Source organism: Mesoplodon bidens (genome assembly GCF_964165515.1).
Source record: "Mesoplodon bidens genome assembly, chromosome: 11".
Classification (NCBI taxonomy): domain Eukaryota; kingdom Metazoa; phylum Chordata; class Mammalia; order Artiodactyla; family Ziphiidae; genus Mesoplodon; species Mesoplodon bidens.
The window spans coordinates 66,216,153-66,352,781 of record NC_138167.1 but is presented as its reverse complement, the minus strand read 5'-3'; the positions used below and the strand labels follow the sequence as shown (position 1 = coordinate 66,352,781).

The following is a 136,629-nucleotide window of genomic DNA, read 5'->3' as shown; positions in this document are numbered from 1 at the left end:
TGGAGTATAATTGCTTAACAATGGTGTGTTAGTTTCTGCTTTATAACAAAATGAATCAGTTATACATATACATATGTTCCCATATCCCCTCCCTCTTGCGTCTCCCTCCCACCCTCCCTATCCCACCCCTCCAGGCGGTCACAAAGCACCGAGCTGATCTCCCTGTGCTATGCGGCTGCTTCTCACTAGCTATCTACCTTACGTTTGGTAGGGGCTTTTTTCCTGTTCATCTAACATCTGAAATGGTAGGCAGTTCTTCAAGCAGTGATTAGGGATGCAGGCACATCCATCCTGTGGCTCTGCCATCTGCCGCTGTGGATCATGCGGGAGGTTTTCATGGGCCTGACCTGGAAATGGTCCCACTGGACGTGTCACCATGCTTAGCTGCAGGGGGGGCTGGGGATGTGGTCTAGGTGTGAGCCCCAAGGGAAGAAGAAATGGTTTGGTGAACAGTATCTGTTCTGCTATAGTCAGATCCCCTGGGCATTGGGGGGACACTCTTGCTATAATAACACCTAAAAATGCAGGTTCAGTTACCACAAACTTCTTTATTCAATGCATAGCTAAGTTTGCAAGAAAGTAAGGGAAATTCCTGAGAACCAGTAATGATGCGGGAGCTGACACCAGAAGAAGAAGCAAATGCTGACCTTTGGATGCCCTGAGGCGTTTGCTAGCAGGAGCCTAGAACTTTGGGTTTTAACTGCAATGCAGACACTCTCTTACCTAGAGCTCAAGAGAGCTTGGGAGTGGGAAGTGAGATCCTTGTCTCAAGCTGGGACACTCGAAGGTGGTACCCTCAGCATAAGGGTGGGCTATAAAAACCAACCTTCTGCCAAAGAAAGATAACAAGGACATTCATTTGTCCAGGGCTCTGCAATGAATGAGGATAAAAAGATTCCTTCCTGAGAACGTGTCAATTTAGCCTGAACTTCGCTAGCATTTGGGGTTCTAATTTGTGAGATCAGTGGTCCAGAAAACCCCAAGCCATGAAATTAACCTACAGTGGTGTTGGGTGGATAGACCCGGTGCACATGGCCGCAGCACACCCACGTCTTCTGAGTCCTCCTGAGTGCCTACAGAATATCATCAGGCCACAGTGTCAAATTGCAAAACACATGAGAAAACAATCCATGATGAGTCAGAGTCAGCAGAAACCATGCATGCAAAACCAGATGAAAAGATTTCATCTAGTTTTGAATGATCAGAACTAGAATTAAAAGAAGTATATAGCTGATTCACTTTGTTATACAGCAGAAACTAACTCAACACTGTAAAGCAATTATACTCCAGTAAAGATGTTAAAAAAAAATAAGTTAACAATGTTTCAAGAAAGAGGAATTGAGAACACAGACAAGGCTAAAAAAGTGATCAGAGACATATGAAGAAGAGCCAAATAGAACTTCTAGAAATGAAAAACGTAATAACTGAAACACAAAACTCCACAGATGGGAGGAATAGCAAGTAGACCCAGTTCAGGAGGGAATCAGTGAACTAGAAGATGGAGCAGAAGCAATTACCAGAACGCGTAACGCAGGACAGAGGGGAAGACCGAAAATATGAGCTGGAGGCTAAGACGAAAAGGTTGGGGAGAGAAATAAATGCACAGCTACTTGGGGGGCCAGAGGGAGAGAACAAAGAACGGGAGAGGGAGTCATTACTCAAAGGGGTGATGGCTGAGGATTTTCCAGAACTGATAAAAGACATGAATTTCAGTTCAGGGCACACAATAAATCCTAAGCAAGGGATTAAAAAAAAAAACACACACTTGGACCCGTCACAGTGATGCAGAATAGCAAGGAGATCTTACAAGAAGCCAAGAGAAGAGAAAATGACCCACCTGTGAATGGCAGTTCAGTGGAAGGCAAACTCCTTAACAGCAGTGAGAGAGGCTAGGAGCCTGGAAACCAATATCATCAAAGACTAAAACACAGGTCAATTAATTGTCCGCCTAGAATCTGTAACACGTAAACACATCTCTCAAGAACAGGATGAAGATATCTTCAGAGAAAGCCAAGAGGGGCACAGTGGTCCTTCACGAGACCCACTTCTAAAGGAAGGTGATTCCTGAAGGAAGGAGGGCCCCGGGGGCAAGAGCAGGGGGCAAAGAGATGGTCCATGTGTGGGAAAGCCTGAAGTTACACTGACTTTGTAGAGCAATCCTAATACTGTCTAATTTGGGGGATAAAAGAGAGAAAATGTCCAAGATTCTGGTACTTCCAGATGATGATTTTGATGCCCTCTGTAGAAATACTAAATATCAAATTCTTTGAGAAATGTTTTCTGCTTTGCCCGTACCCCAGGTGCACACTTTGTTGACCTGCAGAATGATTCAGCACCTGGACAGGAGCCCGGAAAACGCTTTCAGGCCCCAAACTCTTGGCCAAAGGAGAGAGTTCCCAGGATCTGGTTCTCTCGGTGCTGGTCTTCCCACAGCCCAGCCCAGTGGTTCTCACCTGAATCACCTGGAGGGCTTTTTACCATCTGTATCCGATTCGGCCTGAGAATCTACATTTCTAAAATTCCCAGGTACTGCTGGGCTCAGACCCCAGTTTGAGAACCACTAGTCTAATAATCCCAAGTCTCTCTGGTCTGTTGCAGGGTTAACACCCCTCCTCCAGGAAGCCTTCCAGAATGCACACACACCTCATGAAGCAAGGACTGCGTCTTCATCATTACCGCTGCATTTTCTTTCTTTCTTTTTTTTTTTTTTTTTTTTTTTTGCGGTACGCGGGCCTCTCACTGTTGTGGCCTCTCCCCCTGCGGAGCACAGGCTCCGGACGCGCAGGCTCAGCAGCCATGGCTCATGGGTCCAGCCACTCTGCGGCATGTGGGATCTTCCCGGACCGGGGCACGAACCCGTGTTCCCTGCATCGGCAGGCGGACTCTCAACCACTGCGCCAGCAGGGAAGCCCTACTGCTGCATTTTCATCATTTGCCTGCTCAGAACAGAGCAGACGCTCAATCAGTTTTCTTTGAACTGCTCACTATATAAACTTAAAGGGTATATTCCGGCCAGTGGGTCTTTGAATGGGGGTTCAAGTCAAAGATAGAGAAGGCTGGGACTTGTCCCCACCAAGAAATCACTGACACACATACACACACACAACCCATACATACACACCATCCACACACCCTACACACACACACACACACACACACACACACACCCCATTTCCCTTCACCAGAGTTGCCGTACCTCCTCTGCCCCTCAGCAGGCCTGCTTGAGTGCCCACTGTGTGCCGGGCCTGGCACTGGACTCTGTTGGTCCTGCTGCCCCTCACAGGGCTCCCCAGGGCCTACAGCCTTGTGGCTTTTTCTAAATACAAGGTCACTGGCTCTGGGATGCTTCTTACTGCCCGTCCTCCAGATCCCGCTTCATTCTCAACCCTGAAGGCCATGTCCCTTAAGGATTGGTTCAGAGTCCTGAGAAGTCCTCGTTCCTCCCCACCATGGAAGCTGTCAGTGCCTGGCAGGGGGGCCAGGTGGACCGCCACGGGCAATTGATCCCAACAAGCTTAAGACGTCCTGGTTCCGGGAGGAGGCCCTGCTGACAGGAGAGGCAGCCGCCAGGCTGCGGGCGGACTCCTGCGGGAGCAGCTGTGAGCCCTCACCTGGTGGGGCGGGAGGGAGGAGGACGGGGCCGGGCACGTGGGGGCAGCAGTCCCTCTCCTGGAGGGGCTGGAGGTCTGGGCGGGTGCTGCCCTGAGAGGCGCCCAGAGGACTCAGGGGTTAGAGGGGGCAGTGGGGGCCGCTGGGGATGCCCAGGTGGCTGATTTCTGAGGTCAGATTAAGAAGACGGATGGCCTGTCCCGGGGCCAAGAAATGAGTCCCGTTGCAAACCTCTGAAGGGCACGAACAAAACGTGGAGGAGGAGAAGCTTTATACAGAGCCGTTCAGGAGAGTAATGGGTTGAAAGTGAGCCGATTTCAGGAGAGGTATCTTGGCTGTGACATCTGTCTGGGCTGAAGCTGGCTCTGGCAGGGAGAGGATCCTGGGGCATCTACCGCACCGGGCGTGGGAGGGGCCCGGGGCCCTAGGGAGGCCACTTCTCCAGACTCACACTTGGCTGTGCGACGGCCCTCCTCCTGGAGCACCTCATCCCGAGGCGGGTCAGACCTGGCCTGCATCCCCCGCCTGAGCAGGGGAGGGTCACAGCTCTGGGGCTGCCTGCGACCAGGAGGGGATGGGGGCCCAAAGAGTGACAGCTTTCTGACAGGAAAGCTTGGTGTGGCCTGGGCCCTCTGCTCTGCCCATGGGGGACCAGGCAGGCATCAGCAGCCACCCTGGGGGCCCGGGTCACCCGGCAGGGTAGAGATTCAGACACCAAGCAGGCTCGTGTCAGAGCCCAGCTTTCTGTTTAGGGGAGCTGGACCTATGGGGACCTTGGCACGTGGCCATGTCCCCGGGAGCAGAGTGTTTCCAGAGACTCGCAGCCGCGTCCCGGAGCCTGGGGGAGCGTTGACACCCTGGAGCTCACTCACAGCTCCCCTGAGTGACTCGGTCCCCAGGCTGCCGCCCCTCCTTCCACGTGGGACCACGTGCCAAGGCGGTTCCGGCCCTGGGGGACACCCATGACGCAGGCTCCGATGCAGCGCCCAGGCTGCGCTGTGTGGGGCAGGGGTGCCCTCGGGGAGCCCAGGAGGTGGCGGCAGGCCTGGGGTGCGGAGGGGGAGCCCTCCCTCACGCCCAGCCCCCAGCACGCCTCCTGGGGAGGCAGGAACTAGTTCTCCCCTTCTGCAAATGAGAAGGCTGCCGTGAGGCCTTGCCTACCTGGGTTCCTCAGCTGCTGAGTGCAGATAGGGTTCGAACCCTGACTTCCACCATGTGCGAGGCCACGCATCTTGCACTGTCATGAGTTATAAGACCGGTTGCTTCACCACCCCTGGTCTCTCCCAGAAAAAGGAGTCAGGACCTGATACCCACTTGCACAGGGGTCCAGCCTGGCCCTTGGTAGGGGCTCCTGAGCACCAGCATGGGCTGTTTTCCTGGGTCCCAATGAGGCCACTGGGCCGGGAAGCAGGGATGTCCTCCTCATGCAAAACGATTGGTCCCTACGGTCCCCACACCCTGGCAGCAACTTGCTTTGACCTCTGTCTCCCTGTATAGTCTGGCCATCCTGGACCTGGTCTGGAAAGTTCTTCCTGCCTGCAGGCCTCACCCACCCCAGCAGCCAGTGCCTGCCCTCCCCCCCTCCCCTCCCGCCCCTCCTGCTGCCCCCCCTCCCCGTCCTTTCCTCCCCTCCCTGCCCAGGCCTCCCCCCGGTTCCGGCCCTCCACTCTGGAACAGTCTTGCTGTTGTCTTTGCAAGTTTCTTGCTGTCAGAAGGCAGCACTTGGAACTGTTTGCTTGTGGGATTTTTATTCACCCAGGAAACTTGGTGCTTGGCAGATGAGGAGTAAGAAAGAAGTGTGGGTGTCAGCTCTGCCTCCTGAGCAGACCCTCAGGTCAGCACCGGTTCCTGGGCGAGCTCGGCCCCCCCAGAGGGGACCTGCAGAGCTGACAACACACTAAGCCACATCCTTTCCCATATAGATTTGTATTCAGGAAAGGCTTTGGGGGAAAGTAATAAAAAATGAAGGAAAAAAAAAAACCCAATGCGTCCAAACAAGATTTCTCATTAGTTTGAAAGATGGACTAGGAACTAGGTCTCTAATGAAGAGGCTGGATTGTGTCCTGATTGAGTGGTCTGGCACTTGGAATTAGCACTGCAGCTCCATCCTGACCTTCACAGAGATCTCCAAATACACCAGGCTCACGCCCAAAGAGACCCTGCCCAGCTCCAGGTGGCTTTAAGATCCCCCATCCCCTCACCTATCACAGAGCAGGCCTCTGGCCCTCCCAGCCTCCCCGAGGGGGCTGGTGGAGGGGCTGTGTCTTCTCCTTCTGGACCACGGCGTGCTCCCTGTTGGCTGGCAATCATCACCCTGCCTGGAGTAACCCCGAGGGTCCTCGGTGACAGCCGGGCAGGCTGCCTGGCCCTCAGCCCGCCCTCACTCGCCACGCTTTCCTCTCCTGCTCCTGCAACACCCCACCCGGTCGTCCGGTGAGAGGCTGGCTGCCCCCCTGCTGAGTTCCTGCCCACTGGGGCACCGATGCCTTCGCTCCCGCTGTCCTGGGCTCAGGCTCGTCCCGCGGTTCTAATTGGAGGGGTGAGCGCCCCTACGTGGGTCCTGTGGATTTGGACTATGTTAATCTAGGAGCCATTTCTCAGCTCAGATGTGTCTTCTTCCTGGAGAAAGGTCTTGAAGTGCCTACTAAACAACGTACAAAAGCAGCTCAGGGCCCTCTATGCACAGCTTTGGTGGTGCCACCAGATACATCAAAACAATAAGGGCCATTTATCTTCTGTCTCTGGAACATGAACGCAGACGCTTAGGCCCGAGACTATAATATGTGAATGGAATTGCTGTTACCTGGAGCTGACAAGCAGAACCCTGACTTCTGGAAGCAAGGCCTCCGGGGCAGCCTGCAGCGATCATTAGAGAAGCTTCTACATGATCTTAAATTAGTGAACTTGTTTAATGGCCTCTCCCTCCCTTGGGCTCTGCGTGTAATGGGCTCCCCTGGGCTCCTGCCCTCGACTGCCTCATTGTCACTCCTCTGAAGGCTGAAGCCCACCTCCGTTCTGGGACCTGCCCAGGCCACCAGCTCTCCCTGCTCAGGCCTTGAGCTGAAGGGAGCTGAGCTTCAAGCCCCGAGAACTTTGCCTCCAAATTGTCTCTGGGGTCCTTCTGCTGCCGCCAAGACCTCTGGGCCAGGTTCCCTTGTCATCTCTCCCCTGGACCCCACGGGGTCCCCTCACTCACCCTCCTTACTGACCCACGGGATCTATGTGAAGCATGAATGAATCCTGCTGCGTCAGCCCCTCAACTTTGGTGGCTCCCCAGTGCTTCTGGCACAAGACTCCCTCTCCCTAACATCAGCTGCCTTCTGCCCACTCTTCCAGCCTTCTCTCCATACCCTGTCTCAAAACTCCATGCTAGCTACAGCACCCCACCCAGCTCATGTTACCCCCGACCCCCAAATCTTTGCTTATGCTGGTCCCTGGATGCCTGGATCCTCTCCCGTCCCCATCTCCCTGGGCTTTGCTGGAGAGTGACTACTGGTTTTATAAGAAGTGTCTGTGGTATTTCCTCTTCCAGGAAGTCCTCCTGGAGCTGCAAAACCCTACCCCCTCTCAGTACGCTATGTCATGGCATCGCCTGTTTTGGATCTGTCTGACCCCAGTGTCCCATCTCTCCAGGAGCACTAGTTCTGTCCAAATCCCAGCCCACGAGGCTACCTGACTCTGTCACTCCTGGGGCCCCTGATGCAGATAGAAACTAACTTCACCAAGATGGAGCCCGCAAACCAGCATGAAACAGCAGCTGCCTGAGGCCGGGCACCAGAACTGGCTGGGACCCTGTGGGAGAAGGCTGGACGGAGGGCTCCCAGGGCCCCGTGCCCCTCGGCTCCTGGGACCTGCCCTGTCACCTCCCTCCTTGGAGACCAGCTGGCCCTGAGGGAGGAAAGGAGCAGTGCTGGGCTCTCTGCTCCGGTGAGAGAGGTCTAAAGCCCACTTCCTCGGCCAGCAGGCTTTTCTCCCCGATCCCACTCGGTTACAGCTGCTCTCAGCCTGCATTGTCTCATCCATTGGAGGGGGTTGCTCAGCTCTCAGAGCCCCGGTCCCCTCAGCACACACACCCCAGAGTCACATCATTTTGTTTTCATCACGTGTTCTCATCACGTGGGGAGGACGTGGGAAGGCCTGGGGAGGACCCAAGTGGTGCCAGGATGTGGATCCTTCTGGAAACCTCTCATGTCCTTGGGCAAATAGACCCCAGATTCTCAGAGCCCATGAGGAGGGAATGACAAGGACCAGATGGGGTCCCTGCGGACAAGGGTCACATGTGCCTTGAATGCTTCTGTCTTCCCTGGAAGTGTCCCTGCTCTTGTCATGAGGATGGGCGGGAACGAGGCTGTGAAATGTCACATGGGGAGAAAACTTTTGAATTTTCTGACTTACATAAGCCCTAGCCACACTGGGGCCCAACACCGAAGAGCCTCAGAGGGACAGTAAACCCTGCGTGTTCCCAAGTGGGGCTTGTCTTGTCACCTCCTCTTCCTCCTCAGGGGCCTTCAAAGGACCTGGGGCACAGCCCCAGGGGCTCTCAGGAGCCCGGGACCCTTGGGGCCACCCCAGGGCGGCACCGTGCTGTACAGCCTGGTGCTTTCGTGCAAGTGCGTTTGCCTCGTTATCTGCATTCCTTCCATTTCTCAGAAATGCTAGTACTCCTGCAACTCCCAACCTCTCTGCTGATAAGACACAGGGGAACCAGGGTGCGTACCTAGGTCAGGGGATCGGCCTGGAGCTCTGAGGAAACTTCGTACAAGTGGAGGGCTTGCTGGATTCGAGTCAGTAACATCCCTGTGGGAAGCAGTCACAGTTGGACTCAGAGCGAACACCCGAGTGGAAACCATGACCCTGTCATTTCTCGGCAAAACACAGACCCTCTTGGCCTGAGTGTCCTGATTTCAAAGGGACACGTGCTCCCCCACAGGGTCACGGTGGATGCCCTTGAAAGTGACTGTCAGCGCTTGCTAGGTGCTGGGGACGCAGAACCGGAAGCTGGGTCTCCGCCCCAGGGGCCCACAGAGGAGGGAAGCACCCTAGGGTTTGTTGGGTGGGGAGGACCAAACTCTTTTTCTGTTATTGTTATTGTTGTTGTTTCTTGGGCTGCGCCACAGGGCTTGCGGGATCTTAGTTCCCTGACCAGGGATCAAACCCGGGCCCCCTGCAGTGGAAGCGCGGGATCCTAACCACTGGACCGCTAAGGAATTCCCAGGAGCAAACCTCTTTGGAGCCAGTGTAAATAAAGTGAGTTAGTGAGTTTGTTGTCAGGATCCAGGGAGATCTCCCAGGACTTACTGCAGGAGGGAGGGCACCTCTCCTGGCCTCTCGGGGTTTCTGCCCCTCTCTGTGTGTGGGCTCCATTCTCCGCGGGCAGGAAGAGCTGTTTCTGCCCTCTTGAGGTGCACGGGCAGGAAGAGGGCATGGAGGGCTTCCAGGAGACCTAACAGATGAGGAGGATTTCATCCAAGGCCAGGCCTTGTAGCATCCCCAGCACCTAGGACGAGGCTGGCCAGAGATGCTAGTGATGAATGACTGTCAAATGTGGGTGGGCCTGGCTGTGAGGCCTGCATTGGAGCTCGTGGGCAGGGGGAGGTGGGCAGGCTGTACAGGACCAGCGCAGGACACCTGGTAGGCTGCCGGCTGACCCCCGGGGAGCAGTCACTACGAAATATCCACAGAGGCCTTGACTTTCAACCCAGCAATTCCACTTCTGGGGATTTATTCCATGGAATTACTGGCATAAGTACACAAAGATATTTAGTACAGCATGGAAGCCACTTAAATTTCCATCAGAATGGGTTCGAAACACTATACACCATGGAGCATTCATACCATGGTATCCCAGGAGCCATTAGCGAGAATAAAGTCGATCTACACAGCCTGATAACAAAAGGACTGCAAGGGGCATATTATGAAATGAAGAACGGCGTGCGCAGGATGGTGTAAGAAAAAGCAGGGGTGGGCGGGCGGGGTGTGACCACGCATGGGTGTAGAAATGTTCGTGGCAAAGGCTGGGAAGCAGACAAGGGCATCTTACTGATCCTAAACCCTTTTGCTTTTTCCATTTTATTTCTGTCTCAGTTTGAAAAGCACTTGTTTTTCTTTGTTTGTGGTTTTTTTTGCAGTACGGAGGCCTCTCACTGTTGTGGCCTCTCCCGTTGCAGAGCACAGGCTCCGGACGCGCAGGCTCAGCGGCCATGGCTCACGGGCCCAGCCGCTCCGTGGCATGTGGGATCTTCCTGGACCAGGGCATGAACCCGTGTCCCCTGCATCGGCAGGCGGACTCTCAACCACTGCGCCAGCAGGGAAGCCCTGAAAAGCAGTTGTTAAAGATGGAGAATAACAACAAATGTATTTAGCATCTTTCTGGCAGGAAGGAGCAGGTTGCTTGCTAATAATGTGATGATTCTTAAAAAAATTGCCCTCAAACAAGAGGCGGGGTGACCTTGGTCTAGACTGGGGCCCAGGCTGGCTCTGGGGGAGGTAGTCGGGGGGTGGGGTCGGACCCCCCAGGGGTGTCCAGGACGGGGTGGCCAGCAGGTGCAGGCGGCCTCAGCACTGGGCTCAGGGCAGGGGCTGAGGGGGGGCGGGAGACAGGCCAGCCTGCACCGACCAGCCAGGCAGGGTCTGAGCCACGATGGTGGTGCAGCTGGGCCCAGGGAGCACAGACCAGGGAAGGGCAGCAGAAAAAACTGCACCAACACGAACACTCAGACTAGACATATGTGAGCATGACAACCACTGCCATGTGCCTGGTTTGGTGCTGGGCCCTGCCACTTAGCATTTCATTGGCTCCTCTGAAGGTCACAGGTCAAGAGCACTTAAAGGATCCCCACGACGCAGACAAGCAGGTGGAGCACTTTGTCTGGGCGCCGCACCAGCGGTCAGAAGAGGGTAACTGGACGGTCTGGTCCCAGTCTGTGCTAGCCTTCAGAGATGCTCAGGGCCCAGATGCACAACGGGCACCAGGGTGAGCAGGCATCTTGGCCAGCCCTGGCTCTGGACTTGGCCATTTAGGACCCCAGAGCTGGCAGCACAGGCCTGGGAGGCTGGGACCGAGAGCTTGCGTTTGCCTTCCCTAGAGGGCTTCAGAGGCCGCGGGTACCCGTACCCCCTACCCCACCCTCCGTGATGAGCAGCCCAGAGCAGGTGGAGCCTTTTTCTGGCTCTGGTTAGGGATGGTATCGGTGACCCGCACCCCCAGGCCTGCTGAGCAGGGTCTGTCCTGCTCTGTCTGGGGGCCTGAGCCCTAAAGCGATGCCCTGCCTGCACGTGGCCTGGGAGGTGGAGGCTTTGCAGAAAAGATTTGCTGTTTCCTCTAAAGGTGTCTCCACCAGGCAGAAGCTTGGGGCATCATGAGCTTGATCACTTGTGCCCTTGAGAAAGAAGGGGTCCAAAGGCAGCAAGGGAGGGGACTGGGGAGAAGGCCTGGCTGTTCTCTCCTTGTGGCACTCCCACCCCACCCCACCCCGGGCCACTTGGTGACTGCAGACATTTCCCTACAGGTCCAGCAGACACTGCAGGGTGGGCTTGGGAGCTGTACTGATGAGCTGGGCATTGGCTGTGGAATAGGGTTAGGGCATCAGCTGGAGGAATTTGGTGAATTCATGATTTCTAATAAAAGTAACAGCAAAACAGGATAAGCATGAGAACGTTTTATTCTTCAGGGCTTTAGGGAGGGAGTTTCCTGCACAAATAGGCCACCACCCAACCCCTGGGACCCTTGGGCTTGGTTAAGCAGGAGTATTTAGTATTCATCTATTTTGGGGGGGGTGTGCTTTGTTAGATTTAACATATTCAGCTAATATTTCTTGAGCACATACAGTGTTTCCATACATCCTAAAACTCTGCCTGCGGGCTTCCCTGGTGGCGCAGTGGTTGAGAGTCCGCCTGCCGATGCAGGGGACACGGGTTCGTGCCCCGGTCCGGGAAGATCCCACATGCCGCGGAGCGGCTGGGCCCGTGAGCCATGGCCACTGAGCTTGCGCGTCCAGAGCCTGTGCTCCGCAACGGGAGAGGCCACAACAGTGAGAGGCCCGCGTACCACAAATAAATAAATAAATAAATAAATAAATAAATAAATAAATAAAATTTAAAAAAAAATAAAACTCTGCCTGGTATTTCACTCATATCACTTCTTGTGATCCAAGTAAGAGGCCTGTGAAATCTTCATCCCCATTTTACAGATGAGGAAATGGAGTCTCAGAGGGCTTGGGAGACTCATCTGAGGTCTCATGCAGGCAGTGGCCCGGCGGGATGCTGAGCATCTTTTGGGCCTCACCTGGCTCTGCTGCATCTCCAGTTCCTCCCAAGGCTTGACTTCCTTCTCTCCTGAGTCCCCAGGACTGACTCAGACAGTTCTGCAGCCCCAAGTCCTCTGGGCCGGATCCTCTGGCCTCACTCTCCCCAGGCGGGTTCAGACCTCCGCTGTACGCCCCAGGTCTGCCTTCTCCAGAGCATCCCAGATCCTGGATGTAAGAAATAGGTTTAGAGCCTGAGTTTGGAACATCCTAGCAAGATGAGCCTGGGCGGCGTGTTCCAGAATACCAGAACTCAGGAGGTGATCTTTCTTAAGTCTGCACTTTAAGGAAGGTCTGAACTCCTGAGAGTTGGGGGCTGAGATGCCCCGGGAGAGCTAGGAAGGAGGAGGACACACACAAACACACACACACACACACACACACACACACACTGTCTTTACTTTTTACCTGCAAGGCATGTAACGTGCAAAGTGCACAAATCTTAAACCATAACTTGATTTGCTTTTACGTATATGTACCCCTGTGTAACTGTCACCTATATCAAAATATGGAAGAGCCCCCTTGCCCTTTCCCACTCAATCCCAGCCCTGCCCCCCCCACTGAGGTAACCACTATTCTGACCTTTATCATTCTATACCAGTTTTGCCTGTTCTTGAACATATAAATGGAATCATACAATGTAGTCTTTTGTGTCTGACCTCTGTGAGACACAACATAAAGTCTGTGAGATTCATTCATGCTGTTGAGTGTCGTGTATCAAACATTTGCCCCTCTCTCTCTCCGAGGTGTATCCATTGTACAGGTGTGACTCAGTTTACCCATTCTCCTCCCAGTGGACATTGGCCCATTTCTACTCTTTGTTTATTCATGAATGTGGCTTTATTATAAATGGTGTGGCAGCTAAAACATTCCTGCCCTTGTCTTTGGATGGATGGATGGACTCTTTTCTCTTACTTTTTACCCAGAGGTAGAATTTCTGGGTCAGAGAATGGGCATGTGGGACTAACCAGTGGTGTACTAATAAATATTTAACCAACAGCTCTTTGGGGAGAAAGAAAAAAAGTCCTGCTGTGTAGTGCTGGCCAATTTCCACGGCATAAATAATTCCACTATGGCCGATTTCAAGTTACCCACGTGAAGTCACTGTACCTAGATTTGGAGAGAGAGTCACGACGTCAGAACTTGGTGCCCGTAGGAACCGGCTCGGGATCGCCACCGGGGCTCTTTTCCTCTGGAACTTGTTCAAGCAGAACAGGGCCTCTGAACCCAGAGACTGGGCTGCGTTGTGTCCATTCACTGTCCCTTCATAGTCACATGTGCTTTTCTGCTGTCACCCTAGTCCAGTCTGTGGGTTCAAGGGCAGTGCCCACCTCTCACCAGAGCATTAACGGGGGCGTGTATTCATGTGGCCAGCAGTAGCGATCAGTGAACCGTGGAGAGTTGCCCCATCCCCCCCGGAAGTGTCCCCTTGCTGCCAACCTTGGGGGATGTAGGTCTTACCATTCTTAAGGAAACTGGTCAATTCTTTACAGAAACCGAGGCTCAAAGAGCTTAAGGGGCTTGCCGATGACTGCACAGCTAATGAGAGCGGCCAAGTTGAACGGCACCTCTAAAGCTGGTGCCTGGAAAGAAAAGACATCATGTCAGAGGAATGAGCCTCTGATGACATTTCAGCCTCCTCCGCAGGCTGGTCGGGGAAGGAAGGGCCTCACACCCCTCCTGACACCCCAAAGCTCCCTTGGAAGGCTGGGCCGGCCAGCCAGGCCTTTCTGCCTCTTTGAAGCCTCCATTCCCCACCGTGCAGCCGCGGGCGGTATCTTACAGACGTAGCCAGCCAGCCCTCAAGGAGCTGTGTGAGGGGAGACTTTTCAGCCCAGGCACGCAGCGGCTGTTAACAGACACGCCGATCTGAGGGCCCAAAGCCTCTGAGGACACAGAAGGTCCCCAGAAGGCTTCACGATGTGACACTCTTCCATCCCGGCACCCTGTCTGCCCTGGAGGGGGGGGGAGCAGTGTTCCCATTCCTTCCCAGCGGCTCCATTGTGTCTGTCCATCAGGTGCTGATGAGCCCTTGATTCCCCCCTACAGACGTTTCCTGGCTCCCCACCGCCTGCAAGAGAAAGTCCAAAGTCCTGTGTTCATCGTCTTCAGGGTCTTACAGACGGTGCACCCACCCGCTTCCCAGAACACCTACTGTCACTCACCAGACGGCCCTTCACCATGGACTTTCCGCGCACGACACACAGCCTGTGCCCTCTGTGGAGCCTGGACCCCACGCCTCCACCTGGTGGGCTCAGCCTCGTAGACCCGGCTCAGTAGCATCTCTTCTGAGCTGCGCTTCCCCATCCCTGGCAGAATTAGCCCCTCACCCAGCACCATTGTATGGTAACAGGTAGGGGACGGCTGTCTCTAGTCTGCCCCTCAAGGTCACAGACAAGGTCATCTTCATCTTGGTGCCTTGGTCCCTAGCCTTGAGCCTGGCACGTAGCAGAGGCACTCAGGAAATGTCCACGGTTTATTGAGAATAGGCGAAGAAATATCTCGGCGCTAAGGACCGCCACCAATACCTCCCTGCCTGAAGGTGGTCCAGGGAGGGGGCGGGGTGGGGCGACATTTGGAGTCCTGTCCCTGAGGAGGGTCCCCAGGCCCTGCAGTGATGGCAGCAGTGGGAGGAGCCCCAGTCTGAGCTTTGTCACAGGTCCCCCGCCCCGAAGGTGGACTTGGGGAGTGGTCTCACCTTCCTTTCTCCAGCCTGGCAGCAGAGGAGCTGACGATGAGGCAGGAGAACGTGGACTTTGCAGCTGTACTGACCCGGCTCGCTTCCTGCCTGCCTAACTGTCTCCACGATGGGGGCAGATGTTCCCGGCTGTGGGGTTGTTGTCAGACACGGGACGAAAGGCCCCAGCAGAGGACCTGCTGCCCCGGGTGCTCGGCCAACAGCAGCTACTGCCACCTCCCCGGCTTCCCCGGCCCGGCCCGGCCTGGTGTGGTTCTGCCCCAGCCTTGACCCCGCCTCACCTGCGTGGTTTTAAATGCAAATAAGAGATTTCCTTCTGCTGTGTTTCCCCCACGATCATCGTGATCTTCTCCTATAAAAAGACTATAGATAGCTAGTGGGAAGCAGCCGCATAGCACAGGGAGATCAGCTCGGTGCTCTGTGACCACCTAGAGGGGTCGGATAGGGAGGGTGGGACGGAGACGCAAGAGGGAGGAGATATGGGGATATATGTATACATACAGCTGATTCACTTTGTTCTAAAGCAGAAACTAACACACCATTGTAAAGCAATTATACTCCAATAAAGATGTTAAACAAACAAACAAAAAAGAAGACTGGGAGTTAGACTTGGCAGATCACAGCGGAGGCACTGGGATTGGGGTGGGTTTTTTTCCTTCTTTCTCGAAAGGCTTTTGAGATGAGAGTCTATTAACACCCTGACCTTTTCTGAGCCCCTGCTGGAAACTCTGATGAATGAATATATGTGAGGAAAGAAATAAAATGGGAAAGTGAACATCAGCCTGAACAAAGCATAGGTTCTGCTTTTCACATCTGAGATCAGGGTGGCCTGGGTCCGAGGCCTGAGCATCTCTGAGACTTCGCTCCTCACATCTGAGACAGACTAATCATGTCCATCTCCAAACGCTGCTGGGGATCAAATGAAATCCGGTGCAGAGACAACACTTTCTACACTGAGAAACAGGGCATAACCACTGACCATTAAGGATCTTTTACCATTTAAGAAACGTGTGGTCTATCCAGCCCATGGAATATTATTCAGCCTTGAAAAAGGAGGAGATTCTGGGGCTTCCCTGGTGGTACAGTGGTTAAGAATCCGCCTGCCAATGCAGGGGACATGGGTTCAAACACTGATTGGAGAATTAAGATCCCACGTGCCGCGGGGCAACTAAGCCTGCGAGCCACAACTACTGAAGCCTGCGCTCCTAGAGCCCGTGCTCTGCAACAAGAGAAGCCACCGCTCTCCACTACTAGAGAAAGCCCGCGTGTAGCAATGAAGACCAAACGCAGTCAAAAATAAATAAATAAATAAATGTATAAAAGGGAGGAAATTCGGACACATGTTACAACATGGATGAACCCTGAAGACATTCTGCTAAGTGAAATAGTTAAGTTCATAGAGACAGAAAGTAGAAGGGTGGGTGTCAGGGGCTGGGGGAGGAGGGATGGGACTTAGTGTTTGATGGGCACAGAGTTTCAGTTTGGGAAGATGAAAAAGCTCAGGGGATGGATGGTGGTGATGGCTGCACAACCACATGAATATTCTTAATGCCACTGAACGGAACCCTTCAAAATGGCTAACATGGGAAACTTTATGTTACGTATATTTTACCACCCAAAAAAAGGTGTGACAGACACTTTGGGAATGGAAAATGAAGGGATGGGAACATACACCTCATTTCCAGAAAACAAAGGTTGTGTGTGGGGGTTTGCTTTATATAGATGACAAGTAAAATCAAGGGAAAAGAGAGAAAACTTTAAAAGGAAGGATGCCAGTCCACGAGGCTGTGGTTTTTATAGCCTCTGGGTCAGTGTCCTTCACATCGGAGAAAAGCTGATATTGCTTGTAACATTTTTAAAGGTCAAAACCAAGCGAAACGTCAGCCTACTGCCTAAATGCATGATAATAGCAAATTTAAAAATTAATTACAGAGACCTTCCTGCTGACACCTGGTGCCGCACAGAGGAGCCACTGTTCTCAGACGCCTTCCACTGCTTCTGTTCTCAGGAGCAGCTCAGCTCTGCCTCGCGCCATTGTTCCCAGACAACAGGACATTTTGAAATGAAAACTATTCTAATTGGACACAGAGGAGATACCTTCCGGATTCTGAGCCCAGACAGGAATAAATTCTACTCAGCTGAGGGCAAGAGGAAGAGCAATTCTAGGACTGTGTCTGGGGAGCCCTGAGTCATCTTCAAGCTCCCTGAGTTGCAGGAGCACCTGTGAGATATGGCGCCGGTGGAGTGGGGAGGGCGCAGGGCCGGGGTCGCAGGGCTGCCAAGCGCCCGTTACAGCCAAGCGCTCTCCATACAGCATCCGATTAAGCTCTCCCAACCACCCTGTGTTCATCTTGTTTCCCAGATGAGCAATGCAGCACTCACAGAGGCTAAGCTTGCCCAGGGTCACCCGTTCTAACACTCAAGCTGAGCTGGATTCAATCCTTGCTCTCCCTGATGGCAAGGAAGGAGCAGAAGACGGAGGATCCATTGCAAACTGATATCCAGGAGGCCTTAGGGAAGTGTGTCTTCATTTGCTCATTTTGGAAATGGGGTTAATTTCTGCACCAGTCAGTATTGAAACCAAGTGGGACCCTGTGGGCCTCCTGGGTACGAAGCCTTTCTGTCCCACGGTTTATTGTTTGCAGGGAATAGACTCCAGCCTCCATGATCTTCCCTGAGTCCCAAAGGGCAGATTAGAACAATTGCTAATCAGGGAAGGGCAGGGGGGTGGGGGGATGCAGAGACAAGGGAGGAACAGTCAAGAAACAATAGTGCAGCCTTGGGGCAGGGTCCTGGTTCCTCAAGGGATAACAGTATCTTTGAGGTCTTTACAGAACTAAAACCCTCAACAAATGGAAGATGTTAGCATTCTTCCTTCCAGAGAAGACCACCTGAGGCCAGATTAAAGGAACCAGAAAAGCTTATCAGATCACCTGAGGCCAGATTAAAGGAGTGCAGTCCCTGCACACACCCTAATCCTTATCAGCAACCCTGCCCTTGAATCATTGTTATAAAACTCCTCATCAATTCATCCCAGGTTGGGACACACAGTTTTGAGGGCATTAGCCCGCTGTGTGCACCCCTTTGCCTCGCAAAGCAATAAAGCTATTCTTTTCTACTTCACCCAAAACTCTGTCCTCGAGATTCGATTCGATGGTGCACAGAGGCCGAGTTTTCGGCATCAGTATGGTGAGGTGCTGCTGTGGTGATGTCTTTGTGTACCAACCGACACACACGCATGCTGCTTGGGGACCCTGCTGGTGTCTCCCTACTCTGGGACCCAGGCTGTTCCATGGCAGGGAACACATGACTTTTAACGTAAAGGCTTCAGCGAGGTTTTAAGTGACATGGCCACACATAACCTCCCAGTGAGTGGTCGTGCAGTTTTGCTCTGCGTGGGGTGTGGGGGGGACCAGGTATATTTGGTTCCACAGTGTTTTTCCTGCTTGCTTCGCTAGGTTGTTGTCAGGATGGAGAGAGGGAATTGTATGACATGCACTTTGTTAAACATCAAGTCCTCTGCAGGTGTAAATTCCACATGTGAAATATAAATGTAAGCTACTAATGTATTATCATTGTTGTTATTACTGTTATTAATATGCCTTCCTGTCTTTCACAACATCCAAGAATCAGCTGTGACCATGAACCCAAAGTTGTTGTGGGTGTTCTCTTCCTGTCAGGAAGTGCCGACCCTGGCACTGTGACTGTCCTCTCTGCATTTGACTTCTGCTGTACTAACTGCCATTAGAGCTTTTTCTTCCCCTGCTGAAGTTTCTATCATTATCCAATCCCAAAGCCACAGAAGCATCAGAATTTTAATAGACTTGGGCCCCAGAGCCTGAGAGCAAAACATTATGATGCACAGCTACGGATGCAAAGTGCTGGGTCTTTACATTGTGACTGAACACTGTGCCTTTTAAACCATTCAGTGGGGCCCCGGGGCCCTGCAAGGGCAATGGAGAGGTTTCTGGGAAAACATTTCATGATGGAGTGTCATTTAATTGGCTCCGTTTTTCCGTCCCAAAGTTATGCCATCAGTTGGATACCAGGGCTTTAGAAAAAACACATCAAGAAAGATTTGACAGGGCTTCCCTGGTGGCGCAGTTGTTGAGAGTCCGCCTGCCGATGCAGGGGACACGGGTTCGTGCCCTGGTCCGGGAGGAGCCCACATGCCGCGGAGTGGCTGGGCCCGTGAGCCATGGCCGCTGAGCCTGCGCGTCCGGAGCCTGTGCTCCGCGACGGGAGAGGCCACAACAGTGAGAGGGCCACATACCGCAAAAAAAAAAAAAAAGAAAAAAAGAAAGCTTTGACAACCTCTAAAATTTCCCAGATGTCTGTCCTTGAGGTTCATGCCTGCAACTGTACTTCTTTATTCTCTCCCTCTGCAGCTCTTTCTTTTCGCTTCTCTTTTCTAGCTAATGGTATCTTCTTATCACTGTTCTCCCTCATCGCCCACCCCTCACCCAACCTGGACGTGCGCGCGCGTGTGCGCGCACACACACACACACACACACACAGAGTTAGCTCTGAGTACTTTCTCTTTGCACTTCTCTGATAGGAAGTGTAGTGTCATGTATTTGCAAGAATACTTCTTTGGTCTCAAGCAGATCCATGTTCAAATCCAGCCTTCGACTTGTACTGGCTGTGTGCTCTTGGGCAGTTCCTTAACCTCTCTGAGCCTAATGTCCTCACCACAGCCAGGGGAAGGCAACGCCTAGTTTGCAGAGCTTGGTGTGTGACGGTGATTAATTTCCTCTTTTCCTTCCTCCCTCTCCATCTCCCTCTCCCACCACAGCCCTGGCCCTAGGCCCACAGTGCCCTCCTCTGGGCTTCCCAGCCCCCATGTGTGTCCCCCAGTCCCATGTGGGTGGCCCTGGTTCGCCCTGTGCTGGGAGGGCCTCTATCCACCTTCTGGAGCTCGTGGGTCAGGCAGAGCTTGGAGAGTTGGGGTGCTGGGGCTGTGGCAAAGGAGCAGCCCAGGAGAGGAGTGGGGTAAGAGGGAAAAAGAGGATCCAAAACGTCCCGCTCAGGACACAAGCTGCATCAGCTTTAAGAGATGTAAAGGCAAAAAGAGGAATTCCTTATTATTGCTTTTGGCTCTTTGGATTGCGCTTCTGGCCTGTGACTCCATTCAGAGGCTGGTCCACGTGGGTCCACGACTCCAAGAGTCACCTTCACGTTGATATTTAGTCCGTGTCACAGCTCCGTCCCTGGCATGGGTTCGTCCACGGCCCCACCTGTGCCAGGCACTCAGGAAAACTTGGTTCCCCCCCAGGACCCCTTCTGCCAGGTTCTCGGTCACAGCTCCGCATGGCGTCCACTCAGGGGTGCCCTGGGCACAGCTTCCCATTGGGGCTTCCATCTTCCTCGGCTCACCCTCCTGGGCCGCCTGCTCAGTCATGCTCTGCCCCCTTGCAGCCTTCTTTGCATCATTAGGTAACCTGGACTTGGGGTGCTTCAGCTGACTTGCAGCCTCCTCAGGTTGCCGTTTCTGCCTTCGTGGGTCTGCCTCTCCCTCATCACCCCCATCTGCCTCCAATACCCACCTCCCCTTGAGACCTCTGGCAGGAGGGGCCGTGCCACAGCCCCACCAGAGATTCGAGACTCTTTCTAATTGGGCCGGGGTCTGGCCCTGCTCCACCACGACGGCTCACCTTGACGGGGCATCACTTTGTTGTCTCTGGGACATCCAATGTTAAAGAGGCCGCTGGCCAAGGAGCCACCCTGGACCAGGAGGTCGACTGACTGCCCGAATCAGCCTGGTTCCAGGGGCATGGCCCCTCTTGAAGGGGTTCCTGGACAGGCCGATTCCTTCCTGGTGGGAGCTGATCCTCCAGTCTGGCTTGGGAGGGTCCAATGGGCGTCCCTATGGCTTCTTTGACCCAGAGGTGGCCTCTGCCCACTATCCCTCCCCAGAAGGATTCACTTTAATGCTCCATATTCCCACAGCAGCACCCCCTGCAAGATCAGAGAATGTCAGAGATGGGGGGTGGCACTGAGACCATCCACCCCAAGGTCCTTATCTTACAGATGGGGAGCTGGGGCCCAGGTCACCTGACTCAGAGACCAGCCAGGACCAGAATCTGGTCCTCTGACTCCCAGCCAAGCACACAGGCCTCCTCCAGTGCCATCCCTGCACAAGCAGCTCAGGACTTTGCTCTAAAATGAGCCCAGACAGTGGGATTGCCCATGTGGTGGTTCCTTACCCCGCTCCCAACTGGAACCCCTGGTAAGGCCTCCCTGTGAGACTGACGTCCTGGCTTGCACCTGGCCGGCCTGGCCCAGGCATCCTCCATGCTGGCACTAAACACCATCACTTTACAGGAGTCAGGTGTCTTCAGACCTCCCAGATCTTTAAACACTAGGACCTTGTGGACCACGGAAGGAAAGATGTTCTCACAGCGAGAGGCACCAGGGCACCAAGGGAACCGTTGAGCCTCGTGTCCTATTTCGGCTCATTCTGAGGTCTGGGTCCACTGCGTTAACCTAAATTACTGGCTCCTTCTCTTCTGCAAGCCGGCGTAGTATGAAGCATGGAGGTGGAGTTAGACGTGCACACTATGTGACTCCACTGTTTGTGGGTAGCGAGACCCAGGCCCCCAAAATGAAAGTCACCCTGAAGTCCAGGCCAAGGTCAGTGGCTGCCTCGGTTTGGAGGCAGAGCCAGCAGCAATCGCAGTGGATGGGATTCGCTTTGGCCCATCCCACACGGTGATTTGGGGAGAGTTTTTTATAAGAATGAAGTCCATCTCTACATCGTCAGAAAGCTGTAATTTTGGATATTGTAACGTGTCATGGGGTGATGCTGCTCTGAGAGAAGTTTCTAGGGTCCAATGAGGAACCAAGAAGGAGAATCAGAAAGAAAGAACAGGCAGAGCATCCACAGCCCCTCCAGGGGAGGAGTTCTGCCTCTAGTGTGGCTGTTGTCCCATCTTGATGGTTTCTCTTTCTCAAATAGATCCTTCCGAGACTCTGGCTGTGCTCCAGGCACCGTGCTAGGTTGTGGCCATCCTGGAAGCAAGACACTAGGAAAGGGGCAGAGGCCCCTGCCTCTTCCCCAGCTGCCTTCTGTGTGGGTGCCCCCTGGGCTCAGGACACCCTGGCCTGATTGACCTTCTACTTGTTCCTTAAACAGTCAAGCTCCTCTCTGCCTCAGGGCCTTTGTCTGTGCTATCCTCCGTCCGCTCAGGATGCTGGTTCCTTGTATCTTTTCATGACTGGCTCCTTCTCATCATATAGGTCTCAGCTCAAAGTTACCTCTTTGGTGGGGTCTGTGTTAATTAGTGCCATTCACTCTCTGGCCTGTTTTCAGTCAATCTGTTTTATTTTCTTTACAGCTCTTACCACTCTCTGGAATTCTGATTTAGTTGTTTATTGCCTGTGCCCACTAACTGGGCTGTAAGGTCCATGACAACAGGAACCTTGCCTGTCTCGTTCTCCACTAGATCCCAAGAACTTTCCTACAATAGTGCCTGGCACAGAGTAGGTGCTTGGTAACTATTCATTGATGAATAACGTTCCACAAGTAACTCTCGAGCACCCACTGTGTGCCAGGCACTGTGCTGGGCACTAAAAAGTTATAAGTAAATTGACAATTTACTGTGCTGCCAGACACATTGCATTTCATTTAATCTATGTAAGTGCCTTGTTAAGAGGGAACTGCTATGATTTCCATATTGTAAAATAGACCATAAATGTAAATAAACTGTTCGAGTAGATTATATTACTGTTGCCAATTATTTGCTGCCTTAACTTGAAAGCGTTCCTACTCCCCTGCCAGGGACAGCAGGCTTGGCCAGGCGGCTTACTTAGTAACTTTTGCCAGAAGTTTTAAAATCATCGTGTGGTTTCACCATTATTCTTTCCCTTCTGCCGTGAGAGCACATCCCAGGGAGGAGCTGCTCCTTCAGCCTGGATCTCAAAAAGAAGATGCTGTGGATCAGAGCCTCGGCTGACCAGCAGCTGAGGTTTAACCTGAGAGAGAAATAAGCTGTGGTGGTCATAAGCCACCGAGAATCTGGGGTGTTTGTGACCACAGCATAACTTAGAGACCTGATTAGTACACTGGCTATAAGAATGTTGATCAGGGAACGCTTTCTGCGGGAGGGCACAGCTGTGGTTAGCTGGAGACACCCTAATGAAGAGATGGGAGGATGCTGGGCAACCCACATGCATCCATGCAAGCATTCTGGCCACACACGATTTCTCCTCTCTGGGTTGACGGTCACCAGGATGCTGGTGTATTGTTTCTTCAATGGACACCCCCTCCCCCAGGTTTATAATCAGGCCCCAACCTGCCTCTCCAGCCTCGTCTCCTCACTGCTTTTCTCTTTGGTCCCCCCATATTCTTTCCTGTCTCTATCCTGAGTTCACCACAAGAGCAGGCATCTGGGGAAATGACTTCATCTTTCCAAACCTCAGTTTCCCCGTCTGTAAAGGGAAGGATAATGAGACCTCTTGGGATTATTTTAAGAATTAAATGAGTCAACATGGGAAAGTGCCTACCCTTCCTTCGGTGTTTGTTGAATGAGTGAATGAGTAAACAAATGAATGAATAAACACTTGAAGTCTGGTACCAAAGAATGATCCAGCTTATAAAAGAGTCTCTTTTGATTTGGGTTATTACAAATCAGTCTCCTCTGGCTTGAGCACTTCTGGAAAAGCTAATAAAGCAAGCATTTCTGAACCTGCAAAATCGAGACGGCAGTGACCTCGGCAAGGGGCAGCACTCCCATGAGTGTCATTTTGCAGCAGTTACAGCCTCACCTGCCTGAGGCAAGGACGGAGGAGCCAGTGTCAGCCGGGGCCCCTGAGCAGAGAGACGCGTGCTCCGGGGCAGCTGCTCTCTTCTGAATACTCCTCCTCAGGATGCAGGCTCCCAGTAACAGGGCAATTGATTTATGTACGGCAGACACAAAGGCCCACGCAACATGGGACTTGGAGAGACACTGCGACAGTCAATCTTTGCCAGGCACGGCGTTGGCCCTGTGTCTTTTTCAAAGAAGGCAGCCTACCAGTTGGCTTGGTACCCCTTGGTGGATTCTGAAAACCCAGGCACTGAAAAATGCTTCTCCTTGCCAACTAATTGAGCCACAAATGCAGCTCGAAAAGCACATATTTGTTGCAGAACTGACTATACAATAATGTCAGGTCAGCCCCAAATCCCAGGACTGTGTGAGGTGTGTGGGAAACATGGAGATGGGAAGAGAGAGCTAACATTTACTGAGCATCTCCTACGTGCAAGGCACCTTGTAGACATGTTTTTGCGTAATTCTCACAATAACCAGGCAAGGTGGGTGCTATTAACTCACGATGCAGGTGAAGGAACAGAGGCTTGGGAAGGCTGAGTAGTAGGCCCAGGGCTACAGAGACCAGAACGGCAGACCCTGGACTCAGATCCCCACCGTCCGATCCCCGAGTGCGATTCTCACCCTGCCGCCTCCTGTGAGCCTGCACAGCCTCCGAATGGTTGAAAGGAAACCTGAGGAGGGCTGGCCTCGGCCACACTGCACTCTCTTGGGAGCGAGGCTGGATTGAGCTAGGTGGGAGCCTGGGGAAGGGGTTGCTTTTATTGAAATGTTTGTTCACATGTGAGTAGAGGAGAGGCTGTGTGTGGGAAAGGGGGACTGTGACGGGCTGAATTGTGTCCCCTAAAAAATTACATGTTGGGGTTTTAACCCCCAGTACCTCAGAATGTCTTTTTTTACAGAGGTCATCAGATTGAAATGAGGTCATTAGGATGCACCCTAATCCAACATGATGGTGTCCTGACAAAAAGGGGAAATTTGGACACAGACACATGTGCACAGGGCAGACACGTGAAGAGACACAGGGAGTTCGCCATGTAAAGGGGCTGGAGGGAGGTGTCTCCAAGCGAAGGAACCTCGACGACCACGACGCTTGCCAGCCGCCACCAGTAGGTGGGAGGGAGGGAGGCCTGGAACAGATTTTCCCCTCGCTGCCCTCAGATCACACCTTTATCTCAGACTCCTGGCTTCCAGAATGGTGAGATGATATATTACTGCTATTTTAAGCCACCAAGCTTGTGGCCAAGGAGGCCTAGGACCCTAATACAGGGATGATGGTGGTGGCTCAGCTTCCCCTCTCTTGTGGGAGCCCTCAGCTCTGGACCTCAGGTTGGACAGGCCACTGCCTCAGTGAAACCAGCTCGACCCCTGTTGGACGGCTCTGGTGACACCTGTATGCCCGTTGGAAGTTCCCACCCCCATCCCAAGGGAGCTGCGGTGAAGACTCGGCTCTCACCCTGTCACGTTTCCCATGTAGACTAGGGAGTCAGACGGGTGACGGATCTGCAGGGGCCAGCTGCAGACACAGAAGAGAGAAAACACAGAAAGGCACACGCTCACTCCCAACCCTGTCCCGCCCCCTAGATTATTTTAAAATTCTTTAAAATTCAGAATTTTAATAATCAATTGATTGTGAATATAAAGCATCTCTATTTACTGTATTTTTCCATGCCGTGATGGTGATGGGCTGAGAAGCTGTCGAATACTGCTTATTTTCTCATGTTAAACAGCAGAGCGTGGCTGCAAACCTCAGCAGATTAGTCATTGAAATTCACCCTTTTAAAGATTGTCATCTAGGCGAGGCAGACTCAGGGTGGATAATCACCACTGCCCCCTTCCAGTTCATCTCAAGAATGTGAGGTATTCTGGTCTTTGTGTAATATTGTTATCAACAGCTCTGGCTTTTAGGGGAAGGAGCGGAGATTAATGAGCCACATGAAAATACTAATTTCCATATATTAGAGATGATGAAATATGTTAATGGCTTAAACAAAGCTAAACAAAGCTAATCTACAAGATTAAGAATGTAAAAGACAATTTTAAGGGCAGAGACTCCATATTGAGTTTTTGGCAACTGATTAGAATGCTGATGCTTCCCTGTGCCAGGAGAGGGACTGGAGGCGGCACAGCTAGTGTCAGGACAGGATGCCTCCTGCATCAGAAACCCCAGGGGAGGTGTCCCGCCCACTGCTCAGAGCTGTGTGACCTTGAGCCATTGACTCAGCCTCTCTGAGGCTCCAATCCCTCTTCTGCCTCGCTCTCCGAAGAGCCATGAGACTAAAGAGAGATGTATTCAAGTGCTTTGCCAACTGTAAGGTGTCCCACAAACGTTAGGAAGCACAAGGCCAGGGCTTCCCTGGTGGCGCAGTGGTTGAGAGTCCGCCTGCCGATACAGGGGACACGGGTTCGTTCCCCAGTCCGGGAAGATCCCACATGCCGCGGAGTGGCTGGGCCCGTGAGCCATGGCCGCTGAGCCTGCGCGTCCGGAGCCTGTGCTCCGCAACGGGAGAGGCCACAACAGTGAGAGGCCCACATACCGCCGAAAAAAGAAAAAGAAAAAGTGCTTAGAACATTGTTAGCAGTCAATGAATGTCAACCATTCTTGTTGTTGAAGCACACACACACACACACACACACAATTCTGGAGCTCATCCTTGATTCATTCCTATTTCACATCCTCCAGTTTTAATCAATCTCCAAGTCCTAGAACTACTGCTTTTTGCATTTTGCTTCGTTGTTCTATGGCGTAAGAACGATGCAGTAACACTATAGGGGACAAGTTCTCAACTGCAGCACAACTGAACACACAGACTGCCATCTTTTATAATGGAATTTTACTGTTTGAATAGCTATAAATGGCCGAAGCCGTAATTCTGCAATAATTACCATATCTTTGAGAACTTTCTGTACCATCAGTGAGAAGACAACTTGAAATTACCAAACACCTAGTTTCTTCTGAGCCAATTGACTCTTTTCTAAGCCTGCCTGCTGATAAAAGGTGGCACATGTATTCTGGCATAACGATAATATGGCTGGCCTCCCCAAATTACTTGGTGTTCTGCAAGAAATTAAAATACCTCAGTTCCACATGCCTCAACCCTTTTTTATCACATCTCAGAATCCACTCTATTACAGTGAAACCTAGAACAACAGTCCCCAGGATACTGAGTGCGTAACTGATGTGCCAAGTTGTCTTCTGCTCCCTTTCTCTGTGAAATGAAGGCACACGAAAGAAGGGGCTCCTTGGGCAGCCAGGAGCAAACCACTGTCACCACAAACTCATTTGGTGAGGAGATGAGTCACCAAGGTCTCCCAAACCCCCTTTTAAAGGCTATTTTTACCCGTTTGTGAATGGATTTTGGAAACCCTTCGACCCCCACATTTCTATGACACTATATTTTCAATACGATCCATTTCCTTGTCACTTGGTCCTTTTCTGTTATTTAGTCTATAAGTGCTACCTACCCATCACCTACTGTGTCGACGCTTAAAGGGAAACTAAAGTGCTCACATTTCTGACCCACCAGTTCACAGTCCTATCCTCAAATTCTCCTAGTTCTGGCTCCCAGCTTTTGTACATGCTGTTCTCTCTGCCTAGAAAATTCCCTCTCTACCCTAACCCTCTTTGCTTTACTAAATCCTTCTTATCCTTCAGAATTCAGTTTGGACTTCATTTCCCCCGGGAGGCAGTCCCTGACCCCCAGATCAGAGCTGGTTGTGGCTTTCTACCAGGCTCTTCCACACCATCCTGTGCTTCCCAAATTCACAGGACTTACACATTACACTTTAATTGCCCACTTATCTGTCTGTCTCCATTAAACCGTGCCTCTGAAGACAGGACTGCATCCATCTTGTTCACCATTGTATCCCCAATGTCTAGCAAACTGCCTACTCATAAAGGGTGATTAATAAATGTTTAAACAATGAACACATGAGTAATTTGACAGCAAGTAAACTGTAAAATATTTTTATAACTGCCTTATAATAAGATCCTCAAGTTCCAAGTAAAATGCTTAAGAGAATAACATCTAATGAAGTATTTTTAATCTGAGATAATTACAAAGTCAATCAGAATATACCCACTGCTAATTTAAGCCAAGTTTGTTCTATTCGTTTAATGGAGTTGGCTAAATAGAAACTCAGATAAGTGCTTGTTAATTATGCTGATTAACAAATGGTTGAATTAAAATATATGAGCTATGTAAAACCTAGTTAAAATCTGAAGTTACGGGCTTCCCTGGTGGCGCCGTGGTTGAGAGTCCGCCTGCCGATGCAGGGGATGCGGGTTCATGCCCCGGTCCGGGAGGATCCCACATGCCACGGAGCGGCTGGGCCCGTGAGCCATGGCTGCTGAGCCTGCGCGTCCGGAGCCTGTGCTCCGCAGCGGGAGAGGGCACAGCGGTGAGAGGCCTGCGTACCACGAAAAAAAAAAAAAAATTCTGAAGTTACTATGTGCATGCAACAAGCACATAGTAAGTAAAGTAGTTTCTCAAAGGGATAGTTTTTGTTGCCTCAATTATTCGCGGGGTCTCTAAACGAGTAAATTTCAAGATGTCTGACGTAGTACTTTTTGGTGATGGGGGTGGGAAGTGAAGAATGCTTTATCTCTGGAAACTTCTTCTTCTCAACTGTTGGCAATGTACAACTAAGAAATTCTATAGCCACTACAAAAAAGAGGTATTGTATCCTACTACCCCTTAAGAATCCATTGGTGGATTTCCCAGATGCATGAAGAAAGCCAAGAGAAGATGTCTTAAGATTTCATACTTACTTTATGCTCTGCTTTATTTCATAAAGAAGTTTATTTGCCCAACATGTCATTAGTGGCATTTATTTCAATAACACTGGAATTCATATTTCAGCTCAAAAGTTATTTCCTTAAAGAATTCTTTCACCAGGTCAAATCCTAAATTCCCAGAACTGTTAGCCTCTCACATTTTAAAAAACAATTTGATTAATCTATCAAATTTCTCCAGAATTCTAGAACTCAAGCTGTGTGAGGACAGGAACTATATCTGATTTTGCTCAGCACTGTATCCCCAGGGCCTGGTACAGAGTCTTATAAATAATAGGCACTGAAAAAGACAGAGACCTAACAGGCAAATGAGCACATAAGCCACTTTTCCCTAAGAGCACTTGTTGAGTTCAACAAATGCCAACTTTCATTTTGATGGCCTTGAAAGGTGATAGGAACAGAAATTACTGCACACAAGGTGGGGTATCTAACAAGAGATACTCCTTACAGCGAAGTGGAACCCAATGGCTATGCATTGAGAATGAATTAGAAATGAATCATCTCTTATGAGGAATTTAAGTCTGAGATTAACCTGGGTATTCTAGAAAACTTCAAGCCATGACCTTGATTTACCTAACCAGTATGGCGGTGCAATAGCACCTGGCACTTGGCAGAAGCAAAAAACAAATTCTTGTGTTAATTGTACAAATAAATTTTCAAGTGTCATGACCAGCACATAGTCAAAAATAATCAGGTACGTTGGGACTTCCCTGGTGGCACAGTGGTTAAGAATCCACCTGCCAATGCAGGGGACATGGGTTCGAGCCCTGGTCTGGGAAGATCCCACATGCCGCGGAGCAACTAAGCCCTTGCGCCACAACTACCGAGCATGCGCTCTAGAGCCCACGAACCGCAACTACTGAGCCTGCGTGCCTAGAGTCCGCGCTCCACAACAGGAGAAGCCACCACAATGAGAAGCCTGCACACCACAGTGAAGAGTAGCCCCCTCTCTCTGCAACTAGAGAAAGCCTGTGTGTGGCAACGAAGACCCAACGCCACCAAAAATAAATAAATAAATAAATTTATTTTTTTAAAAAATCAGGTACACGAGAAACATAACATCATGAGCACAACTCAGCAGGGCAATAGATAATAAAAACAGACCTGCAAAAACCTTAGGTGCTAGAATTACCAGAGAGTACAATATGCTGGGAAATTAAGAAATACACTTCTACATTTCTTCATGATAGGAATTAGAATATATTTTGAGCCAAAAGACAATGAAAATATTATCAATACCTACCAAAACTTGTGGTTCAATGCTGAAGCCACTTCAGAAAATAGTCTGTCAATTCCTCAAAAAGTTAAACATAAGAATTACTATATGACCCAACAATTCAACTCCTAGGTATATGACCAAGAGAAATGAAAACACATGTTCACACAAATTCATAACAGACAAAAAGTGCAAACAACCCAAATGTCCATGATGAATGGATAAAAAAAATGTGGTATATATCCATATAAAGCAGTATTCAGCCATAAAAAGGAATGAAGTACTGATATATGTTACAACATGGATGAACCTAAAAAACATTATGCTAAATGAAAGAAGCCAGACACAAAAAGCCAAGTATTATATGATTCCATTTATATGGGATATTCAGAATAGGCAAATTCATAGAGACAAAAGTAGATTAGTAGTTGCCAGGGGCTTGGAGGAGGGGGAAATGAGGAGTGGTTACTAACAGGTATGGATGTCTTTTTTGTGGTAATAAAAATGTTCTAGAATAGGATAATGGAACCTTGTGAATAAACTAAAACCATTAAATTGTACACTTTAAAGGGGTAAATTTTATGGTATGTGAATTATATCTCAATTTTTTAAAATTGTGGATTGCAGCTGTGTAAAGGAAAATTTATAGCCTTAAATGCATGTATTAAGCTATTCTTAATAGTTCCTATCAAGAATACTTTCTAGTTTACTTACTATTCTTACTAGGAAGAATTCTAGTTTGCATGCCATTCCTAGTAACAAAGATATGCTTGAAAATATCTGCAAGAAACATAGACCTATGAAAAGTCATAAAGCAGATTTTAAAAGAACCAAGTAGAATTCTAGAAATGAAAAATAGAACAACTCAATTAAAAACCCAATGGGAAGATTTAACAACAGATTAGACATAGCTGAAGAGAGAATTGGTTAACTGGAAGGTAGGTTGGGAAATAATTACCCTGATTCATGCAACAGGTATGCTGAAGTATTCTGTTGTGAAGTGTCATGATATCTGAAACTTACTTTCAAAGGGCTCAGCAAAACGTTTTTGTGTGTGTCTACCTACATAATGTGTATACAGACATACATGTGTTTAGCAACAGAGGGAGATAAAGCAAACATGGCAACATGTTAAAAATTGGTGAATCTGAATAAAGGCTATATGGATGTGCAATGTACAACTGTACACTGAACATTTTTATAAACTATTCTAAAATTTAAAAATGGTAAATTAGCAAAATGGTAGCACTTACAATAGCATAAAAATATCAAGAACAAAGAATTAGGTCTTTAAAAAAGAAATAGAAGCCCTCTGTGGGGGAAATAATGAGCTTATCGAAAAACATTAGGAGAACATTTATATGGACATAGATAGAGATATACCATGTTCATGGATTAGAAGATTAATTTTTAAAAATTCCCCCAAATTGATTAATAGACTTAATGCAACTTGGTTCAAACTCTAATAGGGCTTTGGAAAGAACTTGACAAGATGATTCTGTAATGCATATGGAAGACAAAAGGGCCAAGAATAGAAAAATCCTCTTGGATTCCAAACACTACACACTGTATTTTTTTTGTTCCTACCTCAGTGGTGGCTCTCAGCTCCTTCATTGGTTCCCCAACTTCTTCCTGATCTCATGTTAGAATGCCCCAGGGCTCAGGCCTTCGACTCTTTTCCACTATCACACTGACTCCTTTGGTGATTTCATCCAGTCCCATAGCTCTAAATAAAAATCAAGTACTAACTCTCAGCCTCCATTCCAATCTAGACCTCTCAAACTCACTCTCATATCCAACTGTTTACTTGATATCTTTAATTGGTTATCTAATAGACATCTGATATTTAACAAAATGGATGCCTCAATTTTTTTTCTGTCTTCAACTTTCCTCATCTCAGTTGATGGCAACTTCATCCTGAATTTTAGTTGCTTAGTCCAATACCTTGTGTTCATCTTTGACTCCTGTCTTTCTCTGATATATTTTATCCAACCCATCAGCAAATCCCTAAACGAATTACTTCTCACTTTCCTTTACTATGCTCACCCTGGTTTGAGCCACATCAGCTCTTACCTGGCTAACTTCAATAGCCTTCTGATTGGCTTACCTGTCTCATCCCATGTCCCTGCACTAAGAGTCCCCTCTAGTTCTTAACCAAGTTTGCATGATGAAAATCAGTTTTGATTTGGGAGTGGCACCCAGGGCATTAGAATACTTTTTAAATGTCTCATACTTCTTCAAAATTATCAGATATTATTTTACCCTTTGGTTAGTAATTGTTGAAACTGAGTGACAGGTACATGGAGCCCTTTACATTATTCTTTCAAATAAATATGAAATAAAACAAAAACTTCTCTGGTGACTCTACCACTTTTTTTTTTTTTTTGGCTGCACTGCTTGGCATGAGGAATCTTAGTTCCCTGGCCACTCCCCCTGCAGTGGAAGCACGCAGTCTTAACCACTGGACTGCCAGGGAAGTCCTCTGGTGACTCTAATCTGCAGCAGGATTGAGAAACAATGGTCTGTAATCCCCAAACCAGAGCATTTTCCCTATAAATAATTGAGACATTTCTACGTGAAAGGCAGTCTTAAAGAATTAAAAAGATACATGTAAGACGAAAAATACCAAATTTATTTTCCAAAATACAAGAAAAAGAGTACACATTTAAATTCACTTTGCAATATACATTAACAACAAACCACCTGTTCCATGTCCTACTTGTCTCAACTTAACTCTCAACCAACAGTGGCATTCGTAAGAAGGGAAAGATATCTGGCCCTTGGTTTGCAGAACCTGAAACTTGACATGAGAACATGTGAAATGTATACTCCAGACTCAGTTCTCCTAAATCAAGGCAAAGGTTTGTTAACAATGAATCTCCATACAGATGGAAAATGAAGGGCTTCTTACTACCAATTTATCCAAAAGCTCTAGAATAGTCATTTGCAGTTTGAAGTCTGACCACAACTTTCACTAGTGCTCAATGTATTTTGAGGTTAAGTACAGAGCGTGGAAGAATGAAATTCTCTTCAGTTTCAAATGAACTAATATCTAAACCTGAAAATATTATCAAAGGTGATTCTTTGTCTCTGTAAAAAATAAACCACCCAAATGAATTTATTGGTTTGAAATATACTTGTTTAATAAACCTGACAAGGAAAAATCAAACCAACAACCTTATTTTTGCCATAGTAATGAGAATCTATAAAAGGTTAATTTCTTAGTCCTTGGGAAGTGACACCACATGAGTTCTATAAAAAAATGGCTATTGAGATTGTTAGACTCGATGTGAGCCCCCCTCAGAATACTGGGGAAACTGCAGAGACTTGTTTATTTGTGGACTATTCCCACTCATGCTTACCAGATGGCTACTGATGACATTAAGTTCTCGTATCACCATGCTCAGATCTTCATGTAATTTAACTACTGCATTTTTCACCTCCCCTAGAAGAACGTTAGTGGAATCGTTTGTTTCAGGCTCCCTAGGCAGGTCTTTGGTTGCCTGAAAACTAGAACAGGACATAGAGGTGAAATGGTCTACATTTTGGGTGGAAAATGCTACCCAATTACTGCTAGAAATAGGACTTGTCTTCTTTTTGGCAGAATCAGAGTTGTCTGGAAGAATTTCCAGTAGGTTGAGGTGGTCATTTTCCTCTTCATCAGAGGACAGTGGGCCCCTAGGAGCAAAAGGGTTATGAACCCTGGCTGTCTTATCTTTATCTTCAACAGAGGCAGAAGAAGGTTGTTGATGGGACAAAGTCCAGAAGGAAGGTCTGGCCAAAATTGGGGGTGAGAGATGAACAGACTTCTCTGGAGAGGCTGAATCAGGAGGTGACATGGATAAAGGAGAAAAGGAGGATGCTCCCTCCGAGGCAGTTGAAACTAAAATGTATAAATGACAGACAAAGATTAGGCAACATACAAATGACAGTAAGAGCTAAAATAATTTTACAGTGTAAAATCCTATCTGGTCTCAACTTAAATAAATCACTTAGAATTTTATATGTTAAATACTCATAATAAGCCCAAATAAACCCAAAGCAGGAAACAGAGAAAATCTAAAGATGTGTTATATATCAATAATTCCATGGAAATGAAACTAAAATAGAAATATCAATATTCATCTTGATTCCCAAACCTTGCCCAATATATTTTTACACTACACTTATCAGAGAGAACAGAAAAGTAAAGTATTACACAGTATTCTACTCACTGCCAGCATTTTAAGTTGACATTTAAAGTAGAAAATGTGAGAAACCTGTAACTTAGATTACTTCATTTTTTTTTTTGACAGAAAATATTATGGCAAAATGAACAACCAACTACAAGTACCCCACAGTTATAAAACTAGTCTTTTTCTCTTAATGGTCAAATATAGTCAAGACTGAGTCCAACCCATCTGAGATCCAGGACACTTCAGCATATGTATATAATTTTTTTTTTCCACCAAGAAACTGTAAGTAAAATAAAAAGCATTCTAAGCCTATTTTCCATAAAATTAAAAATTTGATAACGTTTTAAACTTCCCTTCAGGCAAAATCATATTAAATCTCTTCTTTCACACTTCATTCTAAATCATTATTTCCCAAACTGTTCTGGGGAACACTGTGTTCCTTAAGATGTAAAAAGATGTTTTGTGAGAACAGGGCTTCAAAGTCAAGACTAGCCAATTGCATACTGTGCCTCCCATTAGGAGATTAACAATATCCGTTAGCATATTTAAGGTTCTGAGAAATTGACAGTACAGCTGACCCTTGAACAACATGGGGGTTAGGGGCGCTGGTCCTCTGCACATTTGAAAATCCCTGTATAACTTTACAGTTGGCCCTCCATATCCGAGGTTCTGAATCAGCAGATTCAATCAACCTCAGATCCTGTAGTACTGTACTACGCATTTATTGAAAAAAATCATGTATAAGTAGACCCATGCAGTTCAAACCCATGTTGTTCAAGGGCCACCTGTAATTTATTCAAGTGTTTTTCCAAACTTTCTTGGGCACAGAACTTTTTCTTGTCTCCTTGGAATGTCTATTTACATTCACTTATGTCTTAGGTGGTAAAAATTGGCAAATTCCAGTGCTAAAGTCTTTGTAACTAACTCTGGGCTTGTTACTTAAAAACCAAAACAAAACAAACTTATTCACTGTAAGTCATAGAAGAGGGGAATTAATGCTTACCGTTTAGCACTTATCTTTCTATATTAATTTTATTTATTTTACATATTCATGTCCTTCTAAACTAAATTGGACCTCCTGTAAAAAATGTGGTCAGGGCAGGCCGCTTCTACTTTCTGCTTCAAAGCTCTCTGAGGCCTATCTCCAGTTCTCAGGAAAGAATTCACAAAACTTTTGGGGGGTGAAATGAGTATTCTCAGATGATGCTGAGACACAAAATTCTCAGCTGTATTCTCAGCTGATGCTGATCCTGAGCAGCAGGACACAAAAAGGAAAGTAGGAACTTCATTAACACACCGTCAAGATAGGACAAGCACACTTAGGAATCTAGGTCAGGCCTATCCAGACATTCTATCCTTGGATTAAGAAGAGGGTATGTGGTGGGCTTCCCTGGTGGCGCAGTGGTTGCGAGTCCGCCTGCCGATGCGGGGGACACGGGTTCGTGCCCCGGTCCGGGAAGATCCCACATGCCGCGGAGCGGCTGAGCCCGTGAGCCATGGCTGCTGAGCCTGTGCGTCCGGAGCCCGTGCTCCGCAACGGGAGAGGCCACAACAGTGAGAGGCCCGCGTAATGCAAAAAAAAAAAAAAAAAAAAAAAAAAAGAGGGTATGTGGTAATGGGCATGCCAATGACGAAAGCCTCAGCGTATTTGTGTTCTGCGTCAGACAGCAACACTCTGAGCTCCACTCACAGCTGTCGTCTGACATGTCCCTTCGCCATCCTCCTGTTTTCTATATCCCAGGTCTTTCTCTTTCTTGGTCTACTCTCATGCTGGAGTAGCACGTTCTCCAATAGTTCACTGAAAAAGGATGCATGAGAAGTAAAATTTTGAGTACTCGCCTGTCTGAAAATGTCCACGTTCTACTTTTAGGCTTAATGATATTTGGTTAGGTAAAAAATTCTGGGCCAGAAATCCTTTCTTTCAGAATTGTGAAGGCAAAATTCCACTGTCTTCTTGCTTCCAGTGTTGCTGCTCTGGAGTGGGAGTCATTCCATTCATTGTGTATAACTGTATGTAACGGTTTTATCTCTGAAGTTTCATAGAATTTCCTCTTTGTCCGCCGTGTTTGGAGGCTTCTCTGTGTGCCCCAAGGGTGACTTCATTGAGGTCAACTGAAAGTCAACTGACTTTTAATCAGGAACCCATTTCCTTCAGCTTTAGAAAATTTTCTTTACTGCTTTAACAATTTATTTTCTCCTCTCTGTCTTCTCTGTATTCTTTTTCCGAACCTCCACCTAGTCCAGGTATTAGATCTCCTGGACTAGTCCTCTAATCTTAATTTTCTCTCCCATCTTCCCTACCTTTGTCTTTGTGCTCTACTTCCTCAGAGAGTTTTGTCAACTTTAGCTTTCAATCCTACCAGAGTTGTTAATTTCTGCTATTATATTTTTAACTTCCAAGAGCTATTTTTTGGGGGTTCTCAGAAATTCTTTTTGTAACACCCTGTTTTTGTTTCATGGGTGCAACATATTCTCTTATCCCTTGTTTCAATGTTCCATGTTAGAAGTTTCTTTCAGATGTCTGGAACACCTTGCTGTCTGCTTATGATTAAGAGTGAAAAATTACAGAGTTGATTGGAAGCTCTGAGTGTGAGACTTGTCAACACTGAGCTTCAGTGTATAGTCATTTGAGTGGGTCATCTGTTGGGGAACCACTAATGCCAGTGTCTTTGGTTCTTTCCTCTGAGGGTTATAGGTTCTTGTGAGAACAGTTTCTCTCTCCTGCCTAGAAGGTAAAGATCTGGCTCCCAGTGTGCTGGGAGTCTAGCAGGGAAAGGAGACACGGTTCTCAGCATTCAGCATTTGGTTTGCAAATGGTCACTTAATCCTGTAGTGTTTGTTATAGGACCTGCACACTCAACTCTACCTAGCATCTCTCATTTCAGAGACCCTCCACCTACCTTCTCCAGAAAACAAATCTCCAGACTTCTGCCAGAGGTTGTGAGAGTGGGTGAATATTCAGGGCAATTGTTCATCTGTTTGGCAAGAAGGAAAAGTCTAAGGATTTAAATTGCTTTTCAAATAGCTATTTTCTAATTCTCTTTATTTAGCACCACACTCCAATAACAACATGTGGAGTAGGTTTTATAACCCCATTTATTTTATTTTATTTTTTAATAAATTTATTTTTAATTTATTTTTGGCATGTTGGGTCTTCGTTGCTGCATGCTGCACGCAGGCTTTCTCTAGTTGCGGTGAGCAGGGGCCACTCCTTGCTGCGGTGCACAAGCTTCTCATTGCGGTGGCTTCTCTTGTTGCAGAGCATGGGCTCCAGGCATGCAGGCTTCAGGAGTTGTGGCACGTGGGCTCAGTAGTAGTGGCTCTCGGACTCCAGAGTGCAGGCTTGGCAGTTGTGGCACACGGGCTCAGCTGCTCTGTGGCACGTGGGATCTTCCCGGACCAGGGCTCGAACCTGTGTCCCCTGGATTGGCAGGCAGATGCTTAACCACTGCACCACCAGCGAAGTCCCTATAACCCCATTTAAAACATGGGCAAAGGAATCTCAGAGAGGCAAAGAAACTTTCCCAAGATCACAGGACTAAAAAGGGGCAGAGATGAGACTCAAATTCTAGTCTCTGATGTTAAACCATATAATCTAACCCACTAAGCTCTAAGTCCACACTATTCTACTATATTATAATTATTTTTACAGTATTAGAGAATTATGTTAAATTCTGGATATAAAATTGAGAAGGCAGGCAGCCAGGATGGTGAGGGAATATGACAACCATTCCTTATATAAAGATATATAAGGAATGGTTGATGGATATGCAAATCTTTATTCAAAAAGGGATAGGAGGGGGCTTCCCTGGTGGAGCAGTGGTTGGGGGTCCGCCTGCCGATGCAGGTGACACGGGTTTGTGCCCCAGTACGGGAACATCCCACATGCCACAGAGCGGCTGGGCCCGTGAGCCATGGCCGCTGAGCCTGCGCGTCCGGAGCCTGTGCTCCGCAACGCGAGAGGCCACAACAGTGAGAGGCCTGCGTACCGCAAAAAAAAAAAAAAAAAAAAAGTGGATAGGAGGACAAAGGGTAAGAGGCTATATTTGGTTATTGGACAACAGTCACAAAAATCTTAGTAGTATTTATCTCCCTTTTCTCATATTGTGCACAAGTTGGAACTGGGGTTAACAGGTGAAAGTAATAGGAAAAGAGATTTCAGCCCAATTTAAAAAAGAAAACTTTTTAATAGTCATGGTTTTCCACACATGAAATGAGCTGCCTTGGAAAGTGGTGAGTTTCTTGATACTCATGGAGCTCATGCACAGCCTGAATGACCGTTTGGCAGGAATGTTTCAGGCAAGATCAACGCATCATGTGACAGAACTATATATCCTTGGTGAGATTCTAAGATTCTAGGACCCAAAACACATATGTTAAGAGTACTAAGAAACTATTCTAGAAATAATTCACTCTGGTCAGGAAGAATGATTTCATAAGGAACATTTAAGAAGGCCAGGAAGAAAATAATATTTGAGTCAAATATTGTTATATATGTAAAGAGAACACAGTTATGACAGTCACACATGTATGACGTGATGAGTATCTGGTATTCCACTTTACGTGTAGTGTTTCTCAGAGTGTGGTTCCTGAACCAGGAGCAGCAGCAGCATCACCTGGTTATTTGCTCGAGATGAACTTCTTGGGCCCCGCCCCGGACTAACTGAATCAGACACTTTGGGGGACGGGCTGGGCTCAGGAAACAGAGTTTTAACAAACCTCCGTTTCTGTTGCATGCTCAGGTTTGAGAATCACTGCTTTTTACTGTATGCCCACCTTTCTTCTGCTTTGTAGCTACAACTGCTGAGTAAATAGCTTCTCACTGTTTACAGTTCTGCAGCTTTGATTCATAGGCTACAGGATGCTTTTGCTCATAAAAAGCCACTTCACCTCTAATTGCTGCAGGCCAATTTACTTTTGTTTCCAAACACGCTGCAGCTGTACCAGACACTGCACACTGCACTTCAGGGTGCATCTCCCTGCCTGTTTAGTGACCCTTCTCTGGCTCACTAAGGAGGTTATTTGTTAACAAGCATCCTCTTCATACAGTCCACCCCCCAGAGCTGAAATGCAGAGAATATTGCAAATAAACTGCAGTAAATGACTGGTTGTAAAAATCTCACTGTGTGATACATGCATGCTAATGAATGTTGCACTCACTTGAATATAGCACTGACAAAATTATTCCAAATGCTGATGTGTTATCTCTAACTTTTTATACTCACGAATAACATTGGGTCTGTTAATTATCATATTACAATTTTCAACTTAAAAAGCATTTGGAAGTACTGGACTGCAAAAATAAGATGACAAATACACTTCTGGAAATATTTAAAAACTCTCTTTAACAGTAAATGGAAATTTTTCTGCTAGCAGCAGGTCTTTGGTCAACTAAACAGTTCACTGTACAACAGAGGGATTTTTTTTTTCATCCTCCAATTCATCTCTTTCAGTCTTCCTCACTGATATATAATGGCTGTCAAGTTACCTACACACATGAATTAAACTATTCTGATTTTGTTCTATGGTTAAAAAAATGAGACATTTACAAAAATCTTCGTAACACAATTATTCATAACAGCCAAAAAGTGGAAACAACTCTAATGTCCATCAACTGATGAAGGGATAAATAAAATGTGTTTATCTACACATTGGAATATTATTCAGACATGAAAAGGAAGGAAGTACTGATTTATGTTACAACATGGATAAACCTTGAAAACATGATGCTCAGTGAAAGTAATCAGTCACAGAAGGCCACATATTGCATGACTCCATCATATGAAATGTCCAGAATAAACAAATCCAGAGAGATAGAAAGTAGATAGTGGTTGCTAGGGGCTGGGGTGAGGGGGACTGGGAGTGACCCCTCATGTGTACAGGACTTTTAAAAAATTAATTAATTGGGGCTTCCCTGGTGGCGCAGTGGTTGAGAGTCTGCCTGCTAATGTAGGGGACACGGGTTCATGCCCCGGTCCAGGGGGATCCCACATGCCGCGGAGCGGCTGGGCCCGTGAGCCATGGCCGTTGAGCCTGCGCGTCCGGAGCTTGTGCTCCGCAACGGGAAAGGCCACAACAGTGAGAGGCCCACGTACCGCCACAAAAAAATAATAATAATAATTAATTGATTGATTGATTTTTTGGCCGTGTTGGGTCTTCGTTGCTGCTCGCAGGCTTTCTCTAGTTGCGGCGAGTGGGGGCTACTCTTTGTTGTGGTGTGCAGGCTTCTCATCACGGTGGCCTCTCTTGTTGCGTAGCATGGGCTCTAGGCACGCGGGCTTCAGTAGTTGTGGCATGAGGGCTCAGTAGATGAGGCTCGCAGGCTCTAGAGCACAGGCTCAGGAGTTGTAGCACACGGGCTTAGTTGCTCCGTGGCATGTGGGATCTTCCTGGACCAGGGTTCAAACCCATGTGCCCTGCCTTGGCAGGTGATTCTTAACCACTGCGTCACCAGGGAAGTCCCTGTACAGGACTTTTGAGGGTCACGGAAACATTCTGGAATCAGTAGTGATGGCTGTACAACTCTAAGAATATACTGAAAACCACTAAATTGTCCATTATAAAATGGTGCATTTTATGGTACATGAATTAGATCTCAATTTTTTTAATGTAATATTTGAAATTTTATTTTTAATTCCATTATTATAAATAAGCTACACAAAAGAACCAGATTTAGGAGTAACATAGAGAAATGCTAATAAGTCTGCCTCATTATAAGTGATTATAAATCACTTATGCTACATTTGTATTAGGAAAATTGGATTACTGGATTAAAGGTGAGTTTACTCACTTACCTATGAAGTATAAGTTTGGTTCACTAAATTAAAAAAATCAAATCAGTGTGTCTTCTTGTCTGTACAAAAGCAGGCAGGGGCCGCACAGCTGGAAGAGTTGTCGGGGCCGTGTCTGGGGGACAGGGAGCACCTGCGCTGTGACTTCCCCGGCAGGTGATAAGACTCCCCTCTCCCTTCAATGCTCTGCTCTGCGTGGTGCTTCTGAATCAGCCTGACCAGTAGCTCAGACTTAGCTGAGATGGTCTGCAGAACTGTTTTCTATCATTTTCCCCATTTCTTAGGGAAATTGTTAATTGTTCTAGCTCTGAAGGCTTTTATAGCCCAAAAGAAAAGGTATGGTTCATGAGTCTTTTGTGTGTGTGTCACGTTTGGTTTCTTTCCCCAGCAAAGGTAAACTGAAAAACAGCTACAAAGAACAACTACTGCTGAAATTCAGAGTAAGAAAATGGAACCGATGAGACAGAAAGAAAGGACGAAGCCAGTGAGAATGCTCACAACTATCCCAACATGTATAGATTTTTTTTTCCTCCCCCAAATTAGAAAGTAAAATCCAGTGCGTCTAACACACTTACCCTAACTGTGGCTTATGAGACTATAATGAAAGCTGCCTGCCACCAGATCTGGCTTTTAAGTACTTACTAGCTCCTGCTTCCTTTTTAGCGTGCATGATAAACTAACGACCTAAAACAACAGTTTGAGCTCCAAATAAACAGAGGAGCAGAAGGAATGGGCTGTTCTAGGAACAGTCATTTATCATCAAAGGGTCAAAGGAGGTCGATGCAGCAAATCCATCCCTCTCATTCAGTAAAGATACTAAAGTGTATTAGGTGGCTGCCTCAGACAGCCTCCCTGATATTTGCGAACTGCTGAAACATGAGTGTGCAAGTATTTTTTAATTTGCCCAGCTCATTATCTCCAAAGAGTTTATAACATCAGACCTGGAGCCTTCACGTAAACAAATATTTCTTAAAAGAAAACCAGGAAATAGGTACTATCTTCTCTATCCTCCATCATCTGAGACTAGCCATCCATCCTAGCCTCATTATTTCTTGAATTCCTCAACCACAATGACCTTCAGCCTTTCCTCTGAGTATTCCCTAGAATATGTCATCACTCACAACTGCCCTACTCTGAAATCTTGTTTTCCAAGATTACTTTTCTTCTCAATTACTTCCAGCCTTTTAGATTCCTTTTACATTCCTTTTAATACATCTACACTTTGGCCTCATTGAGACAACAGATGCAACGATCCTTCTATTTTCTATCAGTGCCTCCTGGTTCTGGTTCCTTTCTTGTCCAGTCTAGAATCCAAGGATCCATCACTTCAGCCACTTTCTACCTACCCCCTTGCCAAAACGTCTTCTGCCTTACCTGCTACTAATTCCTAATTCAGGAGTCAGCAAACCTTTTATATAAAGGACCAGAGAGTAAATCTTTTAGGCTTTGTGGTACATACAGTCTCTGTTTGAACTACTCAGCTCTGCTGATGTAGCATAAAAGCAGCCAAAGACAATATGCGAGCTGAGTAGTGTGGCTGTTTTCCAATAAAACTTTATTTACAAAAACAGGCTGTGGACCAAGAGGCTGCAGTTCCCCAATCCCTGTCCTAATCCTATTTCAATTTAAATATCTACCCTTTTCATTCCTATCCCTGGGATGCTCAGCACTACAGGAGAAAAGCACAGGTGGATGCAAATCTGGACTACAAATTACTACTCCTTCGTCTTCTCAGTGTCTTATCAGCTCCCTCTTCCATTCTCTAGAAAGAATGGAAGAAAACAGTTGTATGTTACTTTTCAAATTAGAATTAAAAATAAAATATATAGTATTTTATATTTACCCACATATTTATAATTTCCAGTGTTCTTTTTTTTTTCCATGAGTCACTGGGGTCTTCCCTTACACATACAGTTTAGCGGTCAGTCAAGGATTTGGGCAGAGTTTATAAATGGAATCTGAGACTCCATCTGAGTCTCCCTCCCTTTCAGGGTTTCCCTCATAAATTTTCAGCTTCTCTGCCAGTGCTGAACTCTCTCTTTGGACATCTCAGGCCATGTGAACTGAACAGTACCCTCAAGGTATTAATTTCAGTTACTATATTTTTCAGCTTTGGGATTCATGAATTCACTTGATTCTTTTTTTATAGATAGTAGTATTCTATTCTGATGAAATTCCCCATCTTTTCTTCTGTTTTCTTGATTATATTAATCATAATTATTTTAAAGTACCTATCTTATAACTTCAGTACCTCGATTATTTGTGAGTCTCTTTCTGTTGTCTGTTTTCTCCTGTATTTCTGGTCATTTGTTCATTTCCTGGTATGCCTGGTAATTTTTTGTTGAATGTCAAACATTATGCATGAAAAATTGTAGCAGCTCTCAAGAAAGGATTTCATTGTCTTCCAGACACTTTGCTCTAGTTGAAGTTTGGTTTCAGCATTTGGGAGGGCTGTTCTATTTCTGGCTTGTCCTTACTCCTAGAGTGTACTTCTGATGCTTAGGGTGTAGCCTGTTAGAGAGCCCAGCTGAAAGCACAGAGTATTTACCAGAGCCCCTACAATTTGGCATATCCTGAACTCCAACCTCTGTCTCTTAGTGCCACAAGATTATGAGAATCTCTGATTAGCTCGTCAGCCTCTTCCCATTTAGGCTGGCTAAACGGGTTGGATGCTTCCCATTTCGTTTCTCGGCATCTTATCCAGAACATTAGCAGTTTAGCAGCAGGCAAATGTAACAGTAAGAAATTACACAAAGACTTACCAACTTTTTCTCTGTGATTCCCTCCCCTCTGGAATATTGGCCCCTTGAGTCCCTGACACCTTGGAAGTCCCAAACTCCAACCCTACCTCCCAAGCTCAGTGAGACTGTGGAAAGCCCAGGCCTCTAATTTTCCCTCAGCTTCTATCATCCTGCTCTGCTAATAAGCAAACAATGCAAGCGGGGAAAACTGAGGCGAATGTGGGACCAACTAAATGTAAACTAGTTTCCTACTCTTCTCACATCACTTCTGACACCAAACGTGTGGGTTTTCCACACGAAGGATTTCTCCTGTGCTCTGTGGACACCCAATTGGGTGTCCTACAATTTAATTCAATTCTGACACTAACTACCCAGAGTTAGTGCAGACCCCAGAGATTAAGGGCTTAAACACTCAAGACTGCCCCCCATTTCAGACGCCAATTGCAAGTTCAGGCCTCCTCTATTTCTGATCTGTTGACTATAAATTGAAGGATCCCATGGTCCCCTCCTTGGGTTTGATAATTTGCTAGAATGGCTCGCAAAACTCAGGAACATGCTTTACTTACTATTACTGGTTTATAAAGGAACAGCCAAATGGAAGAAATGCATAGGGCAAGGTATGGGATAGGGGCACAGAGCTGCCATGACTTCTCCAGATGTGCCATCCTCCCAGAACCTTTATGTGTTCCCCAACCAGGAAGCACTCTAAACCCCGTTGTTTAGGGTTTTTATAGAAGTTCCAATATGTAGGTATGATTGACCAGATCACTGGGCCCTGATGATTAACTCAGCATCCACCCACTCTCCTCTCCCCACAAGTCAGGGGTGAGCTTGAAAGGGCTTATTATGAATAACAAAAGATGCTCCTCTCTCTCCTATCACTCAGGAAATTACAAGGGTTTCAGGAGGTCTGTGCCAGGAATCAGTGATGAAGACCAAATATATATTTTTTATTATATCACAATATCACAATCCTTTCTCCTAGGATCCTGACCCATCATGTGTTTTCTACCTTGGTTGTTTTACGATGACTTCTAATAGTTTTCCAGCTTTAACCAGTATTTTTGGTGGAGGATTAGACTAATGCTATCTACTTCATTTTAAGTAGGAGAAGAAGTCTTCCTTGTTAACTGGTTTTAGAGGAACTTCTTGCTAATTTTTATAATTAAATGTACTTGGTGCACAAGCAGTGACCAAAATTTATTTTCAATTTTCTTTTTGCGGTATTTGTGAAAGAAATGAATCAAAATAACAACTTCCCAGGGGACAGCCATGCACATAAACTAACATGGCCATCATAACCAGTACTAACTGGGTTCTCCATCAGCAGTCTCAGCAGAAAAGTTGATCTGGTGACAAAACTAAGAATTAGTCTTATTTTTAGGCTATTCAATTCAAAAAAGTTCTGGAAAGAGCAGTAAGAAGAGTCTTTTGTTATTCACTGGCCTTACTAGCACCAAGATAAATTTCTTTAACTTCAACATTTTGTCTTCCATTGTTTGTATTTATATTGTACTTCTGACCTGAATTTGAGGCAGTTTAAAAGATTTATATTAAAAACTTTATATTTATATGAGTTCATTAGCATTATCATATATAAGAATCAATAAACTACTTAGTCTTTGAAAAATGCAGCAGCAAACAAGTTATTCTTTTACTAATTAACTTTACAGAAGAAAGTGTAATTATAAAAATGTAGGATTTAATATCTGATGGCCAGGGCCTCCCTGGTGGCGCAGTGGTTGAGAGTCCGCCTGCCGATGCAGGGGATACGGGTTCGTGCCCCGGTCTGGGAGGATCCCATATGCCGCGGAGCGGCTGGGCCCGTGAGCCATGGCCACTGGGCCTGCGCATCCGGAGCCTGTGCTCCGCAACGGGAGAGGCCACAACAGTGAGAGGCCCGCATACCGCAAAAAGGAAAAAAAAAAAAAAAAAAAAAAAAAATCTGATGGCCAATGACCTGGAATCTCAGCTGGCTTTATCCTTTATCATCCAGTCTAAAGAATACTGCAACCCTCTTAATGTTTTGTAAGACAGAAAAGGGAAGAGATTCTCCACCTGTTTTTGGAATCAGTATACAACTCTTTTCAAAAAGGGAAAACACACACACATATGCATGTGTTCCCATATGTGTGTGTGTGTGTGTGTGTGTGTATACATACCGATATACATACTAAACAATTTTTTTCATATAGTTTTTTAATAATTAGCCTAAATGTTTAACAGGAAGCTCTTCTTTAATGCTAGCTCTAATTTGTTCTGCATCAAAACTGTTCAGAATGTGTGCTTCAATCAAGCACGTGTAACCCACAAAGATGAACTGCTATTAGCCCTTTAATAAAAAGGGACTTTCCCAGCTCAAGTACCTCTCTTAATACCAATGGATGGAGAGTAAAAAGAGGGAACAAAAACAGGAGACAGAAAGCAGAGAAAAGTAAAAGAAGAGTACTTCAAAAGAGGTTTTTTGCTTGTTTTTTGTAGACTCACCCCATGTGGTTAAGCTCTTGAGGTTTTCATCCTCCTTCTGAACCAGGCTGGATTCTGTTCGTTTCTGATGGTCCTTACTGATTACAGTCTCTTTCACTGGGTCAAATGTTTTGAATGAGGGAGAGACAGAGGGTGTCTCCACAGAGCCCTGGTTATAGAAAGTAGACTCCGACTTTGATATCCTTAAATCAGGGTTGATGAACTCTTCTTTACTAGATGGCCAAAATGCTGGTAAAGTTGTCAATGTTTCAAAGCTTTTTGCAGCTGGCTGCTTTTCTGGAGACATTTGCAAAGGGTTTTCTATTACAATATTTGTAATGGTACTGTCTGATTTCCTGTCGAAACTTACACTTGTCTGCAGAGATGGGCTTTTTTCTGAGGGAACAGGCACAGCATCTGTGAAGTAACAAATAAGAGCTGTAAACAAAAAATAAAACTGAAAATACTCTATTTCAAATTTACTGCATTTTTAATAATTGTATTTTTTTAATGCCATAACAGAATTCTCTCCTATGTAGTCGTTTCTACTTTCTTACTATGTTTCTATTCTGTCTATATAAAGTATACCCAAGCTATAATTGATGCACTAGTCATTTGGTGGCTGTCTTCTCTCTCTCGCTCCTAACTGAAGCCAAGTCAAGGAAAGCTTCAAATAACTTGTCTTTAAATATTTCTCCCTTCACCCACTTATCTGTCTCTGAAACCACTATATTTTTAGTGCCTTCAAACCTTCATCTCTTACAAGATAAACTAGAGAAAATATGCCACATCATACTGGTCTAGCCTTACAGAACCCCCAGCTACAAAAAAGCCTTTTTCCCCAGAAATAAAAAATGTTTTCCCACCCCAGTGTCTATACAAAGCCTGTAAAAGAAAATCACTCTCTTAGATAGCAACCTAATTTTAATAATAAATCTCTGTGGGAGAAAAAAAGCAATTTTCCAGAGCAGTTGTGATGATTACTAAAATGTAAGTTCCATCAGGTCAGGGATCTTTGTCCCTTTTATTCATTAATATTACCAAAGTACCTAGAATATAACAGACAAAGTACCTGGAATACAACAGACAAATAATATTTATTACAAATTGAAGGAATTGAAAGAATGGAGAGGATCTGAAATTTAGGGTGGGTCTGATATGGAAATATTACTGAATATGAATTATGAGCCTGGTCCAAGTTTCTAGATGCAAATTGTTATCAACACTGTCAGTGCTACGGACTTGCTCTCAAATAGTTTCATCTGAAGTTGGATATGGAAAGAAAGAAAACTGAGAGAGGGCAAGAGGAAGACTGTCTCATTTGAGCTCCCAAAAGAGAGGAGGCAACAGGAATTAAGTAAGTTGCTATCAAGTGTTTATATATCACAATGTGCATCACAACATGCCTCATAGTGTGCAGTGAGATGCTTATTATCATCACTTGCAGGCTCTGAGTTATTATAAAGAAAAACAAATTTTCTTTGACTCTAACCTTCCTTTCCATTTTCATCCACAGTTGGAGGCTAACCTGGGCAAAAGTGCTGCTGGTTTACCACAGAATCAGACAGTTCAAGAAACCTAAATCATTACCTCTACCAGGAATTCCATTTTTCCCAGCCCTCTCATCTCCAAACTTTTTCATCTTTTAAAACTCAATTCAACTCTCACCTTCTCTATAAAGCTTGCCCTGATTTTTTTTCCTCGCCTTACCCTATTATTGTTTATCTTACCATATCCTGTTTGGACCCCTGTGAGCAGTGGTAACACTTCATCTTGTTAACTACAAGTCTGGCTGCCTACCTGAAAACAGGCTCCTTCAGGAGACCTTACTAGTTTTCTTTATACCGCAGCACACAACAGTGCTATTCTCATAGGATGTGTTTGATAAGTGCTTGTTGAGTGAAAAGCCAAACTGAAGCACAAGAATAAAAAAAGGTAATGCCTTTGTGTTTTTAATTGAATATAGTTTAACTACTTAATAACTTCTAAAATATTCCTGATGTGCATATGATCATTATACCTAGTTGATAAACGTTCTTTAAAAAATTAATATATTCTTAGTAGAATACGAGATCAATGGTATCCCAAAGTGCATGTGTACATCACCAGATTGACATAAAAGCATTCCTAAAAAGTGAATTTTAGTTAAATATTTTTCCATTGACTTTCATTTTTCTTAGGAGGAAACTCTTTCTATAAGTAATGAAATCATCTTGAAATTTAGCAATATGTAAACTAAGATAATTCAGAGTGACATTGACTTTCTGGTAACAATATTCGTAATAACACTCCATCGAAATCTCAGAATTGGGATGTATAAAGTCATCTGTATAACCACAATTTTAAAGTTTAGTACAAAAGTTTAAAATTACAAAAGAACAAAAAAGAAAATCTTAAAATTCAACGAAAAAAACCAGACTGGAGTCATTATGTTTCTATCAGCCCCCTTTCTCAATAGTCCAGAAAGAACAGAATGCAATCTTCTGGTTGCTTAGACTTTTTAAAAAACTGATAACCTTTTAAAATGAATAAAATACTATGATCTAAAAGAGAAAGCACAATGACAAATCAAAAATAATGATTTTAAATGCACAGATTACTTAAAAGAAAAAAATCTTCACTTAACCAGAAAGCTACGGAGGCCTGAAGATTCTAGACAGCAAGTTGTACTGGGTTTCTCTGCCATCAGCTGTGTTTCATCCCTGCTCTTTCTGTGCAACGTGCCAAACTGATCCTCTTCAATTTAATCTCTACTTTAGTTATTTAGAGTTCACGTTAAAAAAATCCTGCAAAAATTCCCTCTTGTTTCAGTGACAAAGTCTACATGCCTTGGGTTTAAAGGCCCTTCATTGCTTATTTTCTATCGTTACTCAATAGGAAACTAACTCTCAGTCAGGCCATTCTCTTGGTTGCTCACACACCCCATGTTCATTCAGGTCCCTTTATCCTCATTCTCCGTGTTATTTCATCTTTCTTTAGCTTTATTACCATTGATTTCTCACCCTGCACTCCAACACTGGAACACCCTCCCCGTTCTCTATTTAAATCCTACCTATTCCTCAAGGCCCTTCTCAAATAATTACTACTTCTGGAAGCTATTTCCAGTCATGTCTATCGCTCAATCCTAATCCTTCCCTTCTATGAAATAGTATTTATTTCTGTAAACTCATTTTTTCACTGAATTATTTGCTGTATAGAGCCTATCACACACCATATTATGTTCCTGCATTCTGACTTCATAGCCTCCACCATGCTTTTGCCTATAGGAGGTGTGCAAATATTTGTTAAATTTAATAATTCCTTAATTTGTAAATTATCTAATATTAATTTTATATGTTGACTTTGTGTATAACAATGCATAGTGTATGTGGAGCCTAAAAATAAGAATGATCAATCAATGATCAATCAAGAAACGCTTGTTGAGCACCTACTGTTTGCACTGAAGTGTATTAGATTTTAGAGACATGCTTAAGAGGAAGTCATAGTTCTAACTGTCAGTGAACTTAAGAGCAAGTGTGTATTTTATTGAGATAGATAAGTAGATAGGTAGAAGGAAAGAATATATATACATACTTGCATGCATATACACACAAAGTGCCAAAGACATAAAAATAACTAATAATACAAGTTACCAGTTCAATTTCACAATGTATAGGAGACTGCAGCTTCTCAATAAATGAGTGAATATAAAGAATACATTTGTTTAGCAAATGGTCTTTTTCATGGGAAAAAAATAAAGTATTTGTATATTCGTATACAGATTTATATAACGTAAATTAAACATGTTTCAGTTTGGGTTCCCCCAAAGGCAGACTCTGAAAAAAAGACTTAGATGCAGGTAGCTGATTTGGCTGGTGATCCCAAGAGCACAAGTGAGGGAGTAGGAAAGGTAAAACAAAAAAGGGGCAAAAGCCAATAAACTGTATTAATTACCAGATTATTATATATATATATATATATATATATATATACACACACATACACACATATATATTGTGCTGAAAGAAAATGAAAACTGTCAATGCAGAATTCAATATTCAGCAATAATATCCTTTAAAATTGAAGGCAAAATAAAAACATATTCAGATGAACAAAAACTAAGAGAATTAATGGCTAGCAGGCCTTTATAACAAGAAATGTTAAAGGAAGTACTTCAGGTTGAAGAAAGATTATTATACCAGATGGGAAGTTGGATCTTTGGGAAGGATAAGGAGTGCTAGAAATGGGAAATATTAAGGTAAATATAGAATATTATTTTTTCTCTTAATTTCTTTAAAATATATGTGACTATTTAAAAAATTATAACACCGTGTGTGAACTATTACAACAAACGTAAATATAATTTATACTACAATTACGGCATAAATGATGGGGTAGTAAATTAGACCTATATTGTTGCAAGATTCTTACATTTTATGCGAAGTGGTGATGCAGTGGGACTGCACAAGGTTCTGGATATATAAATTAATCCCTAGAGAAACCACTAAAATTAATACAAAGAGGTATAACTAAAAATCCAATTGATAAATTAAAATGGAATTCTAAAAAGTATTGAATTAGCCCAAAAGAAGTCAGTAAGGAAAGAACAGAGGAACAAAACACAGATGGGACAAGCAGAAAATAAAATAGTAGACCTAAATCCAACCATATCAGTGTTTTTTTCAGTCATATTTTCCAGACTGGATAAAAAACAAGATCCAATTATATGCCGTATACAAGAGACACAGTTTAAAAACAAAGTCACAAGTAAATTGAAAGTAAAAGGATTTTAAAAGGCATACCATGTAACAATAAGCATTAAAAAGCTGAGTGGCTATATTAAGATCAGATAAGATAGGCTTCAAGACAAAGGGTATTATTAGAGAATAAAAGGGACAGTTCATAATGACAAGAGTCAATCATCTGGAAGATATAAACATAATATGTGTATGTAGATGTATAACAGAGTTTCAAACTAAATGAAGCAAAAACTGATAAAGTTAAAGAGAGAATTAGACAAATCCAACCAAATCACAGTTGGCAATTTTGATACCCCTCTCTCAGCAAGTGACAGAATACACAAAATATCAGGATACAGAAGACATAAACAACACTATCAACTATCTTGACTTAATCAACATCTATAAAGCACCACACCTAACCACTGCGGAATACACTTTTTGGTAAATTTGCAAGTATACATGGTATGTTTACCAAGATAAACTATATGCTGAGCCATGAAACAAATCTCAATAGACTTTAAAAGCTTGAAATCTTATATTAACTTCTCTGGCCAGTGGAATTGAATTAGAAATAAATAATAATATATCCAGAAAAAACTCCCCAATATTTGGAGATTTAAAAACACATTTCAGGGAATTCCCTGGTGGTCCAGTGGTTAGGACTCCGTGCTTTCACTGCCTAGGGTGCGAGTTCAATCCCTGGTCAAGGAACTAAGATCCCACAAGCCGTGCGGCACAGCCAAAAAAATAAATAAATAAAAACACACTTCAAATGCCCATAGGTCAAAGAAGAAACTCTGTTAAAATAACTGGTGCTGAGACTTCCTCTTCTGGCTAAGATGGAACAGAGACTGGATTTAACCTACTGCTTAAAACAACTGAGAAACTGGACAAAATTAATGAAACAGTGTTTCCAGACTGTGAACTTCAGGCAATACCGGACAGTGAATTCTGAAAGAAGGAAATAAAGAAGGTGAGCCCTAAGGATTTTCCCAGTGTACTGCCTGGAGAGAGTTTTCAGGTCACAGAGAAGGAAGTGGGAACCCAGGGGGAGTGTAGTAGTATCCGAATTGAGATGGTGCTGGGCATCTGCGGAGGCCCAGATGATAGGAGTGTGTAGGGCAGAGTACCAGAGAAACCTCTGGAGATCTGCTGACCAGTGCAGGCAGGTAAGGAAGCTACCTGAAGCTGGGGCATGCACCTCCCGAAAGGAACAGTAGGTGTGATCTTCAGAGCTCACACAGGTGGGGAGTTCATGCATTAACTAGCCAGTGGGAGACCTCATCATTCACAGGACACTGGTTAGAGTAACACACATTGCTGGTGGGAATGTAAGAGGGTGCAATTACTTTGGGAAACAGTTTGGCTGACCCAGCATTCCATTCCTAGGTATTTGCCAATAGAAAACAAAATTTAAGTCCTCACAAAGACTTCTTCACGAATGTTTTTTTGTTTGTTTTTTTTTTAATTTTTTGGCTGAGTCGCATGGCACATGGGATCTTAGTTCCCCGACCAGGGATCAAACCCGCACCCTGTGCATTGGAAGCGTGGATTCTTAACCACTGGACCGCCAGGGAATTCCCAAGACTTCTGACAGACAAAATCTGAAAACAACCCAAATGTCCCTCAATAGGTGAGCGGATAAACAAATTATGGTATACCCATACAATGAAATATCACTCAACAATAAAAATGAGTGAACTACTGATGCACACAACTTCAAAATAATTAGGCCAGACAGTGAAATAAGCCAGACAAACGAGCACCTACTGTATGAATCCATTTATATAAATTCTAGAAAATCCATAAAATCTATAATGACAGGGAGTAGATTAGTGGTTACATAGGAACAGGGAAGGGGCAAGGCAGGGAAGGGCAGGTGTAAGGATTACCAAGGGCACAAGGAAACTTTGGGGGTGATGAGTATTATCTTGATTGTGGTTGTCATTTCATGGGTATATACATATGTCAAAACTTATCAGATTATACACTTTAAATATTTACATTGATTGTATGATAATTATACCTCAATAAAGCTGCCAGAATCATAACTGGTACACCGTTTTGTCTCTTTACTGGATTCTGGCTGATACAGTACTTTAGGTAAATTATTGCTATATCTTTAAATTAAATGCTCTAGGGCTGGGAGAGAATAGAAATAAGGAAAAGCAACCAGGAGACCAGAGAAATTCAGATTCTAAGGTTAATTTAATACCAAAACAAGTACCACGAAACTACACATTCAGGCACTGTGTGAGGGTTTAGAGGTACAAAGATGTCAAAGAGGTTCAAGGAAGTCTTCTAAAAGAGGTAGTGTTTGAGCCGGACTGAAAGGAGGAGAAGTCAACCAAGATGAGAAAGATGGGAAGGGTGTCCAAGTAGATGGGACAACCTCAGCAAAGCCATGAAGGTTACAGACAGCGTGGGGTGGGGGAAAGCAGGGCAGATACAAACCATTCGGTGGTACTAGAGCAAAGTGTGTGGCAGAGGGGAGGAGTGAAATCTGGAGAGAAAGGAAGGAGTCAGGGCCAGGGGACCTCATGACTGACAGGCAGGAGCGATGAGGAAGAAGGAAATTGGAATCTCAAGACACTCCTTGAAACTCATTCCTCTGTGGTTGCTTCAGCTGAACTCTGCTGGTGCTCCTCCATCTCACTAAGCAATCTTTTCAATGTTCTTCCCTGGCTCTGTTTCCTCTAAAATGTAGACAGTTATCTTTGGCCCCTTTCTTTTCTGCCTCTGCAATACCCCAGGGCGTCACCTATTACCATACTTAAAGGAGGATGAGATATATCACCTGTAAGCAAGTAATTCACACATTTTAATTCTCAGCTCTGACTTCTGCTGAGTTTCAGCCCTAAATACATAGTCATCCCTCTGCACAGGGCAGTCTCACTACCCTCCAGCCTCCTCATCCTTGGGTGTTTGTTCTACCTCTATTAATATGACCATGAACCTCCCAGTCACGCGGGTTATTTTGGAGCATAGCTGCTCCCACAGCCTCTAAAAGGTCTCCCCGCCCTGTCCCCAGTTCAATCTGCATAGCACAGCCAGAGTGACATTTCCAAACATGAAAATCTGATCATTTTCTTTCCAATACTTCTTCAAACTACTTAATATGGTTTACAAGGCTCTTCAAAAATCAGTCCCCATTTACCTCTCATCTCGTTTTGTACTACTTTTCCTAAAACCGTATGATTCTGCTATGCTTAACTTCTCCCGGTTCTTCACATTTACCATGCTCCTTCCAGGCACCAAGTCTTCATCCACACTGTTCCTCCTGCCTGAAATGCTCTTCTCTCTCTTTATACCTGATTCCAGCTTCCAGGGTGATGGCCATTAGGCAGACATACACTTTCATGTCTCTCTGGTTCTGCTCATGCTCTTCCCTCAGTCCAGAATATCCTCACCCTTACCCTTCTCTATCAAAAACTATTTCACTCTTCTAAGCTCAATTCAAATACTACCTCCTTTGTAAAGTCTTTTCTATATACTCAGAGTTAAAATGAATCCCTCTTTTCTTTGCTTTTGCATAATACAATGTGAATATGCTTATTTTCACTTATTATTTCAAATATTATTCATTCATTTGACAAATATTTATTACGTATTAGTATGTGGCAGCCACTAAGCTCTGGTATCAGCAATAAACAAATTTGTGGTTGACGACCTGTTAGAGCTTGTTGACACCTCTGGCACCCCTGGAGGTTCAATACCTGCTCAGGGCGCACATCCTGTTCAACTTGTTCAACCTGTAACTGACCGGTGGAGTACCTAAACAGTCACTTGATAAATGTTTGTTCAAGGAATCATTATCTGGATGATCTAGTCATTAAAAGGAACTTGATTATAGGACAGGAGAAGTCTTAGAGGACATTCTAATTCAGTCCCTTTGTGATATACAGGAGAACCTGAGACTTCCAGAGATTAGGTGACTTGCCAGGATCACATAATGATTAAAGGGCAGAAGTAGGACTAGAACTGCAGATTCCTGATTCTAAACCAATGCTCTTTTTAGGGGAGTAGAAGAAGGACTAAAGAGTGTGGAAGAAGCAGCTGCACCAAGTACTTCTTTCCCACAGTCGTTGTAATGGTGCATAACTGTGAAGTGACTGGGTTCAGGCCATCTCTCCCTGGGGCTGCCTTTAGGGATGCGGGGCCTTGTAGAGGGGGACAGAGTTAAGTTGGCCTGTGTATCTGTGCCTGTTTGTAGCCTCCCAGGAAGGGATGTGGGGTAGATTTTTTCTTGTATTCATATAAAGAATGAACAGCATTTATGGAAAATTTTCTGAAGCCCAGGAGAACCTGTGGGGATTTGATGGAGAACAGCAAAATGTTTGTCTTTTTATGTTTGAACACAAAGCACATAAATGGATACTCTGTAAACACTAAAGGGTTTGTTTCGTGAGGGCTTCCCAACTTTCTCTGGGAGAGAATTTCTCTGAATTCCACTGAAAAGGCAGAGAGGAGTACAGAGTGAATTAATTTGGTTGGCTTGCTTTATCTGGTTTCTCATTTTCTTTTAATTTAAACCTGAATGTCAAAAAGCTTTATTCTCATGTATATATCCAGCAGACTCCTGGATGGAAGCCCAGTATTAATTATGAGACTGTACCCAGTCTCTTTACTGCACAGTGATTTACACCTGCTAATATACTTGATTAATGCAAAATAGGACCTTGAAATGTCAGTCATATTAAAGCTGGTTTGGATATTCTTGACAGTTATCTTTAGGAAGAAGCTTATTCCCTATGTAAGACATCAGACAGCATATTTAAATGCAGACTATCACCAAAATGCCTGAAGCAAGGGAAAAAAAAAAACCCACCAACAACACACCTCCACGCTTTGAGCCTAAGGACAAAAGAGAAATAGCTATGCTGTCCAAGGTACTGAAAATGTTTTTGCTAGTTCGGAGACGATGATGAAATCATTTTTAAAAGAGAACATCAGATTTAATTCTGAGTTGAGAGACTTTGCCTACAGATAGGAACATTCCCATACGGGTAACACTTTTTCATTTTTCAATAATTCCACTACCTTGTTTCAGGTACTATAATCACTGCAAATTATTTTATATTCTATTATATTGTGAATCTAATAATGGGTGTTATATTCCAACAGAGCTATTGCTGTGATCAGTTCTCCTGTTAGTCTGATACATAGTATCCAATTACAGCTACAAAGCAGAGCTATTGCTGTGATCAGTTCTCTTGTTAAGTATGATACATAGTATCCAATTACAGCTACAAAACAGAGAGCTGGCATGCATGACAAAAGATGGATGCCAAAATATGTCTTTCTGTAGTTTAAAACTGTGTAACTGAAGGAGCTTCTACTTTAGTAATTATGTTAATCAAAGGAAATAGGACCTGAAGATAATAAGGCATATATACAATGGAATATTACTCAGCCATAAAAAGAAAAATTGAGTTATTTGTAGTGAGGTGGATGGACCTAGAGTCTGTCATACAGAGTGAAGTAAGTAAGAAAGAGAAAAACAAATACCATATGCTAACACATATATATGGAATCTAAAAAAAAAAAAAAAAAAGGTTCTGAAGAACCTGGGGGCAAGACAGGAATAAAGACGCAGATGTAGAGAACGGACTTGAGGACACGGGGAGGGGGAAGGGTAAACTGGGACAAAGTGAGAGAGTGGCATGGACATATATACACTACCAAATGTAAAACAGATAACTAGTGGGAAGCAGCCGCATAGCACAGGGAGATCAACTGGTGCTTTGTGACCACCTAGAGGGGTGGGATAGGGAGGGTGGGAGGGAGACGCAAGAGGGAGGAGATATGAGGATATATGTATATGTATAGCTGACTCACTTTGTTATAAAGCAGAAACTAAGACACCATTGTCAAGCAATTATACTCCAATAAAGATGTTAAAAAAAAAGATAATAAGGCCATTTTGCTAAGCGGCCAGAGTTATAAATTATTAACATGGAGGGGTGATTTGAATTGCTTATTAATATATTGGTTTAAAGTAGACAGGCCATTAATTTAAAATGGATATTTAATGTGAAAGTTAAATAACATGTTTGACATGAAAATCTTAATATATGTACCTTACAATATATACATAAAGCCCCAAATAATCATAATAAGTTAGAATAGCTATACTCTCCATATGATCTATGATAAGTGTGTGTACGCATATGTGTATGTGTGGGTGTATATACACACAGTTGTAGGTTCTGAGAATTTTTTATCATATATCATTATATTTAACTGTAGTATATATTATATCCAAGTATTAACATAAGAAAACATATTTGGAAAATACAGCTATGAAATATGCCAAGTATATTTACTACTTCTTTCAATATAAATTTGAGATAATGGTTTAGCATCTCACAGAAAAATAGAGATATGGACACATTTAAAATTAAGGTGCTTTTCTTTAAAAATCTTCAAGCGGGACGGCTGAAGACTTTCAGGCCATGAAAATGGATCACAATGAATGGATTATAAACTAGGTAGACACAGGATGCTCATTATTAAATTTTACATCATAGTTATGGTTCCAACAATAATAAAAACTATAATTTCCCTCAATAGATTATCATTATCAAAACTGAAGCTGGGAGCTTCCCTGGTGGCGCAGTGGTTGAGAGTCCGCCTGCCGATGCAGGGGATGCGGGTTCGTGCCCTGGTCCAGGAAGATCCCACATGCCGCGGAGCGGCTGGGCCCGTGAGCCATGGCCGCTGAGCCTGTGCGTCCAGAGCCTGTGCTCTGCAACGGGAGAGGCCACAACAGTGAGAGGCCCGCATACTGCAAAAAAAAAACAAACCAACAACTGAAGCTGGAAATGTCTTCGGGAAGCTGGTGATCATTACCTATGTCCATTTTTCTGTTTTTTAGACTAGAGTTTAAGTGGATCTGGTCTCTGGCATGCTAAGGTCTCCACGTGCTACAGGGCATACTCTAGGCTGACCGAGATGGGCAGGTGCCTGAAGTGTTTGTGACCATCCAACCAAATCTTGTAATGACAATAAAACCCTACAGGTGACTCCAGGAGAGTAAAATATTAAGCTAAATTGGATCAGAGGTTTAATTCTGACATGAATTAAATATACGAGATGTTTGAAATGGTACCTGGCCCACAGTAAACAAATCAACAGGCACTGTATTTTGGGACAGTCTAAAGAGGTGGCATTACGAGGGAGTCCCCACCACGGCCCTGCCTGGAAGCAGACTGGAACCTGAACACACCAGTACTCTCCCTTCTCCCCAGAAATTTCTGTATTCACAGACCACAAGCACGATGCATGCTCTTTGTATTCACTGGTTCTTGGTATTTGAGACCAAGAGACCTGGTGTGCCGTGGAAAGATGACGATGAGGTGAGGAACTACAGTTCTCAAACATTTTCCCCATTAGATGTACAGACCAATAATAAACTTTTTTACCTCAGTACTGAGTAAAAATCATGTCTAAGTCTGCAATACCGCAACAAACCTTTAAATATCATTTAAATTGTGAATTCAAATGAAGTGCTATTTCTCATAAAGCATGAGTGCTCTATTACTCAAGATAAGCATACACACAAAACCCTGACCTATTAAAACTTCAAGTATTATATAATCTATGTCCCTTTGGAAAACACCTTACTGAATACCTGATGACAGGTACCTTTTCTCTTCCCCCAGCAAAGGGGGATGGTCCTTGTTCTTATAGCTCTCTGTATATATATATATATATATATATAATTGAACTATAATTGATGTACAACATTATGTGAGTTTCAAGTGTACTACATAGTGATCTGACATTTGCATACATTATGAAATGATCACCATGACAAGTCTAGTAACCATCTGTCTCCATATAAAGTTATTACAATATTATTGACATATTCCTTATGCTGTATATTACCTCTCCATACCTTATTTATTTTATAACTAGAGGTTTGTACCTCTTAATCCCCTTCACCTATTTTGCCCGTAGCTTATATTTTAATAATATGACTTACAGCACCATATTGGAATTTATCTATTAATGTTTCATTTGCTCTTTTTATTCCAGCACCTTCCATATATTATCATTCATTCATTTATGCAACAAATATATTGAGGATGGATCATGTACTATGCACTGTGCCTGAAAATACAAAAGCCAGCAGAATTAGACCAGCAAAGCCTTTAGACATTGTTAATTCATCGGAATTACAAAACACAGAAGACAAAATAACCACAGATATATTTAATTTGTTTAAAGAAATAAAAGCTTGAAAAGATAAGAAATGAGAGATTATAAAAATAAAACCAAATAGATCTGACAAAGATCCAAGTAGACTTCTCAAAATGAAAAATAAAATAACTGAAATTTAAAAAATAATTGGTTGATTTAAGCAGCAAATTAACTCCAGTTGAAGAGAAAATTGGGAACTGGAAGACAGGTACAAAGAAATCATTAAAAAATACAGCACAGAGATCAGAGAGAAAGACAATATGGATGTGAGGAGTGAGAGGGGCTACATCCCATCTGACCAGAATTTCAACTCTCCTTCCAGTCTCCAGTCACCTGCCCCATGACGTGCCAGTCATTCTTAAGTGCGTGAAAGATTCCCCAGCACACCAGGTGCTGTCCCACCTCTGCGCTTTTGCTCTGGCTGCTTTTTTACTTTTCTCTCCCTTCCGTCTTCTGGAGGTCGACTGGAGGAACACAGCTCCCGCCTCTGAGCTCAGCTTCTCACAGGTGTTGGAACAGAGGCAGGGGGTAAGGGACAAGTGTCTGTCTCTTCCTCATCTGGCCCCTGTCATGGTCACGTATCTGTTGGTGGCTGTCGCTTCTCTGGCTAGGATGGCCATCCAGGCCCCCTGTACGGCAGGCACCCCACGCTGGCTCTCCTGTGGGGTGAGCTCGAGTGTGCCCTGGGGAGCCCCCACTCCCGAACGTGGGCCGTCCAGGTCTGGTTCGGCTCCTTCCACCCACGCCCCTGCTGCCCGCCCCCTGCAACCCCACAGACTCTCAGTCTAGCACCTCAGGTCTGACATGCATTAGAATCCTCTCCTCCTCTCCTCTCCCAGGCGACTGAGAGAAAAGTCACACTGTAAACCTATGCTTTTCAAGCCGCCTGGGTCCTCAGGAGTGCCCACAGACCCTTCTGCTTGTCCTCAGTGCTCCTGTTTCCCTCAAAGACAATTCCAAACCGTCACTGCTCTCCTCAAGCACTCCTGTCAACCTGAACTTCTCTCTCTCACTTTAGAAGATGAGCTTCTCCCTTATTCATCAACAAAAGAGAGACTTAAAGCTGATCCGCTCAGCCTCTCACCTGCTGAACTGCGTCCACAACCAGTCCTACACCTTCCCTCAGCCCTTCCCCGCCATGCCCACTGGGCCTGTTCTGCCAGTCGTGCCCCTGATACCCCCACACAAGTCACTTCCTCTCTTTCTTGTTGCAACTTCTTTTTTATTAGCTTTCTCCTCTCAGCGCAGAGGAGCCCAGTCTCTTCTACTGTACATACTTCTTCTCTGAGCTCCTCTGGTTGTTGTTGAATCTTTCTCCTGCTTCCCTCGCCCAAACACACTGAAAATTGATTCTTTTTTCCCCCCCAGTGAATTCACTTCCTTCTTTCCTGTTCACTTCGTTCCTCAAAACGCTATACTCTGGCTTCCATTCCTACCCCTCTCTCACCCCGAAGTGGCCCTCTGAGAGGCTAGCGGTGGCCTCTTAATTGCTGAATCCAGTGGACATTTTTCAGTCCTTACATCACACGACTTCTCTGTGGCGTTTAAGATTGATTAGTCTCTCCTCCCTCCACGTCCTTCATTTCACACCTTCATTCATTCTGAAGATATTTATTAGGCAATGTGTCACATGCTATTCTAGGTACTAAAAATACAACGGTGAACAAAAACACAAGTCTTTGTCCTCTTGGAGCTCACATTATAGTGAGGGAAGAAGAAATGAACAATTAAGTACTTATATATAGTAAGTCAGATGGTGGTAAGTTCTGTGGCAGACAATGAAGCAGTTAGGGGTACAGGGAAAGCCAGGAATGAGCAGGCCAGTGGGGAGAGGGAGGGGGACAGGCCTCACTGTTAAGGTGATATTTGAGCAGAAAACTGAAGGAGGTGAGAGAGAAAAGCATGTGGACTAGTGGAGGGCAGAGTGTTCCAGTCGGAGGGAAGCATCCCTGTACAGACCCAGAGGCAGGAGGGTGCTTGACAGGCCCCAGGAACACCAAGGGATCTCAGGCGGCGTTGCAGAGCGAGCAACGGGGAAAGGGCGGGAGAGGAAGGCAATCAGGTGTCCTTGGAGGAGATGAGAAGTCCCTGGAGGGTTCTGAAGCAAAGGAATGATAGGCTATGACTTCTTTTTTATAAAATCACTTTGGCTTTTTTTGTGGAGAAAGGCTATGGGGCCAAGGAGAGGAGCAGGGCCACAAATTAGGAGACTCCTGCAATGAACCACGTTAGCAGCAACGGGCAGGACCAGGACAAGCCACGGAGGTGACCTGATTCTGGATATATTTTGAAGGTAGAGCGGATATGAGAGAAAGAAATAAGCCAGGGATGACTCTAAGGTCTGGGTTGGACGCATCTCTATTCCAGCTGCTGTTTGGGAGGCTCCTCACAGACTTCCAGCCTCTTTCTGCTGAGGTCCTTCTGCCCTCCAGGCACCACTACTGGACAGGGCCCAAGATGACCACGAAGGCTCTCTGTCCTGCAAAACCCACATCTGGGAAGCCCTTGTTCTGATCAGCTATGGGGCACAGGCCGAAACCAATTCACCAGGCCTCAGTGGCTTTACTACCAACGCTACTGGTCAGCGACTCTCTCTCCAGGCCAGAGTCAGATCCTGACTATAATTCCAGGTATGAGCCAGGCACTGGTTCTCCAATTCCAGAGAACGTATTTCAGAGCCTCTCTCAATGGGGTTGGGGTTAGCAAGTAGCAGTCTCTTCACTGCTCCCCCAAAAGGGGGTTGCATGGAGACTCACGGCATATGGCAATAGCTCCCTCCCAAGACATTTCTTCACCAAACTCTTCCACCACACTGTCCCCTTATAACATTCCAAACTGTGTGTGTGTGTGTGTGTGTGACGAGGGTGGGGCTCAAGAGTCACAGAGTAGGTTTTCCTCCATTTCCTTTTAAAAATTTCCACATATGGACTTCCCTGGTGGTGCAGTGGTTAAGAATCTGCCTGCCAATGAAGGGGACACGGGTTCGAGCCCTGGTCCGGGAAGATCCCACATGCCGTGGAGCAACTAAGCCCCTGTGCCACAGCTACTGAGCCTGCGCTCTAGAGCCCGCGAACCACAACTACTGAGCCCGTGTGCCACAACTACTGAAGCCCATGTGCCTAGAGCCCGTGCTCTGCAACAAGAGAAGCCACTGCAATGAGAAGCCTGTGCACTGCAACAAAAAGTAGCCCCCGCTTGCTGCAACTAGAGAAAGCCCACGCACAGCAACGAAGACCCAACGCAGCCAAAAATAAGTTAAATAAATAAATAAATACTTCCACATATGGATTTGGTATATGATATCTATTTTATTATTAGCTCCTAAGGCAAAAGAGAGTCAGAGGGTCCATTTTAACATCCGAATACACATACGTAGCCTGGCAGAGTCCAAAGTTAATATATTAACCCACCTTCTGAATCATTATTCAGAGACTTTAGAACCCTGTAACTCTAACTTGCCCCTCTCCTCAGTTATATGCTGTTGTTACAACTAGCATTTCAGTTCTTCTTCTAACACCACAAATTAAATGTTATAATTATTTTTCAAAAACTGTATTTGTTTAGATTGACCTATGTGTTAACCAATGTCTTTGCTCACCATTCCTTCTTAAACCTCAGACTTTCCTTTTGGAATCATTTCCTTCTTCCTGAAATATATGTTTATAAGTTCCTTTACTGAGGGTCTGTGGTGGTAAACTCAGTTTTTGTTTATTTGAAGTGTCTTTTTTTTTTTTTTTGAAAAGGACTTTATTTCACTCTTGTTCTTAAATGATTACACACTTTAGGTTGACAGATATTTTCTCAGAGAATAGAGACAGTATTATTCCCTGTCTTCTGGCTTCTAACGTTGCTGTTGAAAAGTCTGCTTTGTTATTCTTTCATAAATAATTTGTCTTTCTTTCTTTCTTTGGTGTTCCACAGGTTCACTATGATATGAGAGTTTGAAAAATTTTTAAATTATTTATCCTATTTGGTATATATTATGCTTCCTGTATCTTTGGACTCATGTCTTTCATCAGTTCTGGAAAAATTATCTCCCATGATCTTATCAAACTTTGTCTCTCTTTCTACATATATATTCTCTCCCTCTGGGACTATAATTGGCTATATTAAATTTCATTTATCATTTGTGTCTCAAGTTTTCTTTAATATTTTCCATCTTCTTTGCCTCCTTGCTGCATTCTAGGGAATATCTTCTAATACACACTCCAATTCAGTAATTCTCATGTCAGTTTTATCTGATTTATTGTTTAATCCATCCACATCCACTGGGTTTTTACTCTGAAATAATTTTATTTTTCCTTTCTGAAAGTTTTATTTGGTTATTTCCCAGATCTGTCTAGTCATCTGTCCCTTATTGACTTCTTTTTTTTTTTCTTAAACATTTCACACTCAGCTCATGTCTGAAATCTTTGGAAGCTAAATCTGCTGTTCGTGACTTTGTTGACTCTCAGTCATGCAGGCTTATTCCTTGTGTTTTGGTGGTCACTGATGATGACATCACGTTTGGCCAAGGTTAATCTGTAAGAGTGGGGTCTAAACTGGGACTGCTTTCCTCCAGAAAGGATCTGCGTTTTTGTCAGGAGCCGGGACAACAGACCTCAAGCACTTTAGCCCCCCAGCTAATGCAGAAGTCTGAGGTTCCGCTCCACTCCCTCCCTTGCCACAGACTCATTCAAGCCTTAGTTTTCTGATTGTGGATGTTGATAGCAGCATTTGTCTTCAGGGAAAACTATCTTTGATTCCTTTAAACTCTCAGCTCCCCACTCTAATCAGGTTTCAGTTCTCGGGTTCATTTGGTTTTTGCATTTTTGTTCTGTTTTGCCCTTAAGAGATTTCCTTTAGCTCCCATGAACCCAACAGTGCATTAAAAAGTATCTTTTATTCCAGAATCTAGAGGTTTTGTTTGTTTGTTTGTTGCAAGAGGACCTTCAGAGTGTCTAGTCCACCACATTGCTGAAAATGAAGTAAGTCAGGAGTACAGTTTTTACCTTGTAGATAATGAAAAGCCATTAAAGGCCGTTTTGAGGATTTGTGTGTTATACAGATGGCTGTGGAGACTATGTGGAAGATAGACAGGAGTGAGATTTAGGCAAAGAGATCACTGACAAAGGTGTTCTAACAGTGCAGGTAACAGATGACCAGAGCCCACACAGTAGGGGCAGAGAAAACAGTTAAAATACGATTATCATAGAACTGTCACAATTTAGTGATTTAATATTTCTGAATAATCAATCTTTTCCCAAGTTTTCCTAAGATTATCATAGAACTGATGCAATTTAGTGATTGAATATTTCTGAATAATCAGTCTTTTCCCAAGTTTATGGGTAGCAAAGGATTGGTAACTATTAGTATCAAAGTATTAAGTGCTCCTTTCTGGGTTTTTCTTTTCTAAATTAATTGAGTCAAATACCTCCAGGAAGCAAAACACCTTTTTAAATCCAAATTTATTCTAATGTATTTATTCAAAACACTTGACCTTGCCATGAGCCACAACTGAGCTACCAAGATTTGTAACTGCTGTAGCCCTTTGCTTATCTTGTCTCAAGGCCACACTGCATGCTGGTCCAAAAGAAACACCTGCTACAGAACTCTAAGGCACTTTCAGAGTACCTCTGCAGTACAATAGTGCTATCATATTACACACGAGGTCATTTACTATCTACTTCATCCAGTCCTCTAAAGTGCCCATACCCTGTTTACAGAAGGTAGTAACATGAAGAGGGAAAATCAAGCACCACTATTTCCATTTTGTTAAAACTGCTAACTTCAGGGAAACGAAACTGTAGCTTGAACATGTTAGACATGCTGGACTGTGATCAACAAGAATGGCAAAAAGAGTAACTACTAGATTTCTCTCTGAGTTTTATTAAGGGATCAGGTGTGTCTGACGATGACCTACATTCAAGGTTTGTTGTGCTTTTTTGAAACAGTAATAAAATTCTCAGATCTCTAAAATGCACAGCAGACATAACCACCATCCAGAAAGCACAGTTAGAATCTTTAATTAGGTGTCTCAAGGAAAGAGAGACTGATTAAAGAAACAGGAAAAACAATCGTCTAAGTTCGAGTTCAGTTATTTTAGTGTACTGGTATTCAATATTTCCAGAACAAATACAGAACTTTCAATGTATGTCTCATAGGCACCTCAAGTGTAACATATCCAAAATGTAACTCTCAATATATCCTCAAACCTGTTCTCTCCCGTCCTGCCCTTCTCAGTAAATGGCACCATCACATATTCACTTCCCAAAGGCAGAAAACTAGGAATCATCTTTGTTTCCATCCTTTTCCTCATGCTGACACCCAACCATCAGGAGATCCTGAGGGCTGAACTCTAAAATATGTGCCAAATCTGCCCACTTTTCTCCATAGCCACTACCTCCACCCTCAGCCATGGTCACCTGGACAGTCTACAAAGCCTCATCACTGGTCTTTCTGCTTCTGCTTCCTCCCATAATGCATTTTCCCCAGTTTATATTTAAGTAACTATAAATCAGACGATACCATTGTTCTGCTTCAAATGTTCCCTTTGTACTCAGAATTCAATCCAAAACTCCCCGTGACTTAAGCAGTCCTGCGTGACGTGGCTCCTGCCCACCTTTCTCTGACTTCCTTTCATACCACCCTCCCCTCATTTGCTCCTCCTAGCCTCACTGGCCTCCTCACAATTCTAGGAGCAAGCTAACCAGTTTTTCCCGACACTGGGCCTTTGAAATTGCTATTCCCTCTGCTTGGAATGTTCCTTTCTAGGCTTTTTCATCCTCATCTTACATCCTATCATCTCTTCAGAGGCTTTCTCTGATGACCCTAACTAAAGTTAAGACTCTCATTCACTTTACTGAAGCTGCCTGTTTATTTCCTTCACAGCGCGTTTTACACTCTATAATTATCTTATTTGTTCATTGCCGATCACCTTCACCAGAAAAGAAGCTCTCTGAGGGCAGACAGGGCCTGCCTGGCTCACTGCCAAATCTCCATGCCTACCACAGCGCCTGACACACAGTGGAAACCCAGTAAGTATCTGCTGGATTTAAACCAAATTTCTTAAGCCTCCCTTCTAGAATTTTACTATGACTTAGCAATTATTATCTACTCATGAATAGTTATTTCAGTTTATGCTTATGAAAAGTTGGACAGTATCTGAGTTTTGACTCTAATTTAGAGAATTAGTTTACTAAGTTGAAATGTGCTCTAGAGAGCACATACCATTACAAACAATAAAAATAACAGCAACACTCCTTAGTAGTATCAAAATTAACAAAATATGTGGCTCTATTGAATAGAATTCTGTTTCAATAAAGAATCAACAATACTGAGTATTCCTCCCTCTATATCTATTTTATTCCACATTTACCCTGAGCACGTCCCCAAGCTTCTGCTCTTTTCTCTTCAATATCTTACCAATTCTGACTCATCCATTATTGAATTCAATAAAGATTAATTGAGAGCCTACTATGTGCTGGGCATTGTGCTAGAAACTGGGGTTACAAGGGTGAAAGGATGATGGGTGAAGTGTTAACAGACATAGTCTTCCTCCCCACAAGTCCCACACATACTGAGTCCCCAAGGCCCTTTCCCCAAGCACAGTCACCTAAATATGAAGCTGCCATTGCCCAGCAGGAAGTTTCATGGTGGGTCTGGAGATGAAAGACTTGAATTGAAAACAAACAAAAGCCAGATTAACTTGTAACAGAGGGAATCTGGGGAGAATATTGGTTTAGCTTGTTTCCCCCCCTCCCCCAAGCATCTACCTGAGACTAAAGATCTTCTGAGAGGGGAGATAAACAGAGGAAGCAAGAGTTAGGGACTGGAGAGGGAGCTCTTGCATCCTGAGCCTGTCCAGGGCCGAGTCCTGGGAGTTGGGGAAACCAAGGAAGGGCCAGTCATCCATCTATCCAACAAGCGCCTACCATTAGCTAGCTCTTTTTGGAACTGAGCATTCAGCAATGAACAAAACAGAGGAAAATTCTTTCCCTTGTGCTGCTTTCACTCTGAGGGTGAAGAGGATTTCTGCTTGTTTCCCAGGTGGAGCCTGGAAAAGCAAGCAACATTTTGGAATGCCCACCCCTCTTCACCTCACACCAGCAGAAGAGGATGGAAGCAGAAGAAGAGAAATGCAAGTAGGGAGTCTGGGAAGAGGGCATCTGAGTCAGCCACTCAGAACCTCCCACTACGTGAAAGAGGTTATATGCTCTGCCATCGGGAAATTTAAGATTATCTTGAATTACAAAAAAAAAAAAAAATTAAAAAAATACAGCTACTCCTTTTGGCACACTTGACGTCATGGCTTGAAAATATGCCGGCGACTCAAGCACGAGTTAAGACACCACCTCTGCCTTTGAGGGCTCTTCCATCTCTCTGACAGCCCCTTGTCTTTCTTCACCACTAAGATAGCCCCTCAGCTCTCTCTCTGCCCTCCAGACCTTCCTCCCTCTAAAACTCACTAACTTGAGTAACAACATCTAGAAACCGGGGGAGGAGGATCATCCATGCTGTGTCTCTGGGTTCCTGCCACACCAGAGACAGATCCTGGTTTCAGAACAGATTTGAAATGATATGAAAGGAAAAGCTACATAAATAATATCTGGACCAACACCAATGCCCACATGCATTCCCTCTCTAAATCCGTGAACATTATTTTAAATTGTATGTGTTTCCCCCTTTTAAATAGACTTTTTAAAAGCTAATATAACAATCAAGTGTCAATTAGGGATGAGGGAAATCCCACAAAATTTCGGAAGGTATCTCTGCTGGTAGCGAACCTCACTGGTGAACTTGGGGCACCCGCTTTGCTGCTCTTCTTTTAAAAAACTGTGATGCAGGGAGATCAGCTCGGTGCTTTGTGACCACCGAGAGGGGTGGGATAGGGAGGGTGGGAGGGAGACCCAAGAGGGAAGAGATATGGGGATATATGTATATGTATAGCTGATTCACTTTGTTATAAAGCATAAACTAACACACTATTGTAAAGCAATTATACTCCAATAAAGATGTTAAAAAAAAAACTGTGATGAATCTTCTCTGAAGACACTTTCAAAAGTATATGCAAAAAATACAGAAAGAGCAAGAGGAAGACTATACTCAATTTAGGGGCATTTCAAATGATACTTTTTTAGCCAACAGTTATTTAGTGGAGCACTTACTATGGACTAAGCACTGGATTAGAGGCAGAGAACACAATGATGAACAAGACACAGGCCTTCTCTCAAAAAAAAAAAATCATAGTCTAGTTGGCTTGATGACAGAGGAAGTAATGGGTAATGACAATACAGCAGAATCAGCGCGGATCTGGAGCACACACAGAGTGCCATGAGATCCCGGAGGAGGAGCGATAACCCTGCCTCCAGCATGTCAGGAAAGGCTTCCTGGGAGAAGCCACATCTTAGCTGAACCCTAAGGATTCAAATGAATAGGAATGGAGGACAGAGGAATGAGCATATGCAAAGTGTGAGAGAACACGGCCTTTATGGCAAGTGGTTCAGCATCCACAGCTAGACCACTGCGTGTGATGGAGGAGGAAGGAGGTGAAAGGTAGACTGGAGGGGAAGGCAGAGGCCAATGCCAGAAGGAGCTTATCTGCCAGGCTAAGGTGTTAGACTTCATCCTAAGGGGAGCTCCTCAGCATTCTGACCAGATCAGAGTTGCATTTTAGAAATGTTCTTAGTCTCTAGTTCTGTTTTGACCCCTGACTGCTCTTCCTAACTTGCCCTCCTCCAATCCTTTCTTTACACCGCATCCGCAGTCGTCTTCCTAAAGCAAGGATCTGGTTATATCACGTCCTTGCTTAAAACACTTCAAAGGCTCCCCATCGTTCTCCAGACACAACTGAAACTCCCCAGCATGGCTTATAAGGAGACCGGGCACACATGCCTGCCTTAGTCTGTTAGGTCTGCTGTAACAAAGTACCACAGACTGGGGAGATTATAAACAACAGAAATTTCTTTCTCACAGTTCTGGAGGCTGAAGTCTGAGATCAAGGTGCCAGCATAGTCGGGTTCTGGTGAAGGTGCTCTTCCTGGTGACAGGCTGCTGACGTCTCACTCTGTACTCAGCTGGTGGAAGGGGCTGGGGAGCTCTGTGAGGTCTCTTGTATTGTATAAGATCACCAATTCCATTCACGAGGGCTCCATCCTCATGACATAATCACCTTCCAAAGGCCAAAGTCGTTTTAGAGGAAACGACTAAAATAAAGTCCGGAGACCAGAAGAGCTCTCAGGCACATACCACTCAACATCAACACAGATCCCAACAGGAAGAAACGTACCTTGACTCTTCCACAGGAAGTGACACTACTTTACTAGAGCCAGCAGGAGGAAGAAGGAATTTCTCCTCGCCTGGCAGCAGCTCAGCCAGTGAGAGACTGTCACAACTCAGCCAATGAAAAGCCACTACACTTTGAACTTCCAGTTTCCTCCAATGGACGTTTTGTTTAGAACAGTCCCTCCCAACTTCCCCTTCTCCTCTATAAAAGAGTTTCCTTTGCTTTGTTTTACTAGACTTGCATATGGATTGCCATAGTTGCATGTCAGAACTGCAATTCTTTGCTTTCTTGAATAAACTTGCTTTGCCCATAAAATAACCAGCTGTTTTACTGCTTTAGGTTAACACTCCTAATACCATCAACTTGGACATTAGGTTTTCAACATATGAACTGGGGATGGACACAAACATTCAGACCATAGCAATACCACCTTGCCCAGGAAGCTCTGGATTTACATCTGCTATTCTGGCATAATTATTAGTTGTGCCTCCTTTCACTCTCAAAAGTATCCTGGTTTGGACAAAAAAATTATATGGTCACCTTTACTGATAAGACTCTGCTTATCTCTCTGGTTTCATCTGGTACCTCTCCTATCATCCACTTAATCCTAAGGCCCTACTAAATTTATTTCAGTTCTTTAAACCTGCCCAGCTTCCTCTTACCCCATCTTACATAAAGGCAGGGATCTTGTCATCATTGGATATCCAGCAGTTAGCACAGTGCCTGGCACATAGTAGGTATTCAGTAAATAGCTGTAGGATGCATAATTTACTCACTCTTGGAAATAGATATATAGCCATTTGTTTCACTCAAATAAAGTCAAATTGGGACTTATACACCTCAGATGTCACAGTCATTTGATGAAGAACTTGTCACCTTAGTTTACATTAAGCTTGATTCTCCTAATTTGAAATGTCTAAGGGTTATACCATATTTTTTATAATACACACACTCATTAGTAACATAGAAAAAGATTTAGGTGGGATGGCTTCTTGACCTAAAATGCATAAATAATTCAAAAGTCAGTGTCTCTTTTAATCATCAAAATGATGAAAAAAGTTGGCTACTGCATGGCAAATAAAAGGTGGCATCTTTAAATGTAGTTACCATCCTTTTAGTCTTTTAATTATTTAATTGACTTCTGCAAATGATTGTGGCTTTGCCCTATTTATTTCAAGAAAAACCCATTTAGTAGTTTCATTTATGTCTGTTTTTCACGCACAAATCATGTTTTCCATATTTTTGAAGTAAAAAAGTGGGAACAATTAAATTTAAAAAAAGGTTTTAATTGGATTTCTTCACCAACCATATAATACACAGTTACTATGTTGATAACCTCTCAAATTTCTGTAGTCAGTTCTCTAATTAAAAACATGCTTTGCAATGCTCTGATGATCGATAGAAAGATACTTTCAGGGAAATGTGAAAGCATATAGCAACTGCCCTCAAAATGGAAGCCATTAATGTAATGCACCCAACTCACGAGCAACTGCTTGAACAGCATCATACACACCTAGAAGTGGCAAAGAGCAGAGCTCAAAGTCAGAGCTAAGGTAATGGCAGAGTCACTATGATAACTGTGGGTGGTCTGCAGAACCCCTGGATCCAACGATCCTCTTACTAAATCAAATAGACACATAAGTAATATAGCACATCAGATGATAAGTGTTACAGGGAAAATAAAGCAGGGAAGAGAGAGAGGGAGTGCCAGTGGAGGTGATGAAGTGCCAATTTTTAATACTGTGTTCAGGAAAGCCTCCCTAGGCTGTAACATTTCAGCAGGACCTGAAAAGAGTGACAGTGAGAGCCAGAGAGTGAGTGAGAGAACACCATGTGTGTGGGATTCAGGAGTGGCCTTCAGAAAAAAGGCACTTCCTTGGCATGCTGTAAGAGGAAGCTTAAAGGCTCCAGGAGATGGGACCATTGGAACGATCTATTATTATGTACAACATGCTCAGATACCTTCAAATTGCCTTGGAATATACACTCTTCACCAACGCGCTAAAAAATGTATTGTGATGGGGCACAAGCATTATTGAAGAGCCTGTAGTGCTTGTCATCTGTGGGCTAGAGATGACCATAGGGATGATGCAGTGGGATTGGGTTCTCTGATCTCAGTGGGAATAATGGCATCCCGGAGTGGTAATAGCCAGATGCTACCGCTTAACTCATAGAGACAAGCTAGGCACAACAACCACAGTAGACACAGGGATGCAATGACATCAGTTTTTTGTTTGTTTGTTTGTTTGCTTTTTTTTACTTTCAGGGATGTATAGTAATGGTTAACGAATCACAAGATGGATAGAAAATAGGTGGGCAGCCTACTAAGTGCTGCTTGATATATATAGGTGGAAACCCTAATTAGTGTCATCATGGGAGGAGTCATGACCTCTTACTCAATTCCTAAATTAAAGCCAGTTCACAGAGCCAGAACCTCCTGATTGAGGGGAAGGTCAGATCCCTTTGAGAAAGAATCCTGAAATGCCCACCACAGGTATATATGGTAAATCTTCCCCTAAGCCTTCCCTAGAGGACCTGAAGCCATTTACAACAATGACTGTCCTTGAAAAGGGAAATACACAGAATTTTCTGGTCTTGTTAGATACTGGCTCTTAATTGACACTAATCTCTGGAGATCCAACAATGCCATTATCCTCTACTAAGTGGGGATTTATGGAAATCAGGCAGCACATGAAGTCTCTGCCTAGGCTCCAACTCACAATGGGTCCAGTAAAACCGCAGACCTACCTCTAGTTATTTCCATGGTCTCAGAATGTATAATGGGAATAGATACACTTAGTAACTGGCAGAATCCCCACATTAGTTCCACAACCCATGGAGTTCAGGCTATTACATTTAGAAGGACTAGGTAGAAACCCCTAGAATTAATTACACCTCGTCACTCCAAAAAATATTTTTGGGGAAACTGCAGACATTAGCGCTACCATCAAAGACTTGAAAGTTGTAGGGGTGGTGATTCTTGTTTTTCTGAAAAGCCAGATGGTTTGTGGAGAACGACCAGAGATTATTGCAAATATAATCAGGTGGTGATGCCAATAACAGCTGCAATTCCAGCTGTGGTATCTTTACTAGAGCAAATCAACACAGCCCCTAGCATCTAATGTCCAGTTATTGGTCTAGATATGTTCCTTTAAAAATCTCTATTAATAAAGATAATTAGAATCAGGCTTCGCGTGGCAGGGACGCAGTAAACCTTTACTGTCTTGCCTCACAGTGTCTTTTAACAGAGACCAGACAGACCTGGATTTTCTTGATATCCCATAGAACATCACACTGGTCCATTACACTGATGATACAATGCTAACTGGACTTATTAAGCAGGAAGTAACAAACCCTCTTGGTGCTACATGCATGCAGAAGGTGGGAGATAAACCCTAGGAAAGTTCTAGGGCTGCCACATCTGTGGAGTTTTTAGAGTATTCAATGGTCTGGAGTGTGTCAGGATACCCCCTTGGAAGTGAGAGACAAGCTGTTGCCCCTCGAACTGTCCAACACAAAGAAAAAAAAACCACAGTAACATGGGTGTCTTGGAATTTTGGAGGCAACGTATACCACATTTGGGTGTGATGCTCTGACCATTTCCTGCCATTTTTTAGTGGGGATCAAAGCAAGAAAAGGTTCTGCAACAGGCCCAGGCCACTGTATAAGCTGCCCTGCCAGGTGGACCTTATAACCTAGAACCAGTGCTAGTGCCCAAGGCAGAGAAAGACGTTAAGCAGAGTCTCTCATGAGCCCCAATAGGAAAATCACAAAGCTGACCTCTAGGGCTTTGGAGTAAAGCCATGTCTTCTTTTGCCTACACCACAGGACACCAAATGACTATGTGCCCATCATGTAATGGGTGTTATCTGGTCCACAGAACACACAGCAGCATTCTATTGTAAAATCAAACGGAATAGATGAGACCAGACCAAGCCAGAAGGCCCATGTAAACTATTCAAGCAGATGTCTCAGACTCCGTGGAACCTGCTCGCATTCTTTTACTGCTTCCCCTTCAACTTACACCTATAGCTCCATGGAGAACTGCCAGTTAAGAGAAAAAAGTATAGGACTGGTTTACAGATATATCTGCAAGGAATGGTGGCACTCGTCAGAAGTGGTTAACTGCTAAATCAGAGCCTCACTCAGAAGTGCCCTAAAAGACAGTAGGAAAATCTTCCTAGTAGACAGAATTGCAAACAGACGCACACTTCACATGGAAGGCAAGATGCAATTCACGGCTGATGGGTGCTAACTTGGAAAGAGTAAGATTGGAACACTGGTGACAAAGAAATATGTGGATGAACCTTCAGGATGTATGTACACACTGTGTGAAGATGTTCATGTCCCATATAAATGCTTGCCAGAAGACATTTCACTGCAGAAGAGGTTCTCAAAAATCAGATGGGCAAGATGCTCTGTTTAATGGATGTCAACCATCCTCTTTCCTTAGTCACTGAATATCACCTCACACCAGTCAGACTGGCCACCATTAAAAAGTCTACAAATAATAAATGCTGGAGAAGGTGTGGAGAAAAGGGAACCCTCCTGCACTGTTGGTGGGAATGTAAATTGCTGCAGCCACTATGGAGAACAGTATGGAGATTCCTTAAAAAACGAAAAACAGTTTTACCATATGATCCTACAATCCCACTCCTGCGCATACATTCAGAGAAAACTATAATTCGAAAAGATACATGCAGCCCAATGTTCATAGCAGCACTATTTACAATAGCCAAGACATGCAAGCAACCTAAATGTCCACCGACAGAAAAATGGATAAAGAAGATGTGGTAATATATATATATATGTAGATAGATAGATAATGGAATATTACTCAGCCATAAAAAAAGAGTGAAATAATGCCATTTGCAGAAGCATGAATGGACATTTCACAGTTGAGGAAATATGAATGAGCCATACACATATGAAAATAGGCTCAATTTCATTACTAAAGAAAATACACTTTAGAACAATGAGATACCAATTCTCGCCCAACTGACTGGCAATTGTTTTCAAAAATGACAATGTCAAGTGTTGGTGAGGACACAGAGCAATGTGAACTCTGGAATACAGTTTGGTTTTATCTAGTAAATTTGAAGACGCTCATATTGAACCATCAGCAATTGCACTCCCAAATATATGCCCTAGAGAAACTTGTCCATGAGAACCAGGAATCTTGTAAAAGTATGTTCATAAACAGCATTGTTTGCAATACAAAAAAACCTGACACACAGTATTGATGATCGTATTCTAGAACGGAATAAATACATCCTAATATATGCATACAGTGGAATACTATACAGAAGTGAAAATAAATGACAACAATATACACACATAGATGAATCCTAAGAACATATTATTGAGTGACAGAGGAAGTCACAGAAAAATAAATTCTGAATGACTCCATTTAGACAAAGCTTAAAAGCCTGTGAAAACTAAATAATATATTGTTTAGAGTATAAACATATGTAGTAAAACTAAAAAGAAAAGCAAGAAATGATGAGCACAAAATTCAAGAGTGGTCCCTCTGAGAGTGAAGGAAAGGGATGAGGCCAGTGAGGCAGAGATGGAGTGTTGGTGAGGGTGTGGTGAGTGCTCCCATCCACTGCAGGCCAGAGTGTAAACAGCCCATCACTGTGCGCCTTGGGAGAGGAAGGGCAAGGAAGAAAAGAAGAACTGAGGATGCTGTACCAGAATCACTCTCCCACTTCACTTTTGCCTTGGGCTGAAGGTGCCAAAATCATAACATGGAAATTAGAACCATCTGTTGATGGGATAAGTTTGTGAACTGGACAGAATTTACCAACAGAAATTCAGAATAATGCACTTTAGAATCTGCTTCAAATTGAGGAAAAATATCAATAAAAAGTCTACTTTTTTGAGAGAGGAGAATAATGTCATTTCATCATTTTTTGTTTTTTTCCGGTATGCGGGCCTCTCACTGTTGTGGCCTCTCCCGTTGCGGAGCACAGGCTCCGGACACGCAGGCTCAGCGGCCATGGCTCACGGGCCCAGCCACTCCGCGGCATGTGGGATCTTCCCGAACCGGGGCAGGAACCCGCGTCCCCTGCATCGGCAGGCGGACTCTCAACCACTGCGCCACCAGGGAAGCCCCTCATCATTATTTTTAACAATAAAAATATGGAAATAACTTAAGTGACCATTAACATAATACTGGCTAAATAAGATACATTCACACTATGGCAAATTATTATAATAGTTACAAAAAAAAGGAAAATTTAAAATGGATCAATGAAACAGAATAGAGTCGTAAAACAGGTACTGTTAAGTACAGGTTAAAGGGTCATTTCAAAACAGTACAGAAAAATGAACTGAGACGACTGGCTGCCCACTGACACTATCTAAAACTATTCAGAAAGACTTTAAATCCCAAAGGATTAAAGAACCAAAACAATTAAAATAAAATATGGGTAAATACATATTATGAACTTGGTGTAGGAAAAGCCTTCTTAAAAACACAAAAAACAAAAGCTCTGAAGGAAAAGAGTAATAAATGACTACACGAAATACAGAACTTCCATAAAGACACCAACAAAACAAAAAACTATAAAGAAAGTTTAGAGACAATTCACAGCCTGGAAGGTGATATTTGCAACATATGTAATAGAAAGGATTAGTAACATATATGTAAAAATGCTACAAAAACTATTTTTTTAAAGATTTTTTTTTGATGTGGACCATTTTTAAAGTCTTTATTGAATTTGTTACAATATTGCTTCTGTTTTATGTTTTGGTTTTTTGGCCACGAGGCATGTGGGATCCCAGCTCCCCGACCAGAGATTGAACCTGCACCCTCTGCATTGGAAGGCGAAGTCTCAACCACTGGACTGCCAGGGAAGTCCCTACAAAATCAATTTATATTAACAACAACACACAAACCAAAAGAAAAATAGGTTAAGGATATAAGCAGGTAATCCTGCTTATCCAATAGAAGAGGAAATAGAAATATATAACTAATATGTGGAAATGTGCAGGTTATACCTACTATGCAATGCAACCTTTATCCAAGTGATAAAAATGTAAGACTTGAAAAATATCAAGTGCTGGTGAGCGTGTGAGTGACTAGGTACTCTTACATACTGCAAGCCAGTGTAAATTGGTATTGATATTTTGAGGGCTAATTGGCACTATTAACTAAAATGAAAATGGGAATACATTATGACCCAGGGATTCCATTCCATTCCAGGAATTCGCCCTCAAGAAACACTCACATATGTGCAGGAAGCTATTGACTGAAACATTATTTGTAATAGTGAAAAATATAAAACACCAAAATATCTATCAGCATGGAAATAAACTATAAAATCCAGGCAATGCAAGAGTTTAAGAAACACATAGTAAATCTCTAAATACTGACATACACTGAAGGATTGACAAGTGATACTGCTTAGAAAAAGTTTCCAAAAAATACAGAGCAATGTTCTAAAACAAAATAAAGTCAATCTTACATACTTCTAAAGGTACATGTATGTATGTAAACACACAAAGAAAGGTCTAGAGAGTAACCAACCAAGTGAAAACAACAGTTAACTCTGGACAGGGGAGTGTGTTGGGTTAAGGGACAGTCAAGAGGGATTTTAGTTCTATCTACAGAGTTTGGATTTTAAAAGTCAGAATATATTCACTTATTTACATAATTTTAAAATAAATAAAACTTATTAAATCATTATGATACAAAACTATAAATTCTATTTTTGGGGTATGGGCAAAGTCCTGTAGAAACACATTGAAAGGAGAAACTAGTTTAGTGTGCAGAAAGATTTTATAGCAATAGTGACATTTGAGCTGGTCCTTGCTGTTGGAATAGGATTTTGTTAAACATTCATTATTTGATGGAGAATTGTGGCAGACTGTATATTCCAAAGATGACCGTGCTAATACACATCCCATCCCATATGCTTTTCTTTCAATATGCCATTGACAGTTGTCCATGGAGGGGTAGGCATCTACGTACCCTCCCTTTGAACTTTGGCAAGTCTTTCCTATTGCCTTGATAAACTGAATGGGGAGGAAGTTCACAGCATGACTTTGAGATTATTCAGCTCCTGCCTGGTCCTTTCTTTCACAGGATGGTCAACCTTGGAACCCAGCCACCATGCTATGAGGAAGCCCAAACTAACCCACGTGGAGAGACTACATAAAGAGGTTCATGTGGAGAGAAACTGAGGGCCCAGCTGACATAGCAAAGCATCAACTACCAGACACCTAAGTGAATGAGGCTTCAGATGATTCCTGTCCCCAGCATATGTGTTCTCGGGCTGAAGCCCAGACATAACATCACACAACAGAGACAAGTCATCCCCACTGTGCCCTGTCCTAATTCTTGACCCAGAGAATCCATGAGCGGAATAAATGGTTATTTTGTGCCATAAAAGTTTTAGAGCAATGTGTTACACAGCTGAAGTAACTGGAACAAAGACATTCTAAAGAGGAAGTAATAGAATGTCATAAAGTATTGTGAATACTGGCAGTATTGGGTAATGAGGCCAAAAAAGGCAGGCTGGGACCAGACTATGAAAAGTCTTATATGACAGTAAAAAAAATTAGACTTATGGGCAGTGGAGAATTGTTGAAAGTTTTTAAGCTGGAAAATGAAATGCTAAGATCTACATTTGCAAGATATCTTTGAGATCAGTGTGAAGGAAAGACTGGAAAAGAGAAAGACTCAAAAATAGGAAAACCTCCTCCAATTAAGATGAGTCCTAAACAAGTAAAATGGTGGAATCATCCCTCAAGTGACATGTTTTGTGACTTTCTTCCTCTTAAGGGTTGCCTCTGATGCTCATTTATACTCAAATTCACCTGTATTAAAATGCTGGCAGAGGGCTTCCCTGGTGGCGCAGTGGCTGAGAGTCCGCCTGCTGATGCAGGAGACACGGGTTCGTGCCCCGGTCCGGGAAGATCCCACATGCCGCGGAGCAGCTGGGCCCGTGAGCCATGTCCACTGAGCCTGCGCATCCGGAGCCTGTGCTCCACAACGGGAGAGGCCACAACAGTGAGAGGCCCACGTACCGCAAAAAAAAAAAAATGCTGGCAGAGAGAAACATGTTAACACAAAAACCTGCACAAGGATATGTACAGCAGCTTTATTTATAATTGCCAAAACTTGGACACAACCAAGATGCTCTTCAGTAGGTGAATAGATAAATACTCTAGTATATCTTATTCAGCACTAAAAAGAAATGAGCTATTAAGCCATGAAAAGACAAGGAGGTACCTTAAATGCACATTACTAAGTGAAAGAAGCCAATCTGAAAAGGTTACATACTGCATGATTCTAACTATATGACTTTCTGGAAAAGGCAAAACTATGAAGACAGTTAAAATATCAGTGGTTTCCAGGGGTTAGAGGGGAGGGAGGAATGAATAGGCAGAACACAGAGGATTTTTAGGGCAGAGAAATACTCTGTACAATACTATAATGGTAGATACATGTCTTATATATTTGTCAAAACCCATAAAATGTACACCACTGAGAATGAACCACAATGAAAAGTATGGTCTTTGGGTGATTAAAAAAAGTGTTAAAGTAGGTTCACTGATTGCAGCAAACGTACCACTCTGGTGCGGGATGCTGATAGTGGGGAAGCTGTGCTCGTTTGGGGACAAGGGTTATATGGGGAAATCTTGGTACCTTCCTTCAATTTTGCTGTGAACCTAAAACTGCTCTAAAAAATATAGTCTGTTCAAAAATATTAGGGGGTGGAAATGTTAGGAGATATCAAAATACAAAAACATTTTCCTTACTGTTCTTCTTTCAAACTTCTGGATCTGGATCAGTATACATAAAGTGTATTCTAAGAATACAAAGCAAGCTGTCTAAAAAATTGTAACCACTTACAGCCAATTATTCATGTGAATAATGCCAACCTTGTACTACAGATATCACCATAACCCACAATTTCTTGTTTTTGGGTCTATTAAAATATCCTCATCATTCTCACAACTGGCTTTATAAGAAAACTATATACATATGAACTTGTAATATAAACCTATACTAATAAACTTCAGTTTTAATATTTTGGATATCAGGTTGCTATATAAGGGGAAAATTGAGGTGCATGGTCCAAAGATGAGGGAGAAGATGTAACTCAGAACTTAAGGAGCCAACTCTGTGAAAGGGAAAAGGATGCCTGGCTGGATATAAAAGCAAAGATATACAAGGGAATAAAGGCTACTGAGAACGTTTTGTTCTCATCTTGGCAGATCTTTCATCCTATTTTCTGAGAAAATCAAGAGGAAGAATGTATTGAAAACTGAGAGTTCATGGAGGATAGACGGGATGGAGTGGCTCGACAGTGGATCAGTCAGATCTTGAGCAGCAGTAGAGCCCAGTTGGAATTTGATAGTGTAATTTACTGGAGGCCAGTTTTGGATAAATTTATACTGTGCCATTCTCTAATGTTAATTACTCAAGAGATGATTAACCAACTCGTGGTATACCATGCATCATGCTTTTTCATATTTTCATCTAATGCTTGCTTCTGAAAAATATCATAATTTAAACTCTTCATCAAAGAGAAGATTAATACAAACAAGAGAAGGAAGTAAAATGAATTTTTCTGCTTTAAAAAATTTATAAAAGATTTAAGACTTGTAGTTAATAATTTTTGAAATAAAACAATGAAAGAGAAAAAAACATTGAAACAAATGGTAAAATAAGGTTACAGGATCCTGTGTGGGTTGAATTTATCCATGCTAACCCTGTCCCTCATGACCAAAGTTAAATTAAAGCCACTGTGGCTATATATATATATATATATATATATATATATTTTTTTTTTTTTTTTTTTTTTTTTGCGTTACGCGGGCCTCTCACTGTTGTGGCCTCTCCCACTGCGGAGCACAGGCTCCAGACGCGCAGGCTCAGCGGCCATGGCTCACAGGCCCAGCCGCTCCGCAGCATGTGGGATCCTCCCAGACCGGGGCACGAACCCGTGTCGCCTGCATCGGCAGGCGGACTCTCAACCACTGCGCCACCAGGGAAGCCCCACTGTGGCTATATTTAACAAAATAAAATCTGATGAAAAACAATTCCTGTCCAGTGTTTCTTATTCATGTTTCTGAGTAAAAATTTTATTCTTTACTTAATTTACCTGCATCCCAGAGGTTATAGACATCTGTTTGCCCTTCTGACGACCATGTAGTTGACGAGATAATGGAAGTAGGAACTGTTGGCAAAACTGGCTTTGGATCATCCTCATTAAATAACATCAGGTCCTTCTGGAAAACAAGAGAGCACATGAAAGTAGAAAAAAATTTAATCCCACTGCTTCAATATGCTACAACGAATGGACAATTTATGGAGATACAATGTGCCTCTATGTGCTAACATCATCATAAATACATTTTGACTGAAAGGACTTGCACGTAAGTTATCTACACGTGGGTGTCCACTTAGTGTTGGGTGGTATTCTGCCCTTAAGAATCCCCACTCCCCCCCCAAAAAAGAATCCCCACTCCCTTTGCAGCAACGTGGATGGACCTAGAGAATATTATGCTTAGTGAAATCACTTATATATGGAACCTAAAAAATAATGCAAATGAACGTATATTCAAAACAGAAACAGACATATATATAGAAAACAAACTAGTGGTTACCAAAGGGGAGAGGCAAGGGGGGGGCAAATTAGGGGTATGGGATTAAGAGATACAAACTACCATGTATAAAATAGATAAACAACAAGGATATATTGTATAGGACAGGGAATTATAGTCATTATCTTGTAATAACTTTTAATGGGGTGTATCTGTAAAAATACTGAATCACTATGCTGAACACCTGAAATTAACATAATATTGTAAATCAACTATACTTCAATTAAAATAAATAAATAATTAAAAACTATACCTTCCAAGTATAAAAAAAGATTCTCACTCCTTGCTAAAGACACCTAGTGCAGACAAGCAATGATTTTGTTTGGGGCATTAACTTTCCCTACCACTCCTTGAGCATCCTTAGAACATACTATCTCAGAGGCCAATTATTCTGTTTTATTGGTAATAACAAAGCTACCTGTGTGTATCTTTTATCCATAGTTGGAATTTTCAACTTTTTATCATGGAGTAAAAAGTAGACAATAATCCAATCATGTAGGTTAAACAACAATCAACTCACAGCCAGTTTTGTTTTATTTGTATCTTTACCACTCATGTGTTTTATTTTGAAGCAAATTTTAGATATATCACTTATTTCAACATGTATCTCTAAACAATAAGAACTCTTTAACAATAATAATTATTTTACACCTGTAAACTTTACAATAATTCCTTAATGTCATCAATTATAAACTGTTCAGATTTTCAATTTAACATAAGTATCATAAATAGGTTTTTCTACAGCTAGTCTGGAAAAGGATCCAAACAAAGTCTACACAGTGGGATTGGCTGACCTGTCTTTCTTCCCCCATGAATGGGGGATAATTTTTTTTGCCGTATTTTATTGAGGTATAATTAACATATAGTAAAATGCAAAACCTTAAGTGTAAAGCTCAGTAACTTTTAGCATTATGTGTATATTTACATAACCACATTTCCTTGACTCCAGAAAGTTCCCTCAAGCTCCTTTCCAGTTGATACCATACCCCCGCCACCAGTAAACAGTATTCTACCTTCTATCACCATCAATAAGTCTGCCTGTTTTTGAACTTCATATAAATGTAATCATACCCTATTTATTCTTTTGTATCTGATTCCCACTGCTTAACATAATATTTGTGAGATTCATCCATATTTTGTGTGTATCGGTAGTTTGTTTGTTTTTCTGTAAGAAGTATTCCATTGCATGAAAATATCTCAATTTGTTTATCCATTCTCCTGCATATGGACATTTGGGGTGTTTCCATATTTCAGCTATTATGAATAAAGCTACTATGAATATTCTTGCACCAATCTTTTTGTGGACAAATGCACTCATTACTCCTGGATATTTACACAGGAGTAGGATGGCTAGGTCATAGGATACGTTTATTTTTAACTTAATTAGAAACTGTCAAACCACTTTCCAAGTGATTTGCCACTTTTCATAATTCAGCTTTTATTCTGAAGTCATTGTAGATTCATATCCAGTTGCAAGAAATAATACAGAGAGATCCTGTGTATCCTTTATCCAGTCTCCCTTAAAGGCAACATCTTGCAAAATTATAGTATAATATCATATCTAGGATATTGACATTGATATGATCAAAATACAGAACATTTCTATCACCATAAGGCTCCTTCCTGATGCCTTTTTACTACCATGCTCTGCTCCCCACAACTACTAATTTATTCTTCATTTCTGTAATTTTGACATTTGAAGAACGTTACATAAATGGAATCATTCAGGATGTAACCTTTTGGGATTGGCTTTTTTCACCTGGCATAATTCCCGGAGATTTATCCAAGTTGTTGCATGTATCAGTACCTTGTTCCTTTTTTTTGGATGATTCTTTTTTTTTTTTTTTTTTACATCTTTATTGGAGTATAATTGCTTTACAATGGTGTGTTAGTTTCTGCTTTATAACAAAGTGAATCAGTTATACATATACATATGTTCCCATATCTCTTCCCTCTTGCGTCTCCCTCCCTCCCACCCTCCCTATCCCACCCCTCTAGGTGGTCACAAAGCACCGAGCTTGTTCCTTTTTATTGTCAAGTAGTATCCATGGTATAGATGTATCACAGTTTGTTTAACCTGTTATAGGCCATCTAGATTGTTTCCAGAATTGTGCTATAATAAAGCTGCTGTGAACACAGTGTACAGTGTATGAAAGTAAGTTTTCATATCTCTGAGATAAATGCCTAACAGTGAAACTGCTGGGTCTTACAGTAGCTACATATTTAGTTTTATAAGAAACTGTCAAACTGTTTTCCAGAGTAGCTGTACAATTTTACATTCCCACCAGTGATATATGAGTGATCCAGTATCTCTGCATGATCACCAGCATTTGGTGTTGTCACTGTTTTTTATTTTAGCTATTTTGATATTTCATATTTCAAAATTATATATTCCTAAAGGCTAATGATGTTGACCTTTCCATCTGCTTATTGGTTACCTGTATTTGCTGAAATGACTGTTTATGTCATTTGCCCATTTCCTAATTGGATTGTTTGGTTTTTAACTGTTGGGTCTTGAGACTTCTTTATATACTCCAGATATTAGTTCTTTGCTGGTTATGTGGTTTGCAAATGTTTTCTCCCAGTTTGTGGTTTGCCTTTACATCCTCTTAACAGGGTCTTTCACAGAGCAAAAGTTTTCAAATTGTGATGAGGTCTGACATCATTTTTGTTTTCTTTTATGGATCGTGCTTTTGGCCAGCCCTAGACCCCAAGACTTTTCTCAAATATTTTTCTTAAAGTTTTATAGCTTTTCATTTTCCATTTAAATCTGTGATCCATTTGGAGTGAATTTCTGTATAAGGTTTAAGTTAAGGTTCATGGTTTTGCCTATGAATGTCCAGCTGCTCCAATATCATTTGATGAAAAAGTTATCCGTCTCCTTTGAATTTCTTTTGCACTTTGTCAAAAATCAGTTGGCTGTATTTGTGTGGGTCTATTTCTTGGTTCTCCATTCTGTTCCACTGACCTAAGTGTCTATCAATACCACACTCCCTTGATTACAGTAGCTATGCAGTAGGCTTTAATATCAGGCAGAGTGATTACTCTCACTTTATTCTTTTGTTTTTTTTCAAGATGGTTTAAGCTACTCTAGGGCCTGTGCCTTTACATATAAATTTTATTTATTTATTTATTTTTAAAAATCTTTTGGCCATGCTGTGCAGCATGTGGGATCTTTGTTCCCAACCAGGGATCAAACCCATGCCCCCTGCATTGGAAGCACAGAGTCTTAACCACTGGACCGCCAGGGAAGTTCCTCCATATAAATTTTCGATTAAGCTTATTATCTATGTCTACAAAAACTTTGCTGAAATTTTAATAGGAAGTGCATCAAACCTATAGAGTAATTAGGGGCAGTTTTACTATGATATCTTTACTATGTGGAGTCTTCCAATCCATGAACATGGTAGGTGTTTAATTGGGTGGTTTTAATTTCTTTCATCAGTATTTTATAATTTTCAGTATACTGATCCTGTACAGGTTTTGTTATAATTATACCTAAGGATTTCATTCCAGGGAAGTGATTATAAATGGCATATGTCTTAATTTCAGTTACCACATGTTCACTGTTAGTATATAAAAATGCAATTGATTTATGTATGTTGATCTTATATCCTACAACCTTGTTGAATTCACTACTGGTTCTATGAGGTTTGTTGTATCATTTCCTTGAGATTTTCTATGCAAACAATCATGTCACCTGTAAATAAGGACAGTTTTATTTCTTCCTTTAAATTTTGCATGCTTTTCCTTTCTTTTTCTTCCCTTATTACAGTGGCTAGAACTTCCTATACTATGTTGAATAAGAGTCCTTGCCTTGTTCCTTATCTTAGAGGGAAAGCATTCACCCTTATTTATGATGCCAGTGTAACCAAAAGTGGGGTCCAGCCGCTGCTCAAAAGCCAATAAAGAGGCCACACTGGTGGAAAGGAAAGTTTGCTTTATTTCAGATGTCAAAACTGGGGAGGGGAGGGCGGATGTCTGTCCAAAGGCCGACTGCCCCCCACTGACAATCAGTGAGCATGAGCTTTTATAGGCTTAGGGAGGGGGGTACATGCAGTAACGGTATAGTCAACTCTGACAGTCATCTTGAAATTGGTCATTGGTGGTCTGATCAGCGTCATCTTGGTTGTTTTAAGTACAGTTAATCTTCAGTTCTAGGATCAGTTTGTTCCCATTTCCTTGGGGCCAATTCTCGGAGTTGTACCAGCTTATGTCATGGCTACAGTCTGGTCATCATGTAGTTAACCTCTTCCACCTGGTGGGGGTTTCAGTACCTATAAGACACCTCACAGGATATGGCTCAGAATATTATCTCTAGCCCTTGAGAAGGAGCTAAAGGTCCTTGACTATGCTCAATGACTAAACTATTATTATTTGGTCTTCTTTGACTGTTTTCCTTTGTTTCTGCATTTTCTCACTTCTCTGATTAAACTTATTCTTTGGCTAAAGCTTTTCCACAGACAAAAGGCAGGCTGAGGACATGGGGGGCACAGACCATAGGGTCCTGTTCCATTATACTAGCTGTAGGTTTTGTATAGATGATCTTTATCAATTTAAGGAAATTCCCTTCTATTTATAATTTGCCAGGAGTTTTTATCTTAAATGGGTGTTGAATTATGTCAAACGCTTTTCTGCATCACTTGACATAATCCTATGATTTTTTCTTGTTTAATCTGTAGATATGATGAACTACATTGACTGATTTTCAAATGTTGAACCAGCCTTCCATACCTAGATCAAATCCCACTTGGTCATGGTATATAATTCTTTTTATACATTGTTGGATTCAACTGGATAAGTCTTTTTGAGGATTTCTGTATAATTTCATGAGAGATAATAGTATTTTCTTTTTTCATATTGTTGTTTTTTAAACATATTTATTTATTTATTTATTTATTTATGCCCGTGTTGGGTCTTCGTTTCTGTGCGAGGGCTTTCTCTAGTTGTGGCAAGCGGAGGCCACTCTTCATCGCGGTGCGCGGGCCTCTCACTATCGCTGCCTCTCTTGTTGCAGAGCACAAGCTCCAGACGTGCAGGCTCAGTAGTTGTGGCTCACGGGCCTAGCTGCTCTGCGGCATGTGGGATCTTCCCAGACCAGGGCTCGAACCTGTGTCCCCTGCATTGGCAGGCAGATTCTCAATCACTACGTCACCAGGGAAGCCCCTCATATTGTTTTTGTCTGGTGTTGGTATCAGAGTAATACTCGCCTCATAAAATGAATTAGGAAGGGTTCCCTCCTATTTTCTGGAAGACACTGTGTAAAACTCATGCTAATCCTTCTTTAACAGTTTGGTAGGGAATTCCCTGGCAGTCCAGTGGTTAGGACTCAGAGCTTCCACTGCAGGGGGCATGGGTTCAATCCCTGGTCAGGGAACTAAGATCCCACAAGCCTCACAGTGTGACCAAAAAAAAAAAAAAAAAAAGTTTGGTATAATTCTCCAGTAAAACCATCTGGGCCCAGAGATTTTTTTTTCAGGACACTTATAAATTCAATTTTTGTAACAGCTGCAGGTTGTGGTTCATCTTGTTTGAGTTTTAGTAGTTTGTACTTTCTTAGAAATTGTTCTATTTCTTCTAAGTTGTCAATTTTATGAGCATAAAATTGGTAGTAATACTTTATTGTCCTTTTATGGCTACAAGAACTGCAGTGATATCCCATTCCATCCTGATATTGGTGATTTGGATCTTTTCTCTTTATCTTTGTCAGTGTTACTACAGGTTCATCAATTACATATTTTTCAGAGAACTGGCTTTCTGTATCATTCATTTTCTCTGTTAACAGCTTACCTGTTCTCAATTTCATTGATTTCTGCTCTTTACTATTTCCTCTCTTCTGTTTCCTATAGGTTTATTTTGCTTTTCTTAGATTTTCTGAAGAAGGAACTTAGATTACTGATTTTAGACCTTTTCTCTCTTTTTTAAAAATTATATTCCTCTTTTCTAATTTAAGCATTTAGGGCTATAAACTTCCTTCTCACCTCTACTTTAGCAGTGTCTCATATATTTTGATATGTTGTATTGTCTTCTCATTTAGCTCTATGTATTTTAAAATTTCCTCTGAGCTTCCTCTTTGACCTTTGGATAATTTAGAAGTTTTTCAATTACCAAAAAATTTTAAGGTAAAATTCACCCAATTCAATTCCGATCTACTGGGTTCCGGCAATCTCTTCTCGCTTACATCCCTATCTTCTTTCTCTGATATTCAGAATCCCAGGTGTCAAGGACACCAAAGATGAAGCAAATAAAGTACCACATGATTATTATTTGATTCACGCCACATTATACTCACATAATCTCAGATAAAAAGTACCAACATCTCAGAATAAAAATACCAACTGAATGAAAGGTAAATTTTATTTTACATTTTTAAGGATTATTTTCTTTAGTTCACTTTTGTCTTATAATTGTGCAAAATATTTCCAGGGTTCCAATGACAAATCTAAAAACAAGGTATAATCAAAGAAATATAGCTTCTATTTCCCCTCTCCACCTTATTCCTTCTGTCCCCTTATGAGCAACCTACCTTCCTTCCTTCTTGTCTTTTTTCTTTCTTTTTCTGTATTTCCTTCTTTTTTAATGTTATGGTTTATCTTTACATGTTACTTCTTTAATATAAACAAATGGAAAATCCAGGAATGGGGCCAAACATAAATGGGAATTTATTATGTGATTGAAGCCACAGTTCAAATCAATGGGGAAAAGACAGATTATTCAACAAATGATGTTGAGACAACTGATTATCATTTGTAAAAATAAAATTTTAAAAGTGGATCTCTAGGGACTTCCCTGGTGGCACAGTGGATAAGGCTACATGCTCCCAATGCAGGGGCCCTGGGTTTGATCCCTGGTCAGGGAACTAGATCCCACAGCCATGCCACAACTAAGAGTTCACATGCCACACCTAAGGAGCCCACGTGCCGCAACTAAGACCCGGAGCAACCAAATGAATAATTTTTTTTTAAGTGGATCTCTAACACTCTCCATCTATCAAAACAAATTCTTAATAGATAGCATTTAAATACATTTTTTAAAATTAAAGCATAAAAAGACTGGGATAGTTTCTTACAAAAATAAACATACTATTACCACACAGCTCAGCAATTAGGCTCCTTGGTATATACCCAAAGGAGTTAAAAATTTATGTCCACACAAAAACCTACACATCATTGTTTATAGTAGCTTTATTCATAATTGCCAAAGGTTGGAAGCAAGCAAGATGTCCCTCAGTAGGTGAATGGATTAATAAACTGTGGTATATCGAAACAATGGCATATTATTCAGCACTAAAAAGAAATGAGCTATCAAGTCATGAAAAGACATGGAGGAATCTTAAATGCATACTACTAAGTAAAAGAAGTCAATCTGAAAAGACTTCACACTGTATAATTCCAAGTATATGACTTCCTGGAAAAGGTAATATTATGGAGAGTGTAAAAGAATAATTGGTTGCCAGGGGCTAGTGGGGAGGAAGGAGTGAATAGGTGGAACACAGAGGGTTTTTAGTGCAATGAAACTATTCTCTATATTATAATGGCAGATACATAACATTATACATTTGTCAAAATCTTTATACTATACAACACCAGGAGTGAACCCTAATGTAAACTATGGTCTTTGGGTGATATTGAAGTGTTAATTTAGGTTCACTGATGATAACAAATGTACCACTCTGATGAGGGATACTGATAGTGGGGTATGGGGTGGGGATGGGGGTATATAGGGAAATCTCTGTACCTCCCTCTCTTATTTTGCTGAATGTAAAACTGATCTAAATAATAGTCTGTTAAAATAAAAAGCCAAGGTGACATTTTATAAAGTCTTACACTAGAGAAACTCTTTTTAGAAATGACTTAATATCTAGAAGCTGTTTTTAAAAAAGGCACATTTGACTACATTAAAATTAGATTTCTATAAGGCTGTGATATTGTGATCACAGTAAGAAATATATATTTGGTCTTTGTCCGTGGTTCCTGGCACAGAACTCCTAAAATGCTTATAATTTCATAAATGGTAAGAGTACTAGGAGCATCTTTTGTTCTAACATTTGGTCTTTGACCCTGGTTCCTGACACAGAGCTCTTAAGTCCCTTGGAATTTCCTGGGTGATAGGAGTGTCTTTTGTTCTAATGAGGTGACTCTTGGTGGGCTCCTGGACAGCTTCAAGACGGGGACTGGTCACAAGAAAGATCAAGCCATGATTAGAAACGTGAAACTTTCAGCCCCTAACCCTCACCCTCCAAGAAGGGAGAGGGGTTGGAGATTGAGTTAATGATCAATCATGCCTACATGATGAAGCATCCATAAAAAATCCCCAGACTACAGGGTACAAAGAACTTCTGGGTTGGTGAACACATCTACATGCCAGGAGGTTGGTACACCCCAACTCCACAGGCACAGAAGTTCCTGAACTCAAAACCATTTCGGATGCATTTTTGGATCTCACCCTATGTATTTCTTCATCTGGCTGTTCATCTGTGTCCTTTATCATATCCTTTATTATATAATAAACCAGTAAATGTAAACGTTTCCCTGAGCACTGTAAGCTGTTCTAGCAAATGATCGAAACTAAGGAAGGGGTCATTGGAACACCGATTTACAGTGGTCAGCCAGAAGTACAGGTGACAACCTGGGACTTGCAATTGGTATCTGAAACAGAGGCGGGGAGAGGGAAGTCTTGTGGACTGAGCCCTTAACCTGTGGGATCTGACACTGTCTCCAGGTAGACAGTGTCAAAAATAAATTAAATTGTAGGACACCCAGCTGGTGTCAGAAAATTGCTTGAGGTGTGGAAAACCCGTATCTCTGGTGTTAGAAGTGAAATGTGGTAGCAGTATGACAGTAAAGAAGAAACACAGGAGGAATAATGTGTTTTTCCTTTACAAAGGCAAAAAAAAAAAAAGCCCATAAATAAAGTGAAAAATCAAATGAAAAACTAAAAATGAATAAAGGATGAGCTAATAGGCTAAATATTTAACAAATAGCTCTAGAAACTGATAAAGAAAAAGGTGAGAAACCAAACGGAAAAATGAACAAAGGACACAAATAGAGTTAACAAATAAAAAGAAACCCAAATGCCCAATAAACACATGAAAAGTAGTTCAATCTTATATATAATTAAGATAAAACAAATTAAAACAAAATTTTTCTACCTCAGACTGACAAAGAGGTAAAACTTTGATAATACTCAGTATTTGCAAAGATGAGGGGATACACATTTGGTGAATATAAATTGTACAACTTTGGGGAGGACAATTTGGCAGTACTTTTCAAAACTAAAGATAAACATGACCTTTCAGCAATTCCACTTCTGGGACAGCATCATAAAAACGTATGTATAAGGTTGTTATTGCAACATTGCTTTTAAGAGATAAAAGCATAAAAAATCCCAAGATGATTACCAACAGGGATTGGTTAAATAAATTAAGATTCATTTATACATCAAGAATACAGCACAAGATAAATAAGTACTAGGGATGTAATGTATAACATGATAAATATAATTAACACTGCTGTATATTATATATGAAAGTTGTTAAGAAAGTAAATCCTAAGAATTCTCATCACAAGGAAAAACAATTTTTTCTTTTTCTTTTATTTTGTGTCTATGTGAAATGATGGATGTTTACTAAACTTAATTGTGGTAATCATTTCATAATGTAAAAAAAAAAAAAAGAAAAAAAAATTCTTGGCAGCTATGCATTCTATTTGAAGTCGTGATAAGAACTAATTTTTATGTTTACTGCTGATAAAGAGATTTTTTTAATGTCCATTTTTTGATGCTGCATTGGAAATCCCTTACAATTTTAAAGGAAAACCACATACCCTTGACATCTTGGCCTCTGTCTCTGCAAGTTCTCTACCTCCAGGCCTTAAAGCAGCAAGGGTAGTACCCTCACTGTCCAACAGAGTTTTCTTCAATACTAGAAATGTTCTAGTCTGCACCATCCAACATGGTAGCCTCCAGCCACATGTGACTGTTGAGCATTTGAAACGTGGCTAGTGTGCTTGAGAAACTAAAGTTTTCATTTCGTCTTATTAATTTAAATTTAAATAGTCACATGTGTCTAGTAGCTACCTTAGGAAAGTTGTAATATTTGTGAACAGAAGGTTGATTATTGAGACTTCTATTAAGTGTGTGAGTTAGTCCCCTGTTCTTCCTCTCCTTGTGTTTAAATCTTTTTTGAAAAATTAATAATAATGGTGATAATGAAAAAAGAATACAGCACATCTATATGTACTAATATAGAAATATGTCCATAATATATAGTTTAGTGAAAAAAGCGTATTTTGGAACAATTTACATTGAATGATTGCATTTATTATAGAGAAAGATGAAGATATATTATTTAGTTAAAAGCATGTATATCTTGAATGAATGAGCAGTATATCTTGAATGAATCCATTTAGGTAAAAAATGTATGGACACAGAAAATCTCCCCCCCAAAATTCATAAAAAATTTTGTAATAATTGCCTCTGAGGAAGGGAACTGAAAGAGTATAGAGAAGTAAGAAGAAACTTTGTTTTTCACTCTTCACCCTTTTATATTGTTTAAACTTTTTTCAACAAGTACTTTCTAACTTAAAAAGAATAAAAGCCCAAACATGAAAATAAAGGACTTTTAAGCACAAAGCAATGATGCAGAAAAGAGGTAAAAGGATAGTGAATTAACATAATTAGAATAAGTATAATTTCCATTTCTCTAACAGCTTTGATGAGTTCAAATTTTTGCAAATATAATAAATGATATGCTAATAGATCCAAGGATAAAAACTGTTTACTCTTCACCTAACAAATAATAAACAGAGGCAGTAAGACGTAAACAGTTATCTTCTGTCACTAGCGATTTAGTAACGCACAACTACACTGAAGGCTTTGGTCAGACTTACTTTTGTGTGAACCAATTTATAGCATCCCTAACTGTTGCTATGGAAACAACTGAGACCAAAAAAATCATAACCTCATCGTTGAATCTCCTCAAGCAAGAAAAGAGGAAGGTCTTTTGAGCTGGTGAAAAGCTACAAATAGTCTTATTAATTAGCAAATTTAATAATAAAAATTCTGGACAGTACACAGAGAGAAAACTCATCCAAGTGTCATATATTTAAAGGCTTTCCTTAGTTTTGACTGTATCAGGGGCAAGTACTATTCTGCTTTTGAAAGCCTTATTCTGTTAAGAATTTTATTTGCTGCTTTTAGATCATGTTCACATTTGTAGAAAGAGAATAGTTAAAGAAGTTTCCATTTAAAATTTTTAAAAGATTTTTTAAGCACTCCTCATTTTGCCTAAGCAATCAACGATATCATTTCTTTCTCATTCTGTATTAAAAACATGAGAATTTTAATGTAGGTGCAGTACATTTGGCAACAATTAGATTTACTATTCAACTTGGTAGGTTTTGTCTTCTGCTACAAAAGCAGATTACTGAAGAGGACATATTAGATTGCATCAAATGTTCATGACAGTAATAACAGTAATGCTTGTCAGTAGGATGATGGAATAGTGTCCTGATATAGTAATGCTTTGAAAAAGGAAAATCTAGCTTTAAACTTCTTTTGAGATAAGGGTACCATTTTCTGCTCACAGATAGAAGATGTGAAATGATGTAAGTCAATTACGGTGGGTTCTTCTAAAGTAAGAAAAAACAATAATAATGAGAATTTAAAGACTGATTTAAAAAAATCACTAGGTGATATTTTATGTCTTTGTTACCCTCTAAAGCATATAAGATTATTCAAGTCTATTCTCTTCTTTAAAAGCCATCAGGAGCAAATAAACTGATTACAGATTTTAAAATCATTTTGACTTAATGTCATACCTTTGAAAATAACCTATATATTTTCAATCTGTGGACTATTATGCAATTAAGAAACAGTGAAATTTTAATTTTATGTACTTTTCTGAGCTGCTAGAAAATCTTGTAAATCCAATACCTAGTTGGTTGGGGCAAAGGGCCGGGAACAGAAGGCCAAGAAATAATTTCAACCCTCCCTCATAGGAACTGTGGCAGAACACTAAACAAAGCATTCTGAGCAGGAGGCCAAAACAAGCCTGTATCACAGGAAAAGAGGGGAAGGGAGCTAACACTGAGTGTCTACTCATTCATTCATTTCACTTTTCTTTAACAAGAATTTGGCAACTGAACATTCAATAATGAATAAGACTAGAAGGGTCTCTAAAGCGCCTGAAAAGGAGCTTTCCTTTTAGTAGGAGAAACACACATAAAACAGAAGAATGAATCAATGAGATAATTTCATACAGTCTTGAGTGGAACAGGTTTCTAGTCAAGATGGTTCTATGTGTTCATATTTCAGGGATGTGTGTTCTCCAAACACATAGTAATGAAAGAGAAAATACAAAGGTGAGAATTAAAGGTACAGTCATGTTAAAAGACAAGATGGGGCTTCCCTGGTGGCGCAGTGGTTGAGAGTCCGCCTGCCGATGCAGGGGACACAGGTTCGTGCCCCGGTCTGGGAAGATCCCACATACCGCGGAGCGGTTGGGCCCGTGAGCCATGGCTGTTGAGCCTGTGCGTCCGGAGCCTGTGCTCCGCAACGGGAGAGGCCACAACAGTGAGAGGCCCACATACCGCAAAAAAAAAAAAAAGACAAGATGAACATCTTCATGGATGAGAGCACGAACACAAAGCACATGATGGTAAGGAGGTTGAAGCTGTGGACCTTTGGGACTTTGGGTCCAGAAAAAGGTAGAGAAAACCAGGAGCTCAATTCCACAGTGGTAAACACAGATTTACCACTGTGGTGTGCTAGTTTCTGTTAGTTTCTGACCATCCAAGATAGGAGTGCTGAATATGGGCTCACTGCTTGAAACTATGCCAGGCATTGAGCTTCACTACTTACAAAGGAAGCTGAAATAACCTGGCATCAGTCACAGCGCGGGACTATGGCTTCTAAAAGTAGTATACAAGCAGGTGAGAAGACACAAACTAAACTTCACTAGCAACTGAGCCACAGCATCCTGTGGTCTGGGGACCGGATCTGCAATATCTCTGACATGAGCAAAAGAAAGGAGCCCCAAGCTGCCCGGGTAGGTTCTAAATGTGCTACGTAGTCCCAGGTGTCAGGAGGAGGCAAATGAAAAACTGTTAGGCAGGAAAGGTTAAGGACACTCAGAGAAAAAGAAAGGTAAAAAACTTGAGCCACTCAAGGAGAGCTTACAAACCAGTTTTCCAAAACACAGAAAGAAAACTGAACCCACTCCTGACAAAATGAAACTAAGAAATCTAAAAAGCATACAAAACTAAGTATATTTAGTTCTCAAAAAGAAAATGGAAAGGATAGCATTAATTTAAAGAAATAAAAAAAACAAGAAGCCAAAACAGGCAGAGATGAAATAAGTACAAATGAATATCCTGTAAAAAAGCAACGCAATAGCTATCAAAATAAAACACTTAATGGGCAGGGAAAATTCCAGAGTGGACAGAGGTGAAAGGAGAAGAAAATGAACTGGAAGATGGTTCTGATTAATTACCTAAAATACAGCATGGAGACATAATGAAACAAAAAACTACTTTTTTTTTAAGTTTTTTTTTTAACATCTTTATTGGAGTATAATTGCTTTACAATGGTGTGTTAGTTTCTGCTTTATAACAAAGTGAATCAGCTATACACATACATGTATCCCCATCTCTTCCCTCTTGCGTCTCCCTCCCTCCCACCCTCCCTATCCCACCCCTCTAGGTGGTCACAAAGCACTGAGCTGATCACCCTGTGCTATGTGGCAGCTTCCCACTAGCTATCAGTTTTACGTTTGGTAGTATATATATGTCCATGCCACTCTCTCACTTTGCCCCAGCTTACCCTTCCCCCTCCCCATATCCTCGAGTCCATTCTCTAGTAGGTCTGCATCTTTATTCCTGTCCTGCCCCTAGGTTCTTCATGACCATTTTTCTTTTTTATTTTTTTTACAAAAACCTACTTTTAAAAGCAGTTGTTGGGGACAGACGGTTACTAGACTTAACACGGTGACTATTTCATAATGTATGCAAATGTCAAATCACTATGTAGTATAGCTGAAACTAACATAATATTGCACATTAACTATATTTCAATAAAAATTTTAATAAAATAAAGCAGTTGAAAGACATAGAAAATGAGAGATTAAGTGCCCCAATATATACCTAAAAGAAATTAAGCAGAAAAAAAATATCAAGGAAATAGAGAAAAATATATTATTTGAGGAGCTATATATGCCAGAATTAAAGATGTGTGTTCTTATGTGAAAGTACAAATAGGAGTAAGTAGGTGCATGTCTGGGAAGGTCAGAGGACACTGAAGAACAGAGCAGGTTCCAGTTCTGATTCAGTGGCCCCCTCCCTCAGGATCAAGCTTGGAGATACTATAAAGGGATGACATCAAAATGAGAAGAATTTTTTGTTCTAATTCTGTGAAAAATGCCATTGGTAATTTCATAAGGATTGCACTGAATCTGTAGATTGCTTTGGGTAGTATAGTCATTTTCACAATATTGATTTTTCCAATCCAAGAACATGGTATATCTCTCCATCTGTTTGTGTCACCTTTTATTTCTTTCATCAGTATCTTATAGTTTTCTGAGTATAGGTCTTTTGCCTCCTTAGGTAGGTTTATTCCTAGGTATATGGGAGGAAGATCTAAATAGACATTTCTCCAAAGAAGACATACAGATGGTTAAAAAGCACATGAAAAGATGCTCAACATCACTAATTATTAGAGAAATGCAAATCAAAACTACAATGAGGTATCACCTCACACTGGTCAGAATGACAATCATCAAAAATTTACAAACAATAAATGCTGGAGAGGGTGTGGAGAAAAGGGAACCCTCCTACGCTACAGTGTACTCCTACACTGGTACAGTAACCAGGGAGAACAGTATGGAGTGTCCTTAGAAAACTAAAACTAAAAACATATGATCCTGAAATCCCACTCCTGGGCATTTATCCAGAGAAAACCGTAATTTGAAAAGATACACGTACCCCAATGTTCACTGTAGCACTATTTACAATAGCCAGGACATGGAAGCAACCTAAATGTCCATCAACAGCGGAATGGATAAAGAAGATGTCGTACATACATACAGTACAATGGAATATTACTCAGCCATAAAAAAGAACAAAATAATGCCATTTGCAGCAACATGGATGGACCTAAAGATTGTCATACTAAGTGACGTCAGACAGAGGAAGGCAAATATCATATGATATCGCTTATATGTGGAATCTAAAAAAAAGGCTACAAATGACCTTATCTACAAAACAGAAATAGAGTTACAGATGTAGAAAATAAACTTATGGTTAACTGGGGAGCAAGGGGGGAAGGGTAAATCGGAAGACTGGGATTGACACACACACACACACACTACTATATATAAAATAGATAATGAATAAGGACCTACTGTATAGCACAGGGAGCTCTACTCAATACTCTGTAATGGCCTATATGGGAAAAGAATCTAAAAAAGAGTTGGATACATGTACATATATAACAGATTCACTTTGCTGTACACCTGAAACTAATACAACATTGTAAATCAACTATAACCCAGTAAAAAAATTTTTTTAATGAGAAGAAAACCATGAGGGGCCGCAGGGGAGATGGCGTGGCTATTCTGAACTGTTATGTTTGTGTGTGAGGGGGGTGAGGGTGTCTAGTTGGCTTTAGCCTGGGGCAGAAGGTGGCCTGTGTAATGGTTGAATAAAATAAGGAAGGAGTTGGTGAAATTACTGCCCACTCACTGCCTTGGAACCTGCCTGTGCACCTGCTGTGAGTCAGAGAGCTAAACTTGGGAGGGGGTGCTTCTGGGGAGTGCAGAAGCCCTGAGGAGGTAAGAACACTCAGTGGGGACTGACTAGGTAGGCTTGAGAAGAGGCTTCTTCACACTTCCTTTTCCAATCCCCAAGGGCAGGTGGTTTACAATTTAAGGAGTGTCTCCCTCTAAAGCTGCTTCTTCTTGGGGTGCTAAGGATAAAGATCTAATGTGAGGCATTGATCCCCAGAGTGAGGAATGATTAACTCTGGTATCCCTGGAGGGAGAGGGGAGGGGAGAGAGGTGCTCTCCACTGTAGAGTCCACTTCCCCTACATTCCACTTAAGCTGATAGGGCTGACACAGACTAAGGTCCGACCGCTAGCAATCCTAGACAGAGCAGCCATAACCCCGAGGGGTAACCAGTCATTTGGGGATCAAAACTATTAAAAAAAACCTGAATTACAGGTTTTTTCAGAAGCACAGATATTAGAAAAGATGGACCAAGAATTTAAAATAAACTTAATATACATACTAAAATAAATAAGGAAAGGGATAAGCAATATGAAACAGGAAAAAAACACAATGAAAAGAATGAAATAGAAATATTAAATATCAAATGTAAAAACAGAATGTTGAAATAGAGAACACAGATGGGATAAACAGTGGAATGAACATAGCTGAGAACAAATTATTAAACTGGAAGATCAGAAAGAGAATTACTAATATCCAGATAAGAAGAGCCCAGATAAGAAAGAGAGAAAATAAAAATAAAGTAAGAAATATTTGAACCAGAGATAACTGTCTCAGAATTAAATAAAGATGAAAGACCTCCCACTGGAAAGTCTCATTGGGTGACAAAGAAGAGAGAGAAGGAAAATCACACTTAAGCATATTACAGTAAAATTTAAGTCTTTTCAACAATGGTGTTGAAACAATTGGATATCTGTAGGGAAGAGAAATTTTTTTTTAAACCTCAACCTATACTTCACATCTTATACAAAAATTAAATCAAAATAAATCACAGACCTAAATGTAAAGCATGAAACTATAAAGCTTTTAGGAGAAATCTACACAACCTTGGGTTAGACAAAGAGTTCTTAGATATGACACCAAAAGCACGATCCACAAAATAAAAAATTGATAAACTGGACTTCACCAAAATTTAAAACTGTTGCTCTGTTAAGATACTGTTAAAAAGAAAAGACAAGCCACAGACTGGAAGAAAATATATGCAGGTCACCTCTCTGACAAAGGACTTGAATCCAGAATAAATGAAGAGTTCTCAAAACTCAATGGTAAAAAACAACCTAATTAGGGCCTCCCTGGTGGCGCAGTGGTTGAGAGTCCGCCTGCCGATGCAGGGGATACGGGTTCGTGCCCCGGTCTGGGAGGATCCCATATGCCGCGGAGCGGCTGGGCCCGTGAGCCATGGCCGCTGGGCCTGCGCATCCGGAGCCTGTGCTCCGCAACGGGAGAGGCCACAAGAGTGAGAGGCCCGCATACCGCAAAAAGAAAGAAAAAAAAAAAAAAAAAAAAAAAAAAAAACAACCTAATTAGAAAATGGTCAAAAATATGAATATATATATTTAACCAAAGAGAAGTTATGATGGCACAAATAAGCACATAAAAAGACGTTCAATATCATTAGCCATTTGGGAAACACAAATTAAAACCACAATGAGATCTCACCAGAAACCTAGTAGAATAACTAAAATAAAAATAGTGGTAATACCAAAAGTGGGTGAGGATGCAGAGAAACTGGATCTCTCATACACTGCTGGTGGATGTAAGATGGTACAGCCACACTGGAAAACCGTTTGACAGTTTCTTAAAAAACTTAGTATGCACTTACCATGCAATCCAGCAAGCGCACTCTTGGACATTTATCCCAGATATATGAAAACTTCACATACAAAAACCTGTACACAGATGTTCACAGCAGCTTTATTCATAAACAGCCCCAAACTGGAAACACTCAACTATCCTTCAGTGGGTGAATGGTTGAATAAACTCTGGTACATCTATACTATGGGATGCTACTTAACAATAAAAAGGCATGAATTACTATTCATGCAACAACCTGAGTGGATCTCAAGAGCATTACTCTGAGTGAAAAAAAAAAATTTATCTCAAAAAGTTACGTATAGTCTGAGTCCATTTACACAACATTCTAGAAATAACAAAACAATAGAAATGGAGAAAAGATTAGTGGTTGCCCATATATGGGGTTGGGAGGAGTGGGATGGGGTGAATAGCATGAAGAACTTCTTTTGTGGTGATAGAACAGTTCTGTATCTTGATTTTGGTGCTGGTTTATAGGAATCTATACTTAGGATGAAATTACATAGAACCCACACACATACACACACAATGCAGGTTAAAAAATGAATACGAATTGAAAATTTGAGAACTGAATAAGGTCTGTAGTCTAGTTAGCATAACATGCCAACGTTTATTTCCTGATTTTGATATTGTACTACAGCTATATAGAAGTCAACACAGGGGAAAGCTGGGTGAAGGGTACATGGGACTCTGTACTGTTTCTGCAACATCCTATAAGTCTATAATTATTTTGCAATAAAAACCTTTTTTAAATGCATAGAGAAAGATGGACTGTTCAAAAAATTAAATATTGCTTATCCACAGGGGGACAAATAAGATAAGACCCCTATCTTACACTATATAGTAAAATTCTAGAGGGCATAAAATTTGAACATTGGAAGAAAAAATAAGACACCTTTATTATATTAGGATTAAAAAAAAAGAATTTCTTAAGTAAGATTTTAAAAAGCATGAACTATAAAGGAAAACTTTAATTTAACCTTATTCTTATTTAAAATTCTGTATAACAGAAGACATCAAAAACAAAGTTAAAAGACAAGCACAGTTTCTTTTAGAACACACGAAGCTGGAAAAAGCAAGAAAACAAATTCTCCCATAGGGCCTCTAGAAAGGAATACAGCCCTGCAGACACCTTGATTCCGGGACAGTGAGACCTGGGTCAGACTTCTAACACATAGAACTCTAAAATACTACATTTGTGTTGATTTAAGGCACTAAGTTTGTGGTAATTTGTTAGAGCAGCAATAGGAAACTACTATAATGACTTACCTCTGTTGATTTCCAAGCATTAATCTTGAGGGGTAGTGTTTCCTGAGACAACACAGTTCTGTTAGGCAACTGAATGTCTTGACACTGCTCGTGTTTCAATCTGGCCTTGGAAGTGTTTTCTGTCAACAACATAAAGCTAAGATTTTACTTTGACAGAAAATGGTAATGTTTTCACATTAGCTCACAATTTTTAAGTTAATCATTTCTGAAGATCCATTTTGTCTACAAAATATACATCATGTGCCAATGGTTACCTATGAATATTAATCATTTAATATATCCCTTTATCATAATTGACAAGTTCAGACAGATTTTAAAAATACAAATTCAATTCTAGCCCTTTCTCCCATCAATGATTCAATTTTAAGTTTTATTATTTGAAACATTTTTTAAAATAAAGTATAATATAGTGTAGAAAATAGAGTTTGAAAATGAAAATTACTCAAATGAAATTTTAGCAAAGCAGGAATGACAATTATAATTATTCTAATAATATTTAAAAGAACTTTATTACTGCAGTGTGAATTTCATGTGTTCTAGGCAAAATTAGTCAGAAATGTATAGATTATTTTATAAAAAGAAACTTTTAAACAAAATTTTAAAATTTAAACAAAAAAGAAACGCCAATGAAGATAAGTTGATATATCTGTTTATATATTTTTGCTGAATTAATGTTTTTGTAGTCTTAATATCACTTTCCTTCCTATGTTAATTACTATGTAAATAAAAGTATTAGCAGCAACTATAGTTCAGCATATTATTGGGGACCACAAAAAGCATAAGAAATCTATCTTCAAACTGGTATATGCACACCTCTGGGGGTACTTGAAGACTTCCCAAGTCTAAGTACATAGATAGCTTTATGGGCATAGATAGCTTTAAAGGACTCAATTTCCAGATGCACAAGTTCTGTATATATTCTTACCAAAAACTGATCTGCCTGAGAATGTAACTGTGTAGAAGCATCTGGCTGGTTCTTTCCCCTTTCCCTTTCATAATCAATTTTCTCCCACTTTACAAAGAAAGACATTTTCTTTACCCATATTATTATGGTGCATCTTCCCTTAAGATACAAGCATAATTGTCTCTAAGGCACCAAACAATAGTAAAAAAGACTGGTATAGGGAAGCTTCCTTTAATCAAGGCATGAAAAACCCAAAGTAGAGCTTCAAAGTTTGGCCTGTCTTATATATATTTCTTTTAATCGCAAAGCATGGCACAAGCAACAGTTCTTTTGGTCCACACCAGGATGTGTGGTACTCAGATATATCACAGTGTGGAGGAGCAGGACAGTTGATAAGTTTCATCTAATGTCCTTGTGCTTTCCATCCCTCGGTACTGTCGAAGAATGCATCATTCCTGAGGAAGAGTCCCATGACAGAAGAGCAGAGAAAGCATCAGAGGCAGGGGCACCTTATTTCACCAACGCAACATACTTAGGGCAAGTCTTCATGCCTTAGCTATTTATCTCTAAGAAAACTGAGGAGTGTGAATACAACCAGAGTGATGTCTGGTTACATGTTTATTTAAATAAAGTTAGATGTTTTCTGAAAGAAACTTTAAATCTGATTCTACTGGTTGTTTTCACAACAAGGGCCGACTTTGACAACTAGGTAAATATGGTGAATATTCTCCAATAATTGAATGAAACAAATCTGCAGTTCTGAAGACTTGATGAAAATTCATTTAAAGCATATGACACAATAAAATCATTTTCTCAAAAGATTTTGTATTGACGGGTACACTGCAATTAGTGTTTTTATTTCTCCCACACATTCTGAATATATTGGGTTAAATTAAAATGTAACCAGAATAATTAATAGTCATTTGATAAATTTTAGCAAAAGGTTTTTGGTATTATTTCCAGAAATTGAGAACATAAATTGCTCCCAATGACTGTTTAACAAATCTTTTTCTAAGTGGGGTGTTTCCAATCCTTTGCTTTCAACAACATTAAAGAAAGATCTAATCAAGTTAACAGTTGACAAGAGATGAAAAACATTTTTATAATAAATCACTATATAATTTTTGGCATATTATTTGGAAAGAATTCCTAAAATTGATTGACATTGCTATAATAAAACACCTTCTATTCCCCACCCAATTTTAGGTGAACAAATCTTCTCAGCATTTACATCTCTAAAAATGTAAAACAGAAACAGAATTTATGCTGAACCCTGTTTATTTCAAGCAATAAGTAATATTCACATATGGGTAAATGAACAGTTCCATGTAGCTCATAAAAAATGTCTTTCCAATAAAATTTTATTCTTTATGTTTAATAAGTACTTAACCACATTTATGTGGTTGTTTCTTTTTTTTTAATTAATTAATTTATTTATTTTTGGCTGCATTGGGTCTTCGTTGCTGCACACGGGCTTTCTTTAGTTGCGTCAAGCCGGGGCTACTCTTCGTTGCGGTGCATGGGCATCTCATCGCGGTGGCTTCTCTTGTTGCGGAGCACAGGCTCTAGGCAAGCAGGCTTCAATAGTTGTGGCACGTGGGCTCAGTAGTTGTGGCACGCAGGCTCTAGAGCTCAGGCCCAGTAGTTGTGGCGCACGGGCTTAGTTGCTCCGTGGCATGTGGGATCTTCCCGGACCAGGGCTCGAACCCATATCCCCTGCATTGGCAGGCGGATTCTTAACCACTGCACCACAAGGGAAGCCCCCATTTATGTGGTTTTGATCGACTGTGTACTAAAAATAATTGTAACGGTAAGTCAATCTAGAAGAACTACTTTACCACTTAAAGCCTCTGGTCACAGACAATTTAGAAAAATAATTTCCATTTATATACATATTTTATATAGAGACAACTTTCAAGCATAAACATACTTTCAGGATAAAATTCTGTGAGGGATGTGGAATAGAAATATGACTTCAAGGAGAACAGGGAATGATGTACAATGTCCAATAATTAAAGAAGACCATGTATTGTTTCAAATGAATGACTACAGATATGAATCACAATAGTATTTATATTCCTTTAGATGCTCTTAAAAGACTCATGAAACAGTTTTGCTTGTTTTCTTTTCTTTTGTCTTTAATGTCAATATTTTGAATTATATCCTTTGCATTTACTATACTTAAGACAAAATTTCACATGTCAGTTAAAAATGTGTCAGGAGGCATATAATTTTTCAAAATCATTTTAGGAATTATACAAGAAAAAGAGCCTGGTCCTTGCCTTCAAAAAGTTTATAGCCTGGGCCTCCCTGGTGGCGCAGTGGTTGAGAGTCCGCCTGCCGATGCAGGGGATACGGGTTCGTGCCCCGGTCTGGGAGGATCCCATATGCCGCGGAGCGGCTGGGCCCGTGAGCCGTGGCCGCTGGGCCTGCGCGTCCGGAGCCTGTGCTCCGCAACGGGAGAGGCCACAACAGTGAGAGGCCCGCATACCACAAAAAGAAAAAAAAAAAAAAAAAAAAAAAAAAAGTTTATAGCCTGACTAGTGAGATAAGTCTAACATACAGACTTATAGGAAAAAATTAGAAGAGAACAATTACAGGTCAAACTTTCTTAAAATAACTAACTTTAGGAATAGAAATTCTAAGGAGGAAAAAAAATCAATGTGTACCAGAGTAATCAGAAAGAGCCTCAAACAGGAAGTAAAATGTGAAGAAGGCTTTGAAGGATGGCTAGGATCCTGATAAATACAGAGGGAGAAAGTATTCCAAGCAGAAGGAACTACATGGGCAAAAGGAGCAAGTATGATATAAGACAAAGATGCTGAAGAATAAGAACTTTGCATTTATGGCTCTAACTTTTCACTTTCTTGTAACTTCACATGAAAATGAATAATTAAAATGAGCTTATTTTGGACTTGGAGATTTTATAAGTAATACCGGCAAACAGCAGTAGTTTGAGGCTTAGATCATCTATGTACTTTCAAGTGATTTAATGAGGAACTATCTTTATTATCACTCTTTGAGCATTCAGCAACAAATTATCCTTTAAATGATATGGACTTAACTTTTAGACATCACAGAAGTAGATTAATAAAAATTTCAGGAAGTCAATTGTGAAGTAAAGTGTGAGGAAAACTGAAGAATAGTAAGGATTGTGAAAGAAAAAAATATCTTGCATATTTGGAGATGCATTTTAGCCTAGAGTAGCTAAAACGTTATAAGCCTATAATAAATTATCTTAGGGAGCAAGAAGGAAGGCAGTTAGAATATACTGAGTCTACAGAAATTCATTTAGAAATTTTTTTTTAGCATCAGCACAACACTGGAAGTGAGGTGTGCTTAATTAAATTAGGTGATTACACAACATTGCTTTCTGGGTTTTCACAAGCAAGTGGAGGTGGAGAACACACTTCACACATTTAGTTCCTTAGTGGAAATGAAGTACCTTGTATATCACAAGCTATTTATCAATCAAGACTGTGAAGTCACAGTCAAGGAGGACTAGTATGTGAATGAGAAACCTCAAAGGAAAAAGCGAAGATGCTGCAGGAAACGATGCTATTGAGTCATTCGAAGATGAGTGCTTAGATACCACGGCTGTAGGTACTTGGCAGAAGCCATCTGGAGAGAAGCTATAGATCTCATTGAGCCTGTATCACTAGATAATACCACAAAGCAGAACTGGTGAACCCTTTGATATTCCTCAGATGAGATATCAAACTGACGTTCAAACTATCAGACATTAACAACGTGACAGCACATTCTGGAGTTGAAACCCTCCATAAATACCCAAATTGTTCTATGTATTATTTAGCATCTAATAGACATTGCTGCTATGTATTGACAGTGTCCTTTTAGGTGTAACAGAAGTAAACTAAGTCATTTACCTAACAAAATTAACTTTTAAAAATGAACAAGTAGGGGTTTCCCTGGTGGCGCAGTGGTTGAGAGTCCGCCTGCCGATGCAGGGGATGCGGGTTCATGCCCCGGTCCGGGAAGATCCCACATGCCGCGGAGCAGCTGGGCCCGTGAGCCATGGCTGCTGAGCCTGTGCGTCCGGAGCCTGTGCTCCGCAACGGGAGAGGCCACAACAGTGAGACGCCTGCGTACCGCAAAAAAAAAAAAAAAAAAAACACTGCTTGAACATTCACCAATGTAAATATTTTAGTAGCAACCACCATTTGTACCATAAGCCCTGCCATTGAGACTGTATGTGATAAGGCAACCAAGTATGACTTTACATCAACTCTCTAAGTACAAAGTTCACTGTGGGAAGTAATATCAACACTGGTGTTTTGCTTATAAAAGTATGACAACTGATTAGCAGCTGTGTGATAATTCTCCAGTAAGATGGTGATCTTGACAAATGTTATTTTGGTAGGATGGTAAGAACTCAAGCCTGACTGGGTTCAAGAACGAACAGAAAAAGAGAAATTGAGCATAGCAGGGTTTTTTTGAGAGTTGAGATGTAAAGGGGCACAGAGAAATGGGGTAATAATTGGAGGGGAATAATGGGGTCAAGAGAAGGTTTTGTTTTAAGATGGAGGATGATATACATGTGCTTGATTAAAGGACATTATGGATTATACGATCTAGTTTTAGCTGAAATAATCTTCGCCGATGGACAAATGGTTTAGAGATTCACATAGTGAAATGATGCCAGATTGAAAATAATGCCAAAATGCAACACCAATGAACAAGAAAATGGCAGAGTCTACACTTCTAGCCACAGTAGAAGCTGTTGATCAGCCACATCATGGGGTTCAAAACAAGGGAAAGCTAAGAGGATGTGAAAAGAGGTCAGCCCTGTCCTCCAATCAGTGATATTAAAGAGACTAACTGAAATACAGGTTTCTATCTCATATCATTATTGAACCTCTCCCATGTGTTTATTGTGTATGTTGCTCTCTGTGAGGTATCCTTTCCAACTAATATGATATTAAAATCAATGAAAAAGTTTTTTAAAAAGTATGACAACTACTTTGAAGTTTAACTTTTGGTCCAACAGGACTCATATACCATTTTTAGGGAAATATTTCCATGATGTAGTATGTTATTACATTTACCATACGCCAGAGTTATCCTTCTCTAATACAGGTAAAGTTCCATTGCAAAGAATAATGCCAGTAAAGAGCTCTTTATGGAAGACTGGATGATCCCCAGAGGTCATGCTTTGCTGGTCTAGTTGTAAGCAATGTCTCTGGTGATAGTTTTTATAATTATTACCTCTAAGGAAAGGACCTAAGTCTGATGCTTACAGCTCAGAGAAGCTGAGTTACCACTGTGCTTTATATAGCTTTCTGCCTTACCAATCAAGCTGCAATTATCCTTCAGCTCATCTCTTCCTTCGAACAACAAAATCATTTAAACAAAAACTACCCAAGCTATCTACTAGAATTAATTAACATGGGGGAAACATCCAGGAACAGGTAAAAAAAAGTAAAAGTAGTGATGTGTGTATAACACCTTCTCTAAAGTACCTTTTTTTCCCTTGTTAATTCACCACAAAGAAGTGAGGCACAGCTGTTTCAGCTCTGGATCCTAAAGCCAGGGTATCAAATTTCTAGCAATGCATTCAATTTTACATTTCATTATAACTAAATTATTTAGAGGAGTCTTTAAATTCCTTCTGATGGAAATTTACCTGTATGATACCATCACTTGCCTCCATTTTCTCTAACTCAAATGTTAGAGTCATTTTCCATTTCTCCCTTTCTTCTCCAATACATCAGCTACCTACCCATTTCCTTTCTAAATTCTGTCCTTAAACATTACCTTTCCCTCATTTCCATAACCCTAGATCAGGTCCTGGATGCCTGGATTGAAATAACTGTCTCTTATAAAGCTTCCCTCCAATTTGTATCTCCTTCATGTCTACACAAAGCGGTAAGAATTATCTCCCACCAACAGCTGTTTTCAGTAATAAGAAAGCTAAGTTCTGTGACTAAGCTAAACATCCCTTCTGTTCTCCAAGGCCTACAATGGATCCCAGTTGCAAGTCATATCAAATTGAAATTTCCAAATACTGTTCATTATGTCCTTTATAAACTATGCTGAGTACTCTCAACTATCTGCCCACATTTTTCTACATATTAAAATTTATATTCTCTATGCCTTTTAATCTGACAACCATATATTACCACGATTAATTCATTTCTTATATTCTTTTTTTTTTTTTTTTTTGCGGTACGTGGGCCTCTCACTGCTGTGGCCTCTCCCGTTGCGGAGCACAGGCTCCGGACGCACAGGCCCAGCGGCCATGGCTCACGGGCCCAGCCGCTCCGCGGCATACGGGATCCTCCCGGACCGGGGCACGAACCCGTGTCCCCTGCATTGGCACGCGGACTCTCAACCGCTGTGCCACCAGGGAAGCCCCATTTCTTGTACTCTTTCCCACTATGGTAGGGACTATTTGTTGTCTCCTATATTTATTCTCTCCTTCTTCCTTAACAATAGATCTTCTTTCATCTGGGCACATGTTGGTTCGTATAAAGACTACATTTCTCAGCCTCTCTTAAAGCTAGGAGCGTCCATGTAACTAAGTGCTAAACAGTAGCATGTGAGCCAAAATGTCACAGGCAACTTCCATAAATGTCCTTAAAGGGAAGGGGCATCCGTATTTTCAACCCCTCCTCCTTCTTACTGGCTAGAAGGCAGATGTGATGGCTGGAGTCAAGCAGCCATCTTGGGTCATAAAGTGGAAGTTACATGCTGAGTTTGGTGGAGCAACAAGACAGAAAGAGCCCTAACATCATGGAGAGCCATATCAATCCTAGAATACCTAGTTCTGGATTATTTTAGAAGAGCGGAATTCCTATTATGTTTACACCACTACCAATTTTGTGGCCTAATACTGTCACTTGTGGGTGCACCTAATTTTAACTGATCTACCCACCTCCAAATTTTCATTTGTTACTTCTCCTAACCCATTAATAATGCCCCCCTAGTAAATTTTCTTATTCCCCCCCCAACCAAACTGTCAGTTCTCTTTTTTCTTTTAAAATACAGTTTCAGATTCAAATGCCTACATGGATATGGTTAGTACTGCCAAGCTTACTTACTCTAATTTCTCTTTTTTGAACACAAACACGCACATCTGTATGTCTACTATGTATGTGTACTATACACAGTAATGGATAAATGAAATTTTAAACGAATGTAACAGATTTTTAACAAACTTACTACAGTTTTATATACAAACATTCACTACTCACTTTAAATCTTACTACAGATGCACTTCAACGATGCTGTCACTCACCAAAACTCTTTTTGAACACCGTGTTTTGAAACAGACTGAAAGCCCATCACTAGATATAACCTCTGTGAGAGCAGAAATACACCCAGTTTGCTTACCAGGCCTAGAACAGTGTCTGGCATGTAGTAAGTAGGTACTCAGTACATGTTTATGGTATGAAAAAAAATTAATTGTAGCAAAACTTCTTCATTTGCAAGTAGATTTATTTTTTTTTTAAATAGTCAAAAGATATTCAGAGCTCAGCCTAGTGAATAAGAAGCTGTTATCAAGCTGGGAAATACCATTTTGGGTTTTTTAAAAGCAGTGACTATAAAGCAATAAGCTAGATTTTCTTATATGAATTATAATAATGGCTCAGAGCTGAGCTACTTCTGTAGCAATTTAGGGACTCATTTCCTAAGCTTACAGTGAAGGGAGCCAAGCTTGCTCCCGTTTCAGAGCGTCTGCACCTGCTGTTTCTTCTGCCGGAACACCCCAGATATACCTGGATTGTTCCCTTACTTCATACAAGTCTCTCTTTAAATATCTGCCTCCTCCAAAAGGCCTTCCCTCCTTACCTGACCTAAAATAAAGCATCCCTGTCACTCTCTGTCCTGTCACTGCTTTCCTTCTCTTTATAGGACTTGACACTATCTGACATAATATTTTATATCTATTTTGTTTATGTGTATTTAATATCCATCTCTGTCACTAGAATATTTGCTCCATGATGAAAGGGACTCTGTTTTACTCACTGCTATAGCTCCAAATTTCTGCTAGATATCCAAATTTCAAATTATAAATTTAATAAATATGTTTATAATGAAAGAAAAGAAGAGGAAAAGAAATGGAGGAAGGAAGAACAAGAAAGGTAACAGAGAAGTAGCAAAAGGGGTGAAGAAACTCTAGATGAGTCATAATTGGTTATTTTACTCTGTTACTTTTTTCTAGTATCAGTTTGAATTTAAGGCTTCTATGAGAAAATTTCAGAATGTGTCTCTTTCGAGATTTATTTCAAAGTACTGGGTACCCTAAAGAAAGAGGTTCCTCGACTTTCAGAAGCATTTGGTTGGTATTTACTATTGTAATTACAATGCCCACCTCTTTTACTATCTTTCGACTGCCCCAGTCCACACAAGTACAAATTGAGTGAACATCTGAGAACTCCTGACTTAGAGTAGTACTTTAATGATTTTTAGCAGGATGGGTTTCTGTTGGTATTACTATTAACATTCTTAAATTGCAATATTTAACTGACACTTGGAATATCTCTCTTTCAAGATGTTGCTTAATAGAATTACATGATAAAGCTGGGAGGCAGGCCTCTGAAAATGATTTTAACTCTACGTTACTCCTACTATGCCCCTCACTTACGGCACAAAGTGTAGTTCCTTTCACGGGACAATTACGTAAGTCGCATTTCACTAATGTTTTTGCTTCCTCAAACTGTCCATTCTTTACACACAATTTAATAACAGGGTTTGGACTAGAGAAGTTAGAGCAAAATGACTTTCCTTTATGTTTTAGCAAATTCAGTAGAAAAGATAACTGCATTTTCCTGCTGATTTCTATTATAACATTATAAATAAGTGCCTTCTTTTTTAGGTTCAGTAGTCCAGATTTAAAGTTTTAGGCAAAGGAAAGGGTTATATAACACAGGGTATTGTCCTAGAAGAGTTTTAGAGCACTTTCAAAATTTTGAGGCACATTTTTTTTTTTTTTTCTTTCTTTTTGCGGTATGTGGGCCTCTCACTGCTGTGGCCTCTCCCGTTGCGGAGCACAGGCTCCGGACGCGCAGGCCCAGCGGCCATGGCTCACGGGCCCAGCCGCTCCGCGGCATGCGGGATCCTCCCAGACCGGGGCACGAACCCGCGTCCCCTGCATCGGCAGGCGGACTCTCAACCACTGCACCACCAGGGAGGCCCAGAGGCACATTTTTTAAAATATCAGTTTCTTCATTTGGAGGATCAAATAGTGCAAATGCACACACAACCAGACCCCTAGTCTCAGAAAACAGTTCTTCACTCTCCAGTTATGATTAACATCTTAAAACTGAATCACAATGCCAAATAGGGTAGTCACTAGTTTAATACCTTTAAAGCTCAAAAACATTTTATTTGAATCCCAGATAACACATTCAGAAAACAGTCATAAAATTTTCTACTGAATAGTATCTTTCATCATTGTTCTCTACAGTATAATGTCTAATACAGTAATAGTAGTACTAATACAGTATTAATGCTTCAGTACTAAAACCTAATGTTTTATATGTTTTAGCTGTTCTTAAATGATACCTATTGCACTCTAGTCCAATGCCCATTATACTCACTTTTATTATGTAGCCTTGCACCCTTAAGAAGCTTATGCTTCTTCTCTGAAGCAGGGATTTCTGGTGCTGGAGCAGAAGCACGTGCTGTTGGTGAGTTACCCGTACCAGGTAATCTTTTAGGAAATGTCATAGAGTAGGAGATACGCCGTCTAGTCCGACATGCTACTTTCCTCTCTCTCTGCAGCAACTGTTCATCCGTCAGCAACGTTATAACTTTCTTAGACTTTTCCCGGATATAATAACCTGAAAAATACATTAATTGGGTTAGAAAAGAAAATATTAATTAAGGCTACAATTAAGTTTTATTCTAAGGAAAATTAGGAAAAAATGAAAATGTAAGCAAAGCAAAATATCCTCTAGCAAATGTAGAGGGAAATTTAAGTTTCATTAGAATTGTCAATAACTGTACTGCTTTTCTTATGCTTTAAGAAGTAAATAAACATATGATGAAATCATATCATACACTGGCATTACATTTTTCACCTTAAATATGGTATTGGATTTTCCTTTTGAAAGCAATATATACTCTTCAATAATCAAACAATACAGGCATACAGAGGAATGAATCAGATCTAGATGTACTGACCTAGATGTATGACCATGACATATGCCTAAAGATTTAAAGTAATATGCATAGCATGATCCAAATTTGTAAAGCACAGGGGGAAATAAACCATTATATATGTAGATAGAAGAGAGAAGCAGAGAAATACAAAGATGGGTGGATGGATGGATGGATGGATGGACGATGGATGGGCAGGTGTACCCACAACATTGTGTATATACACAATCAACATTGTGTATAACTTAGGGATACAATTAGGGTAGGACAAGAGAAGGGAGGGCAATTGGCTTGTCTCTGACATAACATCCTATCAAAATAATGTGATGCCATTAATAGAGTGCCAGAGGACAGTCTAAGACCAGAATTCTAATAATGATGCTGTCCTTAACCATTGGAGTGACTCTGAGCCAGTTAGGTGGTCTGTCTAAGCCTGAGTTTCCTATCTGAAAACTGTATAAGCATATCTGTTCAGGTTAATTCACAGATATTAGATTATACTCATTCAAATATGTAGTATTACTAGTACTATTCTCAACCATCTCCCGTGAGAAATGATAAAGGAAACACCTCTCCACATCTTGGGACCAACTCATATTAACATCTCATGTCTTCCAGAAGTAAACTGAAAGTCCCTAAAGATTCACTACTATGCTCATTTGGAGCTCCAAGTGTGATTAATTAAAGTGTTAATATTTCCAGCTATAATTTACCAGTAGTGGAAGTAGTGAGAAATAGTCAAATTCAGGGTATATTTAGATGGCAGGGGCCATCAATGTTCTCTAAGTGCCAGTCATTTCATTAAGATTGATATGGACAATGTCAAAAACCTTTGCTCAAGTTGCCATCTATTCCAAGATTATTTTATCTAATCTCACTTCTTAGCCATTTCTTCCTTCCAAACTTCTTTGATAACTGCTTTAAACCACATCATTCTCAGCACTTTTAATTTCCTATGATTGGCTTGCAGTCAATAACCTAAAAATCCCACGTGTTTTGGGTTACCACTATGTTGCATGATAGAAGCCTGCTGTGACTATCAGTCTTTGGGGACAACACACCAGATACTACCTTCTCCCGGATAATTAACATAGCTTGATTTGGTGGGGGGACTTACCTTCCCATTCTTTGCTTCATGAACTCATCTCCTTCCACTTTCCCCCTCACTCCCTCTACTCCAGCCCCCTTCGCCACCTCATTCTGCAGTCTCACCACACTCTTTACTTCCTTAGAGCTGTGTGCTGGCTGTTGCTTCTGCCAGGGACTCTTGGCATGACTAGACCCCTGATTCATTCAGGTCTCTACTCACATGTCACCTCCTCAGAGAAGCCTTCCTTCTGCCCATCCTCTCTAAAATAGCCTCACCCCCATCACTCTCTATTCCCTTACCCTGTTTTACTCTTCAAGTTGGCATTGATCACTACCTAATACTGTTCTATATAGTTATCTGTTTACTTGTTTATTGTTTTCTCACCTAGAATACAAGCTCCATGAGGGCAGAGACTCTTTAGTGTCTAGAAGAGTGATTGGCACATAGTAAATGCTCAATGAACATTTACTGAGTGGGCTTCCCTGGTGGCGCAGTGGTTGAGAGTCCGCCTGCTGATGCAGGGGACACGGTTTGTGCCCCGGTCTGGGAAGACCCCACATGCCGCGGAGCGACTGGGCCCGCATGAGCCATGACCACTGGGCCTGCGCGTCCGGAGCCTGTGCTCCGCAATGTGAGAGGCCACGAAAGTGAGAGGTCCGCGTATTGCAAACAAACAAACAAACAAACAAAAAACACATTTACTCAGTGAATGAATCAATAAAGGAGCAAATGACCAAAAAAGTCTCAGTTTTCTCCTTGACATAATACAAATGGAGCCAGATAGATGAAAAATACTAATTGACAATTTATAACTTAGCTGCCTGAGAAAGTTGCTTGGCCTGAAATAATTTCTTACAACACTCCTAATTAGAAAAGGTTACAACTAGAAATTATGGGACAGATGTGGAATATTCTACTTGGAGTCTGCATGGATTGGTGGAATTTGAGGACAGCTGCAGTAGTTCAAAGGGACGAGCAGGTACGTCAAGCAGAATGCCAGTCAATGATGGAGGGCTCCTCCCTGCAGCATCAGGACGGTGGGGCCACAGGAGTTTAGAGAAAACAGAGAAGAAATCACCCAGAAGTGAACTTCCCATTCAAAGCTGCCCACTGCCCTAGCTACCTCCCACCACCCTCGAGATGCTGGAGAGCGGGAACCTGGATGTTTTAAAGCGTCAAACTTGAAAGTGAAAAAAATCTAAGAGCCCAATAAACCTGCTTGAGATAAATAATAACAGGGATGAGATATATAATAACAATAGCAATAAGATGGCATCTACTTACTTCTTACCAGTACGTTTCAAAAAAGAATGAATACATAGTACTAAAATAGAATAGTACTGAAAATAGAATAAACTTAGGCAACAACTGCTTTGTGTTTGAAAAAAGGGGGGCTAGGGAAGGGAACTGGGAAGGGGGAGAGGGAGAAAAGGAGGCAAGGAGAGGGAGACAGACAGAGGAGAGGGAGGGAGGGAGAAAACATTCTCTGAAATAAGAAAGTAAACTATGTAAGAGATCAATATCCAAAGACACTATGTAAAACACATCAAGATGAAAAGCTTGTTGGTTGAGGTGAAGGTTAAAATAAAAATAAAGCTATATACTGTTTAACTGGGAATGTTTGGGTTATAAGTGACAGAAACTCAATTTGAACGGGCCGTGGGAAAACCAGGGGCTGCAATTGGGCCTCAGATACAAATGAAGCCGAGACTGGAAAACTACCAGGACCCTCCGCCTCCCACCTCTGCTTCCCCCTGTGTAATGCCTTAATTTTCTCCTTTCGCAGGTCGACTTTTTCAATCTGGATGTGGATATTACCACAGATAGCTCTAGATTCACATCTCACACGCTGCCACCTGAGAAGTCCCCCTCTTCGTTTATTCAAATCTGAAACATCCAGGAGAATGACACTGAGTGGCCCAGCTTGAAAGTCATATACTCATCACCGTGGCCAGAGGGTGGAACGCTACCATTGGCAACCCCCATTAGAAAGACACAATGGAGTGAGGGGAGGATGAACAAAATAGAAAAATGAATGAGGAAAAGGCCAATTTGAGCAATCCTCCCAAACTGAAAGGACAAAGGACATAGAAATCACTGGATCAACTATGCAAGAGACCAGTTCCAAGGATGTTAACTTTTACAGTCATTTAATCATATCCTGAACACTTAAGTTTCAGGAAATGTTCTAAGTAGTGGGGGCACAGGTGAGGAAAAAAGAGACAAGGTCCCTAATGAAGATAACTTCAGATAAAAATTAATGCTCTAAAGGAAATAAAGCAGAGGGACGTGCTAACTTCAATTCAGGGTGCAGTCAAGAAAGTCTTACTGAGGAAGTAACATATCAGCTGAGTCTTAAATAGCAAGAAAAAGCCAGCTGTGCAGACATACAGGCAGAGAGCACCTGGCAGAGGGAACAGCCCAGATTCCACTTCTTCAGGAAAGCCTTCTACTGAGAGATAACAACCCCTCTTCCGCCTCGCCCTACATGTACATCAGGGCCTCGATGGTCAGGCTCTGCTTTCACACACTCTCACAGCACCTACACTTGTCTTTCAGAGCGCTTCCACAGTTTGTAACTGCCTATGTGATAAATGTCTTTTTCCTCCATTCGAGTGTAGCATTCACGAATGCCAGAAGTGTACTTGTTCACTTAAGAGAGACTTAAGAAATGTTTGTTAAATAATATGCTGAGGAAAAATTTCCTAAATGCAGGGGAGGAGTCGATATAAATTCACAGCTGAATGTCATGTAATGAGATTTGGAAATGTGGTAAATTCCAAGATATTGGGCACTGAGATGCATCAGCAAGAGACACGTACCAGACTTAAAACCAAAAAACACATAGTGGGCTTCTTGTTATAAAACGTCATAATACTCCTCTCTCCTTTCCTGACCCACTGACTTGCCAAGATCTACTCTTCTTCCTATATTCCTTTCTCAGTGAGTTTTACTTCCATTCTAAGCCAGAAATATGAACATTCACCTCCCCAGACTCAGTAATCCATGTCTGTTGACTGCACCTACTAACCATCTTCTAATTCCATGCTTTCCTCTCCATTTCCCTTAGTTCAGGCCTGTGATGTTCTAAATCATTTATTTATCTGCAGTCTCCTTTCCGATCTACCCTCCACAGTGCCTTCAGGGGTGGGGGTGGGGTGTAGTGCAGAGGAAGAGGAGAAGTATCCCAAACAGTATAGCTGATCAAGTTATTTTTATAAAAAACCTTCAGTCAAGTTGGCACAGTAAGTTCATGCTTCAAAGTACCCTTCTGCTCTGTTCCAAATGCACAGCAATAATAGACATCACTAGTTCTGAAAAACAAGATAAAAACCTCCAAGAACCAGAAATATCGGAGAAATGAAAAAGCACTGAACAGGGCTCAAGCCACAGGGCTGCTGGGCTCTTGATCTGGCGGCCAGGAGTTCAGCCCCTCAGGTGTTAGGGAACCAGAGGTGGTCTCACTCTTTGATGTTAGGGGGTATCCATGCTTGTGAGAGAAGGCTGGAAAGAAAAGAAAAAGGAAAAGGAAAAAAAAAAAAAAACAGCCACTAATTGCTTCCTGGGCTGTAACATATTTGTAGCTGTGGGAATAGAAGGACACAATGCAGCCCTAAGGCCTGGAACTCAACTAAGCCACCCCCTGGCTCAGCAACTGAATCTGTGGCACCCTCATATCACCACAGGGCATGACCCCTGAGCTACCTTTATAATGCTGTACTGGAGCTGGAAACTGAAAAATCAGCATAAATGGAAAAGTGAACATGGTTAGCTGGGGAAGAACCTCTCACCCAAAATAAGCCTGAAAACTAAAATTCCAAAATAGATTTTTAAAAATCTTAAGATGGCCAATAAATGCAGCAATTAAAACATAAATTCACTCCAAAAGAAATCAATGTTCTATAGGATTCTATAGGATCTTCTATAAATCAATATTCTATATTATTGTAAGATTTAAAAATCTAATAACAAAGGTTTTAAATAAGTATTAAGACAGAACTTAAATAAATACTAAATAAAGATTAACACAGGAATCACATTCACAACAAGGAATATGAAATTATGAAACAAAACAAAAATAGGCAGAAATGAAACAAGAACAGATAGATATGAAAAGAGCCAACTTAAAATCCTAGAAATGAAAGCTATAGTCACTGGGATTAAAAAGAAGAAACCCTCAATACCCAAGGTAAACTCCAAAATCTAACAGTTGAAGAGAGAATTGGTAATCAAAGAATAGTACTAAGGAATTTTTCCAAAATACAGCACAGAGAGGCAACAAGATTAAAAAGATTAACTAAAAGTCATAAGGGACAGATTGCAAGACCCCAGTAGTCACTCAGAAGAAGTTTCAAAAGAAGAAGAATACAGTAATCACACAAAAAAAGCAATATTCAGAAAGAGCTGGGAATTTTACAGAAAAGCCATAGAATCCTCACATCAAAAATGATCTCCAAACACCAAGCAGGATAAATAAAAATAAAAATAAAAATAAAACTATATCTAGAAACACTGTAGAAAACCAGAAGAACATGTAAGATAAAGAGAAACTTAAAGCTACCAATCCCTTCTTTGGGCCTACAAAAGCCCACTGGCCACTCAGTCAGCAAACATTTATTTGACACCTCCACAAACCAGGTGAAGAAACAGAGATACAACTAAAGTAATCTCAGCCCTCCAAACGCCCACAGTCCAGTGAAGGGACTGAGGTAAAATAAGTCATTACAGCAGAGCCATGTGTGCTACCACAGACGTGTGGACAAAGTGCTATGGATGGGTGAACTCCACAGGCAGTGGGAAAGCACTTCTGGTGCATTTTTTTTTTTTTTTTTTTTTTTTTTTTGCTGTACGCGGGCCTCTCACTGCTGTGGCCCCTCCCGCTGCGGAGCACAGGCTCCGGACACACAGGCTCCGCGGCCATGGCTCGCGGGCCCAGCCGCTGCGCGGCATGTGGGATCTTCCGGGACAGGGGCACGAACCCGCGTCCCCTGCATCGGCAGGCGGACTCTCAACCACCGCGCCACCAGGGAAGCCCCTTCTGGTGCATTTTGCATGAAGCTTTACTTGAACGTGAATATACGATGCAGGAAATAATAAAAGTAAAAATATGTCAATGGCTAATATTTTTACCTAACATTGACTTATGACTTACTATGGGCCTGACTTTCAGACATTATCTCTAATCCTCACAACCACCCTCAGAGCTTATGAAGTCCATTTTACAGATGAGAAAAGAAAGTTTAGGGTGGGTAAGAAACTTTCCCAAAGTCATAAAGTTGATAAACTAGAAAATAGAGATTGGCTCTATAAAATTAACAAAATATAGACTTTAATTTTCTTTGACTGACTTTAGTATACAAATGCAAGCTATTTTATTTGATGAGAACCTGAGAAGAGAATGATTCTGCTGACACAGCACTGAAGTCCTAACCTGGTTACTGGCCCTTTTGTGTTTACTGTCTGCTGTCCATATGAGTACAATAAACAAAGAGCACTGTGGGAAGACTGGCTGGACGGGAACAGTTAACTTTATATAAATTCATGATTTGCTTCTTGCTACTATGATTATCAGTATGACTGTATTTGTTGAAAAGGAGCGAAAGATGATCCAAAATATTCAACTAGGTATAAAGGTTTTGTTTAAACTCACAGTAATATAACTTTTAACAATAACAGAACAGGCTTATGATGACCCAAAAGTCTATAATATGGTTGTTAAAGGAAATTCATTTGTTCCTCAAGACTACAAAAATGTTTGTTATAGGAAATCACATTTGCTCACGGAAGCTATAAATGAACTCAGCAGCACTGTGTTAAGTAACCTGCCTCTCGATAGATCAGCACACCTACATTGCATTAATTAGTCAAGCCACCAACATCTAGCAGGTGAGTTCAATGGTTAGAGAATTCTGACTACTGCTGTCTGACAGCTGTAGAAAAAAATTAAAATTAAGTCTGTGCCCTTTGAAGCTAGAGTTTTTTCCACAGTGCTCAGTCACTACATCACACTGCTTAGGAACTGTTGCTTCCCACTCCCCACATCCAGTCCCTTCCGTAAGAGAAGTAATACCTCCAAATTTTAGTTTTTTGACTTTTAGAGCCTTAACACAGCTAACGAAGATCTAAAATAATTTTTTTACATTGAAATGTTTTCTTTTTCTTGAACTTTCTCTTTCCAGGTATCTTGTCTCTATTCAATTTATTCTAGTCGCCTTGAAAAGAAAATCCCTATCATTCCTTTTTTCTCCTACTTGCCCAGGCTTCCTCTTTCTCTAAGCCTAAATACCTGAGTTTTTCTCTCCTTCTAAGAGTACCTGAACTCAAAAAACAAACTTCCTCTCAAAAAAAAGTTCATCTTAATCATTTATAAGCTAGTGTAAATATAAACAAATGTATTACATATTCCAGAAAATTTACCTTTCACATTTTAATTTCTTAACTATGGCTTAAAAGGCTTTGTTCTTACTCCAAGACATTACGACTTCAATGAGCAAATGTGTAGGTGAATGGTAAGGGTTCATCCTCGAGTTTTGGAAGACACACAGAGAAGCAGCCTATACAAAATCAGCCATCAACATAAATGTGAACTATCTAATTTCCTAAATTATATGACTGATAATGACAGCAGAAAACTAAAATGGCAGTAATGTCATCAAGGCATGCTACTTCTAGTAAAATAGCTTAACGTAACTTTTTAACAACACTGAAAATTTGTTTTTTAAAATGTACCTTTTAAAAATCTACCTTTAGTTTAAATATATGTGTATAATATATATTTACTTTATATAAATGTAAAATGGCCCATTTAAGTGAAATTAACCGCAATTTCATGACTTACCTAATTGAGAATAAAACAGTACATAAAGTTATAAATATGCATTTCTGAGAATCTGAATTGGTTTTATAAAAAGAATACTATAATTTGTTTAAATAAATTGTTTAGTAGTATGAAACATTCAAACAGGTATTTTTCAGACAATTTTAATTAAGTTCATTCTGGTAGTTCAATGAAACTTTGTTAGGATATTTTTAAGAACTCCTTAAAAATTAGGAGAGGCTGTGTAGCATAATAATAGAACAGAACTAAACAGTATTAGGATATATATGTTTTAATCATGTTCAGCCATTAACCAGCTGTGCAACCTTACCTAAAAAACTTAATCTGAGTGTTAACTCATCATCTCTGTAAGAAAGATAAGACATATCCTACTTTCCTTATAAGATGTTGTAAGGATCAAATGAGATACCATACATGGAAATGCTCTATTATTAAAATCTAAAAATGCTCAAACAACTAGATACCATACAGGAAAGAAAGAACTTTACCTCAAAATATACCTCCAGTATTTCAGGTGAAATATCTCGAAATATAAAGTAATGTGTCCAACTGTTAACCTTTAAAAAAACTACAATAAGTATAATACAGTGTCCCAAAAGTCTGAAAACATAGGGAAAATCATGTATTTATTGTAAATTTTTTGAGATTAATAATTAGATTCATTGCTTTAAATTTACTTCACCTGAGAAGCTGTCTGGAAGTTGAAGAAAAACATATTGAGAACATTATTTGAAAATGTTAACTAATGTACTATTTGAAAATAAATTTCTCCTGTTTCCCAACTACTGTGACTTGTTTTCTGAATTTTTCCCCTGTAGTATCACTATTATTAATTATTGATCATGTTCTATATGATAGGCACTGTTATAATGTTGGAGATGGAGCATGGATGAAGCAGACATAAAATGTTCCTGCACTCATGAAACTTAGTTTCTGGTAGGAGGAGATAGACAATAAACAAATAATAAGATAAATCATACCCTACGTCAGATAAGAAATACTATGAAGAGAAAGAAAACAGAGAAGGTGGCTAGGGCATATCAGTACAAAGAATGGGTGGGGCTGCTTTTTTATAAATAAGGTACATCTAGAAGGCCGCACTAATAAGATGACTTTTTGAGCAGAGATCCGGAGGATGCAGAAAGCACTGCAGGTATCTGGGGACTCCAGGCAAAGGGAACAGCAAGTGTAAAGACCAATGGAGAAAAAAAAGACTTTCTTCTATAATATTTTCTACTTTTATCTTTTCTGTATCTCTTCTTGATAACCTGTTTCTAGGATAGGATCCAGCTGTCGATTACTTGGATCACTACAGTTTCTCTTCGATTAATTTCCCATTACAGACTTCACTCTCTGCTTTTTTTCTTCTTTGACTGAACAAAATCATTCATACTGAGTAGTTTTTCAATGATCACATTCCTTTCTTCAAGTCTCTTATTATTTTTATGACTTCCATTAGTAAAAATTTACTGATTATCTATTATGTGCCAAGGCCTGATGGTAAAAAGATGATTAACATATGGTATACACCCTGAGAATTTAGCTAAGGAGAGATATATATAGTAGATAAGATACACTGTAAAAAATACCACTATTATGAATAAAATGTTGCAGCAATTAATTCTGTCCAGTGAAGAAAAGAAGAGAGTTGGGGGTACAAAGGAAAAGGCCTCTGAGCTAGGATTTGAAGAGTAAATAGGATTCAGAAAGCAGGTAGCAAGGAAAGAATATTACAGGGAAGGAGAAACATCTTAAATAGAAGCACAGCGATGTATAAGCAAATAATATATTAAGAATGCTTGGTGATGCAATGTGCTAGATTGAAGACTAAGGAAATAAGAGTAGAAAGGTAGATTGGGAACACACTAAGAGTCTTGACCCTATCACGAGAACCAATGGGATTTTTTTATACAATTTTAAAAAATTTAATTTAATTAATTTATTTTTTGGCTTTGGGTCTTCATTGCTGTGCGTGGGCTTTCTCTAGTTGTGGTGAGCGGGGGCTACTCTTCTTTGCGCTGTGCAGGCTTCTCATAGCGGTGGCTTCTCTTGTTGTGGAGCACGGGCTCTAGGTGCGTGGGCTCAGTAGTTGTGGCTCATGGGCTCTAGAGCACAGGCTCAGTAGTTGTGGCACACGGGATTAGCTGCTCCGCGACATATGGGATCTTCCCAAACCAGGGATTGAACCCGTGCCCCCTGCATTGGCAGGTGGATTCTTAACCACTGCACCACCAGGGAAGTCCTGAGAACTGGTGGTTTTGAACTATTTCAACTGCACACACCATCAGTAACAAATTTTTGTGCATGCATCCACCCCCAAATATATATATACATTTATTTATGTATAAATTAAATTATGTCAAGAGTTACTATTCTAACATGTTACACTCATTAGGGAACAAACATAAAAAGAGAAGTGTATAAAAGATAAAAATAAAATGAGTAATATTTTCCCCAATGGAATCATTTTTCATTAATTAATATTAAATTAATAGTGTGCACCAATGTTATCAATCAATAACTAATATACCTTCCATAATCAACAAATGAATATACAGTTGACCATTGAACAACATGGGTTTGAACTGCACGGGTTCACTTATATGTGGAGTTTTTTCAATAAATATGTACTACGGTACTACACAATCTGTGCCTGGGTGAATCTGAGGATGTGGAACTGTGGACTGTAAAGTTATATGAAGATTTTCCACTGTGCGTTGTGGGGGAGGGGGCGGTGTCAGTACCCCTAATCCCGACATTATTCAAAGGTCAACTGTACTATGCTTCTGCTGACAATTCAGTTCTAACTTGCATTTTTTTTTTTTTTTTGCTCTCTTGATGCTAACAAATCATCAAGAGTATTTATAAAGTCCAACACAGCATAGTTGTACTTCTTTAATCCTAAGCTCAACCATTAGGGGATCTGAAAGACCTTTATGACAGTGTATTCAAACATACCCCTATATACCATACCTGTACATATAAAAGTTATAAATGAATAAATAGGTTTTTCTGTATATTTATAATTGCATGCTTATCTATTTTCATGCTCAAAATAGTTCATAAACTCTTTAAAGCAGGGGCTGACCCTTTCTTTCTACTTAAAAAGAAATTATAATAGTGCTCTGCTCAGTACAGTGATAAAATAGCTGTTCTGTAAAGTACAAAAATGATTATATTTCATTCACTATTATCCAAAAAATTATGCCTTTTTACAACCTAACTCTTGGGCATGGAAAATTTTAATTAGTATTTAATTTTAATAATAAATTTAACCCTAACAGAAGTTGATGTCTTTACAATTTCTGGATTAAGAAGCATAGCAAGCTCAAAACCCAAGAAGATGTTCTCCAATTTCATCATTAAGCCTCAAACCTGACCTAAAATAACACATAAAAAAAGAGAGGATGGATATACACCATGGCCAAGTGGAATTTATGCTAAGAATGCAAGGTTGGTTCACCTATGAAGATCAATGTAATACACCAATAGAATAAATGGGGAAAAACACATAACAACAACAGATGCAGAAAAGGCATCTGACAAAAAGTCAGCACACTATCGTGATAAGGACACTCAGCAAACTAGGAATAGGAGACAACTCTGTCAACCTGATAAAAGGTGTCTATGAAAAACCCATCCCTGACATCATACTTAATGGTGAAAGACTGAAAGCTCTTAAGATCAGGAACAAGACAAGGATGTCTCTTCTAACCACTTCTATTCAACATTGTACAGGAGGTTTTGGCCAGGACAATTAAGCAAGAAAAAGAAATAATATTCATCCAGATTGGAAAGGAAGAAGTAAAAGTATCTCTATTTGCAGATGACATAATCTTGTATGTAGGAAATCCAAAGGAATCTAAACAAACAAACAAAACTATTACAGCTAATAATTATTATAGAAAATATTACAGCAAAGTAGTAGAATACAAGATCAATATATAAAAATCAGATGACCAGTTGAATTTCTATACATCAGCAATGAAAAATATGAAAATGAAATTAAGAAAACAATTTTGTTTATAGTAGTACCAAAAAAAGAAAAATAACTTAGGAATAAATTTAACAAAAGAAGTATAAAACTTGTACAATGAATACTACAAAACACTTATGAAAGATGACCTAAATGAAAGGAAAGATTTCTTATGTTCACGGATTTGAGGAAATAATATTATTTAGATGGCAATATTCCTGAAATTGATCTACAGATTCAATGCGATCTCGAAAAAATTCTAGCTGCCTTTTTGGCAGAAATTGATAAGCTGATGCTAAACTTGATATGGAAATGCAAGGCACCCAGAACAGCCAAAACAATATTGAAAAAGAACAAAGCTGAAGTTGCAAATAAAGTCACTTTCCTTTATTTCAAAACTTACTACAAAGCTACAATAATAAAAATAGTGTGGCACAGGCATAAGACTAGACATATACATCAATGGAATGAATTAAGAGTACAGAATTAAGCCCATATATCTATGGTTGATTTCTGTAAAGGTGCCAATATAATTCAATGGGGAAAGAACAGATTTTTCAACAAATAGTAGTGGAACAACTAGATATCTGCATGCAAAAGAATGAGGTTGGACCTCTACCTTACACCATATGAAAAAATTAATTCAAAATGGACCCAAGATAAATGTAATAGCTAAAACTACAAAACTCTTAGAAGAAAACATAGGTGTAAATCCTTATGACTTTAGACTAGGCAAGGAGTTCTTACATATGACACTTAAAGCACAAGCAAACAAAGGAAAAACAGATAAAATGGACTTCTTCAAAATTTAATCAAGAAAGTAAAAAGACAACCTATATAGAATGGGAGAAGATATCTGCAAATCAACTATCTGATAAGGGTCTTGTATCCAGAATATATAAAGAACTTTAAAATTAAAAAAAAAAAACCAAAACAGTTAAAAATGGACAAAGGATTTGAATAGACATTTCTCCAAAGAAGACATATAAATGGCCAAACAAGGTCATGAAAAGATGCTCAACATAACTAGTCTGTAGGGAACCATAAATCAAAACCAGAATAAGATACTACTTCACATCTAGTAAAATGGCTATAATAATAATAAAAAAAAAAGATGGACAATAACAGGATTAGCAAGGATGTGGAGAAACAGCAATCCTCCTACACTGCTGGTGGGAATGTAAAATGGTACAGCTGCTAAGGAAAACAGTTTAGTGGCTCCTCAAAAAGCTAAACATTGACTTACATATGACCCAGCAATTCCACTCCTAAGTATACCCCCAAAGAAATTCAAAGCAGGGACTCAAACTGATACTTGTACACTAACGTTCACTGCAGCATTATTCACAATAGCCAAAAGGTGAAACCAACCCAAGAACCCATCAACAGAATAGATAAACAAAATGTAGTAAGTACATACAAAGGAATGTTATTCAGCTATAAAAAGAATGAAGTTCTGATACATCCTCTAACATGGCTGAACCTAGAGGACTTTATGGTAAGTTAAATAAATCAGACACAAAAGGACAAATACTACATGATGCCACTTATATCCGGTACCCAGAACAGGCAAATTTATAGAGACAGGAAGTAGATTAGATCAAGCTGCAGAGTTACTGCTTGATGGTTACAGAGCTCCTGTTTGGCGTGATGAAAAAGTTTTGGAAATAAACAGTGGTAATGGTTGTGCCACAGTGTGAATGTAATGAATGTGACTGAACTGTACACTTAAAATGGCAAATTTTATGTTATATTTATTTTATCATAATTTTTAAAATTAATAATACACCAAAAACCCATAGAATTGTGCACTTTAAATGGGTGAACTGTATGATATATGAATTACATCTCAATAAAGCTTTTTTTTTTTAAGTGAAGGAAAAAAAAGAAGAAATGAGCTCTCGAGCTGTAAAAAGAATCTTATGGAAGAATCTTAAATGCATATTGCTAAGTGAAAGAAACCGTTCTGAAAAAGCTATGTACAGAATGATTCCAACTATATAACGGTCTGGAAAAGGCAAAACTATAAAAACAATAAAAAGATCAGTGGTTTCCAAGGGTTCAAGGCAGGGGAGAAAGGATGGATAGGTGGGGCACAGGGCACTTTCAAGGCAGTGAAACTGTTCTGCATGATACTGGAACGGTAGGCACACAACACTGCATTTTTCAAGACCCACAGAACTGCAGAACACAAAGCGTGAACGCTTTGTGTAAACTAAGGACTTTAGTTAATAATAATGTATCAATACTGGTTTAATTGTAACAAATGTACCACACTAATGCAAGATGTTAATAGGAGAAACCATGTGTGGGTGGGGAAGGGTATGTAGGAACTCTGTACTTTCTGCATAATTTTTCTGTAAACCTAAAACTGCTCTAAAAAAGACTTTTTTTAAATGTATACTTAACACAGAGATTGCACTGAATTTTATCCTCTTCTCATGATTCATAAGGCTATTCACTTTAACAAACATAATTTTACGTTAGATGGGGAGGAAGTGCTGATTCTTTTACCATTGCAGAATATCAGGCGCTACTGAATCTTCTCAGTTCAGTATCCTGTACAGCCTTTCCCTACTTCTCCTCTTCCACTCCCGACAAAATTACTCCGTATTCATAAAACTACTTCCTTCGTAGTTTTTGAAGATTCCATAGTCTTTGGAAACACTTTCTTACATTTATGACTAAATTCCAGTCTAATTATAATTACAGTGACATTATTATATCAAATTACCATGCCTCCTAGTTTATTCATTTTGTTCTTTTCTTTTCACATTGCCACCTTGGTTTTATTTGGTCTAATTATAAAATGTGTTTTAAAATATACACGTTTATATAAAATGAAATAAAAATCATCTCTAATACTACCAGTACCACTTGGTGGACTCTTATATACATAAACATAATTTTTTAAACAAAATTGGACCATTTTGTATATTCACTCTCTTTCTTTCATTTATTCTCTCACTCAACAAATGTCGATGGCTCCTCTCCTGCCAAGACCCAGCAATGGGCAAGGTAGACAAAGCCCCTGCCCTCATGGAGCTGACATCTTTTGGGGAAAAATAGGCAAACATATTTGCACTCCTCACAACCATCCTATGAGACAGATACTGTTATTATCCCAATTTACAGAGAGCTAAACTGAGGCCTCAAGTAATCTAGTAAATTGCCTGAGGATACACAGCTAGGCAGTAGCAGAGTCAGGATTCAACCCCAGGTTGAATGACAACACTATTTGATGACAAACTCCGAAGCTTTTAACTTATAAAAGAGATATATATCTTAGTATGATATACTGATCTTTACAAAATGGTACTGGGGGTAAAAGGTTGGATTAGCTCCCCAAAATAACATATTAACTCCAAGGACATATTGACTTCAATCATGAAGTTTGTTCATGGAAAATTATTCATTTTGCCATATTTAAATTAAGCAGGACCTCAAGTCCAACTTTTTAACGTTTTTGGTGTATTTATTTTTTTTCACTTTTTAAATTCAATTTATTTAGACTAAAACAAAAACAAAATCAGTTCACCCATTTCTCCCCGCCCAAACCTCCACCTCTGACAACCACTAATCTGTTTTATGAGCTTTTTTTTTTTAACTCCACATATAAGAGAAATCATACAGTATTTGCCTTTCTCTGACTTATTTCACTTTGCATAATGCCCTCGAGGTCCGAAAGAATGAAATCTTGCCTTGTGCAACAACATGGATGGACCTCCAGGGCATTATGCTAAGTGAAATAAGTCAGACAGAGAAAGACAAATACCATACGATCTCTCTTATATGGTCATTGTCTATAAGACATGATTTTATCAGATACCTAAGTGTGTTAGTTTCACACATCCTTTTGAAAAACTAAATATTTTTCTCTAAGGCACTCAAGAGTCAACACAAAGGATTAAACTGAAAGCCATAACTGTCCCAGAGGAAAGGCAGCTAGTACATTTAAGAACAACTTTCCCCCAGCTCCTGCTTTAAAATGATCCCCTCCCAAACTCTTAATCTTTACTGGCACAATGTATAAACTTCTTCAACTGGTACCTTGATCTTTTCCAGCTTCATCTATGTGTTGAAAATCTTTTAGTGTTTGAAGGTTACGGAAGCCCTCTCTGCAATGCTGAATAACTTTCTTTGATCCATTCTTGATGAGATAATCCATTAGGGTAAGGGATTTATACACATGGCGCCAGTTCTTCCCATGGTCTTTGAGTCTCTGCCATAACATACGCATAATCTCTGAGAGAGAAACTGTGTTGTAAGTCAGGTCACTGATATCTAACATCAGAGAACTAGAAGGACCCCAAGGGTCATTAGAAGTTGCTTCCCTGACTTTTATTTCCGCATCTGAGTAATTTTTCACAAAGTTTTTTATTTGCCTCCTGAATGCCATAGGTAAGACAAATTTGAAGGTGAAATGGGAGTTGAGAGCAATGGACTAGGAGTTTATGCGATTGGTTTATAAAACCTTTGAGAGGTAGTTGATCCCCAGGTCTGCTGCTCCCAAATACAAATGATTAATCTCCACCTTGACAAGGTATCAATTTCCTGCAAAGGAAGACACAAACAATACGTAAGTTAAATATTTTTTAAATGTCCTCAGAAGACCAATTCAGTCTGAAAAAGCTAGCTTTAGTTTCCAAATCAGTGCCTCACTTACATCAGCCAGAATTGAGGGTACCATATACATGTTCCTAGGATTGATATGGGAAAATCTCTCACAAGGGATTGGCCTATGTTATTTAAAGAAATATAGGTGGTCTTTCTAGACCTAAAAGTTTCCATTGAAAGTATCACTGAACCTCTTTGGCCAGAAATAAAATTATTATAAAGCATTACATGGACAGTGGACAAGTTACTATAAGAAAATGGAACTTGCACTGTGATATCTCTTGCTTAAGATTTGTTGTCATGTATAAAAATGTTATGTCCTGAGAGTAATTAAGTGAAAACTGAGTCTTAGAATCATCAACTGACCCTATGGTTGTATCCTTTTTAGAACTTACAGGTCATTAGAATCAGATCGAAATATGGTCTGTTTTCTTGTTAATCTAAAAGAGGGGAGGGTCATCAACTATTAAGACAAGTGATTGTCCTTAGTGGACTCCACAGCTAACTCATGGCACCCTAAACCAATATTTTAGTCCTCGTAAGGCTGGTAAGTTTAAGGAAAAGGTTAAATTACTTTCTTCACTCAGCTTTAGAAAAAGATGCCCTGATGAGCATCCAGACCCACTGAAGCCTCAACAATCTATAATCAGATTTTACTAGAGATACTGCACACATACAAAAGAAAAATGTTAAAATCCGTAACAAATGTGTTTGTTATTTTTAGTTTTGTTTCTCTTCCTTGACCTTCTCAATTCCTAGCTCAGGCTTGTTTAATTTCCGTGTATGTATTTAAGGGAGACATAAATTTTCAGAAGCATCCTAAATAAACTATCACTTCTTTTTAAAAAAATAAGAGAAGGGGATAAGTAATCTTTTTTGGTAAAAGTCCAACACATCCTCAAATAAACAAGATAGAAAATCTATCTGTTTAATTAAGATTTCTCCAAAAGAGACTATCATCAACCTTAGGAAGAAAAAGAGAACTTGTGTGTTTTTACAGTTTTCTGGTTTTCTCTCGTTTGCACTTCAAACACAGACATTTTTTTTTTTTTGCGGTACGCGGGCCTCTCACTGTTGTGGCCTCTCCCGTTGCGGAGCACAGGCTCCGGACGCGCAGGCCCAGAGGCCATGGCTCACGGGCCCAGCCGCTCCGCGGCATATGGGATCCTCCCAGACCGGGGCACGAACCCGTATCCCCTGCATCGGCAGGCGGACTCTCAACCACTGCGCCACCAGGGAGGCCCCAACACAGACATTTTTATCTGACTCACTCCTGCAGCGAAAACTCGATTTATAATGTGTTTCAATAAGCTATTAAAATTTTCAATCACGAGGGTTTTCTTTTTCTATTGTCCTTTTCTCCCCCTCTACCAAGCTCACTCAATGCAGAGATGCACGGTGACATTGGCTTAGAGCAACAAATACTGATCTGTTTCTTCACAACTCTATTAAAAAAAAAAAAAAAAAAACCCTGTTAGAATCATAACTTGCAGTTTTTAAATAACAACAGTTTTTAAAACCCTCTTTTTCTTTTCTGGATAACTACCTATGTATATTTTGGAGGGACAAAATAATTTTTAGGTTTTCCTCTATTCTCTAACCTGCATTTTAAAATTTTTAAAAATGTTTTCATAAATGAACTTTCTGCCCAAGAAAACTATCTACATAATAGGCTTCCATCCAATAGAGTAGTTTAAAATGGATGTGCTGAACATCATACCAAAATTAAATATATTCCTAACCATTCAAAAAACCACAAGGAAAAATGTCTGGATAAGCGAATTAATATCATTTACTAACGTACTAACGTACAATACTTTGTGACATGAACACAGAATATGTAAGACACCATTCTACGAATGAAATCTTTTCAAGCTAACAAGGAGTTCAATTAATTGGTGTTAGTTGTAAATTTTATGTTGTTTTACTATGTGTTTTAGACACCTGACTATATGCAAATGCTCAGTTTACTCGGTCCTTCAAAATTTTGAGATTATATCAATAAATACAGTGATGTGACATCTAAGACAAAAGTAGTGCCCAAGAGGGTAAATTTTCACACCTGAATTTTGGTTGTCTGGCTACCCAAATCCCTGTAATATTTAGAAATGGAGAGAAGTAAGACATTTCGTATCATAAACCTGGGTTGCCTCCTCTGACAGGCCTTCACCCACCACACTTACTACTTAGGTCTACCCATCATGCTCTTTTCAGCACCCAGTTTATTTCCTTCATGACACTTATCAGGATGCATAGTTATGTGTTTGTTATTTTCTCTTGGCTTTCTTCACCACCAAACTGGAAATTCCTTGAGAGCAGGGACCATGACTGTCTTATTTACCAGTGTAATCCTACGTGAAGGGCAGAGGGAGAATCAACTGCCTGTAGCCAGGGTCGTTCCTTGGCATTCACTTCATTCATTCAACAATCTTTTCACAATGACCACTGTGTTCCAGGCAGGCCCTGTGGAGGGCACTGGGTCACAAAGACGACTCAGCCCGGCGACTGCCCTCAGAGAATTTACTGCGAGTGGGAGGCTGGGCCTTGGAGAAGCTTCTAGAAGGAGGGAGTGACGTGATGGCGTCACACAGGAATGTAGTTTCCCTCACGCAGACCTGCGGGCCTCGTCGCCCTCCCGCCTGCCTCCAGCCAGAGCAGGGAGCAGCACGGGATGGGCAGCGGGATAGCACCCCCTCCAGGCCCCTCCAGGCCCCCTCCCTTCCCACCCTCACACTAGAGGATCCTACCTGAGGGGAACGTCCAGCCTCCGGCTTCCGGGCTTTTCCCTCCGAAACACAAGCCCCGCCTCCTCCAACCGGGCCAGAGCGCCCACGCCCGTTCCCACTTCCGCTTCCTCACTTCCGACCCCTAACTTCCGGCCTTTCCCAGAGCCAAAGTCCGCCGCTCCCAGGGCTTCAAAGGAGAGGGATCTCGAGGGTTAAAATAAGCCCCGCTTGAGGGTATCCCGCGGCTTGAAGGCAAATGTCTTCATTTCACCATCTGTTGGGCTGTGGCACTGCTCTAATCCTTCATTCAAATAATAAATTTTACAATTTGTGTTACTAGTGTAATTTTAACTGACTGGAAACACCGTCCGCAGCTGATTTTCATCTCAAAGGACAAAGAATGTAATCTCTAGTAGTAAATTACTAGAGATGAAAAGTGTGTGTGATGGGCAGTGATGGAGTGCCTCCGATGAGGGCCTTGGGTACCACTGATGGGTAGTCCTTGAAATATTCGACTGACCTTCACTGGGTACCTACTATGTGTCAGGCACCCCCGAAAGCAGCAAGGACTCAGATAGGACAGAGTTCAATGCTAGATGAGTTTCGAGGCTAGTGGAGATGACAGGCAGCATCCCAGAAGATTGCGACAAGATATGTATAGCATAATGGGAGAGGAGAGAGCATCTAATTCTACCAAGGAGTGTTTGAGGGCCGGTTTCAGAGAACAGTTTACATCTGAATTGAATCTTAAAGAATGACAGGAGTTCTCTGGATAGGCAAAGTAGAGGAAGCCATTAGAGGCAAAGGGCACATCATGTGTAAAGGCTTGACAGCTGAGAGAGCCTATTATCTTGGTAAAACTACAAGCACTGTAGTTACCATGGCTGTCGCAGACTATTAGTGAAACAGCACAGGGAGATGAAGTGCCAGAGGAAATTCAGATCATGAAGAACCTTGTCTGTACAACCAGGTGATTTTATCCAGTAGGCATTGAAAATGTAATCAAACCCATGTTTTAAAGAACCGTAGTGGCTGAGTGGAATACTGACTGGAATGGAAGGAAAGAGATTTAGAGAATAGGAAAATGCTTAGTAAATGAAAGTTACCTTTGTTTTTGGTTACTGCTTCAATCATAATTATTATAACAGCCTGCATTATTGATACTGACGTGTAGATAGGTAAGTGTAATACAAAATAATAGGAGATATGGGGCTTCCTTGGTGGTGCAGTGGTTGGGAGTCTGCCTGCCAATGCAGGGGACATGGGTTCGAACCCTGGTCTGGGAAGATCCCACATGCCGTGGAGCAACTAAGCCCGTGCGCCACAACTACTGAGCCTGCACTCTAGAGCCCGTGAGCCACAACTACTGAGCCTGCGTGCTGCAACTACTGAAGCCTGCACACCTAGAGCCAGTGCTCCGCAACAAGAGAAGCCACCTCAATGAGAAGCCCGTGCACCGCAAGGAAGAGTAGCCCCCACTCGCCACAACTAGAGAAAGCCCGTGCACAGCAATGAAGACCCAGCGCAGCCAAAAATAAATAAATAAAATAAATATATTTTAAAATGATAGGAGATATGAAAGAAGTTGGTACATTATAACCAACTTAGCTGGCTGTAGTATAGAGTAGTGGGGGTAGGAGCCAGAGGGAAATTGAAAAGATGGCCTGGAAATGGGTGGTTCAGAACCTTGAATGCCATGGTAAGGTGTTGGACTTGATAAAGTAGTGAGGAATAAACCAAAAGTACTTTTTACATAGGGTTATAGTTTATGAAGACTTTCTATATGCATATCTTATGTAAATTTCAAAGGAAGTCTGAAATGTAGGTGTTATTATCTCATTTTACAGATAATAATGTTAAGTTTGAGGCACATGCCATCATTCTACATTAGAGCCAGGCACTATTCTGAGCCATGAGAATATAAGGAAGTTATTATCTAATAGTCTAATAAACAGGAATACGTCAGTAAATGTGACAAATTACCATGATAAAGGCAAGTATAGCTTGCTATGGGAGTCAAAAAGGAATTTGTCCAAACCACACAGTTAAGAAGGCTTCCTGGAGGAGGTGAACCTGAGCTGAGTTTGCAGGAACAAATAGGTTATATGACTTCCCCAGCAATATTCAACTAGCAAAGATTTAACTGGAACTTGAACCCAGATTTCCTGCATGCAATCCTATGCTCTTTCCCCTATGCTGAGAAGCAATCTTTTGTCCTTGATGTTGAGCTTCACTGACCTTCTCAGTCACAAGTCTACCTGTTATATTTTGAGAAGGTCAGAGACCCCAATTTTTTCTTTTTAAACCCATTCACTTTCTCCTTTTAGAACAAATCTCCCGGTATGTTCAGAAAAATAGATTGGAAGCAGGAACAGAGGGATTCGAAATAGAATAGAATTTTATAATAGTTCTGGCAATAAGTGATGAAAGCCATAACCAAAGCAGAAGTCATGGGCCTGGTGCCATACTCCACTCTGCTCATTCTTCTCTGACACGCAGACTTTTGCATATGATGTTAAAGCGTAGTAGTTACTGGACTTGGCTCCAAATACATGTGGGAGTGAGGGAGAAGAAGGAGTCTACAGTGACTCTCAAGTTTCTGTTTTGGGTGAATGGTTGTCGCTAGTTCACCTAGATATGTACACGGTCTGAGGAACAGATTTGGCAGGAAAGATAATGAATTCTGTTTTGGACATTTTGAATGTGAGGTGTCTGGGGGCGACCATGGGAAGATGCCCAGGAGACAGCTGAGTAGAAATAACTGGAATAAAGGAGAGGGTTCTGGGCTGGGCTCACAGACTTGAGAGTAACCAGCACATAGGAGGTGATTGAAGGGGCAGATGGGAAACAGAGAACAGAGCAAACTCGAAGGCGGTGGTCCCGGTGCAGGTGGAGAGGCCAGTAACACTGACGGTGTGGATCAGGCAGGCAAAGGGCTCACGTGCTACCAACCTATGAATTTAACTCCGCTAAAGAAACATTGTGTAAAGAGATTCTTCTTGTCTGCTTTCCTCCATTTGGGGGCACCATAATTTAGTTGCAATACTGTAGCATCCACCAAATACAGACATCATTTTACCACAATAACTTGGTGTGGGTTTGTTTTGGTTTTTTTCCTGAACTCAGAGTTTTATAAAAGTGAACAAAGCTTTCTTCACTTGGTTTCCAGGACATCGCTTCTTCTCATCTCCTTGGCGGTTTTCCTCTTATTTCTCTGACCTCTCAACTTTGGAGGAGTCGGCTCTCTGTCTGTATTCATTTCCGGGGTGTTTTTTTCCAGTCTCATAGTTTTCAACATCCTTCTGTCTGTCAACAACAGTCAAGGTTTCATCGCCAGCCCTAACCTCTCTCGACCTCCAGACTCATATGTCTAACTCCCTTGTCGGCCCCACTGGCATGTCTCATAGACATCTCAAATTTAATATGTCCGAAAGCAAACTCCTGATCTGGTCTTCCAGACCTGCTACCCCACAGTCACTCCTGTGTCAGGAAATGACACATCCTTGCTGCTAGTCTCTCGGGCCACGAACCTTGGGGTCACCGCTGACGTATCTCTTTTTCTCTCACACTGCACATCATGTCCATGAGCGCACCTGTGCCACAGGGTGGCTACCAAGTCTGGGTTATGTGTGCTCCATAGGTAATAAACGGTTTATCAATGCCACATTTCTAATACACATAAAATAATAATAATATGTATGGCTCCAGACTTTATGGTCACCCTGTATATACAGAATTCAATCACTCCCCAACATCTGTCCTAAGTCACCGTCATCTCTTGCCAGGATGGTTGCAGTAGCCTCCCACCTGCTCTCTCTGCTTTTTCTCTTGCTTTCTTACTGTACAATCTATTATCAACACAGTGATCAGCAAGAGACTTGAAAAACTTAAAACACAAGTCAGATCATATCATTCTCTAGTTCAAAATCTTCCATTGGCTCCCATCTCACTCCAGAATAAAATCCAAAGACCTTGCAACAGCCAGTGAGGCCCTACGTGTTCCGGCCCCTGCTCCCTCTCTGACCTCCATCTCGACTCCTTGCCACCTCACTCACTGCATCAAGCTTGCTTCCACCTTCAGGCTTTGCCCCTGCGAGTCTCAATACCTGCAAAAGCTGTTTCCCCAAAGAACCATCAGGCCAGATCCTTCACTTTGTTCTGGACTTTGCTCAAATATCCTTGATCTCCTAATGAAATCACAACCCCCACTTCAGCCACACTGTCTATGACTCTTGCTCCATTTTATAATTCTCCGTGGCAGTACAACCATCTGACGTATATATTATTCCTTCCTCTACCAGAATGTGAGATCCAGGAGGTCAGGGACTATGTTTTGTTCACTGATACATTCCCAGTATCTGGAACAGGCCTAACGAGGAGTAGGTGTTCAAACATTATCTACTGAATGAATAAAAAGAGAATGTCTGAATCCATACTATTGGATGAAAAGTACACATTTTACCATGAAGTTAAATTAAACATAATTATAAATAAGAAGTTCTAATAGTAACAATGACCCATCAAAAGGAATTGCTGGAAAAGTTTAAACAAGTATGGTTTTAAATGAAAATGTCTCCATGATGGATAAGTCCAGATTTCATATATGTCTTAATCCTCCTGATTTTGCTTATATTTTTATGAGCGTCCTGTGATGGTGAGGACTGAGTTGCTGGCATTCTTACATGAAGGTTTTTATTCTCAGTTTCTGCCTTTTCACCGGTTCAGTTACAGAGCTGCTATGAAATTAACCACTGAAGGGGCCTTGCTTCCCACCCAGTATGCTCTGTAGCATGTCTGCAGATCATTACTACCAAAATAACTTCTCTGTGAGATCTTCCTGTTCTGCCCTCGGTGCCATACTTGGAGGGGAAGGGGTTGTATTCTGCTCCCTGGGGGCATTGCCCTGTGGGAAAGCAGCTTCCTCGCTGGGCCCGTGCTCAGAACACCATGGCACTTCCTGTACAGCCCTAGTCAACAGTCCCCTTCCTTCCCACTTCAAAGCCACTGGCTCGGGATAAGGACTGTGGCCAGAGGATTTCAGTGTTCGAAAACTAGCGATGGAGCTGTCGGGTGATCGCACCAAGAAGGCCCTTAGAATCTGGAGACTGAAGAACACTGAGGCTAACATGGAGATGTGGTTTTAAAATCGTTGTTATCTTGAAAAGTCTGTCTTTATAACATGTGGAAGTAGTGGGGACCCTATTCAGATGCAACTTGGATTTAAGAACATTTGACAAACTTGCATTAATAAAAAGAAAGTTCTTTATGACAGACTTAAGAGGAGCAAATTCCTTCCTTTAAGTCATTTGACCAATCATTTACTGAGCACCCACTATGACCAAGTACTCTAATGATTCCACACCAGATTCTTCTTTTCTATTTCAATAAAAATGTTGAACGATCATAACCAAGGAGAAATTCCCCCCCCCAAAAAAGTAAATCTTGAGCAAGGTTTAGGTATAAAGGGGCAAAGAGATAGAAAAGGATACCATTTCACAATGGAGAATAAGTTTAAATCGGAGACTCCCAAGTTGTCTTATCTGATACCCTCCTTCTTAGCCTTTAAGGGATTAACACTGGGAACATCTTGTCAGCCAGTATTTCCCTCTTTATCTTGGGTCCGGTCACCCAACGCTGAACGGTGCCACTTAGCAAGTAGCAATGTCTCTAATTTTGTGCAAAAGATGCAACGTTGGCAATCCGTTTTCTAGCAAGAGCAAAGACAGAGGAAGAGGCCTTCGCAAGTTACACTTGGTATGGGAGGAAGGAGCTTAAAGAAGAGAGCTGGCTATAAATTTGAAGGTAAGAGCTAAGGAAGTTGAAGGTGACAAAAACGTTAGGTTGTGAAAAATCTTAAAATCCCAGAAATATTTCAGTCCAACCTACTCAGGAGAAAATGAAATCGCCCAAATCTAAGTAACAAGCCCCAGCTCACACCTGACTATGGCAAAGCTGGGGTTAGAACTCATCCTGGCTTAAGTTTTTCTTCTGTCTTTTCTTAAGGGTAATATTATGGGCTAAGGGTAATATTATGGGCTGAGTTCACTAAGAAAGCTTTTTTTTTTTCTGGGATTTTAACATTGTGAGTGATCCAGGATGGTATTAACAAATTTCCACTAAGAAGTCCTAATGTTCCTCTGGATGCTTGGATAGACTCAGAAAATGCATTTTCCTTAAGACCAGCAGCAGCTCGCTGACAGACCATCTCTAGGATTAGAAATTTTCTTATGTGAACATAATCGTTCAGGGCGAACTTGTTAAAACTGAAACCAAGCATAAGGAAGAAAAAGTGTTTCAGTGAACCTCCTGCATTTTAGTTCTACTCCAGCAGCAAGAAGACAAAACCACATACCCTAAGGCTCACGCCCAACTCTCTGGAGCCCTGTATCTGCTAGTTCCTGTGTGGTTTGCACTCAGACTGCAGGGCCAACTGGGGGTAGTTTGAGGGAGGGAAGAAGAAGTCGGGGAGGACGAGGCACTCGATGGATCTGCGAGCCTGTGCCCTGGGTTAGTGTGGTACTTGGAAGACAGCACAAGGTGGATCTGTACTCTGAAATGCAGACATTTTGATGTTGGAATTCATCTTCCTTGTTGCAAGAAAGGATTCTAATAACTCGGTGTCAAAGGCATAGACTCAACCTCTTCTCTTCTGAAAGGTATGTTATTATACACCATCCGTCCACACGCTCTAAAGAACTTGGATAGTTTTATTATTTGCAGAATGTTCTCTAGGAGTCAATCTAATTAAATGAATCCCATGGGCTCTGTAAATATTGGTTTTAATTTTTGGTGCATCACCTAAGGTCTCTACATCTTTTTCTGTAACAGTGTTTGTGGTGATAGGATTCGACTTCTAGCGAATGAACTAGGCTGCTCCTTACCCAGCCCGTTACACAAAAAGACTCCACTAATTGGCTTCTGGGCCATCTCAGGGAAAGACTTTGGACCCTGGGATTACAGAGGTGAAATTCCACTTCACCAGTGTCAGCATTTATTCCAAATTGGGGTGGGGGTGGGGGCAGGTGAAGGGCGGAGCAGCAATGAATGAACACCAGTACTGTGTGGTCAGGATTTCTCTT

At 41.6% G+C, this 136,629-nt stretch overlaps 1 protein-coding gene across 1 annotated transcript; it reads right to left on the bottom strand.

Annotated features, from left to right (window-relative positions):
- Window positions 1-32,706: 32,706 nt before the first annotated feature.
- Window positions 32,707-126,606, bottom strand: ENTHD1 (ENTH domain containing 1; the record flags this gene model as incomplete). Its single annotated transcript, XM_081249489.1, is given in 8 exon segments — window positions 32,707-33,311; window positions 45,623-46,018; window positions 79,912-80,035; window positions 99,275-99,393; window positions 107,437-107,479; window positions 107,481-107,536; window positions 109,742-109,984; window positions 126,258-126,606. Coding segments are annotated over 8 exon segments (1,935 nt in total).
- Window positions 126,607-136,629: the final 10,023 nt, after the last annotated feature.